Source organism: Mesocricetus auratus, unplaced genomic scaffold (genome assembly GCF_017639785.1).
Source record: "Mesocricetus auratus isolate SY011 unplaced genomic scaffold, BCM_Maur_2.0 Super-Scaffold_4256, whole genome shotgun sequence".
Taxonomy (NCBI): Eukaryota; Metazoa; Chordata; class Mammalia; order Rodentia; family Cricetidae; genus Mesocricetus; species Mesocricetus auratus.
In genome coordinates, this window is record NW_024429182.1 from 24,310,581 (window position 1) to 24,454,759 (window position 144,179).

The 144,179-nt window shown below is 41.0% G+C and overlaps 1 protein-coding gene and 1 pseudogene across 5 annotated transcripts; one reads left to right on the forward strand and one right to left on the reverse strand.

Moving 5' to 3' along the window:
- Positions 1-51,525: 51,525 nt before the first annotated feature.
- Positions 51,526-116,513, reverse strand: Hectd2 (HECT domain E3 ubiquitin protein ligase 2). Of its 5 annotated transcripts, none has more exons than XM_040745137.1 (21): positions 116,495-116,513; positions 105,395-105,524; positions 88,977-89,115; positions 88,065-88,167; positions 86,243-86,332; positions 84,374-84,438; positions 78,760-78,805; positions 76,915-77,024; positions 75,337-75,485; positions 74,639-74,762; positions 72,276-72,372; positions 68,776-68,883; positions 67,844-67,976; positions 66,513-66,601; positions 63,165-63,323; positions 61,298-61,372; positions 60,560-60,647; positions 60,368-60,474; positions 58,936-59,051; positions 58,345-58,488; positions 51,526-53,560 (listed from the first exon to the last, which is right to left on the reverse strand). In XM_040745137.1, exons 3-21 carry the CDS (start codon positions 89,066-89,068, stop codon positions 53,440-53,442), a joined length of 2,016 nt encoding a protein of 671 aa, XP_040601071.1. In that variant the 5' UTR covers positions 89,069-89,115; positions 105,395-105,524; positions 116,495-116,513; the 3' UTR covers positions 51,526-53,439. The 5 variants fall into 5 exon arrangements, 4 of the variants coding, with proteins under 4 accessions (XP_040601071.1, XP_005063720.1, XP_012970073.1 ...); XM_005063663.4 differs by lacking the exon at positions 116,495-116,513 and adding an exon at positions 115,361-115,549; XM_013114619.3 differs by lacking the exons at positions 58,345-58,488; positions 116,495-116,513 and adding an exon at positions 115,361-115,550.
- LOC106022549 lies at positions 61,997-62,445 on the forward strand (annotated as a pseudogene).
- Positions 116,514-144,179: the final 27,666 nt, after the last annotated feature.

A 144,179-nucleotide genomic window follows, 5' to 3' on the forward strand; every position in this document is an offset into this window, starting at 1 on the left:
CACAACATCTGAAATAATTGATGAAAGATACTCTTCTGCCTGTATTGTCAGCTACTGTGCATTGCTTTAGTCCTCCTGAGCTGGAGACTGTGCTCCTTAGAGGCAGAGGTTGGCTTATTTATCACATCAGCCAGCCAAGTCCTTAAGAGTTCCTTCCGAGGCCCGGCGTTGGCGGCTCACTCCTTTAATCCCAGCACTCGGGAGGCAGAGACAGGAGGATCTCTGTGAGTTTGAGGCCAACCTGGTCTACAGAGCGAGTTCCAGGACAGTCTCCAAAGCAATGCAGAGAAACCCTGTCTCGAAAAACCAAAAAACAAACAAGCAAACAAACAAAAAAACGAAAGAAAGAAAATAAGAATTCTTTCCGTACCCCCTCTTGGACCTCATAGAGTAGAATACAGTCCTATTGCTAGCAGTCTGGGGCATTTATTGCCCCTGAGTTGCGATTGTTCAGCTAGATACTAGAAGGAAGAAAGGACAATGGGAATTCCTTAGAAATATCTTTCACTTGGTTCTAAATACTACGGGGCCTGTGGCATGCTGTAGTAAGTAGCATCAGCTATAGCACACCCATTCATTTTATGGGCAGGACATTTGAGGACCAGAGTAGAAACGGAGCACAGGATGAAAGAAGCAGCCCCTCTGTCTTAACGCTGACTCCAAAGAGCAGCACGCAGCCTTGCTGGTTCCACCCTGTGACAGTGGTGCTTCCAATCCTATCCCTTGCACCCCAGCTCTGAATGGAGCCACCTCCCCCCTTTTGTAACCAAGCCTCTACTCAACGCCTTCTTCCGTTGTCCTTCCCCAACTGTGGCTCACAGTTCTCACCACAGGAACAGCTAGTATTGACTGACAAGGACGTCTAGGGATGGTGTCTTTAGAAGAAATGGACGAGGAAAGAGTGCAGGGGTTGGTTAATGAGGTCTGTGGAGCTCTGATGTGTTCTTTATCATTGCTGAAGAAATGGCAAGTCTTGAGGCTGGATTGGTTTGAGTCCTGCTGGCTTTTCCTTCTAGGCCGAGGGGAAAATACTCCATAGGTGTGTGACCCATAAGGTATCTGGAATTCACTTAAGACAGTGTGTTCCTACAAGCGAGGTGAACTTCTAGCTACACCAAAGTCATCTGGAAGGGGAGGGGTGGGTGTGATTCTTCACATAACAGGTGCTCTCAGTCATCCATTACCCAGGCAGCCCTATCTGATCCTGTCTTGCATCAGAAAAATCACCACTCCATAAGCTGAATCTATAAAAATAGACAGGATCGGATTGTGATAAGTGCCCTGCAGCGAATGAGGCAGCCTCACATTTAGGCTCCGGTGACAGCTCCCTCACAGGCCAGATGCTAAATATACCTTCTTATGGTGACAAAGACAGGGTCAGGGAGCACACCAATCACATGTTCTTTCCTAGTCACAAGGGGAGAGACCCTGAGCACTCTGCTCTGTCCTCAGGATCTATTCCTGAACTAGACACATAGTCTGAGAATAGAATTCCTGTATCTGGGTCAACTGTTCTTCTTGGGGTCTTATGTGGGCGCTCCACACCACACTCTGACAAGTGTGCAGGCAGCTGTGGAGGGAAGGGCAGGACTCTGAGGCATGTCTTGAGAGAACTGCTAGGTTGAGGGAGCGTTCCCGTCCAGCTGCATCATGGGCTATGAGGAAAGGAAGAAGCCCAGGTTGGTGGGGTGGAGGGGAGAAGGGACTTGGGCACCCCATCTGCTTCTGCGAATCACAGAAAATACCAGTCTCGTTCACTGCAGAGTGAATCCATGGCCAGTGACTTGCATTTGGTCAGACATGTTCCACTCACACTTCATTTCATGAATAGCACACACCTGTTAGTTCAGTTGAAATTTTAATTACACAAATATTACATTAATATATTTCTTATTGTAAGACCTTGGTACAACGCAGAAGTAGATAAAGAAGTTTTCCCTTTCCCTCTATCTTGTGTTCTCTTTTCAGAAGTAATTGTGCTCAACAGTTTAATGCTCTTTTCATTTTTTTTTGGTGTGGGATATGCCACACTACAATCTCTTTCTCATACACGCAAATAATTAAGTAGTATAGTATAAAATGCTATATGTAATCATCACATGCGAGATCAGATAGCTATACATCCCTGGGTGCTTTGTTTCTGTAGGCTTTGGATTCCATCTCTGTAAAACGAAAATATTAATATTTACCTGACAGGGTCATTGAAAAAACTGGATGGAATGTTAGACCGCGACCAACAGAGTAAGGTCCTATTATATTTACACATGTAAATAAAAGCATATTATTTATGGTCATACTAGTTACTCATTACTGCAAATAAACCATACCAAAGATTGTGGCTTTAAAAATGTGATTAAACCGAACAAATATTACCTGGCAGTGTCTGAGCATCAGGAACTTAGGGGTAGTGGGTGGTTCTAACTCCCAGGCTCTTCGATGCTCGCAGGGGCTAAAGTCCTCAGAAGATCCAAGTAGGAATGTGAGGAATCCTCTTCCAAGATGGCCCACTTTCATCTTGTCACCAGGATATTCCTGTTGATTGCTTTAATGTCCCTAAGACATGGCAACCGGCTTCCCCCTCAAATACCTAGTACAGGAAAGAGAGTGAGGGAGAAGACATGCCATACTTTACGACCGTCTCTCAGGTCTCAGAACCACTTCGTTCTGTTCCTTAAAAAGGAATTACTAATTCCAGTTCACATTCAAGGGAGAGGGATTGAGGGGAACTGGCTGGCAGAATATGAACCTATTTTATGACCACTGCAGAGGTTATCTTAGGCATGCATGGTAATTGTGCTCCATGCATTGCCTTATTATAATTTACTAGAACACTTTGGCAACCTTTCCATGCTCACACATAGGGAGCAGTGTCTGTCTTGCTGTGTGGCATGTCATTATGAAGGTATGTCTCCATTTCTTAATCATCTGTTTGTTGAGCATTTGTCTTATTATTATTGTGATTATTATTTGTTTTTACTTTTGTAGAGAGAAAGGGTTAAGTGGAGTTAAAGAGCACGTCTTACAGATCCATAGTCAAAAGATACAAACAGCAGTGAGATTGTTTCCAAGTGGTCAGACAGGTTTTCCTACAAGAACACCTACATGCAGCACTGTCTCTATTCTGGAGCAGCTGCTGCCGACACCCCCGGGTTTTGACCCTGTGCCCTGAGTGAGGTGTTCTTGAGACCCTTCGACCTGATAGGGAGCCGGAGGGCAGCGTGTTTTCAACATTAGACATCAGACCTTAATGAGGTCCACACTAGTTTGAGTCTTAACTCGTTGTTACTAATGGATTTGGGCAGTTACCTGTCATCCCTTCCTTTTCCACTTGCCACTCTGTTCATGGTGGTAAGGTCTGGCCTCTCAGGGTGAGTTGGGGTTAAAGTCAAAGACTGGAACTCCATGCAACAGACATTTATGTTTCCAGCCTCCCTTATGCACTGCTGGCCAATGTGATGTGCTTGTTATTGAGGTTTCTGTTACTGTATCACAGTGACTGAGATACTCAGCCTCCGTGGATGGAAGGTTTATTTCAGCTGACAGTTTCGGTCTACCATCTGTTGGTCCTGCTGCTTTAAGTGAGGCAGTGCATCCTGGCAAGGCTGAGTGGAAGAGCATGGCTGCTCACCTGGTGGCTTGGAAGAGAAAGAGAGGAAGCAAAAGTGGGCAGCATCCCAAGATGCCTTCAAGAGCGTGCCCTTAAGACCTCCTGCTAGGCCCTGATTTTTAAGTTTTACCAGCTCCTAACAGAGCCGTGCTGGGGAGTTAGCGTAACCACTGGCTTTCTGGGACACTTAAGATCCAGTGCAGATAGCATGCACAGTCTGCCATAGGACTCTTTGGAAAGCCTTTGCCTTCTGAATACAATAACAAGATATTGCCTATTTTTTTACCCTCTGCCATCGGTGCCCTAAATATAGATGCAATGCTGAGATCTGGGGTAGCTGTCTTGAGACATATGATAAAGCAAAACTGAAAAGCCACCGTGCTGAGTGTTTGAAGCGGAAGGAGTGGGGTGCGCAAGACCTATGATGGCAGCAGAGGACCTACCTCAGACCTTGGGTGAAAAATATAGCTCTCCCTGTTTTAAAGGCACAGAGTGCTAAAGAGCATGTCTAGTTTCTCTACACTCCCCAAGTCCAGGGACCCTGTCGCATGTGACTCTCGTTTGTCAGATGTCTCTCTGAGGAACAGTTTTGATCATCCTTCAGGCAAAAGTGGTGGGGTCCGAAGGACAGCAGCCCACCTGAGGCCAGAGTGAGTTCTTTCACCTTGTGAGAGAGTAGACAGCAGGAGAGTGCGGTTGAGAAAATGACTGGATTCACCCAGCTACGTTTGGAGACACACGTTTTCCTGTGTTTCTGGCTGAAGCAGGTGCTTAAAACAAGGACTTTTCCAGATAAGCAGAGCCTGGAGGAACAATAGACCCAGAGTGAGTATGTGACTGGAGAGCTTTGCCCATGGTCTTCTCAGTTTGGGGTTTGCTTTCTGGAAATGCCTGTCCCCAGAAAAGTGGGGTGGGATCGGTTCTTAGGAGAATTGTGAAGGGAGAAAGAAAAGCTACAGAAGGGTGTGGACAGGTCTGTGGGCCTCTTCACGGCAGCTGGAGGGTCTGCGATCTAACACCAGGGAAACCCTGGTGCCAAGGCCTGTGCCTGGAATACAGGAGGCGTCCGGCCTAGGAACACCTGAGCCATGGTCCTTCCTTAGCAACCCAGAGCATCAGCCTGCTGGAGAGTCCTGTCTTTGGATGCACAGATGACCTGACATTTCCGTCTCAGCTGAGAGGAAGGCTCCCTGGACACACAGACAGACTTATCATCTCTAGACAGAAGTGCCTTTGCTGTGTAACATTCTTTTCTCTCTCTCTTGTGGTCCTAGCTTTGTCACTGGGAAACATAACATAGCAAATGACTTTGTAAAAGCTCAGATGTAGAATCTTTATCCTTTTTTTCTAACTAGGTACTCTTGTGTAGGGTTGAGGTACACTTTCTTAAACAGTATTCGTGCAGAGGGTGACAGGGGAAACCTCCCACGTGAGGAGAGCCGGATCCGGGCACATTATCCAGGCTGAAGAAAAATAGCTCCTAGATAGTCAAGTGGTTCTTCAGTGAAGTGGAGAGAAAATATGTTAAGAATCTCATACTGATGTAAGAAGATCTTGAAGGATTTTTTTGGGGGGGGAAGAAGAGGCAGTTTATTGCTTGTACTGGAACATTGTAGCTATCTCTAGGACCAGATTTGGCCATGTATGGAAGAAAACTAAGAGCTGAATACGTCTATAATTATCAGGCTTTTGATAATTATCACTGGGTCTGGAGTGCCGTAATTCGTTTGTTTTGGTTTTTCAAGACAGGGTTTATCTGTGTAGCCTAAGCAGCCCTGGAACTTGTTCTGTGGACCTGGCTGTCCTCAAACTTACAGAGATCCACCTGCCTCTGCTCCCAAGTGCCGGGATTAAAGGTGTGTGCCACCACGGCCTGCTGTATCTTAATTTTTTAATATTTTTAGCAGAAAGAAGTTTTCCTGGAGTTGGATTTGAATGAAAAATTTTAAAAAAGGGAAGGACAAGACTGCTTCAAGGTGTGGTGGAGAAGGAGGTTGTAGGTAAAAGGGAGAGGGCAGGCAGAAGCAGGGACGCATCTAGGGGAGTTCAGAGTGGACATGGCCAGACTGAGCTGGGCCATGTAGGAGGGGGAGGGGGAGGGGGAGGGGGAGGGAGAGGGCAAAGAAAGGAACCAGGTGCAGCAGCCAGGAGGTCAACGGCTCAAAAGGTGCAGGCAGCAAATTGTCTGGATTATATAGGGAAGGGCAGTCCAGCTCCTGGGCTGGAGAGTTCAGGGTAGAGGGCGGGACATGCCAGCCATACCTTGTAACAGGTAGGGACTGAGGGATGCTGGGAGAACCTGGCGGCCAGGTCTGCTTTGATGTATTAAGCAGGCACCTCAGCCTCTTGTCCTGGGTGTGAATCTTAACAGAATTCCAGTGTCTGGTCTTTGTCACAGAAGTGACTCTCTGGCCTTTGGTCTCTTGCTTTACAATGATTGTAGTTACAAGGATTTAAATAAAACCACACGAGGAAATGCCAGACACATATGTTCACCAACATGGTTCCTCTTTCAGGACTGCCACCACCATTGCTGTCCCTGCGACCATGGCCCTCCACCACTGCTGTTAGAATCAACCAATCAGGCCCCCATTGCTGTTGGCCTTCAGTTACAGACGCAAACGTTTTAAGTAAAGTAGACAAACCTTCCTTTCAGTGAACAGGAGGGAGGAATCAAAGCGTTGCATTCCTCTTTCCTCCTGAAAAATAGATTGATTGCCTTCCGTTGGGTTTTGGAAGGAACGTCTGGCAAGGAGATTGGTCTGGCTGCTTAGGCCTCGGGAGACAGGGAAACTGCTGTCTGTGTCCCTCTGCCTGGTGCTGCAACTGGGTTTTGGGTTTCAGGCCTTTGCAGGGGGCGTGATGTGTATCTATGCTGCTGTTCAGTGTGCAGGGCCGTGTGGTTTCTGCCTGCTAGCCAGAAATTAGATTCCCTCTCTATTTGATCCTCTTCCCTGAGTCTCTGACTGAGAAGATTGTCCCCTCCCACCTCCCTGTAGAGGCCGGTGGTGTCATTTCAAGTCAGCTCAGGTAATGGATACAAGGCAGCTGTGTAGCAGTGTAGAATTCTGTCCTCTGGGTCTCCATTTCCCCAACCAGAGTGTCTCACTAATGGGCACGGGGATCCTAAAAGCAGCTCTTATAATCACAAGGAACGCTGCTACATCTTTTTTTGCTAAGAGACTTCTAGCTTTTGAAAATTGCAATGACTCTCTTTACAGAGACGAATGAATCAAAAAGGGAAATAAGCCATCTTCAGTCAGAGCAGTGTTTTATTTTCTATACCTGTTTATGAATTCTATTTTCAAATATGCAGACTTCAGTACATTTGCTTGAATCGATGAGATGTGGTCAACCACTTTCTAGATCTTTTAGTTCTTCTCTGAGTCATTTTTTGTTTGTTTTGGTTTTTTTGTTTCATTTCATTTTTCAAGATAGGGTAGCCCTGGCTGTCCTGGAACTTACTCTGTAGACCAACTTGGAGATTCACCTGCCGCTGCCTCCTTTAATCAGCTGGGATAAAAGGCGTGTGCCAGCACCTCCTGGCAGGCATGGTTTTTAATAGCTTTTAAATTACGGTGGTGGCATCTTCATTAACTGGTTAATTGAGCCACTTTGCTGTTGTGAACATTGTGGTTGTTCACCATTTCAGTTACTAACAGCGTTGTGACTCACACACAGCCCTCCATGTTTTCTTGGTTGCTCCTCCCTGGGGCCTGTGCTTGACAAAGGACTTTCTCATTTAAAGGTTGAAAGAGTTCCTGTTCTAGCTGGCACAGAGAGGCTGTCACGAAAGGTGTGGAACTGCCTTGTGACCTTCAAGGTGCTTCCTGGGGGCGTCTTGGCACAGCTCTGCATGATGGGCAGGCAGGCATGATCATTCATATTTTGGAAGCTAAAAGTCTCCGTTGAGAAGAGCCCACAGAGGTACCCCAGGTGGCATAAAGAAGTTAGCTCTCACAGACAAAGCTCCTGTAATAAAGTAATTGTGGAGAGGCCACAACTCACAAAACAAGATGACCGGGGTGCTGCTTTGGGCCTCTTCCTCTTTTTCCTACATGGCTTTTGTTTTTGACGGATTCATGGCAATTCTGTATCCATTTGCTAGTAATTAGCCACTGAGGACAATGGTCTGTATGGTCTCAGCATACTGGAGAGCACTTCCCTTTCTGCCTTCTGTCCCGTGAGCAAGCCCCTGAGGACTCAGGAGTGCAGCTTGTCCAAAGTTCTCAAGCAGTTAAGTGACTTAGCCAAGGCCACTCAGAGAGTCAGTGGCCAAGTCAGAAATAGAAGCCAGTGCTTCCTGTGACAAAGGATGTGCTTTTCCAGCCCAGCTGGACTCTTGCCATTGGCCAAGTCACTTAAACTTCTATAGTTGTCTCTATAAGAGCAGTGGGCTGGGGCTCTGGTTAAAAGGCAGGTTCCTGTCTGATAGTCTGGGTCTAGGTCCTAAGTTTTCTGCATTCCTTACAAGTTCCCAGATGATTCCTTTGTCTGGGGCTGCTCTTGGATCAGTGAGCAGCCAGAGAAAGAGCTCAGTAAACAGCAGAGCCAATGACCTAGATAAAGACAGGACTCATTGGCAGAGAGAACATTTGAAATGCTGATGGCTGAAAAGGGTGTTCCCAATAGTTATGAGTCTTAAAGGTCATATCCTGTTTCTGCTAGAAGCACCCAGGCATGGGATCACTCAACTGGCTAGACGCAGGCTCTTCAGACACACCTCTTAACAGTACAATCGGCCCCTTTACTGTATGGACGAAGCTGCAGCGAGGCAGCCAGGATAGAAGCTTTAATATTCCAAAGGCTCCCCCAGTGTCCCCAAGGATCCTAATTAATCACCAGGAGAAAGACCAAGGAGTCTGGGATGGGAAGAGAGCCTCACACCACTGCAACGTCAGCCCTGTTGACACTTGGATGACAAAAAGTAGCACTTAATGAGAAAAGGAGTGAAACGGAGCCTGGGCACGGGAGCAGAAGGCCACAGCCTGTGAAGTTTCTGCTTTGCAGGCTTTGCCCACTCCCAAGTACAGGCAAAAGACGTCAGAGTTATTAACAGTTTTCAGCGCAGGGGGAGTAGGTTGCTTGGCGCCATGGAGGGGTGAACACAGCAGGCCAAGCAGAGCCAGCCCTGTGGCCAGGGTTGGAGGGTTGAGCCCGCTTATTATTTCTTCAGATTTAGAGCCAGGAAATGCTGGCATTAAAGCTGGAGCACAAGTCATAGGAAGGGATGCAGAGGCTGAGAAAACTGGTGTTTTGAACCTATGTCCCCTGGAGCTCCAAAGCGTCTATGGGAAGGCATTTCAGGGTCTGCTGCTAGGGTCAGGGGTAAAGGGAGGGGTCCTTCATCCCAAGTTTAGCCCCACTTGGTATCTGCTTTACACGTTTGGATTCTGAATATGATGGATTTTATAATGGTCTTATACTTAAGCATCTCTTTATTTGATAGCTTAGAGGAGGACTATAACTTCTCAGAGATTTATAGCCAGTTTGTGACACGTCAGGGAGGTATTTTCTCTGAGGGTGTGGATGTACGACAGTACTATACTTTAAATGCCCTCAACACTGGCATCTTTTCCTTTAGGGTAGCCTATTTATTTTGTTCCATTTCCCCAGTTCAAATCTCACCCAAACCCAAACCAATGCCATTTATGCCCTGATCTGGGAAGAGGAGTAGCCTATACCATGTCAGCCAAGGTTATGTGTGTGGTGTGATGTGTGTGGCCCTCAGTCAACCTTTCCTGTTGCTCGTCTAACTGGAATTCCTGCCGAAGGTGGGACAAGTTTTCACTTGGGTCAGTGCACCTGAGAAATGGAGGACTAGTTTATGACTGTCATTACACAAACGAGGAGCAACCTGACCAGCATAAACTCTGCTGTGTTATAAGCATGTGGTATAATGTAGATCACACGCTAGTTAATAGGACCGTCACACAGTTTCTGGTTGTCTTCTTTGAAAGGATCAGGTACAAAGGATTGTGGGGGATGCTTTCAGAACTAGTTTAGAAGTCTCCCCATTTTCTTCCTTGTTCTCATATGTGTGGTGGTCTCCATTAAGATGGGTCTCACATTTGCACTGTCCTGGGTCTGAGCTGTTGCAACATCAAAGACATCTACCTCTTGAAATTTTACTACAGAGAATTATTTCTTCCTTCCCTCCCTTTTCTTTTTAAGGCACTATACCTTCTGTCAACCCACATCAAGTCTGTAAGGATTAAGTCAGTAATATTCTAGAAATTTATTATTGTATCAGATACATAGCCTATCATATAGATAGAGGTGCTTTCATAAAAAAAACCAATAAGAGGATAATTGAACATTGATGATTTTACCATACCTTTTCTGTTTGCTTCATGGTTCATCCAATTTGATGGTCTATCATTAAATGTAATTAAAGAAAGGATTCATATTGGAAGGATTTAAGGTTGATTGTAGATAAATTGCTAAAACGTTGTGGCTCATATTTCATTAAAGGAAATCACTAAGATAGTGTAATAAATGATGGGAAAAGTGATATTTGGTGAATGCTACATTTGTGATCAGTGAGGTCTGGAACATTGCTAAACATCGTTACTTACTCACAAGAGCCTGTCAGCATGGTTTTTCTTAGCAGGCTAAGGGGTTTCCTTTAAAAAATAATTTATTTAACTTATTTATGTCCGTTGGTGTGAAGGTTTCAGATTCCAGATTCCAAGAAACTGGAGTTACAGATAGCTGTGAGTTATCATATGGGTGCTGGGAACTGAACCTGGGTTCTCTGGAAGAGTAGCCTGTGATTTTAACCACTGAGCCATCTCTCCAGCCCTGGGACTTTAACCCTGAGTCTAGTCCTGAGTTTCTAGACCGTGCCTTTCTGACTTAATGGCAAAATGTGGCTGATATCATCTCCCTTAAATCTTTCCCTGGCGTCAGAAAACTAAAATAATTAGGACTTCTGAAATGGAAATAATTTTGTGAAAATAGCATTTAATTTTCCTTTCAGGCTGTTTTGGAAGCATAAAATCCAAACTCTGGTCATGCTCATTGCCACACTTGCTTCCAAGTGAATTACAAGTAAGTTACTACCAAATTCAGTTCCAATTTCACAAAACAAGATGGTTCCAAGTCTTGAAAAAAATTTTATTGCCCCACCTTGTTGGAGGTCAGAAGACAACTTACAGGCACTGGCTCTCTCCTTCCTCATGTGGGTCCTAGGAATCAAATTCAGGGGTCAGGCTTTGTGTTGAGTACATTTACACTCTAAGCCGTCTGCTGGCCTGGCTCTAAGTCTTTGTTCTTCACTGAAGGCACTGTAGTTGAGAGAAGATCACAGGATCCCTGACTTGTCTAGCTAAGAGGATCCTATGCTATCTTTAGCAAGAGATGCTTGTGGTTGGTGGGAAAGGCTGACAACCTTATAGAAGCAAATTATATATTCTAGGGCTCCATGAGATATTTAGAGAGGGTTTTGTTTCATCTCTTATTTGTTTACTTTGATGACTGCTAGTATTAAGTGGAAATGAATTGTAGCTGTCCAAATAGAAAACTTTACCGAATAACTTAAAATTAGGTAACATTTTATCTGCTTCACTTGAACCAGTGTTAGGAACCAGTGTTCTTTCTAGGTGAGCATGATGAGCACATGCAATGTTGAGTTAGATGACAAAAGCAGAAGGCTGTCTTCATGAGTCCCACAACACAAAGAGGACGAGGACAAGGCTCGAGTTTTGGTCCCTTGCTGTTCTCTAATGTCTGCTCCTTCATCTCCGAGGACTCCACAAATGGAGTCTGGCTCTCTTTAGCTGCCTTGAGGTGGTTTCTGTGGCACTTGGCGCAATGGGCTGTGTAGAGGTTCCCAATATGAAGATGGCTTGGGGGTAGTGTAAGATGAGCTTGGCTGCAGGAGGTGTGGGAATGGAGTCTCTCCAGTTTGCCCATCTCTGAAGAATGCCATGTAGGCTGAGCTGATGTACTCCAACATATAAATATTGAGATTCTGTAGACAGATATTCTAAACTTCTTAATTACGTGTGTGTGTATGTGTGTGTGTAAGTAAATGTATATAAATATATTCACACATGCATCATACATGTGTGGAGGCTACAGAATGACTTGGGGGAATCTGTTTTCTTCTTCCACTATGCGAGTCCCAGGGTTTGAACTCAGGTCATCAGGATTGATGGTAAGAGCCTCAATCTACTGAGCTATCGTGCCTGTCCTAGAAGGCATGACTAGAAATGTTTGATGTCTTACCGGGCGTTGGTGGTGCATGCCTTTAATCCCAGTACTCAGGAGGCAGAGGCAGGCAGATCTCTATGAGTTCGAGGTCAGGTCTACAGAGCGAGTTCCAGGACAGCCTCCAAACAATACAGAGAAACCATGTCTCGAAAAACCAAAAAAGAAAAAAGAAAAAAAGAAAAAGAAATGTTTGCTGTCTCTTGACCTACCCTGAACTTCTGTATTAGCTACTTTTCTTGTTGCCATGGCAAAACACCTGATGAGAAATTAAAGGAAGAAAGGTTTATTGTAGCTTATAATTCAAGAAGATTTATCCCATCATTGCAGAGCAGGCGTCGCAGAAGAAGCCAGAGTCTAATTGGTCACCTTGTATCCTCAGTTGAGAGGCAGAGGACAATGGGAAGCCAAGAAGGACTATAAGATCTTAAAGCCTGCTCCCAGTGACTCACTTCCTCCAGCAAGGTTCCACTTACAGCCTGCCAAACAAGTGCTAACAGCTGGGGACAAGTGTTGAAACATAGACCTGTGGGAGGACATTCCACATTCAAACCGCAACAATGTCCCTGATGACTAATGTCAATCAGTGTCATTTTTTAAACGCCATTAAATGTGATCTCACAGCTTTCCTAAAGTAAGGTGTGTTTAGAGAATGTGCCTTATGTAATACTGGAATTGGGGGTGGGGAGAGGCAGTTTCAGTGTGTTCGGGAAATCTCCAAAATCTTAAGTAGAGCCAGGTGTGGTGGTGCACGCCTGTAGTCCCAACTACTCTGGAGGCTGAGGCAGGAGGATCCCTTGAGTCTGGGAGTTCCGGGCTATAGTGTGCTATGCCAGTCTGGTGTTCACACTAAGTTCAGCATCAATATGGTGACCTCCTGGGAGTGGGGGAACATCAGGTTGCCTAAAGAGGGGTGAAGCGGCCCAGGTTGGAAATGGAGCAGGTCAAAATCTTAAGAAGAACAAGGGAGTAGATGATGCTAAAGCCAGGCCTGAGTGAAGACTGTGTTTTCTATGTCACTAGCTGCCCTACTAACAACTCCTGCATTCCAGCCACTGGCCCTCAATCCTGAGGCCAGCCTGGGTACACCCTATGAGGTCAAGGTCCCTTTCTCTCAGAACTACAGCACAACGATGGGAGGCGGCATTCCTCATTTCTGATAAGCTGTAAATTTATTCTTAGTATGGAATATAAACACAGCTACATTTTAAACTATTTTTTAAAAAGATTTATTACCAGGCTACCACTCTGTACTCCCCTTTCTCATATACAAGTTATTTCTGGGACCACTGAAGTGTTTTTCTACCAGCTGGACCAGTGTTGGGAGTGTTTACTTCTATCCTTCCATCCTGGGAGGAGAGGTGGGTTTGTGGTCCCTTATGTTGAAGAAGGATGCCTTTACAAGTTGCTTCTTTTCCTCTTCAAGCTGCCTTTTCCTAGGACTCCGTGTGTAATGGAGGTAGGGATTGAAGCTAGCTTTGGCACGATCTGGAGAAGAACTGCAGGTCCCTCCAGTTTCCTGGAGGAACCACTCAACTGATTTTTTTTTTGTAACTGCAGAAGTCTGCCCCAAGGAGAGGATTGCTTGTTAACTTTCTACCACTATGATGGAATCCTTGAAGAAATCAGCTTACAGGAAGGAAGGCTTATTTTGGTTCCTGTTTCAGAGGTTTCAGTCCATGGTCACGGGGCTCCATTGTTCTGAGGAACAGTCTTGTGGTGGGGAGGGTATAGCAGAGGGAAGCTGTTCACCCCTTCATGGTGGCCGGGAAAGGAGAGAAGCCTGGGACCAAGTGTAGCTTTCAAGGACACGCTCCAGTGACTCAACTGGTCTGGCCTCTCACAGTTTCCAGCTCCTCTCAGTTGCTCATCATCTCTGGACCCTTAGGTGGGATTAATCCATCAATGAGATTAGAACCCTCACTAGCAAATTACCTTCCAGAGGTCCCCCTCTGAATGTGATTGCTCTGGGGCCCAGGCTTTCAGTGCACCAACATTGGGATCATTTCAGATCTAAACCACAGCACTTAAACTATCTCTGAACTGCTAGGCAGGAGAGAGGCTGGCATGGTACATTAACTTCATTAGCCACCCCCTTACAAAGCAGATCCAAACAGGCCTTAACAGTCAGCAGTGACTCACAATGTCAGACTCTGGGGCACTCATATCTTTCCATCATTCATTCTGCTCAGAACTTCCCTGTTTTCAGACCCAGTCTCCACTCGATTCAACCTGTCTCTTCCAGAAATGCTTCCTCCCGGATGTCCACTTCCGAGATCTCCTAACCCTCAGGGGTGGCTCAGGAAGCCTCTCTTCCACCCTGCCCATCTGACATTTTTAAACTGGAGGTCTCCATCCAGCACTGTTCTTTGCCTCTGCTGGCTGTATTGTGCTCCTCTGGCTGTCCTGGCTTGTCAGCTACCTAACTGATGGCACTGTCTTTGGGCTGCTTCTGCACCCTGGCTCATCAGTTTTGGGCTTTGAGGGACTTAACCTTAACTCTCTGCTGCTCCTCAGTAAACGAGGGTATTGTGATGCCCTTGCCTTCTTTTTATTGTGAAACTTACATGGGTTAACTCATCCCTGGCATATAAAAGGCCAACTTATTCATTCTATAAATATTTATTGTGTATCAGACCCTGAAGATCTTATGCCAAACATCCAAGTCATTGTCTATTTATTTATTTATTTTAGTTTTTTTGAGACAGGGTTTCCCTCTGTAGCTTTGTAGACCAGGCTGGCCTCAAACTCACAGAGATCCGCCTGTCTCTGACTCCCAAGTGCTGGGACTAAAGGTGTGAGCCACCGCCATCCGCCCAGCTGCCTCTCTATTTTTAATGACAAAGAAACATAACAAACAATAAATAAATCCTAAATCCGTCATGCACTAACTGCCTGCCAATCACTGTTCTAAGCATTTTAATGGTTGCTAGATCTTTTCCCTCATAGAACGACTCTGAGTTTAAATAGTCATTATCTGCGTTCAGATATGAAATGCAACAATCAGTGTTTTACGCCAAACAGCTGGGAAGTAGGGCAGCAAGGACCTCACTGACTCTGTGTGTGTGTGTGTGTGTGTGTGTTGGGGGTGGGTAGTACAAAGCCTGGAGGGAGGGAAGGAAGTCAAAGGAGGAGGAAGGGCTCTGAGGTCACCTGGAGTTGCCAGAGACCATGGGAGAAGAAGGAGGAGCAAATGAAGACTCAGCAAAAATGAAATAGATTATGAATGACAGTCCAGCCATTAAAGGTTGCAGGATGAATCTGAATAGCTATGGATGTTGACTTGCAAATGCGTTTATTCTGCTATTATAAACACACACCTTACTCTACCCATTAGCCTGTAGGCCAGGATTGTGTATCTAGTTCAGTCTTGTGCATGCCCATAGGACTTGGTAGAACTCAGGTCTGCCTCAAGACACTGGTCATTTTCAAGGGACTAGATCTTGCAGCCTGACAAGATCAAGCCACACCCCCATGCGGTTCTTTCTGAGACAGAGTTAACACACAGCCTTTACTGTGATTTAGCAGCTCCCAATGTATGGATGCCTGGCTCTTCCATGCTCTTTGACACATGTGCTCTAGTGATGGGAAACTCTCTGCTAGCACAGCCCCAAATTTCTGAAGATCTGATATTTCCTTTGTTCTCGGGGTTGCTTAGGGGCTTGCTCCCAGGGATTTTCTCTATAGTCTCCTCTGCCTCTGGTAACCAGGTAGGCCTTGAACCATGGACATCACCCTACCTCTGCCTCTGGAGTGCTGGAATTAAAGGTGCTGAAATGAAGTTCCTCTCCAGGGTGTGAAAGGATGCTACCCCTTCCTTTTACAGCCCTCATCATGTTTGACTCCCATGCGTGTTCTGTAACTTTCTGTCTAGGGCTCACCTTCCTACCTGGAGGCCTGATAATGGTCTGGAGGCCCTGTTTTCTAATCACCACCCCTTCCTGGAGTGGGATTGTGTGCCAGCCTTTTCTTCCCTGGATCAATCACTGCTGCTCTTTTCTAACACTATTATGTTTGATAATGTTTAATATTACTCTGTTCTGTGGCTTTGTTCATAGAAATTTAATCGTTTTGTTGCTTTGGAGTTAGAGTTTCAGTTTAATTGGGCAAACCTTGGGCTGTGGAGAGCCAGCTTTTCAGCCAGTTCTGCCACTTAGTAGCACCTGTGGGGAGCTGGCTTTTGTTTTGTGACTCTGTTCCCACATTTGTCAACTGCAGAGAAGAACATTCCCCCCAAAGAATGTTGTCAGGATTATGGGAATAATGCATATAAAGCTGCAGACATGTATATATATTTTTATAACTTTTCTAATATTCTGATTTCTTGACCTTAGACTGTATAAACTGACAGCATGACTACTCCATAGTATGATTAAGGGGAAGGTTTTCATTATAGATATGAGAGAGAACAGTCAGAGGCGTTGGGAAGAATACAGGGTAAAGAGAGAAATAGTAGACTGAGCTTTGGCTTGTAGACTGGATTTGGGCATGAGAGAAGTAGGAGCAGAGAGAGGGAGTTGTTGAGTGAAGCCTTGCCAGCCGCTTTGGTTTTTCCCCACCAGTCACCTGGGCTCTGCCGCATTGTAGTCCCCAAATAACACACAAGACACTGTATTAATTATGAAGCTGTTGGCCTTGCTTGTTTCTTACTGGCTAGCTCTGACTTAAGTATTTACTCCATAATTGCTAATCTAAGTATTTCTCTTACTGGAGAAAGGGTCTGGACTTCTTACCCCTATGGCAGCTACATGATGACTTCCTGTGTTTCTCCTCCCCAGAGTCCTCCTCAACTCCTAGTCCCACCTATCTTGCTTCCCTATTGGCCAACAGTGCTTTATTGACATATACACAGGACTTCCCCATCAGGGAGTGGGCTTGGGGGGAAAAGAGAGAGAGAGAGAGAGAGGGATAGCGTGAGGAAGACAGAGAGAGAACTCGTTGAAAATAGCAGGGTCATAAGGGGAATGAGTAGCTGGTGGGGAGGGAAACCTGTGAGCTGGAGGGACTTTATGGTGGTTGGGGGGGCAGTGAGAAGGGCTAGGATGCTAGCATGGACTCTGAAATATAAAGCAGGTACTTGTGATACTGAGGGAGCCTAGAGGCCAGCCTGAGTGTTGGTACGTTAGTTAGTAGTTACCATATGGTCATTTGTCTTTTGGAATTTGGTGAGATGGAGTGTTCTTTGGACCTGATGTAAACCTATCCGCCAAAAACTCCCCATAAAATTTTATTTCCATTTTTTCAATTCCTTAGATGATGTCCACAGACAAAATATTCTCCAACTATGTCTAGGCCCTTGGAAGCTTACAATTAACATGCCCTTGACCTGTCACCACTCTAAGTGTCCTTTGCAGGGGATAACCTTGTCAACGAGCCATGATTTCAGAGCTGTACATTGCCACTCGGGCAAGCTCTCACTCTCAGCTCATAGGTACCAGCTGTCCTTTTATATTGTGTGTGTGTGTGTGTGTGTGTGTGTGTGTGTGTATGTATGTGTGTATGTGTATGTTTGTCCTACCCCACTCCCACAGTTTTACTGTCAACTTGACACCACCTAGAGTCACATGGGAAGAAAGAACCTCATTTGAAGAATTGCCTTCCTCAGATTAGCATATAGGCATAGCTATGAGAGGCTGTCTTGACTGGTTATTGATATGGGAGGGTCCAGCCCACCGTGGGAGGCACCATCTCTAGGCAGGTAGTCTTGGGCTGCATAAGAAAGCTAAGGCAGCATTCCTTCATAGTTTCAGCTTGAGTTTAGCTCCTGCCTTGACTTCCCTCAGTGATGAAATCTGACCTGGAAGGTAAGACAAATAAACCCCTTTCTCCTCAAGCTGCTTTTGGCCAGAGTGTTTTCTTTCTTTCTTTGTTTCTATCCTTTAAAAAATTATTTTTTTGAGATTATAATATAATTGCATCATTTCCCCCTTCCACTTCCTCCCTCAAAACACGTCCTTACTCTCTTACAAATTAATGGTCTCTTTTCCTCATTAATTGTTATTACACACACAGACACACACACACAATCTGAAATACGTAAGTACAACCTGCTCAGCCTGTATAATGCTACTTGTACATATATTTTCCCTGGGGAGATTATTTCTTCCACTCTCTTTATTTATTCTTTAGTTGCCTGTAGTTCTTTGTGCATGTTGAGGCCTCCCCTGTGCAGTTTAGTGTGTTTGCTGTTGTCTTTGTTCAAGTCTTGTTTAGGCAGCTGTGTTGGTGAGACTTTATGGGTGTAGCTTCTCACATTCCTAGGAGACACAATCTCATCGCAAACTCCATGTTCCTCTGGCTCTTAGACACTTTCTGCCCTGTCTTCCAAAATGATCCCTGAGTGTTAGGTGCAGGAGTTGTGTTGCAGATCTATCCATTGGGACTGGGCTCCACAACTGTGCATTTTGATTGGTTGTGGTTTTCTGTAATGGTCTCCATCTGTTGCAAAGAGAAACTTCCTTGGTGATTGGGGAGGACCTCACTTATATGTGGTTATAAGGACAAATATTTACAATGTAGTTAGGGTTTATGCTGGCTTAGTGAAGTGGTGGTTGAAGGATCTCCAAGACCAATGACTTCAGTAGCCCTGGCTAGGTGGCTAGGTTTCCCATACCAGGCACAGTAGCCTAAGTTCAATTAGAGAGATGTTGGTTATTGCCAAGGTACGTGTGCCACTTACCATGCTGTGTTGGTTATTGTGGTTCATAGACAACATAGCTGGATAGGACTATTGGTTTCTTGACTTTGGAAGCTTGCATGGAGCCTTTTGGTACCATCAAAGCTAGTCCTCAGAGATGAAGTTTTCCGGTCAGTTCCAGATCTAGGGCCTCTGACCCCTGTGTCTGAAGTGCATTGTGTCTTAAGTAATAGGTACTCACCTTCCTCCTCTGTGGGGTACCCAAGGACAATAGCGTGTGATGTTTTGGAGGGTCTCTTGGACAACCTGGTTACACTGTTCTATCATGGCAACTGAAACAAAACTAGGACACCAGCCAACTTGGGATCACAGGGAAATCAGTAGAACTCATCAATCAGTGAAGAGCTAGGCTATAGCTTTTCCTATGCTCAGATGGAGATCACTGAAGCATGCAGTGTTATTTGACTTGCCCCTGCCAGGAGATTTTGAGTCCCCCCAATAGATGAATGATTATTTTAATTCTCGGTTAGTTCTTCAGTGATAACATTGCCCAGGGTACTCTCTAATGGGAGGCTCCCCAATTCTTTCACATTGGTCAGTGGTATTGTTTGGATCCAAAATGTTCTCTAACATGAAACATGTTAAAGGTTTGGTCTACATGGTGACATTATTCAGAGCTGGTGGAATGCTTAAGATATGGGGCTTAGTGGAAGGTCGGTTTTTCAGTCACTGGGGTGTGTCCTTGAAAGGGAGAACAGGACTTTAGTCCTCTTCACTGTCTCTTCCCTTGCCTCAAGGGTAGTGGTTTTGCTTCATTATGTGTTCTTGCCATGGTGGACTACTTTGTCTCACACCTAAAAACAATGGTCATGGATTGAAACTCCCAAAATGTTGAGTTTAGGCAAGTCTTTTCTCTCCATAATCTGGTTATCGCTGGTGATGCTAAATTGACCAACAGTCCTTCTTCTAACCTCCAAAGGAACTTGCATATTTCCCTAAAGCCTGAGTCGTTCTGCTCTTTCTTTCTTAACTTTGGTGATGAGTCATCTGGAGCATATGACACCTGCTATTCCCCCAGGTCTAGCTAGACTTTGCTGCCCTGTGAGGAATTTCAGGGTGCACGTGAGATGCGGAAGGGCAATTTGCAGGCGCTCTCCAGATCTCAGAGCCCAGGTTGGCCAGGCTCCATGCACTCCATTCATTTCCCAGCCTGGCTAGTCAGTTTGCCTTACACACGCAGTGGGGAGAAACGGAGGTCAACTCCTCAGCAGCCACTAAGTCACACTGGTTCCTTTTCCTGGATCCACACTTGGAAACATTAAGGTTTCCTCCTGCTAGATTCTGAGAGCCAGGGACACATTTCATTGGCGTCCCAGCTTTCTATCATTTGACATACTTTGGACTTCTCTTTTACTCAAAATAAATTTACATTTAAAAACAATCATGGCCCAGTCTTTATAAAAACAGGGAAAACCCACAACATTAATTGGTCCTGAGTACTTATGTGGCTACAGAGCAGTTGCCCTGTAAACATCTATGGGACCGAATAATGCTTTGTTGAGTCCCCTAGGCTGTTTGTTTCTCAGAGATGCAGCCCAGTCTTTCTTATGGACATCTCACAGAAGACACATTCAGACTTTGAAGTACTTCTGTGGTAAGATAGGGGACTGCTTTCATCATCCTTCCAAATGGAGGTAAAGTTGGGCTCCAGTTTGACCAAAGTTCAACAAGATCTGTCACCTGCCAGATTAGCTGTAATAGCATGAGTGGGGTTTGACAGAGCTGCATACCAACTGGCCCCTTTGGCATTGTAATTATGGGACCAGGACACTGACAATTGTTACATTTACCCAAAACAGACCAATATAGTATGCTCTGGTTTGGAGGCTGCTGGTGGCAGAAGCTATGATTCACTTAACTTTGCATCCCTAAACCTGGTCCTGAGCCATAGGTGGTGTTCAGTAAATACTTACTCAATCAATGAATCTGCTAATGCTGAAACTCACCAGAAAGACTAGTTACACAGTTTTGGCCGAATTTAAACAAGCTTTTATTAAAATTTCAATCCCTGACCAAGATGGAATTTGGTTAGGACCACCACCTGGAAACTTCCCAGGTAAGTGGCCTTGAGACATGTGTTGGCAGGGCTTATATGGAAAAAATTCATAGGCCACTGAGCTTTCCCGTGAAGCTTTGTTGTTATTTTCTAAGAACTACAACTCCTAGAATCCTGGGAAGTTACCTGGTCCTTGGGCAGGTGTTATCTTTCAAGAACTACAATTCCCAGAGTCCCAGAAAGCTACCTGATCTTTGGGCAGGTAGGACTTACAGGTTAACATAAGATCTAACACAACCAATTAAAGTTAGGACATTATATGTGGAAGCCCTACAGGAATTTCAGAGAGAAACATTATTGGCCTTTTTTTCTCTTTGAAGCATGGACACAAGACAACCGTGCAGTATGGTTTGAAAACCTAAAAAGATCACAGCATGAGGAGGTATCGTTCATGTTGCCTCTGAGAAGATGGGCTCAGCTGGTTGCCTTGGGGCATCATAAATAAGCTCAGGAGACGACAACAATGGAACCCTCTTTTATGTCATGGCTATAGCCGCTGCTTCTCCATTGATGTGCAGCACCGTGAAGTATCACAGTCCTTACTGGTCAGAGTTGCCCTGTATCCTTGTGATACAAAGTTAAGGAGCAGTGTTTCTTTAAATGCCAGGTTAGTCATTCAGAATTTACTGTGCAGACACATCTTGCAATTACCCAGGAGAAGGGTGGATAATGCCTCCCTAACATAATGTCTCATTTAGGTTCTGACTATACTTTTTATTTCAGTTACAAACAAACAAACAAACAGACAGGCAACACTTCCAACAGAGAAATGGCTTGAGGCTGCAAAGGGCAGTTTTAGAACTTCCTTCTTCCTCTGTAATTAGTACAAGGCGTGGCATAAGACAGAAGCGTAAACCCACTCCAGATTGGGGGAAAAAAAGCTCCTGTTGCTTGTCCTGACTTGTGCTAAATTTATCATGGCTTTCACACTAACACCACCTCAGCCTCAAAAAGAAAAAAAAAGTGACAGATCTCCACTTAAGTGAGGAAGCTGCTAATTACCTCCCAGGATGGCGTGACAGTTACTGAGCCTAAAAGCTTAGCAGACAGTGGGGTTCTTATGTGCAGAAATGGATACACCTCAGCAGGTTTTTGCCCTCATTTTGTAGGGTGGTAAAACCACCCGTGGAGGAGAGCCTTGGCTCCACAGTGTGAGGGTGTCTGTAGTTGACAGTGGCTTATTCTAAACTGGGGGTGGTGGGAGGAAATGCTTGCTCCTGTTAGAAGGCACCCCCATCTTTGCTCCACAGCCAAGCCTTGTGTCTTTCTGCACTGGGCACTCCCCTTTTATTCTGGAGACTATCATGCTGCTCGCATAGTTGCTCAACTCCGAAACTCCCTAATTCTCTAAAATGGCTGCTGCCGAACCAAAATGGGTGCTATGCTGACAAGCCCACCCAGGGCTAGGATGGCAGCATCGGTGGACTTTCAATGTAGGGCAAGGGCTGTGTGTGTCCTGTTATAGGACAGAGAGGAAGTCTGATCAATTGAAGTGAAATTAAAAATTAACGTGCTTTTGTTTGCTCAGTTTTGATCTTTGAGTAGGTCAATACCCAGAGACTGTGCCAGTAACTTGGGTAAGGCTGACCACAGAGTACGCTTGAAGACCAGTGTGGGTAAACAGGGCTGAGAGCAGCGGGGCGGGCTTGGGGCTAAATACCTCTGGGATATGGACAAAGTGCTCACCTGCTCCATTTTTGGGCTGGCGTTTGTGCTGCTGGCACGGAGAGTTTGAAAGGACCCTGGGGATGGCACGTACTCCAGCGGTTCACCCCAAGGAAGACCAAGGACACCAAGTGACATCTTCCTCTTTCCTTCTCTCTTTTCTGTACCTATCCCTCTCTCCAGGGCAATATGGCAGTTGGAGGTACAAAGGAGCAGGCTAGAGATGACAGTGGTGTGTTTCTAGGAGACACATGTAACCAGACACAATCTAGGGTGGCTTGTTCCCACTTATCCCTTTCCTCTCGGGGAATGTGTGTGAATGTACCTGGGAAGTAGACTTAAAATGAACCTGTGAGAGTTGTCGTCCTTAGGGTTTCCATTTGCCGTGATGAAACACCATGGCAAAAATAGCTTGGTGAGGGAAGGGTTTATTTCAGACTAGAGCAGCTGTTCATCGTCTAGGAAGTATGGGTGAGGACCTGGAGGCAGGAACTAAATCAGAATGCTGCTCACCGGCTTGCTAGGCTTGGTATGCTCAGTCTGGACTCTTCATCATCCAGGATCTCTTTTCCAGAGGTGGCCCCGCCCACAGTGATCTGGGCCCTCCCACATTAATTGTCAACCAAGAAAATGTCCTGTAGCCTTGACCACAGGCCCATCTGGTGGGGGCCATTTTCTCAGTTGAGGTTTCCTTCCCAGGTGACTCTAGAGGGAGTCAAGATGGCATAAAACTAGCCACCATAGCTGTAAACTGAAGTTCCCAGAAAAAAAGAAAACTTTCTCCTGTGTTAAAAATTCTACAAGGCCAAGTGACTGAATTTCATGGTCATGGAGAGAGAGACAATTTATCTTGGGCTATTTTTAGTCCCCTTGAAAGCAATTCATCACTTACCCCATGTCTGACCCAACACCCTTAGAACTATCAAAGCTTTAATATATTTAGCAGATCACCAGCTTCCACCAATCTAAAACCTAAGATGTCACCTGAGACCTATAGCTGCATTTTCTCCACTTTTCTATTACCTGTCAACCTGTGCTCTACCAATGTATTTAGTGAATGGCTTGATCTGTGACTAAAGACTCTCGTGTAAGCACCTCCACAGGGGAAGGAGCTTTTCACAGCGACCTGAACACGTGTTCCAGGACCATTATTACTCGCATTTGACTCCAGCATCAATTCTTACTCCCTTGGAGATGAAAGTTGTAGGAGTTTTGTTGTTTGTTTTCTCATTGCTAGTCTATACTCAAAAAACACTGATGACTGAAATTTAAAGCTCATGTAGACTAGGGACAAAAGGATATAAATTTTAACTTACAATCAGTCAGTTGCATATAGTTGTTGATCCCTGCCTCTACCACTTTCTTCTCTCTTGCTTTTACACTCTCCCTCTCTAGCTCTCTCTCCGTATGTGTGTGCTTGTGTATATTATAGTAGTTCTAAATGAGGGAGGGTGATGTGGGTGTTAAGGAGTGTGTGTGTGTGTGTGTGTGCTTTGTCCCTGGTAGATAATTAGCAATATTTCAAGATGTTTTGGCTGTGATATCTTTGGAAATGCTGCTGGTATTTAGTGAATAGAGACCAGAGATGCAGCTAATCATCCTACAACATTGAAACATCTTGATCAAAATGTCCATAGTGAAAGACTAAGAAATATTTGTATAAATGCTAGTATAAAAGAACGTTGCCAAATTGTTCATAGTGACAACTTATGCAGAGGAAGTTGGAATAGAGTTTTGAAAAATGATTTACTTAACAAATTTAATCATTCATTTATTGTTAGAATTCTTTTTTGGAGAGAGTTTGTATGTGGCCTGGCACTTAAGATTTGTCTGCTGTTGTAAGATATTATTTTAAGGTGTGTTGCTTTTGTTTATGCTGTATTTGTTTAACTCTGTGAAGCTGTGATTCCTTGCCTGTCTATGAAACATCTGATGGTCCTAATAAAGAGCTGAATGGGCAACAGTGAGGCAGGAGCAAGGATAGGCAGGCCTGGCAGGCAGAGAGGATAAGTAGAAGGAGAAATGAGGAAGAGGAGGAGCAATGAGAGAACAAGGAGAGGAGAATGTCAGGGACCAGCCTCCCAGCTATACAGCAAGACTTGGGTAAGAAGGAAAGAAAGGCCCAGAGCCAAAAGATAGATGGGTTAATTTACATTAAGAAAAGCAGGCAAGAAACAAGTCAAGCTTATTCATAACTAAGAATAAGCCTCCAAGTGTGATTTATTTGGGTGCTGGGTGGTGGCCCCTCCCCAAAGAACCAAAGAACAAAACACAGCCAACAGTCTACTTCAACTTCCAGGGGCTGGAATTGCCGGAATGCATCATCATGCCCAGCTTCTGGAATTTATTAATTTTTATTTTATATGCATGTGGTGATTTAAATACCATAGGCTCATAGTTTTGAGTGCTTAGTCACTAGGAACTGGAACTCTTTGATACGATTAGAAGGATTAGGAAATGTAGTCTTCTTGGAGGAAGTGTGACCCTGGGGTGGGCTTTGAGGTTTCCAAAGCCTGTGTCGGACCCAGTCACTGTTGCTTGCAGATCAGGATATATATAGCTCTCAGTTAACGCTCCAAAGCCTGCCTGAGCATTACCATGCTTTCTCCCCGCCATGATAATGGACTGAGCCTCTGAAACTGTAAGCAAACCACCAATTAAATGCATTCTTTTATAAGAACTGTGACTAAGGCAGGGTATGAGTGTTTACCTACATAAATGTATCTGCGCCATAAGTAAGTAGTGTTTGTGGAGGCCAGGAGAGGGTGTCAGATCCCATGGACCCCGAGTTACAGATGGTTGTAAGCCACCATGTGGGTCCTTTGGAAGAACAGCAAGTGCTTTTAATCACTGAGACATCTCTGTAGCCCCCAAATCTAGAATTAATAACAAACACCGAAACCCACCAGTGGGTTAGAAAGGTATTAAAACACTTAAGCTGGGTACTGAGTAGACAGATATTAAAATCCTAACATGGAGTAACAAGCAGTGGGTGCTACTTACATACAACACAGAGTTGAGCAGACAGGTTCTCCTTCAGCAGGGCGGAAAGCCCACAGTGTTTGCTGAAATATTGCTTTTCTTTTTTAATTAAAAAGAAAAAGCCCTTGGGGTAATGTAATTACTGTGTATGTCGCTTCCAAAACACAGTTGGTAGCACCTTGTCTTAAAAGGAGGAAGCCAGCTCTAGACAGAAGAAGCTCTAGCCCATATCCGGCCTCCCCTTCTACCTCACCTGTTCCGGCCCAGCCTCTGCCGTCAGGGAGCAGAGCCTCAGAGGAAGATGTGGTGCAGGGGAGAAGATACCAATGGAACCCTGTGCTCGTGCTGAAGTCGCTCTAGAAACAGTTGTGCTCACACTTTCACTCTGCGGAAGAGAAAACGAGGCCCAGGAAGATTAAGTTTGCCTGACACCATACAGACAGCTAATGTCAGAGTGGGGATGAAGCCCAGGTCTCTGGCCCGAGGTTCTGGGGTGTGACGTTGCTCCAGGATGCCCGCTGCTTCTCCTTTGCCGCCAGAGCAGCCATCAGATCATTTGCCAGGCAGGCCCTGGACTTGGTCTACATTTCCAGGTTTACACCCCTGAAAATCCAAATGGGGGCTGAAGAGTTTCCAGCAGCAGCCTGCACAGCAGCACAGCTTGGGCGGAGCATCTATCTGGCCTCTGTGGGATGCAAACCAGGGAGGTCTGGAAGCTGGCTGTGAGGAGAAACCACACAGACATAAACTCAGGTTTGGCAGGCTGGGTCCATGGATGGGTACAGTGCCAGAATGAATAGCCTGGAAATAAAATGATGTGTAGGATGGGTGAAGTATGTGTGTGTGTATACATGCATGTCTATGCTAGTGTGCACAGAGAAGGTTACATGTGTTGTGTGACTTTTCCTAGGGAGCTGTGGAGAATCATCTATTCACTTCTGATAGGGCACCTACAGGCCAAAGGAACCATTCCACTCAAATCCAGCTTGGCAAACAGACCAATGACTTTATTGGGTTTATGTACAGGGGCTTAGATAAGCAGTTACTAATAGGGAGTATTGGTGACTCGTGTGAATGGAAATTCCCAGAAGTAAACTGCACCTCTCTCGAAGAACCTATAAGACCAAATGGCTGAGTAGGGCCTTGTGGTTGTGGAGTGTTAGAATGATGCCAATCGGGTCAAATTATCTGTCTTTAGTAACCTTGAAAGCCATGCATTTTCCACCTTTGTGGTGACATTATGTTTGTGATCTAGTAAAGCTTGCCTGAAGATAAGAGTGAGGGGCTAAGCCACTAGTTAGTCATAGAGGCCGGGCAGTAGTGACATACACCTTTAATCCGGATTTAAGTTCAAGGCCACTCTGGGATATATAAGATTGATCCTGCCTAAAAGAGAAACAGAGCCAGGCAGTGGTGGCTCACACGTTTAATCCCAGCACTAGGGAGGTGGAGAGAGGAGTGATACGGCTGGGCGGAGAGAGGAATATTAGACGGGAGGAGACAGGAGCTCAAGGCATTCGGTCTGAGGTTTGGTAGAGACAGGAATGCCCATTTGGTTTGAGGAATCCTGCAAGGGTCCACTTGGAGTAGGCAGTAGGATCAATGTTGGATGTGATCCTGGGCTCTTAGTGGTGGCTGTCTCTTTCCACCTTGAGTGGGCGATGGAGAGTTCTCTGTGGGACTCAGGTCCCTTGGCTTGGCTGATGGTCCACTGACTGACTGCTTGGGTAGCTATTTTGTTTTCAGTCATTGGTTGTTTTTGCTCATATCAGAATAGCCCCGTACTTGCTACCATTGCTTTTCTCCTGCCGCTTTTTTATGTTATAATTCTGTGTGTTTTGGTGACTTCCGTTTATTGCAAACTTGCAGTAACACCAGGGAGAATACCACACACAGTATCATGAGAAAGTCCCAGAAAATGACTTATTCCTGGGTTGAAGGGGTTTGGTTGGGAAGAACGCTGGTGCTCAGCTCCCTTTCTCCGTACTCAGCCCACAACCCCAGCCCAGGGATGGTGCGACTCATATCCAGGGTGTGTTGTCTCTCCTCAGTTAAACGTTTCTCTAAGACGTACCAAGCTGTGTGTTTCTGCGTCAAGTTGACAGAAGGTGAACCGTCACGGGGATACTGTTTGCCTATGCCCTCCCTACTCTCTTCTCCCTCCCGTCATTGCGTCTTCTGAAAAGTCAGGCATTCTACATCGTTAGCTTAGCTAAAGTAAACACATTTAAGACTTAATTGTAAAATCTGAGACCTCAGGAAAACTCATTATGTAAGGGATTGATTGCAGGCCTGATAAAAACGCAGACATTAAAATTAAAATACTAGTTTATTTTGTAAAGATTTGATTTTTGGTGTGTGAATATATATATATATATACATATATATATATATATATATAATCTCCAAATTACAGGCAGTTGCTGGGAACCTAACTTGTTTCCTCTGGAACAACAGCATGAAGGGAAGATTCAGTAAGAGTGTTTGCTGCTCTCACACAGGACCTGGGTTTGCTGCCCAGCACACACACACACACACACACACACACACACACACACACACAGTGGGTCACAACCATCTGTAACACCAGTTCCAGGGGATATGATGCTCTCTGGTCTCCATGGGCACCAGATATATATACAATATATACACATATACATACACCAAACACCTTTACACATAATATAATAACAATTTTTAAAAAGAGGGGAAAAACCCTCTTAACTACTGAGTTATGGCTTCAGGCCTAAAATGTTAATGTTGAGTTTTCTAGTGTAATGTGAGTTGTATTGGACAATTGTGCTGTGTTGTTTGTGCTTCTTGAGAGCTGACTCTGCGAAGAACAGATGAGCTTTCTGGTCTCAGACTCAAGCACTTCGTCTCAGTATCTTGTGTTTCCTGAGGTAAGCTTGCCTCCTTCCTCTGTGACAGGGAGAAAGGAGAAAGCTGAAATGTTTCCACATTGCATCCCTGATGGAGGTTAGACCTCAGCCCCTTCCGGCGGAGGCTGCTGATTATCCCACGGAGTAAACGTGTTTGTGGTACCAGTGGGAAGGCAGAGGCTCACCCATAAGGATGCTCTGCTTTCCCCGGCCATCTTCAGTCAGGAGCCCCCGCACCACTGGATTCTCGTTCTGTTTCTTCGTCTTTATTTTGTGTTTTATTACATGTTTATTTATATGTGTGCATGTGTGTGGTAGCACACTTGTGGAGGTCAGAGGACAGCGAGGGGAGTCCATCCTCCTTCCACCATGTGGACATTTCAGGCATAAATACCTATAGATGTAGGGAGGAATTTTTTAAACAAAAAGTTGAATTTTAACATTATATTTATTTTAAATTAAGGAATTTTAATTCATATGTTCTGTATATGTGTCCATGTGTATTTGTGAGTGAGTGTGTACACAAGCATGTGTGTGCATGTGTGTATATGCATATTCGTGTATGTGCTTGTGTGTATAAGTGTGCATGTGTGAGTGTGCCTGTATGTATACATGTGTGTGTGTTATCTTCAAGTCTTATCCGTTATAAACCTTTTCATGACTTGAGCCTTTTAGTTTTGTTTTAATCCTTTCTTTTACATTTTGGAAAAATCCTTTAGGAAAAAGTATTTGTCATAAAAATCCTTCTTTAATATCATGGAACAAAGTAATATAATGAACAAATATACCAGCTTATTAAAAGAGAATTGAATCTAAATTATACTTATGATATAGCAAGCAATACAAAGGTAATAAAATAGATCACATTATTATCTATAAATGAGAGTTGTAGTAATTTAGATAAAAAATTTAGATAGAAAAATTAGATATTTTCCAAAATTAGACTAGCTGCTCCACATCAGGTTGTGGCTATAAAATTAATCTAGTTAAAATAGAAACTAGAATTAAGGGATAAATTACTTTAAATACTCTTTTGTTTGTTTTTCTTTTCTTCTTCTTTTTCTTTCTTTTTTATTTTTTGAGACAGGGTTTTTCTGTGTAACCACCGTGGCTATCTTGGAACTCTCTTTATAAACCAGGCTGGTCTCAAACTCACAGGGATCCACCTGCCTCTGCCTTCCATGTTCTGGATTAAAACCACAGCTGAATCTTATGGTTTTTCTTCTGTAATCGGAAAGAGAACTCATTTTGCAATATTACCAGTTTACTTTTATTGGCAAAATATGAATATTAAAAAATTTAAGTCCCAGTTGACTATACCATAGGATACCTTAAATACTTACTTACTCGGGAAATATGACATCTTAAGTTATAAAACTGGGGAGCGGCATCTTTTGTATAATTTGGATAAGGAGAGTTCACCCAAGGAAAATTCTTTTGGTTTCTTTGCAAGATCTTGCTGTGGAAAAACTGCAAAGAATTCTGAATTTTTTGTTGTAATTAAAATTAAGTCTCTTATAACAGTATGTGTCTCCTCTTAATAGAGATGGCTCCTCTAGGTTTTTACATAATTCTTATAGGCTGCCCACTACTTATTTAGAAGGAGATAATAGATGTTCTTCTAGTAGAGGACTGAAGAGCATCTCAGACTCGGGAAGCCAAAAGCTTTACCAGTTTTGAGAAGAATTGGTGTCACTTGTTTAACCGTCAACCCAGAGGCTGAAGATCATAGACACAACTAAATATTTGTGTGTGCCAGTTCCCGTGTTTGTGTGTGTGTGTGTGTCTTTTTGTTATTCTGTCGTCCCTGTCTCCCCTCCCCCCCATCCCCCACCGAGCTGAGGACCAAACCCAGGGCCTTGCACTTGCTCTACCAGAGTAAAAATCCCCAAACCCACACCTAAGCCACATTTTACAAACAGGTTAAATATTTGTCTATAAAAATGGTTTGTACGATTGTTTCATAAATTAGCAGGAATGTGGCAAGTAGGAATAATTCCTTGCAATAGTTTTTTTCCCCCTGCTGCTGAGGTGTGGCTATTCAGTAAGTGAATGCTTCATCCAATGGGAAAAAATTCAGAATTTGGGTACAATCTAATCAAAGATTTTAAACAGCTCATTAGTAAAAGAAGAGAACAAAATCTTTGTTTTCTAAGCCATTTTTTGTAAACATTATCAAGGACAGGTCAATATTTAAGAAAACCTTATTTGTTTTAAGCGAAGAGTCAAGCATGTGTTGTATCAAAGGGCATTGGATTTTGGCCTTAGGAATTTTAACAACCTTTAATTTCAGCCAGTTTAGCTATACCCATGTTGTCTCTAACTTTTCACAACCTTTTTACAACATACTTAACCTCCAAGTTTTGACCTCATGGGTGTATTTTCACTTTTGGAATAAACCTTTACTTTAGGACAAAATCTTTATGCAAAATAATTTCTCATCAAAAACTGTTTCCTTTTTACTTTAGCCTCCTTTATTAAAATACATTTTATACCTATAACCTTTATATCTTCTTTTCTTACCTGGTTTTCTTCTGTTTTAAGTTTCTTTATATTTTTTTCTTTTGTATTTTGAGACAGGGCTTCTCTGTGTAACAGCCCTGACAGCCCTGGAATTTGTTCTGTAGACCAGGTTGGCTTTGAACTCAGAGATCCACCTGCCTGGGATCAAATATGTGTGACGCCATCACCACCCAGACAAAAAAATTATTTTAATTTGGGTTTTCAAAGGCACTAAAAGCAGGATCTAAGTCTGCTATTTCCATTCTCTTTTGAGGCATCCGTTTACCTTTGTAGTGAAGACTTGGACCATTTAACACAAATGATCTTAACCTTCTTTAGACCAGAGAACTCAGAGATAAGTTTCTGTTCCCTGTTGCAGGATATCTGATTACTCTGTGACTGTTAAAGTTAGCTTTGGATCAGGGAGTGGAGTCAGCGACTAGCTGACTGGAATTAGTCATAGAGATTTTGGAGGACCCAGGATGACAGAGATGCACAGGAAGATGTATCCAGAAGCCTTTGTTCCACCTGGTCCTGCCACCCTTCTGGCCCAAATAAACACACTGAGACCTCTATTCATTATAAACTGTTTGGCTGGTAGCTAATGCTTCTTATTGGCCAGCCCTCTCTTATTTATTAACCCATTTCTATTAAATTATGTATAGCTGTGAGGCTGTGGCTTACCCGTAATCTGGCATGTTACTCCTTCAGCAGCATGGTGTCTCCCTGGTGGCTTCTTTCTGCGTCCAGAATTCTCCTTGTCTGGTAACCCCCCCCCCATACTTCTTGCCTGGCTACCAGCCAATCAGTGTTTATTCATCAACCAATAAGAGAAACACACACACACACACACACAGAAGAACACCTCCCACCAGGAAGGAGTAGGGAGGGGCTAAGAAAGATTGACGGGAGGTGGGGAGAGAAGGTTGGCTGGTCGTTTCTCCACTGCTTTCAGGTTTCTAACCCGGTATCTGACTCTCACGTTTTTGTTGATAATAGAACAATTTAGATAAATGCATCAGTTCCCAATACACTGAAAATAGAAATTATATGTATAATATAGTGGAGTACATTATGATCATTTGAAATGACTTTGCTTTTAAGTTAGTTAAAAAGTTTTAAAATGAGCATCTACATTAATTTAAAATGTCTAGATTTGTATTTGGACATGGCTAAGATAATAACCTTGAAAAACCTGTTTTTCTTTTTTTTTTAAATTTTGTTTTGTTTTGTTTGTTTTTTGAGACAGGCCTTCTTTGTGTAGCTTTGTAGATGAAGCTGGCCTCGAACTCACAGAGATCCGCCTGCCTCTGCCTCCTGAGTGCTGGGAATAAAGGCGTGCACCACCAATGCCCAGTGAAAAGCCTGTTTTTCAAAAGAGGAAATAGCAATAAAAATTATCCTAAAATGTTCATATTTACACACACACACACACACACACACACACACACACACACACATGCTCATGCATGTACCATGACTTAAAATGACTTAAAGTTAAGGATATGTCAAGGATAGTGTGCACTAAGGCTCATATATATATACATACATACATACATACATACATACATATATGAAATGGCCACAGATTTTGCACTTAGTTATTTTTAGGAATTTTAGGGACAGATTGAGTTCTTTCCATGAAAACAGTCGCAGTGACCATGAATACACAAATAGAAACACAAAGTGTTTTTCTTAGTAACACAATGTAGAAAACATGTGTTTGCATTTTTAAGGCCCAGAAGAGCTCAGATGGAAGGTTAATCTTGCTGCACCATCGTTCCTGCTGAAGACTTACCCAGCAGAGACTCCATATGACAGAGCTTGGGTGGAGGGTTTGTTTACTGGGAGAAAGTGAATGGGAAAAGGGGGAAGGGGAGAAGGAACATTGGCCCCTGGGGACAGGAGCTGCAGAAGAAAAGAAAGAGGCAGAAAGAGGGAGGGAGAGAGAATGAGAGAGAGACAGATAGTCAGAGAAGCAGAGAGATAATGAGAAGGAGGGAGGGAGAAAGATGGGAGGTGGGCAGGGCCCTTTTAAAAGGGAGCTTAGTGAATGTGCACAGGTGGTGCTCTTAGTGACTGCAGCTAGGATGTATCCTGTCATAGCCCCAGGGCAGGCCAGTATAGATGCCTGGATATTAACAGACTCAAGGTATAACAGGAATTTTTGTATGGTTCTGGGTGCCTCTTCCCTCTGGGTTTTATCCTGAAACAGCCCATGACAGTCTTTTCCTTTGATACAGTGTTGTTCTGCCTAAAGGAAGAGGCAGGATGGGGAAAGAGAAGAGGAGAACAACTCGATTTCCCAGAATGCATCTTCATATGTAACTGCTAACTTTTTTTATTAATTAGTTTCCTATTCAGTATTCCCTTTTAATTTAGGTTTACTTTCTAGAACTTTTATTAATACATTTAATGCATTTCTTTACTTTTGTTTTCCATTTTGTTTGCCTTTTTTTTTTTGAGACAGGTTTCTCTGTATAGCCCTGGCTGTCACTCTGAAGACCAGATTGACCTCCAACTCAGAGATCCAGCTGCTTCTGCCTTCCAAGTACTAGGATTAAGGGTGTGTATACCACACCTGGCATATTTTCCAGTCTTTTTCATAGTCAGATGTGGTGGTGCATAATCTCAGGTCTTGGGAGGCAGGGGCAGGAGGATCAGGAGCTCAGCATCATTTTTAGCTACCCAGTGCCGATCCTGCCAGTGGTATTAATTTTCCAAGACTCCTTGTTTTGGAGTCTCTCTTCATAACATTAGAGGAGGGATTTGAATAACACTCCCAGTAAGGTTCCTTATAACTTAGATTTCTGTTTTATTTGTGATAAAAATTTATTAACCTTGGAGTGAATCAGAAGTCTATGATTGCAAGAAACCAAAGCCCTACACATGTTCCCAGGCATCTTGTTCTGGTGGATATGGGTGTCTGGCAGATGCTGTTATCCTGGCCCACGGAGTTTCTAATCCTCTTTTCCACCACCTTCTCCATGTGATTCTGGGCAGGCTATCCTCTGAGTTATGCATCCTGCATTGTGGGTGGCTTGTCCCCTTGACCCCAGGCTAGGGTTTTCATTGGCTGCTATTCCTCTTGGTTGGATTAAACCAGAGTGGTCAGGAGGAACCACACCAGTGTCACTTCATTCCCTCTCTGGTAGATTTGATAACTGGGCTGTTCCTAAGCAGTAAAGTAGGGTCAGTGGTGGCTGAATGCAGCCAGTGAGGTCTTGGCAAACACAGCTCTGCATGCAGCCTGCTGGAAACAAGGTGGGATTTAGGAAACCCATCTGCTGAGGGTGAAACTAGCGAGAACTCACCATTCACTGATCGCAGATTATTTATGGAAGCTTGCATGATGGTTTAGGTTGGGCCCTGCGAATGTTCCCAAGGCTGCACTGTGTAGACAGTACCCAGAATGATTGAAAGGAGCATATATGGTACCCTGGGAGAAGCATCTCCTATATTCCAATCTGTCCTCACCACTTCCAACTGTGTGACCTTGGGAAAGAGTCTTCATGTCTCTGTGACTCAGGAGTCAAATGCAAAGTGCTCATCTTGGAAGCTTTCTGTGTTCTCCCTGGGGCACTTCATAATTGTAATGTTTGTTCCATTAAATGAAAAGACTGGTAGAACACTCCTGGGAAACTAGGGTGTGTGTTATGTGTGTTCATATGTGTGTTTTTTGCATGTGTTTTAGCATTTTAAAGGCAAATTCCAGACAGCATTTTTTTTTTTGGTTTTATGAGACAGGGTTTCTCTGTATTGTTTTGGAGGCTGTCGGTCCAGCCCGGCCTCAAACTCACAGACATCCGCCTGCCTCTGTCTCCTGAGTGCTGGGATTAAAGGCGTGCGCCACCACCACCCGGCCAGACAGCATATTTTTGCACTCATAAATTCTCACTTTATGCCTGTAGTAGAAAGAAACTTAAACATTAAAATAAGAATTAAAAACCTATCTCTAGGCAATGCTATTATTACATATACATAATTAGTAATTCCTTAATGTTACTGTATCCTATTCAAATTTCCCCGTTTTGATTATTTTGTTTGTGATTCAGGATGCAGGATGCTTTGGAACTGAGCATCCTTCTGGAGCCTCGAATCCTTCTAGAAACCTCGCCTTTCCTCCTGCAGGCTGGCAGAGGAGGGTGGTACCACCACGGAGCATGGTCTGCTCATGACTGGAAGGCTGTAGAGATGCCACAGCGCCCTGGCATTCCCAGCAGCGAGGTGTGATCTGAGGCTCTGCGGCACTGCCGCTTGTGCTCCTGTCTTCTGCAGGGCAGGGCCGGATCCATCGGCACGAGTAAAGCATACTCTTGCCAGGAGAAGACTCGATTGTTCTTTACAGCTGGTTTTCAAATCAGAATGCAAAGTTCACACGGTGTTTATTTTACATAATCTGAATCTTAGTTTAGTGTGCTTGATCTGATGCCGAGTGGGTAAGATGTGAGGTAACTGAAGGAAACTTCAGTTGTTTCTCCAGGCTGCCCTCTCAAGGCTCAGCATCCTTGGAGCACTGCTGGGTGGTTCCTGCTGTATCAGAAACTCGAACACCAAGACATTCTCCCACATGTGTGTACTAAGGTCGGGTCTGCATCTCACAGATGGCCTGACATGATTATAATAACACTTGCATTGTGGTTTGACGTCATCTCCTCTTTTGTGGGAATCACGGGAAGACATATTTTTAAAGGGAGATCTAACCTGCCATGATTTGGGGATTTGAGAGAGGAAAAAGGGTCACCTTATCCCATGAATATGCCATTCATGTCACAGATACTCCTAAAAACTTCAAAGTCTACAATAAAAAATGGAGTGGGGCTCTTGGGGCAGTTCACTCCGATTTCTCTTTGGAGTGTTTGCTTTGCTTTGCTTGGTCAATAAACTTCTGCTTTAACTGTTCATACCACTTGACTAAATTCTTTGAGAAGGGGCCTGTAACAGACAGACCTCCATCTGTTTATACAGTATCTTTTAATCTTTTTACATGGGTGACAGTAAAACCAGTGTCTTCTTTTCCTTTTATAAGCTAACCACTTTCTTCCCCCTGGATAATTTTAGCCAGTATTATCTGCTCTACTTCTTTATTAACATAGTTTCTTTATTGAATCTTTGGGAATTTCACAGCATATACCCTAATTATCTCCATATCCTCCCTTCCCCCTGCAGCACCCCTGCCCCACGAAAATTAAATAAAACCAAACCAAGCCAAAATAAGCAAGCAAGCAAACAAAAAGAAAAACAAAAACTCAAAAGAGCAACAACAAAAATCCCCAAAACAACAAAAACCCCTCTTTGCTCCTCCATCTTTTCTGCCTCTCCAACACCTCTGCATTCGTCCTGGTGGTATGGGGGCCATGCGTGTCACAGAGTACATCCTTTTGTCCAATAAGCTTTACTATCAAATGTTCATTGAAATGAGTCATTAGTCTGGTTTAAGGCCTTTGGTTTCTGGTAGCCCATTCTCTGGAAGAACAGTTAGTGCTCTTAACCACCGAGCAATCTCTCTAGTCCCCAAGACCCATCTTTTCATTTCTGTTCCTCATCTTCCCTGACAATTTTGGATGTTTCCACTCAGGGACGAAGAAGAAGACAAACAAACTGTAATCTAAATAATTCCTCACAGGTCTGCTCACTCAGCTCTGTTCCAAATTCTCTAGGTGTGGTATCCTGTTCCCCTCGGCCTCCATAGCATAATACCTGATGCTTGATAGGCATGTTTCCCCTGAGTGTTGACACACAGGTGATTGTTGCCTTCAAGGAACATATAGTGCAACAGGACAAACCATGTAACCCAAGTATCAGCCACATGGATATCCCGTGTTTGCTTTTAGATAGCATCTTGACTTGTATCTATCCACAGCACCCTCAAACCCTTTCCCAGGTGTTGTGGAAAGTCAGGGTGACCGGCGCCTTTCCCTGGGCATTTTAACCTCTATGCCAGCTCCCGCCTTGCAGAAGTCTCAACCCCCACTTCTGGAAGCAGATTGCTTTTCTCCTTTTCACCTGCATGGACCCTGCCCTATTTCATTTCCTTGTACTGCATTTGCACACAGCTCTCTGGACATGCAAGCACACGTGCCCCAGGATAGGGTGGGGCGTAGGGTGTGGCTGTAGGTGGTGGGTGTGAGATGGGGTAGAGTGTGGGTGAGGGAGGATGGGGGTGGTGAGGGAGGAGAACTCATTGACTGTCCAGTGTGCAGCACCCCTCCCTGTCTAGCATCTGGAAGCCTTTGCTTTCCCAGGAACTCAAGCCCCTCCATGTCTTTGTAGATATCCTCCCCGACTCTTATGGGGCCCTCTTCTTGCTCCCTTGCAACAATGTTACCCATACTGCTGCTTTCTCTCGGAGTTCTTCTGGGATGGCCCATGGGAACTCCAGCACGCCAGTACTCTCCATAGTGTTAGACCAGGATTCTAGTTCCTTTAGAGTAATTTTTATGCTTCCTCGACACACCCTGGGATTTCCTATGGCCCTGAAGTCTTGTCAGAATGTTTTGCTGAACAAAAGTCAAGAGTTCTTCATTTCCTGCAAACTCCCTTTCCTACCTACACTATCACCTCTGACCCTGCCCTAGACCACACCAGCAGGACAGTTGTGTGGGCGCTGGAGTCTCCAATATGACATTCTTGACCTTTTCCATTTCATATGCACCCTCCACCCAGATTGTTCTTTATAAACAACAATGTGATGACTACATGGCATCACTTCTTAAAATGCCTTTGTGGTGCCCACTGTCCCTTAGAGAAGGACACCCCAGATCTCCACTGTGTTGAAAGTACCCATGGCACCCCACTGTCCCCCAGAGAACACCCCAGATCTCCACTGTGTTAACTACACTGTGACATCCCATTGTCCCCCAGAGAACACCCCAGATCTCCACTGTGTCAACTACACTGTGACATCCCACTGTCCCCCAGAGAACACCCCATATGCTCCTGTTTTGATGGCTGCACAGGTCCAGCCTGGCTGCTCCTCCTCCTCCCAAGCTGTCCCCCTCTCTCCCTCTTGGCAGTCACCCTGGTTTTCCTGCACCACACCCATTTCTCCTTAGTGACCGGGTGTGGTCACTTCCTTCCGCATCGTTTCTCTGCCCCCTCCACCCATGCCTCTGCTTAGGTGGAACACCAGGGACCTCTTTCTCCCCCTTTGTCATGTCTGCCACTCTTGAACAACTTTCGTCAACCTCCACTTTTGTGTGACTTCTAGCTGGAGTGTGTGCTACATCAAGGGGGACACCATTGCGTTGTTCATTGTTCTCTCTCCAGCAGCGGCTGGCACAAATCCTCAGAAAATAATTATAAGCTTAACTGAACAGCCACAAGAGTGCCACAACTGCATGAGGATAGGTGCTGATACAAACTTCAGTAACTAAAAAATGGAATACTGACTCTTTTGAGGAAATCAGTACTGCCACATCAAATTCATATGCAGATGTTGGGATTCACCCTCTGAAGGGGGAGGGGTACTGTATTCAGTGGCACCCTTCTTTGTTTTTGGAATTATCCAATTGCACATGAAATCCTTCAGCCACTGCTGATGAAGTGATTTCTTTGGAAAGCTGGCTGCCTTCCAAGAGGAAGGAAGGCCCCCTGAGATGCTTCCCAAGGAGATGAAAGGATTTCCGGAATAGCAGTTTAATATTGTGCCACATATGGGATTTTCAAATTCACAGCTGGTTGGAAAACCATTTCTGGCTTCAACCCATTCGAGTTACTGTCTCTGTGGCTTCAGATTACTCCAAATGTTAACTCCTAGTTGTCGGGGATTTTTTTTCCCTCCCTCATCCACTTCTTCCTTTATTCTAGTGTGTGAATCTAACATTAGACTAAGCATCCATGTAGGATGTAGGCTCTATGGGTTGAGGGATGTAGTCCAGTCAGCAGAATGTTTACCTAGCATGCATGAAGTCTCTAGGTTTGGTCTCCAGGTGTGCTGACACACTCATAACCCAAGCAGTGACATACAGGTCATTTTCTCTACACAAAGAGAGTTCAAGGACAGATTAGCTTACGTGATATAGGCTCCATGGAGATGGGTGCCACACCTGTCCTTCCATATTTTTGTATTTGGTATTGAATAAATGAGTCACCCATCAACCATCAATTGATATAAAGGAGAACACTGACAGCAACTCAAACCCTCAGTTTAAATGTGCTCACTCTGGCTCATGTCACCCACTCCTGTTTTGGGATAGTTGACACTCCCGAGACTGTCAATAAAGTTTGCTTTGAATCAGAGGGAGGAGCTAGTCACTAGCTGACTAAAATTAGCTGTAGAGGTTTTGGAGGACCAAGGACATAAAGAGAGACACAGGAAGTAGTAGGGTGGGGCTTAGAAAGATTCTTGACCCTTTTGGATTGAGAGACAGACACACAGAGAGAGGTCACTTCTCTGACACTTCTCTGCACATTCGGGTTATCCCGATATCTGACTCCTGAGGTTTTATTGATAAACAATAACTAGATAAAGGCTTCACACCCCTCCACATTCAGTTACTACCATTGTGTAACAACAATCCCAAGATATACTGGCTTAAAGAAAAACTTTCCTATTATTTTCAAAGATGGAAATTTAAACAGAGAACATGGAATATGGCTCATCTATTCATGTGACACCTGGGGCTTCAGTTGTGTGGGCTTCTTCAACCAAATCCCTTGTGTTGTGCTACTTTGACTTGACCTGGGTATAGTTGCTCCATGGTTTGGGTTTCGGCACAGCATGGCAGCATCAGGGCAATCAGATTCCTAGGTGACCAGGAGATCAAGTGTCACACATGGCAAAGCATATGAGGCCGGACACTGAGATCCACTCTAAGGGCAAGGAAGAAGCTTCATGACTCTGAATGACTCAGCTACAGAAGCCAGAGTCAGTTTCTGCTGTCCTTCATTAGTAAAAGAAATGACAAGAATTCTGAGGTCTGAGGGGAGAAGTCACCTTCATGTTCTGATGGGACCATGAAAAAAATGCAGTTAGAGGAGATTATGGGCTGGGAGAGATCTCTGCAGCCATGTTTTTGGAAACACAATCTGGTGCAAGCTCTCCATCTTCACCTTACAGATAAAGGGTAATGGACTGTCATTAGTGGATGCTGAAAGATGACTTTCAGTCAAGGTGATCCTGTGATCATCATGGATCCTTCCCAGGTTTATATCTGTCCATCCATTTCATTTTTTAAAATTACATTTTGCATGCATGTGCACGCTCTTGTGCACGTGTGTGTGTGTGTGTGTGTGTGTGTGTTTATGCATGTGGGGGCCAGAGGACAACTTGACAGGAATTGGTTAACCTCTACCACATGGGAACTTAGAATTGAACAAACTCAGGTCATCAGGTTTGTCAGCAAGTGTCTTTACGTACTGAACCATCTGGCAAACCCTTGGCTTTGTAATCTTTTAATCATGATAGAATTTAGCTTACAAAGTTATGTTTTTGGTATAAATATGTAGGCAAGATGAAAGCGACATTTTTGTCTATTTTTAAAACAATCAAGGCATTAATAAATATGCCTTGGGGGAAATAAGGACTAATGAGTTTGGAAAAACTTGTAGGAATAATTTTCTTCTTAGAAATTAATGTGCATTATTAGCACAAAGCCTGAGAAGTCTTGCATCAAAGAAATCTTCCACAGGGTCCATGGAGGGGAAAAGGGAAACTTCAAGGCATGGCAGTGGAGAGAGATGACAGAGCACATGTAATCTGAAAGTGACAGAGAGAAGACAGGGTGGCGAGTGTCTAGAGAGGTTTAAGCAGGACTGTGGGGCAGGGTGGTAAAGAGGAGGAGGGGTGGGGAGGCAGCCCAAAACTAAGTTTGTATAAGAAATCACAAGGAAACCTGCTGCTTTGTAAGCGAAGTAAAAACAAAGTTTAGCTGTGGTGGCTTTAATTAATGAAAAGCCTGCTGCACAAACACAGACTTGAGTTTGAATCCCAGCACTCCCATAAAAGCTGGGTGTGTACATCTGTCACTCCAGCGTGGGGCTGTCGGGGAGCAGAGGAATAGGTGGGGCTGTCAGGCAGAGAGAATAAATAGGAAGAGAAATCTAGGCCCATGAGGAGGAAGAAGAGGGAGGAACAAGAAAAGGAGAGGAGGATGCCAGGGGCCAGTCACCTAGCCGTTGCTGGTTTTTCTTGTTCTACCAGGTCCCGCCGCTTCAGCCCCAAATGAACACACAGAGACTTATATTAATTATTGAACTGTAGGTCTATAGCTAGGGCTTCTTATTGGTTAGCTCTGTCTTAATTATTAACCCATTTATATAATTCTATGTATCTCCATGTGGTCTTGGCTTGCTGAAGAATGTCTGGATCTGTTTCTCCTTTGGCAGCTACATGGTGACTCTTTGAGGTCCCTCTCTGCCTACCTTTCCCAGAATTCTCTTTGTCTCCCAGTCCCACCTATCTTCCTGCCTCTATCGGCCAAACAGTGTTTTATTCATCAACCAATAAGAGAAACATATATATAGAAGGACACACCTAGTCACATAGCCAATCATGGAGTAAGAAGGAAAGAGAGGTATGTAGGATAGAGAAAGATAAAAGCCCGGAGGCAAAAAGTAGTTAAAGAGAAACAGAATAATTTAAGTTCTAAGCTGACTAGAAACAAGTCAAGCTAAAGCCAGGCATTCATAAGTAAGAATAAGTCTCTATGTGTTTATTTGGGAACTGGGTGGCAGGCCCCCAAAGAGTAAAACAAAAAATCAACTACATATTGGTATGGTAGTAACTATTTTGGAGGGTTATGAATTTGAAGCCCATTTCCCAAAAGGGAATTTACATCTGGTACTGCAAACTTGCTCAAAAGCCTGTGGATGGGGAAGACACAGGAAGCCACGGTTGTTGTATTACTAAATCAACATGATAATAAGTCTGTCAAGTTGCCTTCTGGACATCTCTGTTGATGCCCACTGTCAGGTTTGATTAGTGAAGTTTCTTTTTGCAACTGGAAAACATTGATGCAGACTCACAACTAACCTAAGGACTGAGAATATGTGACTGATTAGTGCTTAGCCTAACAAGGGTCATCTATGTCATCCTTCTAAGGCTCAGGGAACATCAAAGAAGGCACAGAAAGAATATAAAGGCCAGAGAAAGAGCTGGAGTGCCGTGAAATTCTGGCACATGGTTGCACTCTTGAACTCTCAGCAACCGATTAACTGCACAAGATTGAGGCTGTCTGTATGGGCATGGTGGCTCTCGATTTTAGCCGTAGCACTCTTAGAACATATGCAGGCAGACTGCTATGAGTTTGAGGCTAGCCTGGTCTAGATATTGAGTTCCAGGTCACCGTGGTTGCATAGTGAGAACCTGTCTTGACTCAGTCAAATGAATCTGTGATTAAGCCTGTCGGTATTCTGTCTTGGAAGAGGGAAGGGTTCATAGGCCCCACTCCTCCCTGAGGATCTAGGAGGGAGGAGGCTGTTTTCATCTGTAGTGTAGCTATTGGTAAACTGCCCCATGCGTCTGCCGATAATTCCTCACCTATGCTTCTGTAAGTAACTTTGATTAAACATACCGGGACACCAGAAAACAAAATAAAACAAGACAGCAAAGTAGAACGGGACTAATTTGAAAGAGGAGGGTGGATAAACATGTCATAATGAAACTCATGCTCAGCAATGGAAGAGTAAAACTTTCAAACATAAAAGAAAAGAGAAATCAAGTCCTCAGGTTCTAGGGTTAGGGTTGGGGGAGAAACTGACAAGAAGAAAGAACATGCACTTTTTAAATTTGGGCGCCTGTTGGATCATGAATGCCTATTATTTCTACTCCTGCTTTGATCTCTTAAAATCAAATGTATTATTTATTCATTTTCTGTGTATGTGTATGGGTGCATGTGTGTCATGGTGTGTGTGTGAAAGTCACAGGACAATTCGTCAGAGTCTGTGGGTTTTGAGTATCGAGCTCAGGTTGTCAGGCTTGGCGGCACCGATCTCCACTTGCTGAGCCAGCTTTTCATTCCCCTGCTGTGATCGTTAATGAACTGGAACTTATTGGGCCTTGATGTCTTCATCTATGAAGTAGTGGTTTGAACGCGTCCTTTATAGTGATGTCAGCTGTAAATGGTACCGATGATAGCAATTGCTGTTAGCATTAGTAAGTTCTTCCAGCCTCATCCTGTTCTCTCACTCTTCCCCAGAGCTCTACGGTGGACAAAACACTGCAGTTTCCATCAGAGCGTTCCTCCCCACCCTGCTTACCTCAGGGAGCACACTGAGTGGGAGCGAGAAGCGCAGCCCCCATCTCCCCTGTGTCTGCACTAAGGGAAGGTTGAGACAAGCACTCGCTTTGGGGAATACTCAAGTAGTTGGCTCTGTTTTCACAGACGGGCACCTTGGTGAAAGCTGTAAATCCTCTCAGCTCACCTTCTCCTCCAGCCCCGGGTGCCCCAGCAGCTGCAGAGGACACTATATGATTTCAATCCGTCCCCTCAGGGGATTCAGCCTTCACAAACCAATACTTATAGCAACCGCGCCGGCTTAAGTCTTGTGTAAAAGATTGTCACAGAATCCGGTGGGATGGGAGAATGTCACTCAGGGGACAAGTAAAGCTGAATTTGAGGGTAGGCTTTAGGCAGGGGTGGAGCTGGAGAGAGCATAAAAATCTGACCTCAAAGAACCAAGGTACCTGTCCAGCTTTGCCCCGCTAGGTTGCTAGGCCTGGGCAAGTCCCTGTCTTCACAGCTTTGGTTTTCTTCATCTAAAATAGAACTGGGTGTTAGCTCCTAATGATCAAAATATGCAAACATTATGACTGACAAGGACACAAACAAGTTCATAGCGTATTATTATTTTTTTTTGTAATAGTCCAGCCTGGGAATTACTTGAATGTCTACTCAGTCAAATGGATAAACATGTTTCCTGAGGTTCACAATCAATGAGGAAGACAAGAGATATAGTATATGCAAAGACATAGACTAATCTCCCAGATGTAAGGCCAAACCCTAGGAGGCACCTATACAAACACAGAAAACCTCAGTGTAAGATGTTAGAAAGGACAGTGGTTATCCTTAGAGTCTACGAAGGGCACAGGGCACTCTAGGGTCATGTTCTGCTTCTCGTTCTGGATGTTGGTGTCTTAAGCCTTATTAGAAAATATTAAACAAGGGGATTGGAAAGACAACTCAGAAGTTAATAGTATGGCTGCTTTTCCAGGGGACTTGGATTTCACTTCTAGAATCCACAACCATGTGTAACTCTAGTTCCAGGAGACCTGTACCCTCTTCTGGTCTCTCTGGGCACCCATACATAGGTGGTGCACAGACATACATACAGGTAAAACACTCATGATAAAAATTTAAATTAGAATAATGTACACTAAATAAAACATTCTGAAAAGTTGGTGGGAAATCCAATGGGACTTGGGAGACCAGAGTCCCACTCCCAGATTTTCACTGACCATCTGTCGTGACTTGAGTGAGAATGATCCCCATGGGCTCATAAGTTTGAATGCTTGGTTCTCAGTTAGTAAAACTGTTTGGGAAGGATCAGGAGGTATGGCCTCGCTGGAGAAGGTATGGACTTCGAGGTTTAAAAATCCAAGCCAGGCCCAGTCTCCTCTGCCTGCTGCCTATAGATCAGGATGTAAAGCTCTCAGCGACTGCCCCAGCTCTCCCACTTTAGTTCTGAGTCCCATGCAGCTCTTCATGTCTTCTCTGGTCCCTTGGCTCAGCGATACAGAAAACAGAGATGAGACACAACCAGAGTCGTAGCCTTTCTGAGCTCTCCATTGGATAGAGAACCAGGATATTTATGTACGACTTCACCTAAAGCCATGTGCATGGAGTCCCACAGGGAGAATGGGGAGCAGCCATTTCTTTGAGCAGAGGCTCAAGGGGATCAGAGGGCAGAGGGGTGAAAAATAAAGGCTCTTGGACTGGTTCAACCAAGTTTAAAACTTCTGCTTCCTGCTGTACGACAGAGTCATGCTAGCCCCTGTAGACATCAGCTTACCTGCAAAGCAAGGAGACGGTGTCCAGCTCAGGGCAGTGGGACAGCCAAGGACTGTGGGTTTGGTGATTGCTGTCTCGTGGATGCCCATTCATTCTCATGGGAAAATCACCTGTGAAAACTCTGAGGCCAGTGACTCCAGGGAGAGCTCAGACATTGTCACAACACCTGGCCACACACTGTCACCTCTCCTCACCTATTCCGTCAGAGTGTGAATAGGACCCAACCAACAAGGCTATTGGGAGGACTAAACAGAACAAGCTTATAGTGTGATTAACAGGAAACAACACTCATAGAGCACTGGAAACTGTCCCAGCTCAGAGGAAGACAGCAGAACAGGCAGGCAGTGACAGTTTGAGTTTGAATGCCTGACCCCAACTCATGTGTTGGAGGCTTGATTCCCAATACAGTGTTTGGAAGTAGGGACTTGGGGGAAGAGATTGAATCTTGAGGGCTCTGACTTCATCACAGATTACTTTGTTGATGGATTCATAACTCAGTTGTATCACTGAGAGATGGTACAAACTTGGAGGTGTGTCCTGACATACTTTGTTTCTGGTACCCTCCTGCCTCTTCACTTCCTGGATGCCATGAGGAGAGCAGCTTTCTTCTAGCATGCTCTTCTGCTATGATGTCTCTCCCTTTCTACAGGCTTAGAAGCAATGGAGCCATTCGGCCATAGACTGAAGCTCCAAAACCATGAGCCCAAATAAATCCTTCCTCCCTGAAGTTGGTTTGGCTGTAATTGCAGCCATTCTCCCAAGAAAGAGTCTTAGACCTCAGTGGCCATGAGATCACATTTTTCCTTTGTGATTGATCTTCCCCATGAAGTCTTGATGCTCATAGGAGCTGATCAGTAGCAAAACTTAGTGACTTAGGGACTCAGGCTTTGTTTGTGAATCTGTGCTTGTCAAATGGGCCCTGGGGTGTAACACAGCAGCACAGCACACCACTCACTAGTGCTATGGTCCTGACCCTCCTCTGCTGGATGCCTTGTCCTGGCTGGGTGAGAATATGATGGCCACAGACCTCCCAGTGGGGTCCAGGTAGTCCCTACAGTCCCAGGACGGGCCGAGCTGCCTTTCTGGGCATACTTCTGGTCTCTGGTGAGCACTGGGGCAAATGCCCGAATCTTCTCGTCCTGAGCTGTGTGGACCTCAGGGTTCTCCTCATGTGTCTCTCTGCATGGTGGGTAAGGAGACTGCTCCTGGTGATTTGGGGAGATGCGCACACTTGTCTGCACTGATGTCCTCCCTGGAATTCAGCCTTTGTTGAAAGAATAGTCTGTATAAGGCTGCACTAAGGTTGTCTAAGAAATTTCCCAGGATGCTGGTATGGCTTCGTAGTGGGAGAGCCCAATGTTCCAGGCCAAAATGAAGTGGGCCACAGGTGTGGCTATTGCTGTCCACCTGGCCACGTCTCTCAGGAGCCCAAGTCAGATCTTAGGGATGACAAACCGTTGTCATCCTTGGCCATGGGCAGTTGAGTAGAAGGCACAGCTTTGGGAGGCCCACCCTGGCTCAATGGCAACCTTGTTTACTGTTTGGTGACTCAGTTCTGGGCCTGAGGAAATGGCAGTGGGGGAGGGGTTTATTTGCCTTTCTCTTTGTAAGGTCTCCATTCAGCCCTGAGAAATAGGAACTGTTCTTTCTTTTTTTAAAATGTACTGAGGCTTTCCCAAAGTAAACAATGCTGGTTATTGATTACCAGACCTACATTTCTTGTGACTGCAGTGGCAGGTGGCACCTCTGCAGAGAAGGGCCTGGGAAGCAGTGACCTACCAGGGACAATGCTGTTCCCTCAGCGAAAGCCAGATGCACCCCCAATCTTTGACACAAACAACAACCAGTCTAAGTACACAGAGATTGTCTTCTCTTCTCGGCATTATTGCTGCTATACCTGGGAATAGCAGGACATCTGAAATTAGTTTTCAAATACTTCAGATACCATTTAATTAAAAAGCTACCACAGGAATGATAGTAGGGAAGCTTTGGATAAACTGAAAAGATTCAGTATGGCACTGAGGGCATTCCTTCTGCCTATGCCCATTGTAGCTTCAGCAGGACTGTGTGGAATAAAAGTACTTTTGGTGGTGGGCACAACAGTGACTCCCGGATATGTCCAGCTGTCCGTCTGTGAATTCTGAGTGTTACATGGCAACTGTGACTTTCTGCATGCCACTGAGTTTAAGATTTGGATTGAGAAACTCTCTAGGGTCATCCGGGTGCTACCAGTGTTAGCTAGTCTTATAAACAAGACAGGACACACAAGAGTCCATGCTACACCTCTGGTTTTGAAGGTGAAGGAAGGAATCATGAGCCAAGGAGTGTGGGCAACTTTTAGGACCTAAAAAAGAAATCAGATCATCTGTAGGGATTCCAAAAGGAAAGCAGCCCTTTCGAGACCTCGGTTTTTGCACCATAAGACAAATTTTGCATTTATGATCTCCAGAGCTCCAGGCTGAGAAATGGGTGTTGTTTTAAGCCCCTGTAGTAATTTTTTAGAGTGCCAATAGGAAAATAATATGCCTTCATTTCATTGGTCTTGCATGCAGAGATATCCTTTGATTTGCCCTTCCCCAAGCCCAGACCTGAATTCAAATGTTCTTACAGCTATAACACACTATGGTTCTTGGTGACTAAACCAGAACTCTTGGTACCGCCTTCTCCATGAAGCAGTTACCCTGTGGGAACCTGTCAAGGTTCTCAGAATCAGGAAGAAAAGTGACAGACACACCTTCCTGACTTCCAGAGTGGTACCTGCAAGGACCCTAGGGTGCATAGACTCCAGACTTTCGAAGATGCCAGGGAGGTAGGTGGAGGTGATGTTCTCTTCTCCATGGTTGATCATGAAGGCGCTGGAAGTCACTTGCCTAAGGCCACAGAGTAGGCTAGGACCACAGTAAGGATGAGATGGCCTTCCTTCTGTGTTGCAGCTTAGTGGACGCACCTGAATCTACTCCCTCTCGTTACTCTGAGACACAGCCATTGTGGCCCCTCAGCGGACCGTCTGAAAGGTGACATTTGTTTTGTCAGGACGATGCCAGTCTGACTGCTGCCTGGCTCTTTTATCACCTTCTTTTCACAGCTTTTGATTCCTAATACCTTTGTGTTTCCCTAGACCAACAGACCAACGACAGCTTCTGCTTCCTGAGCATTCAGACTGTGATCTCGAGGGAATCTGGGTCCAGTGAATCGTAAATGGAAGTGGTACATGCTATTTTGGGCTTGGCCTCTGCGTTATGCCTTCTGCTTTAGCTCCCTGGATATGGTCTTCAGAGGTGCCTTACAGCAGTGGTTCTCAACCTTCCTCACGCTGTGACCCTTCAATACAGTTCCTTATGTTGTGGTGGCCCCCAACCATAAGATTATTTTCCTTGCTAATTCTGTAATTTTGCTACTTTCATGAATTGTAATGTAAATATCCAGTATGTTGGATGCTTTTAGGCTATCCCTGTCTCTTACAATGCTGGTGGAAACAAATGCTGCAGCTACCAGTCTGGGAACAAGTAGTGAGTCTCTGGTAAGCCTGAAGACAGGCTTTTCCAGTTGAGCAGCTCCACCTCTGGAATATGCTGAAGAGACTCAGTCTGTTAAATCACATACCTCTGAGTCTGGCTCACACACCTGTCATTAGCATGCAGGAAGATCAACAAACTGAGGCGTGACCATTTAATAGACTATACTGTGCATCAAGGTGGATAGATTATATCTAAGTGAATCATTAGGGGAAAGTCTAGAAAAGATAGTATTGATTAAAAAAGTTGTAGACACAGTCACTACTTAAAAATGTTTTCCTCTTTATCACTTTAATGTTTTTCAAAAATATTCTTTACAATAGAACTCCTAAAAATATTTACAACCTTCCTCTGATAAAATATAACAGCAGTTAAATATATTTGAAAATAAGATTTTTTTTCATAAAATATGTTAACTTTTTATATACAAGCTTTCTCAAAGTTTGAGTCTAAATTCGTTACTGAAAAACCATCACGTCAACTAGGAGCCGTGTGGAGACATTAACCATTAGGAAGAAAAGTTCTTTGGGGCTGTGGGGGTGGGGGAGCTAAAACACATGCTTCCTGCTGTGCTTTCGTTCCACTGTGTTCTCAGGCAGTGACTTGCATGCCTTCCTATCAGGATGTAATTCAGGTTTGCACTGTGCTAAGTTGACATCATCGTTCCAATGTGCTTAACTGTGTGTTTCCGGAATGCAGCTTCCCCAGTCCATAGCAAAGTGCTGTGTGTAGTCTGCTCATGGTTTTTCTTTTGTAATGTGTGTATTTTTAATAAAGATTTTATGTAAAATTTGGTAAAAAACAAAAAAATGAAGAGGACATTCTTTTCTATGAATCTTATAATAACATTTTGCTAAAAATGTTTCTTGCTAGGTCAGTTTTTGTTAAGGTAAACCAAATGTTTTATTTTCCAGGGTTTAAAAAATAAAGTTTGAAGTTGGAAAGCAAAGTTCTAATTAAACATCGTATGTGACAAACGAATAAAGATGTTTTACAGACCTGTCCAAAAAATAGTTGTAGAAAGACATAGTATCAGATAACTATAACTATATATACAGTACAGGCACACCACACATCGCAAACGTAAGGATGATGTGGGAAGCATTCACACAAACTAGAGGTTAAGGAGGGAACAAATGGAGAAAATTAGACACAGACTAGGGCATTCAGGGGCTGGCGAAATGGTGGCCTGAGTTTGATGCCTGGAACCCACATAAACGTGGAAGGAGAGAACTTATTTATAAAGTTGTTGTCTAACCTCCACATGTGTTCTGTGGCCATGTGTAACCACACAATACAATAATAATGATCTAACACGCATAAAAAAAGAGCTTCAATTTCATCCAAAGTACTTGGCAAAATTTGAGAGCAGCTAGACAGCAGAATAAAGATGTATTGCTTTAGTAAAACTGTTAAATCTCTGCAGTTTTTTTTATATTTCAAATTATTCATTAAAGTGCTTGGTTTTCTACTTTTTAAACATACCTGCTACACTGTATGAAGCAGCATTAAAACTGTTATGTAGTACGGCACTGGTATAAATTCTTAAACCTGTGTGTAGAAGTAAGATTCTCCTTACACATTTGTATGCTTTAAGATCTCCTTGTGTTCTTTAAACTCTGGTTGAAAGCAATGTAGGAGACAAAGCCCCAGTATGAGAGCCAGATGGCTGAGAGGCTGTGGGCTAAGCTGTGATCACCTCAGCACCATGCCACACACAACAGCCTTTCCAGTCGGTCATTTTAGTCCACACACTAACCCACTTCGCCTTCCCTAAAAACTGCAGGTACTGGTATTTCCATCCTACAAATTATTTCTGCTTTTCAGTAGAGACATTGCAGTTAAGCATGAGGTTAAGCTGTCTTCCCTCAAGGCCAAGCACTGTAGTTATGAGGACAGATGGCTAGTTGGTTTGGCTGACTCATGTCCTCCTAGAAAACCCACCTTTGTCAGATCTAGGTTCAAACTGTAGCAAGACAGGAACTTAACAGAATCCACAATAGGAGCAGGGAGAAGGCTCAATGGGTAAAGGGCTTGCTGTGCAAGTGCAAAGACTGGAGTTTGATTCCCAGCAAACACATCGGAGTGGAGGTACATCTGTAGTCCCAGTACTGGGATACAAGGGGGATCCTAGGACTCATGGACAGCCAGTCTACTGAAAGTGGTGAGTTCCAGGGTCAGTGAGGGACTGTCTCAAAAATAAGATGAAGTGTGATAGACACCTGACATTGATGTCTGCTTCTACACGTGTGTGCCTTCTGTTTCTCCGTGTCTCATTCTCCCCCAAGCCCAATAAATAACTCCTAAAGGTTATTTATAAGGACTCAAACCCCTAAATGTTAGAAGTAGATTTTTGTGCATATCCACAGTATTCTCTCCTCATTTTCAGTATCTCTTCTCTTTCTTAAGCTTGGGTAGGAGAGAAAAGGTCAAATGAATGGTTCTAAGCAAAGAACATTGAATACATGAAATTGCCTATCTGCAGTCAATAAAATGTCCTAGGATGTCCACTTCTTGGTGTACTTCATTGCTACTATGTATTCATTTGGTAAGACATCTATGTGACCATTTGATGGGGGGATGTCCTTCTGTATATGTTTCTCTTATTGGTTGATGAATAAAACACTGTTTGGCCAATAGAGGCAGAAGATAGGTGGGACTAGGAGACAAGGAGAATTCTGGGAAAGGTAGGCAGAGAGAGACCTTGAAGAGACACCATGTATACCACAAAGGAGTAACAGGTCCGGGCATTCTCTGGTAAGCCAAGACCACATGGAAATACATATACTAATAGAAATGGGTTAATAATTAAGAGAGAGCTAGCCAGTAAGAAGTCCTAGCCATTTGGCCAATAGTTTTATAAATTAATATATGTCTCTGTGTGCTTATTTGGAGTTGAAGTGGCAGTGGGACCTGGTGGGAAAAGAAACCTTCCAACTACAATCATTCAGATACTGCATATGTAGTCTCATACTGAGAATATGCTAAGGCAATTTGACTATACTGCATGTTAACTACATAGCTTTTGAAGCTGTATGTTTTATAAATTGTCCTAATCACAATATCTTGTAAAGATTTATATTTTAAACTTATTGTTTTAATTTTCAGAGTTCAAAAAATGAAATGAAACCTGACTGACTGTATAATTTTAATATCTTAAAATGTTTGTACACAAATTAACATAATACAATACAGATCTGTACAAAAGGACTGCTAAAAACTTATCATACAGAAAAAAATAAATAGGTTTTTAAAAAAAGGACAAGACATTTTATAAATACTAACATATACTTTGCAATGCTTTAATTTAACTATGGCAGATACAAAACTCAAGATATGGTTAACAGGAATATATTTAAAAAGCTACATGAATTTTCTAGCTGATTAAATTAAAAATAACAGTATTGGATTTTACTTTTAAAATGAGGTATTATTACATTGTAAACCAAAACAGAGCATAAATATATGATTTATTAATTATTATAAATTTCAACTTAAGAGACAACAGAAATCTCCAATATTTATGGACTTTGTCACTTAAATTTGGCTTGCTTGTGTACTTACTAAAAGTGACATAGCTATCAATACACACACATCGTTAGACATGCAGACCAAGCCAACACTATTTCTATGAGTCATCTCTAACAAATAAGAACTGTGTTTACATTTTACTTAAAACACTTAAATCTGGTTTCGTATACATGATTCTTTGTGCTTGTTAGTAGTAACCTACATTAGACATGGTACTTTCTAGTTCAAGCAGTACAAGAGAGAAGCAGTTTTATTTGCATATGAATTAAAAACAACGTATGAACCAAACCCAATGTGCCTTTAGCTTTCTGGGATTTTGAAAAACTATCCATTTATACTCAAATGGAAAAGTACTCATTTGTGGTCTCAAGCAGCATAGGGAGGAAGTTAGGTTCTAGCAGGTGTGGGCAGGTTTCAGGATGTGGGCAAGCTGATGTGTTCCTGCACCCTTGAGTTCTGCTGGTTAGGTGCAGGAAGCAACAAGTAAAGGTCTAGCTCAGAGAAGATTTGGGCCAAGTATTAGTTGCATGTGGGTCATATGCTGGTACTTAATGCTGGTTTCATTCTTATTGCCAATGTTAACTTCAGAGTTTTCTGAAGAAAAGCTATCAAAGAATGAGAGAAGTCTTGAGATTGAATGCTTGTAACATGCTAATAAAACTGCTTCATTCACTATAACTTGCAAAAAAGCCTTGGGACTTAAAAATGCAGTTTTACATGCTACTTTATTAGAAACAGAAAACAAGGGTACTTTTGAATTTACTATATTTAGAATCCAGTGAAAAACAAACATTTTAGCCAAAATGTCAAACTTTTATATCAAGCTACATCATTTTGACACAAATATTTTTATTGTATTTCACTTTTGTCAGATAGCTTATCCTACATTTCCCAAAGATTAGACTTTCCATTTAACTGGTGATCAAAAATGTAGATAAGTTGTTCACCAAAATATATAAAATGGCAGTTTTTTGTGCTTGTAATTAATTAAGTAGTCAATGACTAGTTCAGTCTAATTTGCTCTATCTTGATTTTTAAGAAGAAATGACCATGGTAGAAACATTACAGAATACTCAAGTAACCGATTTACTGCCAGTAAGCATGCGGACTAACAATACTTAAAAGAATATAACCTTGAATCCAATTGGTCTGAAAATACTCTTGTACAATCATCTTTATTGATTTGTAAAAGCTGTATACACATCTAAAACCCTAAATTTACTTTGTAAAAATAAATCTTTAGCAATAAATGGCACTATCAAAATCCCATGATTCTTAGGCTGTTATATAGTTATTTACATGCTTTTCAGCAACAGTTGAAAAGATCATATAGGACCCCAAACCAATATATCAAAAGACCCTGTAAACTGCATTTGCAATTATACTGTTGTTTACCTTTGTATGAAAATATGGCTACATGCTTTATGGTAAAGATAATGTAGCTATATGCTTTGCTACAGTGTGCTGCCAGCACACATCTGCCACTGGGTTCCATCATGTCATAATGCACTCTTTACTGCAAGTGGCCATCCCAGTGGACACCTGTGACTAACTACATATGGAAAACAACAAAATGCTATAAAAAAGAGCACTGGTCCCAGGCCTGTTTCTACCATATGCTCTTTTCCTTACTCTATTAATAAATTTCTGTTTTTTTAAATCATGCCTTCACTATACATATTTCATAATTGAGTAAAAAAAAAGAACAAACCCTCATTGTTTTAAAAGTGGTGAGCTTTGTGAAAGTGTTTTGAAACAGAAAAATGAAAATGTTAAAGGCACAATAAGAGGGAAGTGAATGCTACATATAAAATACTGTGCTTCAAGTCTTCTAGGTTACTCAAGTCCAAAGCCCTCTGAATTTGAGATTCCAATGATCAGTTTCTGTTTCAGGTCTTTTTTGCTCTTGTATGGGGGGAGGCAGAGTTGATTGAAGCAAGTGTGCGCCACAGGTAACCTAGGGAAAAATAAGTCTTTGAGGATACTGTCTTAAAACACACAGAGAAAGACTGAGAGACATTAAAAACACTGCATATATTCAGATCTATTTTACTGTTATGTGATGACTCAGCTCTTCTCTACTGGACAGACACGTGTGTATCAAGTGCCATTCTAGACAACAGGAACATGTGAACAGACAAGACAATCCACATGCCTGCCTTCATTAAACTCTAATTTGAAAAACATTTTGTTTGGAGTCAGACAGATCTGAATTTAAATAGTTTCCCTCACTTACCAGCTGTGGGACTTTGTTCAAATTGCTTAATGTCTCCAAATCTGTTTCCTCATGAATATGGTAAATTATGCACTTACATTAAAAGAATAAGACTGCAAGGTAGTAAACACCTAGCAAAACAGTGGGCAGTATATTGTTATAGTTCAGTCTTGATTGTCAGAAAGTCATGAAAACTATTCTGGATTTTCTTTCAAAGCTGTTGTTCTCTGCACATGGAGTGTTAGGTCCTTGAAATCTCTTCATCAGCTCCTGCAACATTCCACCTGATGACACTGCCATCTTCATTCGAGTCTAAAGGTATCTCAGATCCTTCTCTTCAGTTTTTATGAATTCCACAGCATCACAGTAGCTTTCACCAAGGTCAGTATGTAAAAAGTGAAGAATAAACCAGAGAGCACTTAAGAGACCTTTGTCTGGTCAGAACTGATACTGCGAGAGCGTACAGAAAGGCAAACACTAGGTCAGGTATTGTTTGTGGAGCCTCTGGATTACCATTAGCACTGGAGCGTATGTCTGATATGCACTGCTGCACTTAAGCCCCAAAGCAACATAAAACAGTTCTATCCCCAGCGTATGGATGAGGAAACCCAGACATGGGAATATATAGACCAACTATTCAAAGCTACAGAGCTGGAGAGGGGAAGCTTGAGTTTCAAACTCAGTCTAGTGTGACTCCAAAACCAGTGCCGTTCGCTAAGATGTAAAACTTTGCCATCCACACTCAACACACATCATCTTCAACAGTGTGCCTGATGGAAGGGATGAAAATTCTTAGTCAGAGGGAACGCTGTCAATGTGCTGGATGGAAATGTCATGTACCCTTGACAGACAGTTATATTTAACCAAGGTGAGGTTCCTGCTGGGACTCCAGAGTCAGAACTAAACCATGTTAGCTCCTAAAATAATCTCTCAAGTAAAAATAATTGGAGACATTTATGTTGCCTTTGTAGTAAAAATAAGCTATTAATATTACCATTTAAATTGATCATATTTTAGTTACTATAAATATAAAAAATTTCTGTTGAACAAATAAATCTTCAAAAGCAAAATTCTCTTGAAGTTTTCATTTTAGATCTTTTAATTCTGACTCATACAGAAATTTCTTAATTATATACATTCATTTATGTTTTTAAATATAATCTTTCTTTCTTTGTATTTATTTTTGTATGTGGGGTGGGCTCGTGTGCATGTGTGGTGGTGCACACACTCATATGCACACATGGTGGCCAGAGGAGGATCCTTGGTGTCTTTTCTCTCTCTTTGCCTTTGTTGCATTGAAACAGGGTCTCTGACTGAAACTAAAACTTGTCTTTGGTTGGCTGGCTGTTAGGCAAGCCCCGGTGATCCTCATATGTCCCCGTCTTCCTCCAGCTCAGGGGCAGAAGCTAATGGCCACACCTGGCTTTTTACTTGGGTGCTGGGAATCTAAACTCAGATGTTTGTGCTTATTCATGGAGCAATATACCTAGTCCTCAAGTGTAATTTTGACATAGGTTTAAATACTCATTCAATAAACATTTACTGCATGTGTGCCTACACGGGGAATAAGATACATAGGGTCTATCCTCTCTGCCTCTAGGAGCTAAATGACTGCGATCTAAGGTGAAATAAGAAAAAGGAATTTATTGAGAGAATGATCACTTTTTGGTGTCATGGAAGACAACATTATGGTGAATACCCAACTATCATCATAGAACTTTCACCCAGTAATTGATGGACCCAGATGCAGATATCCACAGCCAAGCCAAGCTCTGGGAATCCAGTTGAAGAGAGGGAGGAGGGACTATATGAGAATGGGAGATCAAGATCATGATGGAGACATCTGCAGAGACAGCTGAACCAAGCTCGTGGAAACTCATGAACTCTGGACTGACAGCTGTGGAGCCTCCAGGGGACTGAACTAGGCCTTCTGTATGTGGGAGACAATTGTGAAGCCTGGGCTATCTGAGCGGCCCCTGGCAGCAGGACCAGGATCTATACCTTGTGCACGAGCTCGTTTGTTAGAGCCCATTCCCTATGGTGGGATGCCATGCTCAGCTTTAATGCAGTGGGGAGGGACTTGGTCCTGCCCCAACTTAATGTGCTAGACTTTGCTGACTCCTCATGGGAGCCTTTACCCATTGGGAGAGGAGTGGATGGGGAGGGGGCTGGGAGGGAAGGTAGGGCAGGAAGAGGGGTGGGAGGAAGAATTAAAGCTGGAATATAAAATGAAATTTTAAAAAGGATCTTCATGAGAGGTAGCAAGCAGATATCACATGCAAAGGGAACAAATCAAAGGAATGGAGGAAGACAGGCAAAGTGCATCTTAAGGGTGATGCAAAACAGTGTGTGGGTGTAACCAGAAATGACGGACTCTAGGAAGGGAACTGATGGGGTAAAGCTACAATAAAGCTACTAATGGGCCAGAGCAGTGCCACGGAAAAGAAGCTGCATAAGAACCTGGACAGGAAGGAGGCCTTAACTCAGCTAGGAATGAGGTGAAAAGAAACAGCACCAGGGTGGTGGCAACTGGGAAAACACAGGGCCAACTCAGTTCTAGAATGAAAGGACTAGAGCACTACGCAGCAGAAAAACAATGGAGTCTTGAAATCTGCAGGCAAATGGATGGCACTAGAAGAAACCATCCTGAGTGAGGTAACCCAGTCACAAAAAGACAAGTATGGTATGTACTTACTCATATATGGATTTTAGACATGAATCAGGGGAGTGCCAGCATACAATCCCACCACCAGAGAGTCTGGGAAGCAGGGAGGACCCTAAGAGAGATATGCATGGTAACCGGGAGAAGGGTTATGGGAAGAGATCTCCTAATTGGATTGGGAGGGGGGAGGGCAGAAGGAGATGGGAGAAAGAGAGTGGGAGAAGAGGAAGGGAGAGGAGGACATGGAGGGGCAGGAAGGTTGAGCCAGGGTAAGAATAGAGGAGAAAAGGATGAGAGATACCATAACAGAGGGAGCCATTATAAGTTGGAGGAGAGATCTGGCACTAGTGAGATCTTCACAGATCTACAAGAATGACACCAATGGGCATTAAGGCTACCTTAAATGCCCTCCCATGATGAGATTGATGACTACCTTATATGCCAGCCTAGAACCTTCATCCAGTGGCTGATGGAAGCAGAGGCAGACACCCACAGCTGAAAACCAAATTGAACTCCTGGAACCCAGTTGCAAAGAGGAGTGATGACCAAAGGAATCAAGATCAGGCTGGCGAAACCCACAGAAGCAGCTGACCTAAACAAGGGGGGGAACACATGGATCCCAGACTGATGACTGAGAGGCCAGCATGGGACTGATACAGACACCCCCCCCCCAAACGTGGTGTCAGAGAAGAGGCCTCAGCAATCTATGGGACCTTGGAGAGTAGAGCAGTATTTATTCCTGGCATACAAATAGACTCTGGAAGCCCATGTCTCATGGAGGGATGCTCTTTCAGCCTGGACACAGGGGGGGAGGACCTAGGCCCTGGCTGGAATGATATGACAGACTCTGAAAATCCCTCATGGAAGCCCTTACCCTCCCTGGGGAGCAGAAGAGGGATGGAGTGGGGTGGGGGGTTGGGAAGATTGGGGGATGGGGAAGGAGGGGAGGGAGAGGGAACTGAGAGTAACATGTGTAAAAAGTTAAATAAAAAAGGAGAAAAAAATGAGAGGACTGAGATGGGCTTTGAGGAATGTTCAATGTGTGAGCTGTGTTATAATGAAAATTGTGTCTATTTGAAGTTTTTTTATTTATTTAAATTAGAAACAAGCTTGCTTCACATGTCAATCCCAGCTCCCTTCCCTCCTCCTCCTCTGCTTCCCCCACTAGTCCCCAAGGCTCCCACCCAATCCCCACTCTGATCCCCAGGGAGGGTGAGGACCTCCATGGTAGATCTCCAGAGTCTGTCATTTCATTCTGGGCAGGGCCTAGGCTGAGAGAGCATCCCTCATTGTTGGATGGGCACCCAAAGTCCATTTGTATGCCAGGGATAAATACTGATCTACTACCCAAGGCCTTGAAGTTCTTTTTGAAGCCACAGAATATTGGAATAAAGGTAAAGAAGACCAGCGTTAACTACCCACTAACACTACTAGAAAATGGCATGGTCTTTATCACTTCATATAAGCGTGAGATTTAAAAGATGGGGAGTACCAGAAGAACTTAAAGTACTAATGCAACAGTTACCTCCAAAAATCACAACTTTATATATTTCCTAATTTTAAAAAATCATTTATACAAAAATGAGGGGTAGACAATATGCTACTACTAGGCAGGTGAGGTTCTAAAAGAGACCACAAAGAATCCTTGACCCAGGCATGGAAGAAGCAGATGGAAGGGAATCCCCTGCAGTACTGTAATGTGTCAACTCTGCAGGGGGAACTGTCAGCCACAGTCTCTTCCATTTTAAGGTCACACTGACCCTGAAGTATTTTACATGAAAATGACTTCAGACTAAAAGACTCTTTTGATTCCAAAATAGTAATAAGCTATACAATAAAAATAAAGTTATAATCCAGAGTTTACCAGTTAGTAGACGTTTCATTCTTTGAAATTTTAAAGTTCAAATCAGCCATCCCTCCCACAGGTACTCTGTCACTTCCTGTAGTAAAATGTAGCAACTTCTTCTGAAGATCAAGAGGAAATCCAAGCACAACTTCCCAAAAGTATCTACAGAAGGAAATTTACACAATGATGCAATCCCAATTAATTAGTGGTAAGCTCTGAGAAACCTTCTCTAACACACGTGTTTGCTAATAGTATAACATTTTATAACATTATTTAACTAGTCTAACAATGGGTAGCATAGAGCTTGGTTTTTGTTTTCTATATAATCTAAGTCTTATTTTTCAACACAATGCCAGTAAAACTCTATTTATAAATTTAGCATATTAAAAAAACTCTATACTTTGATAGAAAGTTACATAACTTTCTTCCAAGGGGATTGCTAAATGCATTCATATTTCAGTACTCCCTTATTTTTAGAAATGAATGAAGACAAGGTGGACTGCAGAATATTTAACTTAGATGGTTGAAGAATTCTACTTTACACAAACGAGAAGCCACACTGGATTCTGCTCTCCTTTGGACATAGCATCTGGAGAGTAAGGAGCTCACCGTATAGTTGGGTCTGTCTTCGCGTAGCCGTCATACTGAGTGCTCTTCTGCAGAGCATGCATGTCCAGCTCAGGACTCCCACACACCAGAATTTCAACCTCTTCTGGACGAAGCAGCTGTCAATAATCACAAAAGTCACAGTTAAAAATGATGGCCTTAAATGAAATTTGAACTATTTTAATTGAAGAATCAAATCATAGAAATCATGAATTTTTTAGTAAGTCAAATGATTTTTGTTGAAGAAAATGCTTTTCATTTATATTTTCCTACTATAGTAATAAGGTATTTTGTTTTAAGGTTCATATCTTATAAAACAGTAATTAGCAGTTTGTAGAAAACCAAGAACAGAACCCAGCATGAAGTAAACTCATTCTTTTCCACCCTCAGCAGAGAGCACCGGCGTGTACAAGCTGGCTGCCCTGCCAACCCAGTGAACCTGTGAACTGCAGAACCTGCATTAGTTGGCCTGTGTCACTCACTACTTTCCATCTTTTGGGTGAGTTTGCTCTCACTTAGAGATTAGATCTGAGAAACAGAGAACACCATGCTATTTAATTTTTATTTTCCCTTTCTCCATCCTCCTACTACCAGAGAATCATAAAACTTAGTTACAGCTCAACAGTACTTTTCAAAGGTACTTCCAGCAAACATGTTACAGAGATTACTCTAAAACAGTAGTTCTCAACCTTCCTAATGCTGCAACCCTTAGTATATAGTTCTTCATGTTGTGGTGACCCTCAACCATAAAATTATTTTCGTTGCTACTCTATAACTGTCATTTTTCTATTGTTACGAGCTGTAATGCAAGTATCTGATATGCAGGATATCTGATATGTGACCCCTGTGAAGGGATCACGGGACCTCAAGGGCTTTGCTCCTGTTCCCAAAGTAACCTTGATAGTCCATTTCTTTCTTCTTTAAAACAACTCAAATGAAAGACTACTCCAGTCTCTCATGCTAAAACAGAAGGGACACATGAGAGGCATGGTGACATGTGCCTGGATATGTGAGGTAAAGGAATCATATGCTATTTAGAATATGGCATTCTGACTCTAGTTAGCACCATGAGTCCACCATGCGTCTGGAGATGAACTACAGACCCAAGGTTGCTGGGAACATGCTCCTTACTCAGTGAGAAGGGTTCCCCCTGGAGCTAGGCACTGACTCTCCTTCTGTGCTCTGCTCCTGAGTCTTAACATCCGTTTACAGCTTTTTAAGTCCTAATTTAAGGCACAGCAGAAGGAAGAAAGATCTGAAGCCACATTTTTCTCTCTAGAGGAGAAAGGCTGAAACAGTAGCTACTGTTATTTCTAACTATTTTTTTTTAAGTAGAAAACATTTTCTACTTTTAAAAGCTCATCTACCAAGGTACTTAAGGAGTTATCTGATACCATTACAAAACCTAATTGAAAGCTCAAAAATTTAAACTCACCATTAGGGCATTTGAAGCACACACACTATGAAATCCACAGTAAAATGCAGCAAATTGCTTATAGATGGATTTGTTCAAAAGGAAGTCTGTATAGAGCTGTACATATTCTGGAAAGCAATTTCACATCTGTTACATAGTCATAGTAAATGAAAAGTACTAATTCACTGCAATTAAAAACGGCATCTAACTTACCTCTTCTATTCTGATTGGTAACTGGAATCTTATCACCCCCTGGCTTTAAGTTATAGGACTTAATTATTCCAAATTCTTCTTGAAAAACCTGATGGGCGATACCACGATATGTTTATTGGTACTGTTGATGAACACGGGGCTTCAGTGAGTAGATTTGTAGAACAGTTCTGTCCCTCCCTTTTAAACGCAAAACTGCCAAAAGCCTAAACTTTTTGTAACATTTATATATATATACTATATACACGAAGAGGTGCCATTCTGAGGTAAAAAAGCAGGTTCCTGCTAAATACAATTGAATTCTTTAATGAAGCCCACAAAACTTGTGAGAGAGCTGAAAAGGAGTGTTTTGGTCTGACTTATTAGCTTCTCCCAAACTTCCTGTGTAGGGGTGATGTAGTAGGCCAGATTGGGTAAAAAGCAAACGGGTCACAGGAATATGCAATTGCTTGGCAGAGTGTCATGCCCTTGATGAATTCATTTCTGCATGCTCATCTGCATGTGTCTGCTCTACCATCTCTATTACATTACTAGATTTAACTCTTTTCAAATGAACTGAGATAGGGTCTTTCTGTGGGGCTCAGGCTGTCCACAAAATTCCTGGGTTTTCCTGAGCACCAGGACCCCTTCTGCACTGCTGCACGACACTTAACGTCCTCTGTGTTGATTTGCCCTTGTCCATCCAATAGCAGTGTTCATATTAAGACACACACCCACAAACGCGTATGCTCTCATCAGTACCTGGAATGTTGAATAGAAATCTTCTTCAACATTGCCTTCATATGATAAGAGTTCCTTTAATCCATGGGCCAATTCCTGTAAGAAGATGTGTGATCTGTCAACTAGCATTCCTTCAGATTGTAAGGAAACAGACCATGAGTTAATGATTTCTACCATTGATAGCTTGGAAATATTGAAGCCCATGCAGGAGGAAATTATTTAGTTCAATTAGAGATCTAACCCTATGGCTCATTCTTAAGCAAGCAGGTGTTGAACTCTACTGTGATTTCCAGTGTAATTCCTGGCTCTGAGTCACATTACTGTTTGTGAAATTGTAGTGCTTCTCACTTATATATATTCTTACAAGTGTGCTACTATTTTAGGATGCATTATCTAAACATTAGTCATGTGCTTCACATATGTTAAGGGCTTATACATTTTAAGTATCATGTGCTCCTTTCCCAAGAAAAGCCTGAGAGTGCTGGAAGAAATATTTTCTTACAACTCTAGTTGCTTATGAACAAGAACTTAAAAGTAGAACTGGCTCAATGTTTAATTTTTCAAGCTTCATGAAAAATTACTTTTAATTTATATTAGATTATTTGAAAAGATAAGTAATGTCATGGGTCACATTAATGTTATATACTTTACATAATAAATTTCTATTCCATTAAAAGCACAGGACTGAGGGCTTTAGATCCGGCAGGATGATGGTGAATTTATCATGACTACTGCAATATGTATATTACCCATGACAACCAACTGTAAGAAAGACACATTGCAATGTTAGCATACACAAAGGGACTGAAACTCTACCATCAGAAATGAATGGAAGAGCAGGCCCAGATCCTGACTGTCAAATCAATGGCTGCATTTCAATAAGGAATACCTCCAGCTCCACTCTCTGTTCCTCCTCCTGCGGGGCAAATCATCCTAATTCTTCCCAGTCTCCTGGGTCCTCCTCACCTGGTATGATGTCCACACCCCACATAGGAGGTCTTTCCATGATGTCACCAATAGGCCCTTCTCCTGGGATGATGACTGTTCTCGGAATGAGACCACCCATGGGAGGCCACATGCCCATGATTCCCAAATCTCCAATGATGAGACTACCTGCTTGCCCCATGATGGTGCCTACTCATCCTGGCATGACTCGACTGGACAGATAACAGCAGAGGAATTCTTTATCAGTTTTCTGTTACTTGTTCTGTTTTCCAAAGGATCATGGTGCTGCATCTGAGTATTTTCTAGGGGCACAACAAGGGAGACTTCTCCCCATTCTTAGCAAAGAGAATAGTCTTGGATGGGAGAAGTGGGATAAAAATAGTGGTTTTCACTTGTATTGTTAAATGTGAAAATAAAACTATTGCTTAAAATTTTTTATTGAAAGCACATACTTTTATTCAAATCTAGGCTGGTAGAGATTTAAGTTGTATATTTGTGTAAGTCTCTGTATAAGTATGTACACATGTGTGCTGGTGTCTGCAGAGGCCAGGTGTTGGGCCCCCCAGAGCTGGCCTTACAGGTAGTTGTCAACATTCTGATACAGGCACCATGAGTGAACCTGCAAGAGTAGTAAGTGCTCTTAACTGGAAGACATCTTTCCAGCCCATCATTTGTTTTTAATTATTAATAAAAAATCCTATTATTCCTAAAAGGACATTAGTGCTCAGAGAGGTTATATGCTCACCCACATTCACAAATTCAAATCAAAGACCATCAGACTTAAAAATCTGTTCTGTTCTGTAAGAGCTTAAGTACATTGCAAATAGGTGACTGTCTTTATAAGCAAGATGGAAAAGAGGTCTAAAAGGGAAGCCCTATTTTAAAGTAAGAATAGCATCAGATTTATCATTACATGACCATCAGATATTAATAACATACTTACAGGCATAATCTGACACAAGTCATCAATGGTAACACTGCAGATGCCTACTGGTGTATTTTGATCACTAGGTACGATGGGAGGGCTCAGTAATTTCTTGTAACAGCAGGGAGGAAAACGAATATCCAAGGTGATGCTGTTATAAACAGCTAGTCCCATGAGCTATGCATACTGAATGTTAAGTATTAACATAAAATCCATGACAACAAATGAGTTTTCAATTATGCATCAGTCTACTTCTTACATATTTTCTTCAGATCTAATGATGACTTTCTAATTAGTCCAACACACCTTTCTTTCTTTAGTTTTCCTTTATTTACATACTGTAATTCTTGATTAACAAAAACCATGGAAAATATGCTCATTTAATAGGATTTAATGATTTTAGGCATTCCTATAAATTATTTAATATATAAAAATTGCTAAATTTAAGCAAGCACGTTGGTGGTTTTATTCACTGCAGAATACAGTACTGATTTTAGAAATTGCCACATTTAGTTATTTAAAGCTTAAATAAGACTGCGTTCAAGGAGCTGGAATGAATAAGCATATGGATTTACAAATACTGTCAATGAGATAGTAGTATAAGTAGACTCATATATAAAACTTGAAGGGCTCCAGTTCAGATATCTTATTTATTATAAAATTTGTCTACTTATATAGCAGAAGGTAACATCCATTTGCTGAAAGAGGGAATTTAAATCAAATTTCTTAGTATTTAAACAGGCAGTTATCATATTAAAGTTACTTAAAAAGTAACTCATTTTCAGGATTCAAAAGGAAACCCAAACACATGGGCCTAGCAAATTGCTGTAAACAATCTGGAATACTGTCAATTCAATTTGCAAAGGCAAAATGAGGGCTGGCCACATAAGGAAACAGCTATACTATTTTCTAAGTTACCATGTAGGCTAGTGTGTAGAAGATACTGAAAATATGTTCAAATATACTTACATAATCAGGATAGTAGCAACAATGAAAACCATAATACTAGAGTATTATAATTCTCTACTATGGCAATAACTTCTAGACATTTTTCACTTAAAAATTTAGATGCTAGATTCCTAAAACCTAAGGAAGTAGGTTAATAGGCTTTGCTACAGAGCCCTCTCACAAACAGAAATTCTTTACTTCATACTCAACTGATCTATTTTGGTTGAAACAGGGCTGGGGTAATTTTTCTTTGGTCACTGGGGTGCTCTGTGTTATGAACACCCTGAAAACCTGCTCTGTACTATACTGCCTCTATTCTCAGTTTCTACATCCTTTTTGATATAGGCAATTCTACTTTTAAAACGCTCTTGATATAATCTTTACAATATTTTACCATTATTACTTGGTGTTTTATTGCTCTATTTCTTATAAACACCTTACCATATTTACAGACCTTACCACATTTAAAAATAACTGTAATCAAATACTAAATAATTGTGCGAGTATAATTTGTTCAACATGAAATATATACATGAGAACATGCTTACTATGATCTTTTGGGTAGTGACTGAGTAAAAACTACCAATATTGTGAAAGAAGATGACTGCAGTTCATGATTTTATGAATAGCACCATTTCATATGTGTAATAGCTGACTTTATTAAAAATACTAGGAAGTCAAAATACAACTCTGAGCTGTGACATAAGAACTGCAAAGCATGATAACCACATACATCAAGAAGTTCTAATAACCCTTTAATCCCAGCACTTGGGAGGCAGAAGCAGGCAGATCTCTGTGAGTTCGAGACCAGCCTGGTCTACAAAGTAAGTGTCAGGATAGGCTCCATAGCTACACAGAGAAACCCTATCTCAAAAAAAGAAGTTCTAATAGGTCGTTAGTCAAAGGTACCAGAGAAATGGAACACACTCCTATGAGAACTGTAAATGACAGAAAACAGTAATCCATGCATTGTTCAGCATCCTTGGATATTGGGTATTGTGGAATCTTTTGCTTTGGACCTTAAATATGACAATCTATAAAACACTTCAAATTAACTTTCCGCTCTCAATGTATAGTATTGCTTCCTGCTGCTTTTTGTTTCATTTATTCTTTCAACTTTCATATACATCCTCAGGATTTAATCACAATTATTGCAACACAGGCTTTAAGTGGGTGAATGCTTAGCATTTCCCAAAAGTCCCAGCATGATTGCTGCTTTGTAGCTAGTCCATAACAATTCAGCCTTCTATTACCCTCATTATTCTCTCAGCTTAAGTTCCTACCTTTTCCATGAATACCACATCTTTTCCATCTTAGAACCCCACCACACTTATTTTAATGCTAATCTTGGTTTTAATGAAGTCACACACCCCTTAGTACTTTAATGCCAGGTTGAATGGTCCTCTGACTGAGAATAAATGACCCTGCATTGATGGTCATCTATTTGTTTAGATGCTAAACTTGTCAAAGTTGGAATTTTCTCTCTTTTTTTCTCTTTCTTTCTTTCTTTCTTTCTTTCTTTCTTTCTTTCTTTCTTTCTTTCTTTCTTTCTTTCTTTCTTTCTTTCTTTCTTTCTTTTTTGAGAGAGGATTTCTCTGTATTGCTTTGGAGGCTGTCCTGGAACTTGCTGTGTAGACCAGGCTGGCCTCAAACTCACAAACTGGTCTCTGCATTAAAGGTGTATGCCACCAACACCAGGCTTGGAATTTTCTCTCTTTTAACCCACACATCTTCAGCGCTTGATCATCTATTTCCTCTTCCTTTATTTTCCACAATTATAGTTCTTGGAATTTAAAAAGCTAATGTACAAGCCATCTTGTCTAATATCTAATGTCTCTTTAATTCTACCAATGTAGGAATAAATTATACAACATACCTGAGATAGAGATGAGAAGATGGTAATCGATTCATAAAATAAAAAAGTTGTAAAATAATTATGTATGGTTTAAATATTGCCCATTGTATTTACTTTTCATTTTTTAGAGTTACCTCTTTCATGTCTCAGGATTTCAGGGTACATTAAAAAAACTATATTTAATTCTTGCAATTTCAATTTAGTAAGCTGAGCAAACCGAGCACAAACACACAAAAAACCAAGAACAGAAAATAATTTATTACAAATGGAAAATACTGCAAATTTTAAAAAAATGTTTTGTTTTTGATAATTTTGATATTTTAGTAATCATTTTGAGATAAGAGAAAAACAATTTAAATACAGCCTTTTTCTTTACTGTATTGAGACTATGGCTATGGAAGTGTGATATTACATATTAGACAGATAAGAGAAAATCTAATTTGATAATGTTTAATTTTCTGAAACAACATTTTTCTAAAATATAGATTGAAAAAAAATTTTTTCTTAAAAAAATCCCTTAGTCTAGTCTAGCAGCACCTCCTAGTGGAAAGTTTAAAGGATACAATTCCAACCAATCGGAATTCAGAATAGTTATCACATTTAAAGCTGCTAAACCAATGACAGTTCGAATCCTTATGGTATGTAAACATGCCTGCAAAAAGGAAACACAATTTGTCTATAAGACAAAAAGCGATGGTAAAATACATATGATGGCTAACAAAAGTAAATCATTCTAGCAATAGTTCTGCTAACATCTTTCATGTTAAAATTACACAGAATACAGTTGCAAATCTTAGTAAAATACACTTAGAAGGCATTTTATTTTTCTTTGATGTTTTGAGTTGAGGCTAAAAGGCATAAATTAATCAGATAACTTCATAAAACTATGGTTTTATAGCTTATGAGCAAAATAAATTTTGAGCATTACCACATATATACTTCAATATCTATCTTTGCCAACCCTGTCTCATATTACCAGAAAGATTTTATATATGTACCTATGATAGCTATAATATGTATGATATGTGCACCTTATAAAATACAGAAATTCTCCTTTGAAGGAAAACATTCAATAGATACTAATAATTATGTAGGCAGTTCCTCAATATAAAATAAAATAAAATTTGAAGACCTTAAAACAATTAACTTGTGGATTACTATTTCCTTTTGTCTGTCTGTGTTATATACATGTGTGCATACATGTTTGTATGTGTGTACCTGTGTGTTTATATGTTCATATGTGTGTGGATGCCACAGTTTAATGTTAGTGTCTTCCTCAGGCACATTCTACCTTATTTTTGAAACAGAATCTCCCACTGAATCTGGAGTTCCCCCATTAAGCTAGACTAGCTGTCTAGAGCTCTAGGGACCTACCCGTCCCTGTCTAGAGCTCTAGGGACCTACCCGTCCCTGTCTAGAGCTCTAGGGACCTACCCGTCCCTGTCTAGAGCTCTAGGGACCTACCTATCCCTGTCTAGAGCTCTAGGGACCTACCTATCCCTGTCTCCCCAGTGCCGGGACTAACGAGGAGTGACACACTGTAGTACCTTGCTTCTCACATGGACGCTGGGGATCTAAGCCAAGACCCTCAGGCTCACACGACCAGCACTTTACTGACTAACCATCTCCAGAGAACACAGACTTCTATTTCTTAAAACAACTCACTATTTAATGAAAGAAGCTTCACAAACTAGTGTAGAAGAAAATGATACCCTTGTTTTTAATTACTGAATGTTCTTTATTTCAACAACACACCTTTATGTATTTGGTTTATTCAAGAGATGTATGGTTATCTCTGTACAAATTCTTCATTTACAGCTCATAAAAATGTCAGTGCTGCTACTGAACTCTAACAAGCCTGGAGAGACACTGGTCATAAACATTACATACTCACCATAATCTGGATGGAAAATCTGGCGAGTTAGAAGAAGGAACCATTCTTTTGTCAAGCCACCCATATCCAAACCAGCTTCACCTACAAATGTAACTTTCAATTTCTTCTTCAAGTCTGCTCTCTTCCGGGTTAACTATTTGAAGAAGTTATGTAGTAAGAGAGAATAAAGGGCAATGAAAAGGGAATTCATTTATTTTTAATTTGGGGAACAATATTAGGCAGGCTTTAGCTTATTTTTACTTCCATAAACATCCATCCATCCATCCATGCATCCATGTTGCCAGACATGATAAGTTAAGTGTTATTATATTTGTTTTATAGATTAGAAAGAAGAATTAGAGGTCAGATGTCTTAAAGAAAGTTATAGTCCCCAAGAATTAGAATGCATCCAAAATTTTAATTTAGTAGATGATAATATAAAGTAACTTTTTATGCCCTCTTTCTTTTTCAACACTATATTAAAAAAATGGCATGGCTATAACAGCCATTATCTCATCTTAACTACATAATGGTCTGACAGCAGCATGTACATACAGGAAGGCTTGCAATATACATACATAGGTCAATGTTTGCAAGAATCTAAATAGTCCCAATGTACCCCATAGGTCAGACCTGTAAGTATATAGATGAGCAATCTGAGGTTTGGAGAATTTAAAATGAGAAAGAGAGATGGGTGTCTAGCATCCAGGTAGCATACTAAGAAACATGAATTATGCATTTAAGTAGCCTATATCAATTCCTCTAAGGAATTAATCAACTATTAATGAAATTAAGATGAAATAAAGCTTACTTATATAAAATTTATCTTAACTATGTCAGAATTTTTGGAAGCATATATATTGGCACACAGAAATAATAAATTAATAAAATATTAGCAATAAATCACATAGTTGAATTTATTTTAATCAATGCCATTTTGGAATACATTATACCTCATCAAGTGAGTCGCTAACCAGATGTGTCCGCCTTACTTTCATATTTAGGAATAACATATTCATGTCAGGTCTTTGTCTTCGAGATACTTTATCCACCAGACTTTGCTATTTAAATAAAAAAGCAAATATTTTCACTTTTACTTAAACTATAATTTCACTTAAACATTTAAAACATATTAATAAAATAGCTTAATTCTTGTTTATGCTATCTCTCACAAATAATTTCATAAATCAATTACATACATTTTAGCTTGTGAAACATTATTACTTTATTTTGGAACAATGATAGCCAGTGGGTACCAAAATCTTGCTCAACTTTTACAGTGAGGAGGCTGCACTCCAATTTCCACAGATCTAAAGTTTTCTGTGTAATAAAAGGAGGACATTTAGCCAGGTGGTAGTGGCACACGCCTTTAATCTCAGTACTCAGGGAGGCAGAGGCAGGCAGATCTCTGTAGGTTCAGGGACAGTCTGGTCTACAAAGTGAGTTCCAGGATAGTCAAAGCTATACAGTTTCCAAAAACCCAAAAAGTGGGGGAAGGCATTTTAAACCAATTCTGGTATTTCTAATGATGAACTCTGACTTAATCTATTTTAGATAGTGAATTTATTTGAAAAGAATAGTCTACTTCTAGAAAGTAAAGAGTTAATGTATCTGCAGATGTCAGAGACTTTAGCAATGTTCAGAACTTTTACTCAATTAGATAGTTTCACTTTTGGGAGTTTAAAGATTAGAAAAATATGTTAGCGGTGGATCTCTGCATCTGCTTCCATCAGTTACTGGATAAAGGTTCTATGATGGCAATTAAGGTAGTCATCAATCTGATTAACTCCTGGAGTCCAGTTGTAGAGAGGGAGGAATGATAATATGAGCAAAGGAGTCAAGACCATGATGGTGAAACCCACAGAAACAGCTGACCTGAGCAAGTGGGAGCTCACTGACTCTGGACTCTGAACTAGACCCCCTGAATGTGAATGACAGTTGTGTGTGTGTGTGTGTGTGTGTGTGTGTGTGTGTGTGTGTGTGTATGTGTGTGTGTGTGTGTGTGTGTGGGCGCACTTGGGAAGTTTTATGGGTTCACTAGCAGTGGAACCAGTATTTATCCCTATTGCATGAACTGGCTTCTTGGAGTCCATTCCCTATGGGATACCTAGCTCAGCCTAGATACATGGGGGAGGAGGAGAGGCTTGGCCCTGCCTCAAATGATGTGACAGACTTTGATGTTTCCCCATGGGAGGCCTCACCCTCTCTGGAGAGTGGATGGGGGGTGGGGCAGGGAGGGAACTGGGATTGGTATGTAAAATAAGATTGTTTTAAAAATAAAAAAATTAAAAAAATTTATTCCACAAGATACTCATAAAAATATTATCCATACAAGCAAAGCTTTAGAATTATCCTAAGTAGATCTAGTTAATGGCATATAATGCAGCTACTAAAAATGAGTAGGAAAACTATGTAAACAGTATAAACAAGGATCAAAATTATGTATATAACACTGCCTTATCTCTGTTGACTTTAAGGGCTACCAAAAGAAAATTTACCAAAATGTTACCAAAATTTACCAATTTACTGGGTGATACAGATATGAAAGATAAATTTTTCATGTTTCTTCAAAATATAAGCACTGAGTATATAAAAACCAACATATCAAAATGTGTAAGAAATATAAATGTTATTTATTATACAAAATCAACATGCTTGTATAGTTACTTATCTAGATAATGATTACTGGACTATTTCACTGTCTTTGGACAGTGAGGATGAATTCTGTGCAGATAAGAATGAATATTTCAGACATGTAAAGTACAGTAATTGCATGTCCCATAATCTACAGAATTTGATACTTCCTCCAAGTCTCCAATCTCCATGTTAAACTCAGTAGTTTTTTGCTTTCCTGGGCCCTGTCTTACCAAGGAAGTCTGTGCTCTTGGACAGCGTCTATGTGACAGATCTTTTGTCTTACCCTTGTCTCTCCTCCTGGTTTTGCTCCTAAACAGCTGTCACATGTCAGCATTTACCCTGATGCTAATGGAGACCAGCTTAGCAGTCCTTTCCACTGGAACTGTGTATTTGCCATAAAAACGTCCAGGTGAAAGAGGTCAAGGAAGGTAGAATTTTTGACAGTCTTACAGAACTTATTTATTTTTGCAATTTCAGACTATAGCATCAGCTGTGTCGAAAGGGTCATCAGTCATTAATTCAAGTGGCATGACAGGAAGAACCTGTGAGAACTAACAATGTCTCTTGAGTCTACTCTCTACCCTCTTCCTCCCACACTCTGTGGAAACGTATATGCTGCTCTCTTGTCCAGCAGAAGAAGTGCAGCACAGAAAGACATCTGATTCCTTAAGCATGAGTGGCAGGGAACTGCTAGAGAAATTGGGATGAACTAGCTCTATCTGTTTTACTTAAACTGTAACAAACCACATAGCCAAAGTGGAAAAAAAAGGAAAAAAAAAGTCATGTGGCACAGAAATAATGCAACTAGGCTAAAATGTCCAGATGACTAGCCATACAGATTAAGCCTTGAGCCAGCATCTGGTATTGAATAAACTCAATTAAACTCATTCTTCAGGGGCAGGGTGGCTTTGGGATTCTCTCTGGAGCCATAGGCAATACAATTTCTTTTAATGTTCTCATACTCAATGCAAGCTGATTTTTGGAGCTTATCAGGCACCAAAACCTTCATCCTTGTCTGTGAATAAAGTATTCTTATTTTGAAATATCATAATTTATACTTTGTTTTATGCTCTTGAACAAGACGACATGGAAATAATTTCTGTTTACTCTGTTTCTTTCTATTTTAAGAAGATACAGCCAGGCTTCTCTCTCAGTTTTAAAAGTGTATATAATCTTGCTACACAGTAGGAGTCTGAGCGCACATGTGTGTACACGAGTAGTCTGGCTTTTACTTCCTGTGCTATACTGAACACAGTGGTAGGCAGGACTGAGGCCCAGGGGTAAACTTCAATTTGCTTTACAATTTTCCAAAAGTCTGTCCTCCTTTCTGTGGGTTTCCCATGCACTAAGAAGCAATTAAAATATTTCCCTTTCTTTGAGCATATTTCTTAGTCCTCTACAATATACACTTAGCGTTATATCATCTAATGTCCTGGTTGTTTCTGATTTTTGTGAACTCAAAGAATGCTATTAGGTGAGTGATTTGTGTTAGTTAAGGTCCTTCTGGTCCTACCACGGTTTCAGTGATACTTCTCTAGCTACCTGGAATAGAAGCTTTACACAAAATGAATTCCAGCAAATTTCTCAATTTTGGTTCTATCAAAAACATTTCTGTTACATATTTATAATATAGTTAGAAGCTGACTAGATGAGGAGAGTTCCATCTCCCATACTGTGAACAGTTACCTGGTGGGGGTAATAACAAATTATCTTCAACAATTCCTGATTACACTAAAACAATCACAAGACATTTAACTTATTTATTATTTACTATATTGATTATAGTCAGCATAAATAGGTTTCATAGCTGGCTTACCCTTGCGATGCTTATCATCTGTTGTTCTGAGTCTCTCTGAATAATGATTTTTTTTGCAGCTATAGAAATAACGAATGGGTACTGACAGAAGGAAAACCTGCTCAACAAGCGAAAACAGAAAAAGCAAAATGGTGCATTTTTAGCAAAATTACACTAAGGGAACCTAAGGTACCCTTCTTGCAATATAAAACATTCCTTTTGTATGGTGTTTCATCATTTACAAAAGATTTTATGTGCATGATTTTATATCCGCAAACCTATGAAAAATGAATCATTCCTAGAAGTGCAGTGTCTTAATTCTGTATAGGGAGCCACAGCCAACGTTCTAATATGTGCTAGTCACATTGTTCACACACATCATTTCCATTTTCACAGTCACCTATTTATCATCTGTGAAAAACATGGCTAACAGCAGGATCAGGAGGCAAAAATGGTGATGGCAGAGAAATAGAACAGAATATTACATGTTCAAATGAACATGCAATTTAATATTCAAGGACTATTTTTGATGTGTGAACATCAGAAATGAAGAAATGTAGCAATAACTATAGCATACAAAAAGCAATCAAATGTAAGAGCAATATAATAAATTAGAAAAATGTTAGTGGTGCTGTATCTAATGGTATAAACATATGAAATGCATCTATTTATAGAGATATAACATTGTTATCAAAGGGTATGGAAATACGCTAGCTCCCAGATCAGAGTTAAGTCTTACGCTGTATGTGAAAGCCACAGCTACAGACATAGATGCATGTGGAGAGTATGACTATGGCAGCAGTGACACCGTAGGAGCTGGACTCCCACAGAGGGCCTCAGTGGGCCGGGGCAGAGCTCAGTGGCAGAAGTGCAATGAAGCCATTCATTTTGGTTGTGCCTCATCTGAACATAAGAGGTGGTGTATCTGTGGCCACTGGTTGCAAAGAAGACATGAAAAAGAAGAGATACCTCGATGTACTGAGCACTAGACAGCTTTGACTCTGATTCCAAACCGATAATAAACACAACTTGTACGTACTAGTAATACCAATATTAATAACAGTAATAACTGAATGACTAAAGCTAACTAAAAGTCTGGAAATAAAAGAAAAAGCGATGAACTTAAAAAGATATATGTTGGTTCATTATATACTTTAAAACAGTGCTTCTCAACCTTTGTCATTTTGGTACACACACATAAAAATACTATGTGTATGAAGTACCCAGATAAGCACCCCTCTGTCAGTAGTGACTTGCCCTGAGGTCCAGATCCCATTCTAGGACCCAGCTGACTGCCAATGGCAGATGGGATCAACTGGCACATATGTGGGGCTCACTGTTGGCACGCTGCCCTGCCACTGGAAGGAGAGCTGTATTATAAGTTGTCAAGGAAACAGTGCAACTCTTAGCTGTTTTATGGCCACAGTTATATTAAAATATGAAGGAAAGCATTCTTGTGAAAGAAACTCTACCAAGAAAATATTCCCCAGACTGACTACAGTCTTCAGAAAAAATTGTTTTTCAGTTTTGATTGTTCATGTGTTCACTGAGATTTGATCAGAGGGCCATTATAAATTTTATGTCAATTCTGGTAAAGTTCCTGGAAAGCTTAACCAATCCATGGGTTTATCTGGGATCTCTGGGCTATTTATATCTATAATTACATCTCTTCATCTCCTTAAGAAAAAAGAAATCTCCTGGATATTGGATGTTTGTGGAATAAATTATGTTTGGGCTAGGACTGATAATTTAATCCAAATGTGGATAAAAATATAGAGTAGTCAAGAATTTTGCAAAGCATTTTGAAAATCTGTTGCATTAAATAAACTGTGAATCTCCTTTCTCTGAAATATCTATTCTTTCTATAACTAATTCACAATCACTATTTGTGTGCAGACTAAGGGAGAAGAGAAGGAGTGAATGTGCATTAAGCAGCCCTATGTGTGTGCCAATGAATTAGATTAATCCCTGGTACACTATGGCCTCCAAGACAGTTTTTGTAAAGTAATCTGGAACATTTGAAGTCATCCATTTACATATTGTCTAGGGCTAAAATAGAAATATGTAAGGTTTGCAGAACTGAAAATATTTATCTTCTAGTCCTTTAGAGAAAAAGAATACTAAGCTCCAAGAAACTGCATACATACAAAGAACCCTGCTGTTGTGAAAAGATGGCTTAACCAAAACAAAACTATATTACCATGTATGCAAACTCAAAACGTAGCAAAAGTAAGACCTTCTGATAGACACAATGACATTTAAAGCTATGTATCTAAACGACATATGTTTCTGTGTACAGGATTTATATTACTTATAATATAAACTTAATATCCACTTTTTATTTTAGATAGCATTTTGTTAGGTAGATGAGCTGTTGATCCTACCTGTGAGAATTTCCAAAGCTCTGCCAAGTATGATACTCTTCCATGAGATCAATGTGATCCAAGGTAGAATTATAAAAATCAGTGTAAGGAATAAGAGGGGGATGAATCAAATTGTTGGCAGTATCTGTGGAGACAAATTCTCACAATAGTGCTCTTTTCCAACATGTATGTGACTCTTCTAATAATAAACACATTATTTAGTATCTATTGGCTAGTTCTAACTTAACCTCCTGTTTTAAATAACTGCAGTTCCAATGAGAAAGGCCATTTTTAACACTGGTCAAAATGCAGCTATTCCTTACTTAAAATAAACTTGTGATGAGGATCATAGAAATATTTAGAGAAGGGTGTAGATGCTCATCTACTCCTCATTTCCCCACCAGTGTTGTCTCTCGCAGGGTGCCTCAGTCATTAGCGGGCGTTCATCTTTTCTCAGGGATTAGTACTTAGTGGGTCATATGTTCTTAAGACCATAATATGAAACACTGCAGAAACAAAAGCTTTTTCCAGTTTTGTAAAAAAATTGTAAATTAAAAATTATATACTGTAAAATGCATAAACGAAACAGAAAATGAATTTTTTCCTTCAAAATAATGGTTTAAAAGTTAAAGCTGCCCTTCTGGTACTCAGAGACCCTGAGTGTGTGCCTCTGCTCCTTCTCAGGAGAAAAGCAAGCGTGAGGGAGCAGCTGAACCTACTGAGTAAAGCCAGCACTTTGGAGGCGGATGGGATCCACCAGGAACACTTCGTTAGAGGTGGGAATTCTTCAGGCTTTGCCGGAAACAGGCGTAGAGAAACGAACTGCAGCAACCTCTCTACCAGCTGCTTGAATTTCTTCTGGGATAATCTGGTAAAGATTTAGAAATAATTCCAATCAAAATTTTCATTTCTTATTTTGTCAAAATATTTGTTAGAGATCAAACTACATCCTATACACACAGAATATAGACTATTCATTCCTTCAAATTATATTTATTAAGCTGACAACATTTCAAAAGACATGAAACCCTATCACGAGTACTACTTTTCAAGTAAGAAATAAACACTGAAATTACAGTAGTGTCATTTATATAATTTTAAGGCTTTCAGTATTCAGTCAGTTTCATTATTCACAGACCCTAACACTATGCTAACACTTATTCCTTACCCCACAGGCCAGCACTTGTGTTTTCATGACCGTTTGTGGACATAAAACAATGGTGAGAACTATGATTTGTCTGGCGTGCCCAAATGAGGGTCAGCAAGGCAGTTCTCAGACCAGAACCCAGTGTCCTTTCTATTGTCTAATAAAGTTTTTCCTATTTTTGTGCTTTTCTGATGATTCTGTTATTTCAAAACATGGCCCTCCAGGCAGGCATGGTTGTGTACACCTGTAATCCCTATAAATGGGAGGCTGGGACAGGATGATTGTGAGTTGGAGGTCCATTGGGATACATGGTAAGCTCTAGGCCAGCCTGAGGTACAGTGAGAGTCTGTCTCAAAAACCAAAACCAAAAGCCCAACTCCCATAATGTAACAACTAAGTGCTAGCTGGTTCTGATGGACAAGGAAGTGATGCTGTACAATGAACAAGAAGGATGTGGCGTGTTATATAAAGAAAATGTGTATGTTACAGTTCTATGGGCATGGCTTATAGTGCAATCATCATGATCTCAGGACTGTATCAGAGACTCCTAGTAAACCACCCCTGAGCAAAGGCTCAGTGATGTCTGCTACCTCATCACTGATGGTGACTTTGTAAGCACAACTAGTGTGAATAATGAGAACTGGAAATATTTTACCCTTATAGTTTTTACCCATCTCAGAGAAAGGTTTGTTAATGTAAATATAGTTCTGAGGGGAAAAATAATGTGCTTTTGCAATCTGATATTTTTAATAAGGCAGAGACAGTATCACATATATAGTAAGATGAGTTAATAAACAGAGAGGAAATAAAAAGATACACAGTAAAACAATGGCTGAGCAAATCTAGTCGAGATGTATAAAAAGAATCCCAGAAATATGCTATATAAAAATCGCAAGTGGTAGATATATTCAACAATTTTCACAAAATAACATGGTTACTTAGATTAAAAATAGATTTTATGTATCTTTTATGTATTACTGAAGCATACATTTTATAACTGGCTTTTGAAGCATTTCAAAGTACAAACATCATTCCTAAAAATCTTCAAAGTAAATACGGTAAAGGTTTACAATAGTTTATCATAAAATTAATAATATCACATTTAAAGCTGAGAGACTAAGACACGTCTTAGCATTGCAGAATGGTTTACTTTTTAAGCCAGTGAACTAGGAAATGATGGTCAGCTTCCACTAGGGTAGCTATCTGTCGTAGCAAATGAGCATAGATGACGTATGTAGATGTGATATTAAATTGAGGATTCTGAAAAAGATATTAAAGATAAGTGTGTTAAAATTGTGTTAACAAGGAAAACCATAAAGCTTAATGAGTTTTAAGTGGCAAATTCAGGAAGCTACATTTGAGTTTCTGCAGTTCTTTAAAAACAAGTGACTTCTGGTTTACTGAAGCAAGACTAGTTTCTGCTGTAGTACAACACGCAGGTTTTGCACTTAGGGCAGATCTGGGTCTGAGGGATGATCCTACCACATATTAACTGTGTGCCATTAGATACAATTTTAAAACTTTAATTTTTGACTTCCACAGCTGTACAATGGAAATAATATCTATCCCAAGAGCTGTTTTGAGTTTTAAAAAAGTAAACATATATAAAGCACTTAGGTTCATCTTTCATAAATGGTGGTAATCACTATTATCCAATTAAATAACAAAATAATGTGGTTTTCCTTGATTTGAAAAAAAGGAAAACAAGGTTAATGCTAGTTGTAAAACTTTTGCACTGGGAAATGAATCAGCTGTATATGTCACAAGAATAAGCATGTACTCTGACCACTTTTCATTGTTAAAAGACTGAAAGAATACTCACAACTAAGTAAAACCCAATGCTTATCTTTCAAAAGGCTGATGCTCTATTACATTTCAGGAAGGTCTGCAAAAGTATTAAAATCAGGTGCTGGCTGGAGAGATGACCTGGAGGTTTAGAGGGTCTGCTGCCTTCCAGGGGACCTGAGTTTGATTTCAGAACCCAGAACTGTGTGCAATGCTAGTTCCAGGGCATGTGACTAGCCTTCATGGGAACTCCACACATGTAGAATGTACACACACACACACACACACACACAAATAAAAAGTAAAAATACATCTTTAAAAATTAACTCAGTTGTGATAAGATATAAAAGAGAACACCGTTTTTCAAACTGACTGACAAGCAGGAGTGAAATTAGGGCGCTGACCACTTACTCCAGCCGCAGCTCTGGGAAAGGGGGATATGTGAGCAGCGTTTACAGCTGCCTAACACTCTTCTAAGACAGCCGAGCTTCATGGTGCCATTTTCTCTCTCTGCATGGTTCCTTTTTTTCTTCTAGTTTTGATACTTTTCTCATTTGTTTCCTTTCTTTCTCCCCATCCTTTCCCATTTTTGTTTTTTCTTTTGTTTCCCATGTTTCTTATTGAACATGATACTGATAATATTATAATACTGAGCTAAACACTGTAATTTAGTATTTTTACCTTTAAATGAGTTAATTTACCAAACAACTTGCTAAATTATAAAGAATGATGTAAATGTGTTAAATAAGATAATATAGTTTTCCAAGGCAATTCAAAATTAAAATTTGTTTTTTTATATTTTTGAATTTGCATCTCTCTCATGAGGAAGTATAATTTTATAACAAATATAACAACTTTATGTTACTATCACAATTCTAATGAACATTACTGAAAAATATGGGCAAGTTAGAAACCAAGGGTATGGGAAAATCCTGTAGCCTGTCCCAATCAATTAGTTCAAAGGAAAGAGTGTTAGTCGAGAGGGAAGTACATCCATTCTGTTTGTTCCCAACACTGAAAGTAGGCAAGAACTCACTTATAATTTAATCCCTCACATAATTTAACTTCTGAGTGTTTATTATAATGTTAGTCTTTGGGTTGCAAGTAACTATTATTCTGAAGAGTATTAATACGGTTGCCAAATAATAGTTATCTGCTATCATTTAATTTGCACACGAAGAATGACATGAATTCAACAATTGTCACTTACCTGTAACAGTATAAAATATGCTCTAAGATCATCTTTTGTCCGTGGGCTGAAACAGGAACATGCATGACTGTTTAATTTCATAGTATCTAACAAAGACATGACCATCACATGTGTTTGTAAGTACTGAGAAGGCAAAATCAATTTAAATTTACTTGCATTATTCTTATTGAGATAGTAACATGCCTCTAGTAAGCTGAAAAAAATATTAGGCTGGTTCTGAGTACCATTTATAGTCCAAGTTTGTCAGGAAAGCAATAGCATTTTAAGCTAAAAGACTAAATATGGAAATGGTTAAAAGTGTAATAAATAATCGGTAATTAAAAATATATTTTGTTTAACATGGATTATTTTTACTTATCTATGTATGCATTAAAGAAAGAAACTGTTTATAGTCAACTCCTGGAGTGACAGAAATGTCTAAAACCCACAACAAGAAGGCTGATGGTGGGTCCATGCCTCTTCTCCTGCTCCTCCAGGTCCAATCCCCCAGGCTCATCCTGAGCCCTGCAGCAGAAAACCTCCCTTTCATTTCTGACTCTACCCCAAATGGATCACAGTCTTCTCCATCCCCCTCCCTAGAGCATCCAGCCCAGTATCTTAGCCTCCATCACCAGCCGGCTACCCTGGGAACACAGAGCTGAGCAGGCCAGGGAAACAGGTCCACAGAAAATTTCCTACCAGGCAACACACGGCCACCACACTCTCCTAAAGTCCAGAGAAGAAACGGAAACCAAGGAACAAAACATCCACTCAACGAACACAGATCCAGAAATCATCACCTAGACTAGCAGTTCTCAACCTGTGCTATGTGACCCTTTCACTGTGGTCACATAAAAGATATGCTGCATATCAGATATTTAATTATGATTCATAGTAGCAGAAATTATATAAAGTATATAAAAAGTTATAAAGTAGCAATGGAAATAATGTTATGGTTGGGGATCACCACAACATGAGGAGCTATATTAAAGGGTCACAGCATTAGGACCTAAACCACTGACCTAAACCTATAATCATCCCAATCCCAGATGCCTAGAAAACAATGTAAAACACTACCAATAATAGCCAGGGCAGTGTCTCCACTGCTATCCTACCACAGCAGATCTTGAATTTTCCAACACAGCTGAAGCAGAAGAAAACAATCCTAAAACTGTCTGTATGGAGGTGATATGATTTTTAAAAGAGGAAATTAATAAATCCCCAAAAGAAATCCAGGAAAATACAGTATGAGGAAATGAATAAAATTGTTAAATAACTGAAAATGGAATAGAATCAATAAAGAAAACCCAAACTGGTATTCTGGAAGTGAAAAAATTTAGGAATTAGAATAGGAACTACAAAGGCAATCTTCACTAACAGAATATAAGAGATGGAAGAAAGAATCTCAGGTGTTAAAGATATATTAGAAGAAATGAAAGTATCAGTCAAAATGCTAAATCAAAAAACAAAAACACAACAAAAAAACTCCTGACAGGAAATCTGTTGGGAGACTTTTGATCCTGCTTCTATTTCATTAGGGTTTATAGGTCTAATTAAATTGTTTATCTGAACTTGATTTAATTTTGGTATGTGGTATCCATCCAGAAAATTGTCCTCTCCCAGCCAAAAACCAGGGTCAGATGTTTCCAGCTCAGAATTCTACCAGAATTTCGAAGAAGAGCTAGCTCCAATACTTCTCAAATTGTTCCACACAATAGAAACAGAAAGAACATTGCCAAACTCTTTTTATTAGGCTACAGCTATTCCAATAACAAACCCACACAAAGACACAACTAAGAAAGATAATTGCAGACCAATCTTCCTCATGAACATTGATGCAAAAATACTCAATAAAATACTGCCAAAGTGAAACCAAGAACACATAAAAAAATCATCCACCATGGTCAAGCAGGCTTCATTCCAGAGATGCAGAGATGGTTCAAACATACCAAATTCGGTCAAGATAATCTACCATATAAGTAAGCTAAAAGAAAAAAAACACACACATGATTATCTCACTAGATGCTGAAAAAGCTTTAGACAAAATCTAACACCCTTTCATGATAAAGGCAATATACAGTAAGTCAACAGCCAACATCAAACCAAATGGAAACTCAATGTGATTCCACTAAAATCAGGAAAAAGACAAGGCTGTCCACTCTCTCCATATCTATTCAATATAGTACTAGAAGTTCTAGCTAGAGCAACAAGACAACAAAAGGAGATCAAGGGGATAAAAAATGGAAAGGAAGGAGTCAAATTTTCACTTTTTGCAGGTGATATGATGGTATATATATGTGACCCAAAAAACTCTACCAGGGAACCCTAAGGCTTCACACCTTCTGTAATGTGGCAGGATACAAGATTAACTCAAAAAAATCAGTAGCCATCCTATATACAGATGATAAACAGGCTGAGAAACAAATCAGAAACATTACCCTTTACAATAGCCACAAATAACATAAAATATCTTGGGGTAACTCTAACCAAATGGGTGAAAGACCTGTATGACAAGTAATTTAAGTCTTTAAAAAAAGAAACTGAAGAAGATATAAGAAAGTGGAAAGATTTCCCATGCTCTTGGAGAGGTAAGATCAACACAGTAAAAATGGCAATCTAACCAAAAGCAGTCTACAGATTCAATGCAATCCCCATCAAAATCCCAACCTCAAAAGAACAATACTCAACTTCATATGGAAAGACAAAAACCCCAGGATAGCCAAAACAATCTTGTCCAATTAGGGAACTTCTGGAGCCATCACCATCCCTGATTTCAAACTCTACTATAGAGCTATGGTAATAAAAACAGCTTGGTATTGGCATTAGAACAGACATGTGAATCAATGGAATCAAATTGAAGACTCTGTTATTTACCAATCCACATACCTATGAACACCTGATTTTTGACAAAGAAGTCAAAATTGTACAATGGAAAAAAGAAAGCATCTTCAACAAATAGTGCTAGTATAACTGGATGTCAACATGTAGAGGAATGCAAATAGATCCATATCTATCCCCATGCACAAAACTCAAGTCCAAATGGATTGAAGACCTCAACATAATTCAGTTACACTGAACCTGACAGAAGAGAAAGTGGGAAGTAGCCTTGAATACATGGGCACAGGAGGCCACTTCTTAAATATAACAGACACTGAGAGCAACAATTAATAAACGGGACCTCCTGAAACTGAGAAATTTCTGTAAAGCAAAGAACACAGTCAACAAGACAACATGGCAGCCTACAAAATGGGCAAAAATCTTCACCATCCTGACATCAGGCACAGGGCTGATCTCCAAAATATAAAGAACTCAATGAAACTAGACATCAAAACACCAAATAACCCAATTAAAAATTGGGGTACAGATCTAAACAGAGAATTCTCAACAGAAGAAACTCAAATGGCCATAAGACATCCTTAGCCACCAGGGAAATGCAAATCAAAACAACTCTGAGATAGCATGCTACTACTGTCAGAATGGTTAAATTTAAAAACACTGAGGACAGTTTATGCTGGAGAGGATGTGGAGTAAGGGGAACATTCCACTGCTGGTGGGAGTGCAAACTTGTACAGCCACTTTGGAAATCAGTATGGAGGTTTCCCAGAAAATTGGGAATCAATCTACCTCAAGACCCAGCCATACCATTCTTAGGCATATAGCCAAACGATGCACAATCATATCACAAAGACATAGCATTATTTGCTAATAGTAAGAACATAGAAACAACCTAGATGCCCCTCAACCAAAAAATGGATAAAGAAAATGTGGTACATCTATATCATGGAGTATTCCTAAGAAGTAAAAAACAATGACAGCATGAAATTTGCAGGCAAATGGATGGAACTAGAAAAAAAAAAGCATCCTGAGGGAGGTAACCCAGAGCCAGAAAGACAAACATGGTATGTACTCACTCATAAGTGGATATTAGACATAAAGCAAAGGATAACCAGGCTACCATCCACAACCCCAGACAAGCTATGTAATAAAGAGGACCCTAAGAGGGACACACATGGAGGGCCACTGGAAAGAGGTTAAGATCTTCAGGGTAACTGGGAAGGGGAGTAGAAGGGAGGGGATGGAAGATGGGAACATAAGGGCTCGAGTTGGCTGAGTTGGGGGAGGGGTGGAGAGGGAGAGCAATGAAAGAGATATCTTGATAGAGGGAGCCATTATAGGGTTAGGGAGAAACCAGGTGCTATGGCAATCCCCAGGAATCCACAAGGATGACCCCAGCTATGACTCCTAGCAATAATGGGCTTTCCCCCTATAATCAGATTAGTGACTATCCTAACTGTCATCATAGAACCTATATCCAGTAACTCATGGAAGCAGATGCAGTGATCCACAGTGAGCTCCTGGAGCTTATTTGAAGAGAGGGAGGAGGGATCTTATCAGCAAGGGGATCAAGATCATGATAGGGGGCTGAGCAGTGGTGGTGCACCCCTTTAATCCCAGCACTCAGGAGGCAGAGGCAGGCGGATCTCTGTGAGTTTGAGGCCAGGCTGGTCTTCAAAGAGAGTTCCAGGACAGTCTCCAAACCTACAGAGAAACCCTGTCTCAAAAAAGAAAAAAACAAAACAAAACAAAACAAAAAAAAAAAAACAAGATCATGATGGGAAAAAACACATAGACAGCTGACCTGACCTAGTGGGAGCTCTTGGACTCTGGACTGACAGCTGGGGATTCTGCATGGGACCAAACTAAGCCCTCTAAATGTGGGTGACAGTTATGTGGCTTGATCTATTGGGTGGGGGCTGGCAGTGGGACCAGAACTTATCCTGGGTACATAAATGGATTTTTGGAGCCCATTCCCTATGGTGGGATACCTTGCTCAACCCTGATAAGGGGGGAGGGGCTAGGTCCTGTCTCAACTTGGTATATCAGACTTTGTTGACTCCCCAACAGAGGACTTACTCCTTTGGAGGAGTGGATTGGGAGTGGTATGGCAGGAAGAGGGGGGCAGGAGAAGGCAAGGGAAGGGAACTGGTGCTAATATGTAAGGTGGAAAAAAGTTAAATAAAAAAATTTGTTTTGCAAAAAAAAAAAACTCTGATGAGTGACTGGTGTATGCTCAGGATTTGGGTTTTTATGTATTGCTTTGTGTCAAGTCTTTTCCATTTCACTTAGCAGTGTCATTTGTGCTTACATGTGTTACTAGCATAGGCAACAGAAAGCATGTGTGAGCTTGCCTTCCTATCATGTCTCTGGTGATGTCTCTGTTGGCATGCCCAGGAAGGAGTCAAGGCCCAGTGTGGACGGAGGTGCTTATCTGAGTCTTCTTCTGAGTAACAGGAGTTTTCTTTAAGGCTATTCACTTATTTTCTGAAAAAATGTTATTGTCTACCAACAAGTACTCATCCTATATCTGCATAGCACATATATCTGTACACAAAAATATTTACATACAGCTTTGAAAGATTTCATTCACTTTCTTATGCTTATTCACTGATACCAAGAAATCACAAATCTCAGTAAATTAAACAGCTTTGTTTCATGTATTCTATGATCTCTTATGATTCATGCCAATATTAAAGCTCAATTAAGATACTTCCTAAGAGTAAAACATACATATATTAAGGATATATGAGATACATATCTAAGTCATCTATATAGATTAAATACAATTTATAATTACCCTTTCCATTCTCGTAACAGGCTGTTAATGATTCCCTTCAGTACTGATTTTTGAATATCTTGAGGCTGAAGGCAAAAGAAAATAATAAGATATAATAATGGTTAGGATACTTCGTGATTTTGACAATTTTACTTACAGATGTATCGGAATAATCACAAGAAGACTTGATGACTGACTATAGAATGTTACCAAGAGCAGTATCCATTTCACGCCTGAGAACTTCAGGGAGCACTAATGATGAAGATTGTAATGAGGCTGCTCTGTGGGATGAGCAGAAGACAATCTGCAGAAATATATATGCTGATCCTTTGATGACTAGCAACAGTTTTACATAGCTGAAAAACAATTTAATTTTTCTTTTCTTGAGAGGACAAGACCATGAACACAAGTCCAACAGTATTGTGTTTACTAATTTAAAATGGTTGGCATATGTTTCGGATATGTACACATAGAGTCAAATATACCTTTCTTTTTGTGCCAAAGGTTTCAGTATGTAATCCAGGCTGGTCATGAACTTTTGATATTCCTCAGCTTCTTAAGTGCTGGGATTACAGTATGCACAATTATACCTGGCTATTTGTGATCCTAACAAGTTATGCTTGGTAACTTAGCAAGTGCAACCAAGTTATGTTCTATTAAAATTACATTTTCTTTTGAGATTATAATGTAATTACATCATTTCCCCTTTCCTTACTTCAAACCCTCCTCTATAACCCTCTTCATTCTTTCAAATTCATGGTTTCCTTTTTCATTAATTGTTACGTGTGTATATGTATAACACACACACACACATATAAACTGCTCAGTCTGTATAATGTTATGTGTACATATGTTTTCAGGGATGAGCTTTGGAATTGAATAAACAAATAAAATGTTTTTTTTCTTTAATGCCCCAAACAAACAATCAAAAAGTATAGATCAATCGTTATCAACCTATGGGTCATGACCCCTTTGGTAAACCTCTATCTCCAAAAATATTTAATTATGATTCATAGCAGTAGTAAAATTATGGTTATGAAGTAACAATGAAAATAATTTTATGGTTGGGGGTCACCACAACATGAGGAACTGTATTAAAGGGTTACAGCATTAGGAAGGTTGAGAACCACTGGTATAAACCAATATCTCTCATAAGCATAGATTGAAACACTCAATAAAATATTAACAAATTGAGAAAAAAACATACAAAGAGAATTATACACTACAGTTATATAGGATTTATTTCAACTTTTCAAGGCTGGTTTGACCATTGAAAATAAAAGTATATAATTAATTACATTAACAAAATAAAGAAAATTCTTAATTTTTACTCAAGATCTACTGTCTGAGATGGTATTAATAAATACTTCTTGTGACTGATTCAGAACGAAACTTTGAGAACCACATAAGTAACTTTCTTTCCCTGAGAAAGTGGAACATGAGTTTAGAAAGTCTTTCTAAATACAGATTACATACAGAGTATTTTGTTTCATTCTCAGTTGATTAGAAAAAGAATGACCCAATTTTCTGAAAATTCAACTCTATTTACCATAAAATTATATCAGAATTTCTACTGAAACTGTTACAAAGTGGCTGCACTTGAAAGAGAGGAGCTGAAGAGTTGACTCAGTGGTCAAGAGCACTTGCTCCTCCTCCAGGACCTGAGTTCCGTTTCTAGCACCAAACCGGAAGCTCATAACTTCCTGTAATTCCAGTGCAGGATGCTCTTTTGGCCTCTGTGAGCACTCTTACACACACATAGCATGCATTCATACAAACATACACACAGATTAAAAATAAAATATTTTTTAAAAAAACTAAAAAAGAGTTGTGCAATAAAGAACAGACACAGAATTATATTACAGGAGTAAGTCCATAAACAATACTTACAGTGTTAAGTAAGGCATCGAATACAGCATTCACCAAATCAGCATTAACCCCAGAGTCCTCAACTGTATTAAATGAGGCAGTGGCATCTTTCTGTAAATTCAATTAAAGAATTAAACATATTTGATATTTCATAGATTATCTTTAATAATATCCAAACTATACATTTTTTTTATAATCCCAACTAATCTTGCTGTATGACGACCCCTAAAATGTAAAAGAATACACAAGGAAGGTTTTTGTTTTTTAAAATTGAAAGAAATCAACAACAGTGAAATAATATTTACTAAATCACAAATAATATTTTGATACATGTGGTAGTTTGAATGTATTTGGCCCTCATAAACTCATAGAGAGTGGCACTATTAGGAGGTGTGGTCTTGTTGAAGGAGGCTGGATGACACACACTTTTAATCCAGACCTTGAGGCTGGGCCACACCTTCTGTTGAAAGTGTGTCACTGTGGGAACCACTCCAGCACCATACTGGAGGCTATGGGAGTATACAGCAGGTGACAATTAGTATTCAACAGGCAGACCTACCAGATGAATAACTCTGTGGTGGGGAGCCCCACTTGGCAAAGACCATGGGGTCACTGATTGTGAATGACCAGCTATGGGTATTTTCCCACTGCTTGTATGCTTATCTCATGAAAGTATTTCATCTGCACATATAGCTGTGGATAGTCAGGAAGATGATTTCTTAACCTGCATAATTCTGATGAACAGAAGTAATACTAGGATATTTTTCATTACTCAGATTAACACAAAAGGTAATAGTATTCTCAGTCACAAAGACCGCCAATTTTAGATTTCAGAACAAATTCAAAGCAAACTGGTTGCCCCTGGAGACAAATACATGAGAATAATTTCTCAGGTATTTATTGCTGATTTAAGGTCTGTCATGAAGCAACTTTAGTAGATAAAACTTTCTCAGCAATGGACTTTTTGCATGTACTCCCAACCTAAAGGTTCAGTTAACTAACTGTTTAAGCCCTGAATTTCAATGTCACTTTCTGTCTGGGGACCCTGACCACTCAGAGCTATGTGCTTACTTTACTCACCATGACTGGTCAGCATGACCTCCCTAGCCTGAGAGAAACTGTGTGATTCGTTTGCCTCTGTTTCTTATTGTTTACTCAAGAAGTGCTGTGTGATCCTCAAAACGTGATTCATATTTGTCCAGAGGGAGTAGTAGGAGAGAAATGTGAGAGGTTTGTGTGTGTGCTGAAAGGGAGATGTAGCTGAATGTGCAGAAGGAGAAGTATGAGAAATGGAGAGAGTGTGACATGTAGCTGCATGTAAACAGATGTAGCTATGTGGAGACAGAGATTTTCAGAAAGGGATTCTTTTTAAGATGAAGTAAAAGAGAAAGTTAACATCAGAAAGCATGTGCTTCCTTGTTTACTCCTCAGACAGAAAAGTCTAGCCTTCGATGCACTGGCGGATTTTTAGCACACTCTGAGTGCAGTCTTTGAGTTGGCTCTCTAAAGACTGCTTTAGGGTGAACTTTAAGGTCTTTTCTCAAGCTTCAGTGTGACAGTTAGCTGACTTCCTGTTGCCTACAAAATGTAGGACACTCAGCTATTTCTCCAGTACTATATCTGCCTGCATGCGGCCATGCTCCCTGCCATGATGGACTGATCCTGTTTTCTTTGTAAGAGTCTCCTCACAGCAATAAAAACCTAAGTAAGACAATGCATATAATTAAAGAATACACACTGTTTAAGTAAACACTAACTATAAAATGGAGTCTTATCTTTTTATTTTTTGTTTTCCATTCACTTATAAGTGAATAGAGAGTAACATTCATATATTATTTATTACCTTAAATGCAGCATTTAATTCTGGGAAGGAATCAAATGTTGTTATATAAAAAGCATGTACTGTTTTCCAATTTCCTGTTGACTCAGCTTTTTCTAAATCTTCCCTAAAAAACAGAGCAAAACAAACAAAACCATATATTAACCATAAGTGGAGTGAAACATCATTCAGATAAAACAGCATGTCTTTTAAAAAAAATGAATGTCTTGCAATTTTAAATAATGAAAATAGCATGTAAATATATAGTTCTTAACTATATTAAAATATTATTTCAGAGTTAACTTTTATCATTTACTTATTTTTTTCCCCAAGAGACTCTTGTCCTGCAGTCCATTTTGTACTTAGATTTGGGGAGCTCCTGCCTGGGGCTTCTGAGTGCTAGCTTTGCTGATATGTACCATCACGTCCAGCTAAAACAGTTCACCTTTGGCATGTGCCTTTTCTCACTCATCCCTTTTCCTTCACCGTCCAACTTCTGGAGCTTCTGCAATTTACAGCTCAAGTCTCTACTTTCTCATTCCTGCTTTAGTATTTCAAATCATGCATTTTGATTTTCTGAACAATGATACCACTATAATAGTATGGTTACATAGTAGATGAATTCTTGTGTGTGTGTGTATTTTAATAGTAGAGTTCATTATCTTTTTGCCACCCTTTTGGGCCAATACTGACTTAAGATTCTCTTGGTGTTTGTTTTCTTTTGCTACAACATATCCACTATCCATTATTCACACATTTATTTATATCATCAACTTGAGATAAGTTGTCAAGATGTCTTTTGTGTCTTCACTTTTGTCTGGTATCTTATAACAGTCTACAAGTTCAGCTAATTTTTCAGGTAAAGATGTTAAGTTATGTAAGGCACTGACAAGCAGATCACTATCCGTCTACACAAAAGGGTGAGTTGGAACTTACTCAAAGTCTTTCACACTTTTGGGCTGGCTAGGAAGAGTAGGTTCTGCAAAGGCTGGACCCTTCACTTCAGACGGTAATGCATCCATAGACATACGCTGCTTTTGTCTAACATCAAGACAAATTGGTGGTAGGTCTCTCACTGTGAAGTGTAAGAGAATGTAATATAGTGGATCAAAACTTTTACAAATGAACAAATATTAGGGTAATCCAACATGAACGGAAAACAGCATTTTATAATGCATTTACCTTGGGATCATATAACAAAACCCCGTTTCAGTGAATGACACTCCCCGGGCATTTTACTTCTAACAGCTATTAGACCATATCTCCCATAAATTCAGAGAATTTCATAGCTATCTGACTATATCTTATATAAGTAGAGTTTACTGCCTACTTCCATTTCTCCCCAAAGTAATTTATCAATGAAATGTATGGTTCTTTTTCTTTTCATCATTTTTAAAGGTGTCTTTCAAGGAGTATTTCAGTGAAACTTAATATTAATACTTAGCAACTTTTTAGAAACAAGCAAATCACTTATACATGTCCTCTATAATTTGTAGGTCTTAGCATTTTCTTATCAGTGCCCATGGTAAGATCTTATTTCCCTGTCTCCTTATTTTTGACTTTTGTTCTAACCCATATTTGTTCTTTCAAATGTTCTATTATTTTCTTGAAGTAGTTACATATATTGAAGATTTTACTTATTGTGGATATAAATTTCTCATGTATCTTCATTATTTTTATGGTAATTCCTTAGTTCCTTGTTATAATAAAAATTTGTAATTGTAAAATACAAAATTTGACCATGATCCTTTTTTGTTGCTAATTTTATTTGTTATTTTTGAGCTCTCAGCACCAAGTGCACCTCTGCCATTTGCTGTTTCTCTGTAAAATCTAAACAAATGGAAACTTGTTTTCTGAGACCTCCTATTTCTGAAACTCCTTTTATTTTGAAACTCTCTTATTCCAAGGTCTACCAAGAGCTCTGCTCCATTCTCCAGATACATTCTGCCCAGCAGCTAATACCGGGGAGAACTTACATTTTTGGTCATTTGTTCTGCTTTTCTTCAGGGGTTTAAGTGGCCATTTTATCAGTGAATTTTATTGTAAATTATGCTCATGATTTTAAACACTGATACACAGTTAACCTATGTTTTCTGTAGTGATTTAGGGACACCGAAAAGCTGTACTGTTTCTGCTGCTATAATCACAGAATCTGGCACTTGGCCTTTAATTTTTATTTTAGAAAACACAAAATTCTCTCATAACTGCACTAGCTGATTTTACCTACTTTTCTTTTCAGTACTTTACATCTTTATGATTAACAAACTTGCAATCTAAATCTTTTCTAATGTGTTTTTCTTCACTGAAGGATATGTAAACCCTAAGAACAATGTTCAGTAATCAGTAAATGATCATCAGGGTGCTGATGCCATCAATGGATTAATCTACTGATGAGATGAGTTGAATGGACTATTAGGAGGTGGGGCCTAACTAGAGCAAGAAGGTCACCTTTTTTTAACTTTTTATTTTTTATTATTATTATTTTCATTTTAAATAGCTTGTTTTACATTGTCAATCCCAGTTCCCTCTCCCTCCCCTCCCCCACATCCCCTCACCATCCCCCCAGCCTCCCACCCTATTGCCATTTCCTTCCACATAGGGGATATCTAGAGTCTGTCATTTTACTCAGGGCAGGGTCCAGGCACTCCCCTAAAGTCCAGGCTGAGAGAGCATCCCTCTTTGTGTTATGGACACACGATGTCTGTTTGTATGCCAGGGATAAACACTGATCCACTGCTCAGGGCCCCATAGGTTGCCCAGGCCTCCTCACTGATTCTCACATTCAGGGGTTCTGGATCGGTCCTATGCTAGCCTCCCAGCCATCAGTCTGGGGTCCAAGAGCTCTCCCCTGTTCAGATCAGCTGTCTCTGCTGGTTTTGCCAGCCCATTCTTTGCTAATTTGCTCATCGCTCCTCTCTCTGTCACTGGGTTCCATGAGTTCAGTTCAGTGCTTAATTGTGTGTGTTTGCCTCTGCTTCCATCAGTCACTGGATGAAGGCTCCAGGATGGTTATAGACATCAAGTTCATTATCAGGAATGGGCATTCAAGGTGGTCTCTCCACTATTGCTTAGCTTGCCAATTGATGTCATCCCTTTAGTTCACTAGAGGTCACACTGGTGCCTGATCTGTCTTCTAACCTATGATTCCCTTCCCCCCCCCTTCCCCCCGATTCTACCCCCCACTCAACCTTCCTGTTCTATTGTTGTGAAGAGACATCTGATCAGGTCAACTCTTATAAAAGAAAGCATTTAATTGGGGTTTGCAAACAGTTTCAGAGGTTTAGTCCAGTATAATGGCGGGGAGCATGGTAACATGCAGGTAAACATGGTGCTGGAGGAGTAGCTAAAAGTTTTACATTTGAATTTGCAGGCATCAGGAAGAGCCACTGGGCCTAGCTTTTGAACTTTTGAAACCTCAAAACCCACCTCCAGTGACACACTTCCTCCAACAAGGCCACACCTCCTAATCCTTTTAAACTGTGCCACTGCCTGGTGACCAAACACTGAAATCTATAAACCTATGGGGGCCATTCTCATTCAAACCACCAGGGTTACTTATGGGAAGTGTGTGCCTTCAAAGCAGTTGTCTTATTCTCACTCACTCTCTTTCACTTTCCAGCTTCCTTGGGGTGAGCAACTCTACTTCTCCATCTTTGTCCCATGTATAACGGGGCTAAGCTACAACAGCCTGACACAGTGACAAAATAATTCTTTCTTCCCTTCAAACTGATTTCCACCATAGTTATAAAAAGATAGTCTGTTTTAGAGTAAATTTTCATATAGAGCTTCCATTTTTTCACACTCGAGAGAGCATGGCTTTTAAGCTTGAAACACTGATGACTGAGCCCTCCTTAGAGCCTGCAATGAAGCAAGTTGGGGTAGGACACAAGAGTTTGCTTTCTAGCACGCTCTCGGGTGGTGCTGATGCTACTTGTCTAGGAACTGCACTGTGATGCACTACTCAGGATGTGAAGTGAGAAGACAGTGACGCTGACAACATACAACAGATGATGACATTTCTGTTTCCGTAATTATTTTGTACCTCTTACTAAATATGCAAATATTAAAGATTTAGCAATTTGTAATGCAAAAAAATTTGATAAAGGCTTGATTTATTAGCAAGTAAAATGAAACATTTCCATAAATGACTTCTTATGTTTAGAAATTTTTATTAACAGGAAGGGGCATTTTAGCAGAAAAGAAGTAAACCCCAGTCTTGTTACAGTGAAATTTTTGTGGTGCTTCTAGTTTTTCTCATTCTTCACTAGGCTTATCCTTCCCTATCCCTTCCTACACACTTTTCCCAACCTGGCTATAAACACCCACTATTAAACACAAACAGACTCATTCAAATATAAATGAACTTATTCACAAACTGAGCCTATATGCATGTATTTTTTTATATCCACTCGATTTTATTAATACCATGCTGAGGTAAAAGAACAGCGAAATCAAGTTAGTAGGAGAACTTGATTTTGGCAGTGTCCAACAGTGGGGGTAGTCTTATGTAAGAGAACTAGTAATGCTAAGACCAGGAGGGCCATCCAGTGAGGTAATGAGGAGGCTCTATTTTTAATTCCAAAGGTAACTTGACTGAAAAAAACCTGCAGAATGTTAACATATAGATTAATAAAATCCAAGTCTGAAAGGGGCTGAATCCTTTGCTCAAATCAGTGGATGAAAGCCAAATTACAGGATGTGCCATTCAGCTATTAAGAGAAGAAAAGTAACAGCTCACAGCTGCTCCTATGTCCCCAAATATCAAGGCATTGTTTTTAGAGATAGGCTTTCTGCCTTTTCCCACAGATGGTTTATAAAAATTTAATTCAAAAGAGAAAACCAATAACTATGGTGATTAAACCTCATATTGATATCATAAATAGAACTGGAAAATCTTCAACCTGACATACGCAACTCTGCAATATAGGAAGCTATTGTAATACAGTAAAAACGCAAAATTACATTTGCAAAAACCTACCATTTAGGTTTCATTCAGCCAATACTTGGGAACATTCCGTGCTAAATTGATAAGCAGTAATCATTTTCCTTCCTTTTAATAAACTTATGCCAATTTTAGTTGGTTGCTTAGAAACATTAAGTAAAACACTTGAAGTCAATGTAAGAGGAACACAACTGTGGTGAGGCCTGGTAGTATATTAAAATGTGTGTGGACTGTAACATAGTTATGAATAAAGGTGTGAGATTATCAGCAAAATTTTGCCATCTCACTATTTCTGTTGGTTGACTCTGGTTGAAAAAGGTATATGTAGCTTTCAACAACTGCAGTAATTAAAATGAAAACTGATAATTTTGTTGGCCATACAAATATTGTTCTTGCATAGCCATCAGATATAGCAAAGTAGCTCAGAGATAAACAAAACAGTCTATGTAGATTGTGTGTTCAAGAGATGGAACCTGGGTCTATGTGCTGCTGATCAGGAAGTCATGGCATACAAAGGGTTGCTGCTTTTAATACACAATAGCAAAATACTATGCCCCAAGTTTCATAAGTAATGGAAAAGCACAAACCTTGAAAACAAGGGGTTTTGCTTCCCGAGTTAACCTCAGATAGTCACTGAAGCTCTTGGAACCTCAGCTCTAATATAAAATGAATGAAATGGTCAGTCAATTCTAAGGTTTCAGAGAACTTGAAAGGCCATCTCAGGCATGTAGCTGAATAGACTGCTTGACTGAGAGTAGCTTATCCTTTCTTTGCTTAAGATATCTGCACTTCAGGATCTATATATTGTAACTATCTGTTTACTGCTCTAGTTGGCAGCAGGGAGAGCTGAGCCTAAAAATGAGGTGGACTAAAGCCTCATGAAGTAGCCAGTTTATTCAGAGCATCAGACAATTTATACTCTGAAGGTTAAGAAGAGTCATCTGAGTAAAGTTTACAATCACAAGGACAGGCCTCATGTGGCAAAAACAGAGCCATATGAATAAAAACAGCTAAAGCAAACTCACTCCTATCTGCTGCACTTGGGAGTAGCAACAAAAACACATCCCTAGAACAATTCTGTGTTTTGAAGAAACTCAGGTCACAAGACTCTTGTCTGTTTTCTTGGAGTTTTCTCACAAGCACTCAGAATTCTCATATGACTCCATTCTTGCACTGTGTTCTGACAACTATTTAAAAACAAAATGGATAAGACCAACTACAAAATAATTAAATATAGAAAGTATCTTATCAGTGTGATTAATATGATCTATAACAGAGAAGCTGAAGTAGTGAAGGAAAGTAAAATGTGCATGCACCTAAAAGCCTCAACTCAAGTATAATGTCCTGCTCTATAGCATTCCTTTTTGTGTTTTGTTTTGTTTTTTTGAGACAGTGTCTCTCTGCAACTTTTGAGCCTGTCCTGGAACTCGTTCTGTAGACCAGGCTGGTCTTAAACTCAAGAAATCCTGGCACCTGCCTCTGCCTCCCAAGCTATGGAATTAAAGGTGTGCGCCATCACCCAACCACCACAGCATGGTTTACAAACAGTTTTGGAAGAATCAAAAGGAGCAGGTTGGGTGGGCTGGGTTCTGGAGAAGGTAGGCTGAAGGGGGAGAGCAACAGCTTGATGGGGGGCACTTCGGGGCTAGGGAGAAATTTGGAAGCCCCCAGGAATCCACAAGATAAACCCAGATTAGACTCCTAGCAATAGTGAAGAGGGTGCCTAAACTGACCATCTACTGTAATCAGATTGGTGTCTACCCTAATTGTCATCAGTAACTAATGGAAGCAGATGGAGAGATCTATAGCCAAGCACTGGGCTGAGCTCTGGGGATTTTGCTGAAGAAAGGGAAGAGGGATTGTATGAGCCAGGGGGTCATGACAGGAAACGCACAGAGCCAACTGACTTGAGCTCTTGGGAGCTCATGGACTCTGGACCAACAGTTAGGGACTGCCCGAGGTCCTTCCTCTACTTGTGTGTGACAGTTGTGTAGTTTGGCCTTGTTGTAAGACTCCTAGCAGTGAGATCAGGATCTGTTCCTGGCACTAAGTTGGCTTTTGGGAACCTATTCCCCATGCTGAATTACTTTGCACAGTCTTGACACAAAGGGAGGAGTAAGGGGAGGAGCTGGGTTCTGCCTCAACTTGATATGCCATGCTTTGTTCAAGCCCATTAGAGGCCTGCCCCTTCCTGAATGGAGATGGAGGAGGAGTGGAAGGGGAGAGGGTTGGAGGGATCCGGATGAAAGGAGGGAGGGGAGACTTCAGACAGTATATAAAATACATGACAAATGTTATTTAAATAGAATGAAATGAAATTTTAAAATCCCCGTCTTCTTTTCCCAGGTCTACATATTATATCCACAGATGTAGTTTTAAAATATGTCCATAGGTTCTCTGATAGTCCTTCAGTCAAAAGAGTCGGGGAGCTGGAGAGATGGCTCAAGCTGTTAAGAGCACTGACTGCTCTTCCAAAGGACCAGGCTTAATTCCCAGCACCCACATAGCAGTTCACAACTGTCTGTAACTCTATAAAAAGTAGGACCACAGAGATGGCTCAACTGGTAAAACACTTGCTGCTGAGCCTAAGGATATGAGTCTGATTTCTGAGACCAGAAATCACAGTCTATTCAGTGGGGGGACTGGCACACCAACCAGCCACATAACCTACAATCTGTCTGGTCTATGGGATGTGCTGGGGTAAGGGTGGTACAGAGACTGGCCAACCAATGACTACCCTAGCCTCAGGCCCATGCTACGAGAGTGAGCCCACCCAACACTGCCTGGAGCACCAGGACCCAGAGGCTGGATGGCCCAGAGACCTAGGATAGAACCAAACATGACTGGAGACAAAATAAGTCAATGTAATGATGCTTAATGATATTCTGCTATACTCATAGATTGGTGCCTATATCAACTGTCATCAGAGAGGCTCCATCCAGCAACTGACGGAAACAGATACAGAGACCCACATTAGAGAGCCAAACATTAGGCGGATCTCAGGGAGTCCTGCTGAAAAGTGGGAGGAAGGACTGTAAGAGCCAGAGGGATCAAGGTAATCACAAGAAAACTCAAAGAGTCAACTAACCTGTGCTCACAGGAGCTCACAGAGACTGAACTGACAACTGGGGAATCTTCATGGGACTGACCTAGGTTGTCTGAATATAACTGTTGTATACATTAGTCTTCTTGTGGAACTCATAGCAGTGGGAGCAGGGGCTGTCTTTAACTCTTTTGCTGGCTTTGGGACTCTATTCCTCATATTGGGTTATCTTGATCACCTTAATACAAGAGAGGTGCTTAGTCTTACTGCAATTTGATATGCCATGTTTTGTTGATATCCATGGGAGGCCTGTCCTTTTCTGAATAGAAATGGAGGAAGAGAAGATTGAGGGGGCAGAAGGGTGGAGGAGAGACTTGGCGGAGGGGAGAGAGGGGAAACTGCAGTAGAAATGTAAAATAAATAAATAAAATTTAAAAATAAAAATAAAAAAGACAGTCTAGTTGCCATCCCTTTGAATATGGGCCAGTCTTGATGAATCCCTGTTAATAAAATGTGGTACAAGTCATGACTTCATCATAAAAGGTCATCCAAGTTTTGTTTGGCTTTCTCTTTGGGGATATTCAGTCTCATAATTCAGTCACTATGCTGTACAGAAGCTAGGAAGCCACATGAAAAGGTCACATGTAGGTGCCTAGTCCCAGTTCAATCTATAGTCCAAGATTCCAGGTACATTAATGTTCAGCAAGCCTTCAGGTGACCTAGGTCTCTCATTTTACAAACCAATTCAGATGATGCTTAGGAGAAAAAAGATCCCCTTCCAAATTACACATTTATGAATTAAATAATTATTGCCATTGTTTTAATAACTAAGTTTTGAGGTGGCTGTTATAATGCAAATAGATAATGGAAAACGTAACTTTGTGCAAATCAAGTCATCTCTCAGAATTTCATGTCTCAACTTTTAAACAAATAAAAAAGGCTGAAGGAATGACTCAGAGTTAAAGAGAATTTGCTGTTCTTACAGAAGACCTGAGTTTGGTTCCCAACACCCATATCTGGTAATCAGAACTTCCTGAGATGGTTCAAGGGTATATGATACACTTTTTTTTTGGCCTCTGTGGGAACTTGCATGTGTATATGTGGTGTACATATACATACACTTGGGTATACACACATACACAATAAATGTTTTTCTTAAAGGAACAAATAGAGGCGCTTCAAGATAAACAGCCAATTGAGTGACCTTTTTATTCCTCTCAAAATTCCATTAAATCCACAACAAAAGGTTCTTTGTTACTTTCATGCAGATTTAAGAAGAATAAGCTAAAAGGCTATATAGACCTGCAAGTTTTTCTAGAATTTAAATACAGACAGAAAAGAATGTATCATAAGACATTTAATTAAAAGGACTCAAACTAAGGCATATTGCCCTGCAGTTTCAAACCCTGAAAGACAAAGGAATGGTTCTACAAGTTTTCAGAAAGTAAGCTATGGAAACAAAGCAGAACTCCGGAGACAGTTGTCTTACTAAGAGGGTCAGAAATCACAGTGGTCCAAAGAGAGCTTATTCTGCCGAGTGAACAGGGTATGTGGAGAATTAGTAATTTTCGACACTTGTCATCACCAAGATCTTGACTGCCTCTGTGTTCTTCTGAAACTGAAGAGAGACTGAACAGGAAAACCTTGCACAGACTTACTCACTCTTGGGTGGCCTGCCAGTGTGCTGATGAAGTCCCTGCATTCCTCCTCTGACTCCAGCCTCTGAATGAGCTAATGATACTCAGCTCACTCACACTTTTGTGCTTGGTACCCTGGGCAGTTGAAAGGCTGTGTGACTGCTAGACATCAAAGGCACTGATCAAATAATAACCCAAAGCCGTTCATTTCACAGGGTTCAGATGGAGGTAACTACAGACAAGGAGACAGTAGTGCCCCTGAGAAGGGCAATGCAGCTGGAGTGTGCTCACTGAAACCTGCTGGTACTGTTCTTTTCTTGACTGAAGTGCTGGGCTTCAATTTAACCACTGTTATATCCAAAAATTGTAACACGTTTGAATTTAGAAAAATGTGCTCTGTTGCTCATGAAATTTCATGGGTAACAGAAACTCTGCTTTACCATAATCCCTTCTACAGTTTTGCACCATAAAATATGTAGTGATATGCAAAGTAAAGCCTTTGTGTCTGGCTCTGAGGGAAATGTTTCAGCAAAGCCTTTGTTACGTTTGGGCCAATCGGTAGAGACTGAGAAATTGCTTTGAGACTGTTTGAAGCTTGAGGACATGTTGTCTCTCCGGAGAATCTGCACTTGGTGCTATGTGAGAGCTTGCGGCTGCACCGACCTTGGTCTGAAGACACTCCCGGCAGACCTGGAGTTCTTACTTTTGGCTGCCACAATCAAAAGGGACTGAGATTTGTGTGGGTTGTCTGCTTTCACGGGCAGCAACAGCAAGATAACTTTGGTAGCTGGAACCTTCCCCAGCCCTAATTAACCTTGTATATGATTGAATAAAGTAACTGGAGTGAGCTAGTCTCTCTACTATGGCACCTAAGACTACCATTAAACAATATAAACATAAAAATCTACTCATCACATACATTTGCTGAACTTTATAAGGCATGGAACTGAATGTTTTACATGTTTTCTTTTCATGTATCCTTGTAACTTTGCAGGACATCTTTTTATTACCTCACTTTGCAGATGGGGAAATAAATAGAATGTGATTAAACAACTTTTCTAGAATGGCAGTTTGTATATTACAAAGCCTGGATTCAAACCTAGAACAAAAAACTATAAAACCTGGATTATTTCCACTGTTTAACAGTGGTTAATCTTCTATCATGAATAAACCAAGAAGCAGAAGGGAAACCTACTTGGAAACAGGAGCTAAAAAATAACAAACTGTATTATGTATCAAAAATATCACCCCAACAAGAAAAAAAAATCCTTTAAAGATCAATCAAAACCAATATACTGGCAAATTCCATCTTAAATACTATTTATATTATAAAATGTAGGGACAGAAGACAGCTTACAGCTCATCACCCACAACTGCCTCATTCTATGATCATTAAACAAAGGCCTATGAGGGTTAGATGGTTAAGAGTGGACAGACAGTTGCAGGCAGGCAACTGACAGTGTGAGCACCAGGCCAACCATAAAGGAACAATGTGAAGGTTCCCTCTCTCAGTGCAGTTCTTGTGCTACTTTTGACTACTTTGTTTTGGCATGAAGGAGAAACAGAGAAAGACCAGAGTAGATTAGTCATAACAGATGGTGTTTATATCACAGTCTATAAGAGTACTTTTCTGATCATTTAGTAAAAATAAAGTCAAAGGTGGGAGAAAGGAAGAAGGTGTGTGTGGGGGGGGGGGGGGCTATAAGTCACAGAACTTGAGCCATCAGAGCCAAATAAAGCAAAGCATTCACTGGCTTTGGACACAGACTTTTTACCAAGTTCAGTGAAGTGAACGAGTGAAATGTTCTTTTAAGGACTTCATCATAAAGACAAAGTTATTTCTATAGATATTCATCTATAATGAAATAGATGCTTCATACTAGATTGTCTACAGAAAAAGACTATAGAAGGATTTGATACCCACGTAGGGCAAACAGCCTAGAAAAAGTGTTTCCTTTTCCTTTCTTCAATCAATAAATTATTTATCAAATTCAGACTGCATGGGTCATGGATGCTGGGCCCTAGAGACAGATTGAGATGAAAATCTCAAGAAAATTAGAAATACATATATTCTCAGATCTGGCAGTCACCTTTCCATGAATATCTTACAAATACTTTGCAGATTAACAAAATGGCATATGTATATACTCACTTGTTGTGGTATTGTCTCTGCTTTTAAAAAAAGGTGGATACAACGTATTTTTAATAGGGTCTAATGAAGGTGTACAGCTAATATAATAGAATATAGTTGTAAAAAACAAGAATGATAACTCAAATAAAGCAACTAAAAATAACAACCCAAGGTTAGACAATTTACATGTCTTTTAAGTAGAGAAATAATATATATATACATATATATAGGTTTATATTTATATGAAAGAATACAGGAGACAATGTGATAATGATACAATGAAACTACTTATTTTTATAGCTTTAAAAAAAAACCTCTTGAACAATTAATTCTACTAACGCTTAAAAGAAAAGCCCCAGGGAGACAAATTATAAACCTCAGCAGCTGCCCAGAGAAGGAAAACCGGAGAAGAAAAGGAAAAGGCTGAGCTATTTGAGTTCAGCTGGCAGGGAGGTCAGCTGTGTGGTGGTAGGCAGCCACGTGGCGGGGAGGGAGGGCTTAGGGAGTGAAGCCAAAGCCCTGGGGAAGCTCATTGTGTTAGGAAGGATGCTTAGAAAACAGAACAGGAAAAGGGAAAACTATACTTTCCAAGTAACTTAGAAAAGCAGGCAGCCTTCTGAAGCTGCGTGTCTGTGGTTCTGTAAGAGACTGCCTGCTGTGGGGATACGAATTTGAGGAAGAAGTACACTATCTCATTGGAGAGATGATCATTCACCTTATGACGGTGATACACATGTGATATTCAAAGGGTTAATTCTGATATTAAAAAAAAAAAACAGTCCTTTCTCTCTCCAAAATATACACTTAAGGAGCAGAGAACAGCGAAAAAGATAAGTAAACTAATGCAGCAAATTATTTCTTCAGATACACGTTTCTCTAGGAAGAGTTAAGAAAAGAATATAACTAAGGCACTAATTTTAGCTTAGGGGAAGATAGTAGAGATTTAGTTTAAGATCGGTTGGTTCATGAGGCCTGAGAGACACTCTCAAGGTAGAAATCCTAAAATGGCATGTCCTTTGCTCTCCCCAGACAGTGAGCCCTACACTGGGTTTCCTCTATCCACTTATTCCCATCTGCCCTTCCAACTGCTCCTAAATGGAAACTGTACTATACCTGCAAATACATCACAGAACCCTCATACAGAACTAATCATTGAGTTAAGACCACCTATTCCTTTGGCTATTTCAGAGTGACAAAGATGCATTTCTCAAGTAAGAACTTGAGAGCTCATGTTGCACCAAGGCTCTGCCAAGAATAAACTCATGAAATCAGCCAAGCTGGCTGGGAACGAAACATTGGCGTCCAGGTAAATAGGAGTTGTATCCACTCTTCCTGAAATACCATGAAAGAAGAGATATTTCAAAAGGCTTGAGGAAAAGCTGCTTTGCTTCTTTTAAAGGTATTTTATACTTTTTTAAAAAAAGATGTTTTAAGCAAGTCTAAAAGGGGGAACAAAAAGTATAAAAAAGTAAGAAAGAATGTAAGGTTACCCACACAACTCCACTCCTTCTTTACTTATCTTCTAGGTCTTTTGTTTTGTTTTGTTTTTTTGAAGATGCATCATCTTTAGCAGCTGTTATAGTAGGTAAAACACCTACACTTCTCAGCTTTTTCAAAAGACAGCCAACTTGATAGGCTTACCTAGTCGTGTGCTCTACAGGGAGGAAAGGATCCCCCAGCTGTTAGATAACTCACATTGGGCTTCCTCAGCTTCTCTAACATAACTTGGAGATCAGATGGGAGACAAGCTGTTAAGAGAATACCTGGCCACAGGTCCTGCTAACAGGAAAGGAAGAAAAGGGTAAAAATGTTAAGAATCAAACTTCTTAAGAAATAATCTTATGGACAAGGGAGGGAGTCTTCTCAAGAAACCAAGGAATTATCAGAACACCTCCATGCTGAAGACTTACTCCAATTCTCATTCAATAAAATAATTCTTCCTGTAGCACCTGTGACATTTGAGCACACCAGGACTAAGGTGATATTCAGACAGAATGGCCAGATGTCTAGATAGAGTTCTACTGAGGTAAGACCTATTCTCATAAAGTGACATGTGCAAAAATTCCAAGGTGACTGAGCTTTGGCTAAGTCCAGATTCCACAAGTCTGGTTCCTACAAGAAGCAAACAGGCAAGAGGTGAGAGTTCAGCTAGGTGGGACATTAAGTTTAGAGTCAATGAATGTTCTCAAAAGCCTGTAGGCACATGAAGTGACAAGCCTAGTTCACAAAGGTATCTGTGCAAGAGATAGGCATGCACATGGTACACAGACACATGCAGGCTGAACACCTGTACATAAAATATACACCCATAAAATAAAATATAAAAGAAAGGATGAGGTAGGATTAGAGAATGGAGAATCAAAGGCCAAGAAATTTCAACAAACAGTCCAAATGAAGGTTACTGCTATCTACCATGTTTTGACTTCCTATTAGCCTACATAGCACACATTTCAGTTTTCTTAAGGTTCACCAGATCTCTACTGTGCTGAATTGTGTGCCTGTATCCTCTTAGACGACATGTTAAAGTCCTAAACCTCAAACCTGCAGACTTGCCTTAAAATAGGGAGACTATCCAGGTAGGCAAAAATCAATCACAACATCCCCTTAGAAGTGGATCTTCCCACCGGGTGCAAAAGGCAAACCTGAAGAGATTGGAATCATAAAAAGATTCAAGGGAAGGATCCTGCTACTGCCCTTGAAAGTAAGCTTAGACACACAACTGTACATCTATAAACTGAGTCAGGAAAGGTAATGGCACACCAGTCTTACAAACACAAATAGCCAATTTGCCAACAATTGAAGGAGCTTGGAAAAGAATATCTGTGCAATGTCCAGCCCAATCGACATCTTGATTTCATTCTTGTAAGGAGTCTAAGTATAAAACCTAGCTACAACCATCCAGACTTATGACCTCTAGAGCTGTGAGCTAATAAGTGGGTGCTGCTGTAAAACCATTAGATCAGGGCAATTCATTATGTGGTAACAGAAAACAAATATGATGAGATTTTACTTGACTATTGTGAGGGTCCAATAAAAATTCTTTCTAAATGATATAAATAAATGCTAAATGATGTCCAAATAGAAATCATTTTCCATAACTCATCTAATTAGTCTATTTTTTATTTCTATAATGCTTACATTTATATTTGTTTTGTTGTGGAACTGTGTAAAATACATACCTCTCTGGGATAGGACCCATGTCTGAGGGTGTGGGTGTAAATAAATCAGAGGAAGGAAGATGCTATCAAAGACAGAGGTTAACAAATGAAGTGCTATGGATTTAACCTCTAAGACTGTACAGTGGGTCTAATGTTAGCATGCACTGCCAAAAAGAAAACTTTTGTAAGAATAATTTATCAAATATATAGTTACTTTGTTTGGCTAGAATATGAAGGGCATCAAAACGTCACAGATTTATTTTGTGTTTTCACAGGATAAGGGACACTAAAGAAAACATAAATAACTTATATTATTATGAAAAAACAAGTTACACAAGACCAGGTGGTGGTGGCCCACGCCTTTAGTCCTAGAGCTCTGGAGGCAGAAGTTGGTTTATTTCCATGAGTTTGAGGCTATCCTGGTCTACAGAGCTACTTCCAGGACATCCAGGGGTACCACACACACACACACACACAAAAAAAAAAAAAAAACACCCTGTCTCAAAAAGAAAGTAATATAAAGGAACACCAATAATATATACCTAATCCTCCTGATGGAATCCATTAACAGATCTGTGAAGAGCCTTATAGAAGAATCAAAATGAGCATAAAAAGTTTCATCCACTTCAAAATATGGGAGTCGCCATGTGGTGGCACCAGGCAGTGGTGGTGGTGGCAGCACACACCTTTAATCCCAGCCCTTGGGAGGCAGAGGCAGGTGGATCTCTGTGAGTTCGAGACCAGCGTGGTCTATCGAGCTAGTTCCAGGTCACCCAGGGTGGTTACACAGAGAAACCCTATCTTGAAAAACAAAAAATTGGAGTCACAAACTACCTTTAATTTTATAATTGCTTCTTTTAATTTTATAAGGTACTATGGGCATTTTCCCAGTTATTTATATCCTCATCACATTCTTTTTTAATAGAAGCACAGCATTGACAATACAAATTGACACAATTTAGTTAACCAATCAACTGTTCCTACTATAAGCAATGATTCCTTTTCCCTTCTATCTTTGCATACAGATGATATTTCCTTAGACTAAACTCCTATAGGTAGAATTACTAGGTTGGCAAGTATTTCTGCATAGGTAAAAATCTTCTGCATATTATTTCAGTACTTTTTATAATTAAAAAACCATTATTTTTGAGAAGTCTGCCAGTTGTTTTAATTATGCTTTTTGAATAATTTAATACCATTTATGGCACTCTTGAGGACAAGTGTCTCCTACATCCTTTTGGACATTTATTTGTATAAATCAAGTACAGAATGATTTTGCCAAGTTTTCCAAAAGAACTTGAAATTATTAAATATGTAGAATAAACTGGGTGATGCTTCTCTGTTTTTTTCCATTCAAATATTTTTGTCTTTTGATAGTTTCTTATTTTCTTTATATAAGTTTTGCCTATTTCCTTTTTGGGTTTATTTCTAGTATTTCATGTACTTTCCATTATTTTTTCTAATAATTTGCTGTTCAAATACAGACTATGGACACCCCCATGGAGGGCCTCACCCTCCCTGGGGGAATGAGGGGATAACGGGGGGGGGGTTGGGGGGAGGGCACGGGAGGAGGGGAGGGAAAGGGAGAGGGACCTGGAACTGACTTGTGAAGCAACCTTGTTTCTTATCTAAATTTAAACTGGAAAATAAAATTTAAAAAATCATAAAAAATATTGGCAGTATATTAAACATTTGTATATTCGTATGCTGTCATGAGTTCAGAATTATGAAGCACCCCCCATAAAATGACCATGTGTTTTAGACTTAACCCGTAGGTGGTGGCAATGCTGAGATGTGAATGTGCGAATGTCATGAGTCTCCTAAATCCACCCATGAGTTTGTACTAAAGGGACTATTAGAAGGTAGGGCAGAAGTAGGTGGCGGGGGGGGGCACTTTGAAGGGTCTGTCTCACGCCTGGTCCCTTCTTGCCTCTTTCTCTCTGCTTCCCAGCTGTCATAAAGTAATCAACTCTTGTCTCACATGTCCTCTCACTACATGTTCTAACCCACCACAGGCACTGAAACATAGAGCCAAGTAACCTAAGGTAAAACCTCTAAAACCATGAGCCAAAATATAAATCCTTATTCATTCGGCTTGTTTCTCTCAGGTATTTCGTTACAATGGCAGAAAAGTTAATTCAAATGTATCATACAAAGATACATAAAATATATTTTACGATGTATCATATTCTACATGTATTACAGCTCTCTCTCTCCAATCAAACTTTACTATTCACCACTTTTTATTTTATTTTTTCTCTCAATAACACCTAAAATTTTTAGGTTAAAAGTAATGACTCTTGATCTTCTTGTAAATATTTATATAGTTTATTTCTCTTTTTTGTAGTTACTCAACTTACCAAAAAAGTGCTAAGTAATTAAAAATACATTTTAAGAGTTGAATACTATAACACACTGCCAACCAAGACACATAGACCATTACCATTCCTGATGTTAGGGAGAGCCAGATGGGCAGGCGAGCTTCTATTTTCAGCAGCTTCTTTCTTCTGGGTAACTGTTGAAACAAAGCTGCTGAAAGTGGAAATCTGGCCCTTAGATCCTCTGTCCAAGCCCTAAAAACAAAACATTTAAAATTGTAACATAATTTCTCCTGACTGTAGTTAAGTTATTTTGTTGTAGGAATCAAAGTGTTATCATAGAGATTTAGATTTTATGATGGAAAGACGATGAAACTATTATATATGAAACGGACCAAATTCTTAGTGTAATCGAGCCCTGTCAATCATCTAAGTACTTAGTGTTAGTACTCAGGCATCTGTACTGGCCTGTCCCTGGGGTTCTGACAGGATACATCCTGGTCTCCCTTCTTCCCTTTCCCCTATTCTGATCCCTCCCCCTAATAAAAATCACCTCTCTGTTGAACCCTGCCCCATGGCATCTTTCCCTCACATGCTGCTTTTCTTAAAGTACAACGCTCACAAATGGGAAAGGGTTACAAGGGGATGGTGGTAATATATTTCATAGTTACAACAGTTCATAAATTCTACTCACAGAAGAGTTAGCACTACTCCTTCTTTGCACACAATATATAGTCCACAAATGTTAACTATTTTAATTATGTATTTAGATAATACTGTTTTTATGAGCTCCAAATCTATTAAGTTTTAACATTTTATGAATTACATTATAGGTTGATTTATTAAATTTTTAATAATAATTTGATCCAACTTTAAAAATTCATATAAAATGATAAACCCTTTAGTGTTTATTTTTTCCAAAGCATTATAATTAAATTGTGGGTATACCAGTATTTAAAGAAGTGTTCTAGTCATGTAGGGATCCTTAGGTATAGACCACAGAGCACTCTAAAGAAGAAACTGTCCATTAACACATTTTCCACCCCAGCAACTCCAAAAATTCTTAAAATATTTAATTAACCATATTTTGTAAAAAATAAAAGAAGAACACAATTAAGTTGCAGGGCTGACTTTAGGCCTTTTCTTAGGTCTTAGATCTTTATGAACTTATGTTTCCAGACCTCAGGTTCTTTTGAGACAAGGCCTCACTGTATCCCTGCTGGCCTGAAACTTAGTATATAGCTTAGACTGCCCTTGGACTCCTGTCTCAGTCTCCCCAATGCTGAGATCATAGATACACACCACTAAACCCACTTTTCAGCAACCAGAATCTTGAGACTAGTAGATAACTTCTTAATATACTTTGTTCACAGTGTGTGTGTGTGTGTGCGCGCGCGCGAGTGTGTACCCATGTAAACGTGTGCTGTGCTGCCCAGGTGGAGGTCAGAGGGCAACCTCAGGGAATCTGTTGTCTCGTTCCACCACGTGAATGTTAGCAGTCTCAGTGGTAAGTATCTTTATCCACCAAGCAATCTTGCCAGCCCAACATCTACTTTTTAAACTAAAGGTAGTTTTATTTTCATAGTAGTAAAATAGTTTTTTTTTACTTCAGTAACTCTGTCAGGCTACACGTAGAAATGACATCTATCAGTTTTGGAAAGAAGTGCGGACACACGTAAGGATGTTGAACATTTCTTAGCCATCAAGAAATGTAAATCAAAACCACTAGCAGGGGGACTGACATTCTAAAGAATATTACACCCCTTCTTACGCTTAGATCTGCTGCACATAATGTAATTGACTTTCAGGGTTTTTAGTCTTGTCTGGAGTTCTACAGAAGAATACTAGAGATGAAATCTTGGAATAAGGCCAGCCTGCAGACAGTGGGCTGTATGTGTTGAAGAATAGACAGCAGCAAGATACTCAACCAGCTGTTACAGACTGAAGTGCAAAGAGCCAGGGGTGGGAGGGGCAGCGAGTTGAACTTTAAAAATTCATTGAAAAAAATATACCAAAATACTTCAACCTAGTAAAGAAGTCATAGAATTCATTCTCTGGTCAGACATGGCCCATGAATTTATTAAACAAGTTCATATTTCAAGCAGCAGAAAAGTTTTATGTAGTAATTATAACTTTTATTTTGCTAGTACCAAACATGGGCCTCCATAATTTTCTGACTACATAAACATGAAGGATATATGTAATATTATAATCTTAAATAATATCAAAAAGTTAAATAGACAAATGCTTAGAACCTGCTCTGCTCATATTAACAAATAATGATGTATTTTCAACCTTATTTTCCTTGAATATTTGAGTCCTACTTTAAAAGTTTACTGAGGAACAATATGAGTCAAACTTCTAATTTCTTAAATCTATTGGTACCCAAAGTGGAAGTATTCAGGCTTCATTGATTATTTCTAAGCACTAATTTCTGTATATTCTGTGTATTTGATTTAGTACAATTTACTTTGATCATTCTCTATCCTACAAAACTGCCTTAGAAGATAAACATTTTAGTTTTCTTCTAAAACAATGAAGGTATAACCGCCTCTGTTTCATCACACAATGCTATAAAATGGTTAATATCTCCCCCTATCTTACAGTCTCAGAAATACAATATTTTAAACTGAATTTCTATGTCTACAAATCCAATCTTCACTCTCAAGGAATCCAGGGTAGACTACCTATAATGGATATAAAAACTACTTTATAAAAGAGCAAATGGTTTCCTGAGGTATTCAGTGAAGGTTATTATGTCAAATGAGTAGCAGGCAAATACATCTGTATGTTTTAAGTTAAAATAAGTAATCCTTAAGATCTCTTGCTTGTCGGTTTCCAAAACAAGCTCTCCTAGCTACCAATCAGGAGCATATCAGATGTATGTGTACCAAGAATCCATAAAAGAACTATTTGAGGTCTTGATACCAAGGTATGTTATCTTTTTATATTCTTTCCCTACAGTTAAGACGCTGGATTGCAAAATCCCAAGTACCGACTTTATAGTTTCAAATCATGAATTTTCAGCTACTCTTCAGTGAACTCTTTTTTTATAAACTAAATAGCACCAGCCCAAGAAGAATTTTAATATGAACTGTATCCTTTAGAAGAGATTAATAAAGATGAAGATTTTGAAATAGTTTTATTATTGCTTAATTGACACAAGATTCACTGAAGATACAATTTACTACAAGCTTGAACTATTATTATTTTCCACTATAAAAGTCACAATGCAATTAATGTTAGAGACAACTGACAATTGACCCTTAAAGGCATTAAGCACCGAACTTTAGTGTTCACTTACCATCAGGAGGCAAGGTGGTCTCTGAGATTTATTTCATTTGCTGCAAAACACACACACACACACACACACACACACACACACACACACACACAGTGAATCTGCATAAAGCTAAAACCCTTATGCATGAAAATACTTTGAGGCTTTATTTTTATTTGTGTGTATGCCTGAGTGTGTCTTTGTAATATGCGCATATTTGTGCAGGTGTACAGAGGCAAGAAGAGGATACCAGATCCCCTGGAGCTGGAGTCACAGGTACCTGTGAGCCATCCAACACGGGTGATGGGAACTGGATTTCAGTCCTCTGGAAGAGCAATAACTGCTCTTAACCACTGAGCCATCTCTCCAGACCTAAATACTATTTCTTGAATAAGGTCGCAATTCTACAACTAATTAATAAGAATCTTGCTGTTCTTTGATAAAAGCATCTGAATTAACACCAAGTTAATTTTATTGTACCTTTGATAACTAAATTTCATCTTCAATTTGGCCTAATTAGTAAAATTTCAATAAATTTTATATTTAAAACATGCATTAATATTCATTCCAGTTTTTGATCCCCACCCCTGGGGCTTGGGATGGAACATGACTTTCTGCATGCTGGGAAAGTGCTCTACCACTGGGATACATACCAGCCCAGTTATATTCATTCTTAATATTTTAGCTGCTATCTAAAATGTCACATATTTCTCTCTTAAGATAGGACTATCAACTTAAGAACAACTAATTATTCGCCTGAAGCTCACTGTAAAACATTTTCCATACATTTAACTGTAATGCTAGAAAAAAGTAGGTGAAACTCAGAAATCAAAGCTTCTCAAAGCCTTCTCAGCTCTGCCCACCTCCTCATTCATTCACTGTTGATCTTCTTCTCAACTCTAAAAATAAGGGAGATAATTTTAAAATGCCAACACCAAAATAAGTTGCTGATTCTGGTTACACTACACTAATACCCCTTTGCAGCTATTTTCTTCTTCTTCTTCTTCAAGAAGTGCATATGAATTCTCACATGTACCAGTCTTGAAGAGTTCAGAGTGCAGGGCATCCATTAGCTCTGTGAGGATGGGGAAAGGATAGATTCGTAAAGGCAATAGACACAGAGGGCTGAGAACGGGTACCAAAATAATAGGAATAGCAGGCTGACTGGCTTACAACTTCTCAGTACAGATGTAGATTTTATGTGTATTATTTTGGATTTTATATATATATATTTTGTGATGCTGGCACTATTATTATTTTTCTCACCATATAGACAAAGAATTACAAATATCAAAGTGGTCTCACACTTGACATTTTGCAAGCATTTTCTGGCTCTCAGTTTATAAACATGTTTTTCTCCAATTGTTAAATATAGTCAAATTATTTTTGTCCTATATCCTGAATTAAGCAAGATGGGAGAATAAGCAGATGTGCATTCTGGTTTTGCAGTCAAAAAATAAAAAAGTTGAGAGACTTTACAATCCACTCAAAATTAGACATCGAGGATATGTATTTATATAGCTACCACCCCTCTTTTCTTAACTGAGAACTCTTTAAGAACTATTTTAATCTCTCCGAGAAGTTATTTTTACTTTATCAGACTGTTTTGTTTTATATAGATTTTAATTTCATATTCATACCATAACATTAAACCCAAACGATCAGATATTCTAGAATACACTTTCTTTCCCATAATATTCTATATTTGGAAACAAGGTTAAACAAACATGTTGCTGGACCACATCCTCTTTTCCAAATTGGAATTGCTGCGTTAGGTGGAGGCTCTCTGTGCCACATGTTGCCACCAGAGAGGGACACAGAGAGTTTAGAATAGGGGAAAGAACATGTTTTTGAAACGACCTTTGTACCTTAGTATCATTTTATCCTTTAGCAAGGTACAAGAAACCTGACTTAAATGTCTGTCCTGAAAAATGGGACAATAACTTATACACTGGGTTGTTGTGTGATTGTTGCTGGTTGCATTAACTGACTAATGACACATGAAAAATGCATAGCACAGAGTATGCACTTAAGAGTTATTAATTACATTTTGAGAGAGAGAGACAGAGACAGAGACAGAGACAGAGACAGTGACAGAGAGACAGGGAGAGACTGGTCTACTTCCACCTCTCTCAAGCACTGGATTGAGAGCATGTACCACCACACAGGTTACATATATTTTTTAAAATCTGTACTTTATTAAGTTATGTAAGATACATTCACCATCATTTAAAATATACCAGACAAAAGGCGCAAGCATTTCCATATATAAGACTATTCCAACTGCTAAGCATGGCAGAATTTAAGTAAGTTTACACAAGTAAGTTTACACTTACACACAACCACACACATACACATTTTTGAAATGTTACTGGCTGCTTGTTGTTGTTGTTGTTGTTAATATGCCTTTCTTTTTTTCCTTCTGAGAAACTTTCTCTGGAAACTTGTTGTTTGTTTGCTTCTGTTTTCCCTTGTATTACTCTTCTCTTCATTCCTGGCACGTAGGCTCCACACTGCATGGGCTCCTCCACCCTGAACACTATACTCTGTGGTCGCCACTCTAATGGATGTGCTTACCATCTCAAGCACGAACCACAACCCTCCTTCCTTCAGGTTCTTCCTCCTACCTCCTCCAGTCTAACTATACACTACTGGGAATTCCATTATGTTGTTCTTCTATTCAAGAATTCCAAAGGCTTCCCATTAACCACGGGGAAACGTCCAGACTTCGTCAGCCCCCATCCACTTAGTTACCTCCCAGCAGTCTCCCGCACGCTTCCACTGGGCTTGTTTTATTGCTCCCTAATTCTTCTCTCCTGTTATTTTCCCCACTGCTTACATATTTGCTTTTGCTCATCCAGATCCTATCATTCCTTGAATAGCCACCAGTTTAAAATTTTACTTTACTTCACGGCCTTTCTCCACAGTTCTGCTCACACTGATCTCCTATACTGTAAACTACTTCTGTAGCTTATTGGGATGCTTACATACTGATTTGCTCCTTATCCATTAGTCCCAAACCACCTGAGTCAGGACCTTGTAGGTGAGCTTTGTCTGTGCTTTCTGCAGCGTTTAGTGCAGCACTGAGCATCACACATGCTCAGTGACTGTAGCTCCAGCAACCCCGTTTATACAGACCATAAACTTTTCATCTTGTCCTCTATATATATGCCTTGTGTCTTCCATCAAACTCTTCTCCTACCTACTTGACAGTTCCTAATCGTCTATCTGTGGGCAAAATTCCCTTTGAAATTCTAAACTAGGGATGGAGATGTAACTCAGTGGTAGACTGTATATGCACAAATCCTTGAGTGTTCGATCCTCAGCAACACACACACACACACACACACACACACACACACACACACCAGTTTAAGTTGATTTCTCTTCACCTCCCCAGTTTACATAAAATTTGCCTTTCATGAATCCATTTTATTCCTTGATATACCCCATTCCATGGAGAATCTCTTTCCTGTATTAAATCTCATTAAATATCAAAGCAATCAAACTTGTCCCCTCTTGCCTCAGTTAATTCTGCCTCTCCGTTAAGTATTTTCCTCTTTTTTTAAACATATTTTTCTAACATTGCATTAAATCAGTAATCAATTTATGACATTCATCTCCACAACAACCTGTCAACCTTGGTGAATTCAGTGTTTCTTTCCACCAGCAACCCTTCACATGGACACACTACTTCAAATTCTTTATTACCCTCAGCTCTGGGCTTGCACCCATCCTCCAACACTGCTCGTGCTCTGAGGGTTCTATCTGGGCTTCCTGAGCATCTCTCAGGGCAACTTTAACAGACATTCCTTTGAGCAGCACCACCCCAGCATCTGTCACACATCTACCATACAGCACTGTAACCGCCCTCCATCCCTAAGTAGTCTTGGGATGAGGGTGAAGTTTAAAATCACAGATCTTCTAATTCAGTGTGTACAGCATCAGTTTTCACTTTTAGCTATACCAAAGAGTTAAAAGAAAAATATAATGCCTCCACTTCATTCTCTGAAATTCTGATTTAAAGAGCTTGTAATGTTTCCCAGGTGATTTCATCAAAGGCTGAAAACTAGGGTGAGATGTAAGTCGGGGCCTCACCGTGCTACCAAAGTAACTCTGTGTGTCAGGGATCTTCTGAATGCAATTTCACTTGTCACTGAAGTAATGTCAGGATTTGTCAGGTTCTAGGATTCTCTCTCCTATCCGACAGGGAGAGCCTCATCCCCTCTGTGAACCTTTTGAGCCTTATTTAGGATCAACATAACCTGGCATCTTCTTTGTTCTACAGAGCTACCACTCTTGCTTGTTTCTAAACTGTCATAACCATGGCACACTAATTTTCTGGAAAAGTCATGACTATAGGGCGACTTGAATTGAAACAAGCTCAACTTAGAAAGACAGTGCAAAAAGGAAGAATCACTAAAAAGTCCCCAAAGTTACTGATGCCAATTAGGTTACTAAATAAACCTGGGTTCTGTTTAACCAACAAGGAGTCCGGAAACAACCTAACACGGAACAGTCTTTCTCTGTCCATTGTACACCACCAAGCCTTCCCCACTCCACTGGAGAACTCAGGCATCCAGTTGCCAGCTTTCCTGATCTTCAAGGTCAGCCTAATTTTTCCTTAGGCCGTTTATTGTGATACCTCAAAAATTTCAGCTCTAGAAATATCCTTGACAGATACACACATACACATATTGTTCCCTTAAAGTGCCACTTAAATATCCAACAGAAAGACTCTTTAAGGAACCACAGAAAATGCCTTCAGGGTCCCAGGTTTTCTATTCCAAACGGTTTTCTTAAAGATTTAAAATATTCTTAAACTACAGTCTTTTTTACTAGTCCACAATCATAAAATAAATGTCTTTGCAATTCATTTGGTGACAAAAGCATGAACCTGACTTGAAATGACATGAGGTCAGTAGGTGTTTTTTTTTAACCTTATTCTATTTAGCATAATCAGACAATAACTTTTCTACAGTTTTAAATATTATTGATTCTAGGAAGTTGGCTGGGAAATCACTGTAGGTATTACATGCAGTATATGTACTTAATTACCTTCCCAAAATCTGAAAAACTGGAAATCACAAAGATGTATGGGCTTCAGATAGTACACATTAGACTTACATTCACACTGTATCAACTTCTGTTTCTTTTTTTTTATTACAAACCTTTCTTCCAGTTACACTGCTATAAATATAGATTTGGGAAAAGGCACTTGCCTTTAGAAACTAAACTCATTGATGTAATTGCTTCTAAAAACAGATACATTTTTCTCCTTTAATAATCACCCTAGGAAAGAAACCGCTAGGGCGCTGAGGTGATGGCTCAGCAGGAAAAAAATCACTTGCCCCTAGGCGTGGGGATCTGAGTTCACATCCTCAGAACCCATGTAAAGATGGGTTCGGTGGTGTGTGTTTGTAAGATCAATACGAGGCAGAGATAAGAGGATTCTGGAAACCTGGTTTACGAAGATTCAGAAACAAGCAACCTTGTCTCAAGTAAGTTCAAAGATGAAGACTGCCACGAGAGGTTCTGTCCCCCCAACACTACACGCATACACCCCCACTCACACATACACACATCAGGCACATGCACACCTATTTGAAAGACAGACAAAACACATCGGTGTTAAGAAATCCTACAGAATAATCTCTGAAAAGCCAGGGGACCACCAGCAGGAATCAGGACTACAATTTGAGTGACAAACTGCTTCACAGCATTTCCCAAGGTAATCCCTAACCACAACTGCAATTTACCAATCAGCTGTAGCCACGCTTTAATGTGTCACCGCTGTCTGCGACTTGCTGCACTGACTTAGGATAAAAGAGTAGTCTTGAACAATTCTCAGTTATTACAGGCTTTAGACGATTTTTGAGAAGCCTAACAAATCATAACATTATTCCAACACCAACACTTTATAAACGAGGAGTGAGCTATTTTAGTTAAATTCTTAGTCATTTAAGAGGGCGGCCTCAGGAAACTAATTGCAAGTAGAAATTTAAAAATGTGTAATATTCCCTAAACTTTTACTATTTTGTCACGTACAGATGCGTGACAAGTCATAATCTTTAAATACAAGAAAGCAAACTTACCCAAAGTGTTTAAATTAGTATGTCAAATAAAAATGTCAAAATCGGAGACCCACAACCACCAGCACACACAGGGGGAAGGGAGAGAAGGGATGATGTCCCCATGACATCATTTGGCAGTATGTAGTTTGAAGGCTGAGAGCGCCTTCCAAATAAACCTTGAAAATCCAGCTGGCAAATTTACCCCTGGTAAGCTTCGATAACTGAGTTTTAAAAAGAAGAAAAAGCCCATCTTCTTTAAGTCACAGGCCTGTACCACACGAAAATAAATAAATAAATAAATAAATAAAAGCATCAGGGATGCATCTACCTCCCACTACCCAGACAGCAACGGAAAGGTCAGAATTAGGTAGAAACTCGCCTCGGAGTCTTTTCAATCTGAAGGGAGGAGAAAGGACAGAAAAAGGGAAGAAGAGAGAAGCGCTGCCTCGGCGCCCCCAGGGCAGCTTCTCCATCCCGGTGGAAAGCCACGGCCGCCCTCCTGACATCGATGCTCAACCAACAGATGATGCCGACCCTTGGGACAAAGTAGGGAGCCAGACCCCAGAAAACAAGCGAACGCCCAGCGTCGGGCGGCGGACCACGCTCCCCGAGTGTGGAAGGCAGGGCTGCCGAGTGTTCGCGCTTGCCCTCGAGGCGCGCCTTCCCCGGGGTTCCCGGTGTCCCCCGGCCCCCGCCCGCCAGGCCGCCGGGGCGCCCCCGACCCCCGCCGCACCTACCGCGGCTGCGCCGGCCGACACGATGGGCGGCAGCTTCTCGCGCTCCGGCTCTTTCCCCTTCTTCTCCTCAGAGGCGGCCGCGGCCACGGCCGGCGGCGCTCCGGGCGAGGGGTCCCGAGCCGCCTCACTCATGTCGGCCGGGGCGGCTGGGGCGCGAGGCGGCGGCGGCGGCGGCCGGACTGCAGCCGGGGCGGGCGCTGCTGCTGCCGCGGCCGCGAGAGGGCTCTGGGCCGCCGCAGCTTCCAACCGCCGCCGCCGCTCCGCCCCCGCCCGTCCGCCCCGGCCCCGCGCGCGCGCGCGCGCCCCCGCGCGGCCGGATGCCGGCGCGCGCGTCCCAGGCCGACCGCCCGGCTCCGCCGCCCCCGCGCGCGCCCCGCCCGCTCGCACTCTCGGCCGCGCGCCGCTCCTCGCCGCGGGTCGTCTAGGGCTCGGGCCGCGGCCTGGCGTCGCGGAGCGGGGACCCGCAGAGGAGGGGGCGCGGGGCCGCCATGTTGTTTGCGAGCTGTCGCTGGAGGCGAGGAGCCCGGCACCGCGCGGTGGCTCCTCGTGGGAGGGTCTGGACCCGGGAGGTCGACTGGCCCCGGCTTGCCTTTCACCTAGAGCGGCGGGCGAGCCGGGCACCTCTGACCTGGCTGGTGGCCTTTGGCCTTTAAACGCCCCATCACGCGCGCACGACGCCGGCTTTGGGTCGCGGCTGCTCTTGACCTACCCTTCTCTGCGGGTCCTCCGGTCCCCGGAGGCTGCTTGTCTGAGCACCCTTACGACTGCCCCTTTCCCTGTGTGCCTTGCAGCGGCCTCATCCTACAGGAGAAGAGCCTAGGGTCGGGAGAGGACAATGCGACACCGTGCTCCCCCCTTCCCCCCACGACAGGGCAGGCAGGACGGCCAGGCCACACTTTCCATTTCTGAGCCGCGGTCCCTCATGACTGCCAAATCCGCCTCTCCCTTCCCGGGCCCACGCGCCTACATTCCGCTTCTTCCCCATCCTTCGTCCCCTCTTATCCCTTGTCCCCTTCCGTTTGTAGATGGACATGCCCAAACTGCTGAGTAATCCTTAATAAACCTCGTAATAAATCATGGGTAAGAGCGTTAAAAACGGAATTGTTTTAGATCATGCTGTTAAAATATCCCCACCTCCACCGCGGAAAGACGTAGACAATTTCCTTTCTCTTCGCGCCCCCTCCTTTTCCCTTTTATCAGTCTGCTGGAATGGCAGAGACACCTGCTGTTGGAGGGAAGGGAGGGAGGAAGTATTCACTGTACCGTTTACTAAAAATAGAGAATTTCTCGACATTGAGGTCCTTGGATTTTTAGTTGAGACTTCGTTATTTTATTCATGGTGAACTTTCTAATCCAAGAATACTCAGATTCAAATACAAGAAGCAAGAATATCTCTGAAACAAACTCAAATGGGGGGTTTGGAGGATGTCGTTTTATATAACTCAGAGCCGACAGAACTGAGTATGAGTTACAGTTCTTCATGGCACGAGACTGATTTTCAAGCCCAGAATTTGCAGCAAGCAATAATGTGACTAGGACAATGCCTCCTGTACTGCTTTTGAAAGGATACATCTTGTTTTCATTCATGGGAAGGCTTTGTAGTTTTAATATAGTTGCTGTCATCAAACATTTCCCTATTAATTAAAAAAGGTGTGGAATAAGTATCATAAAGTAATCAAAAATATTTCAGTAGAGCCAAACGATGAGGTAGGAATTACTTTGTAAAGATCCTTTTCCTTTTTCTTGAATATTTTGTTTTCAGACCTCTCTTCAAAAATCTCAGAAATAACTCATGGAGAGAAACATCATCATTTTTCTTTTAGCACAGGTCAGCACGCCGAAAGCTGACAACAAGTATTGTAAAGCTAACCATTTTAAGTACAATTCAAATTGCACCATGCTGCTGTATTTAGACGGATAGATTACTGAAACTGTGGTGGATTATCTTTCCTATTGTCCTTAACTAAAGTCAGTAGTTTACTATTAAAGTACTTGGCTGAGAAACGAGTTGGATTGCATGCCTTATGCTTCTACTTTCCATGTGTGAGACAAAATAATAGTGTGTCTGTACATCTAGTCACACTCAATAGAACAACATACTTAGATACTGGCCAAACCTGGTAAGTCAGAAATGTTCATTTCTACTTCATCAGAGGAGATATGCCAGCTGGAAGACATCCATGGTTATTCACCCATTATAAAGAAAAGATAAAGAATGTGTTGAATTTGTTTCTATTTTCTACTAAATAGGTGCCTCTCAGTGTACCACCTAATGTCTCTTTCATACAAGCCCTGGGTAGGAAAAGGGAGGTAGACGTGGATGCTCCTGGTAAGCTAGAGTGATAGCTCTGGGGGGGGGTCACTTAGGGGCTTGAGAGGCAACTGCCACTAAAGACTTTCTGTGTGTGTCCAGCAGGGTTGGGTGGTGGCGGTGGGAGTCATCCAGAGCTCTGGCTGTTCTGTATAAGTGCACACTTATGGAAAACCAGCAGAGTCCAGCTCTAACCGCCTCCCGGACAAGGTTCAGGTCAGTTGCTTTGGTGTAGGGAAAGGACTTAGAAAATTTCTAGTCTGAGAAGTATGGAACAAGTTCGTACACGTGCTGTACAAATCATGTTCTTTATTCTTTTCTGTACTGCAAGGTCTTCAGCTTTGTACACACACACACACACACACACACACACACACACACACACACACACAAAGGCAATTCTCTGAGCTTGAATTTCTCAGGGTCAAAAGCAGGTAAGAGCTGTCCCCAAGCCACTGTCATCATCTTTGTAGCCCCTGGAGGTGTGGCTAGAAGGATGCTGGGCAGTGCTAAGAGGCAAAAATGGCTGATGTAGTAGGCTTTAAATTCTAAGGAAAAGGGGAGTTGGTGCATGACACTACATTCCTAGGTTAAAATTCTGTATCGATAAGCCAAGGTGAGGGTAGGTATAGGGAATTAATAGTAGCCTTTTTAGGGTAGATCTGGGGGGGGGGTTAACTGAGGTTAGCACTTTCCCCAGTCAGCTGTGGGAGAATTTAGGACACCCAGTCTTCTTATCAGGAAAGACTTAAGAATCAAACAAGCTGGGACATACCACCCCTGTCTTGAAGATCCAGAATGTGATGGATATGAAGGACTCCTCTTCTGGCCAAATGCCCTGCCAAATGGAAGATGCTTGCAGGGAGGTGGCTTCTAAGTCTATCTCGGGGATGAAGCAGAGACTAGACTGTGGAGACCAAGGTTATTGACGTCGTGACTATATTTCTCACTGGAGGTCCCACAGAGTCAGGGGAAGTGACCCAATATGACAGTACAAAGAAAATGGTGCCCAATAGTTTATACACTGCTGAATCTTTTGGTGCAAGTGCTGTTTAGAGAAAGAGTGCTTATGGCTTCACAAGAGATTTGCTGTAAGAACAGCTGCTATACAAAAGGTGGTGGGCCCAGGGTCTTGTGATTGGGTTTATCTCCATCAGAATGCTTGGTGGGTCAACCTTCTGCTTTGTCAGCTGAAATCTCACCTCATAATTCCTGTGGACCGCAGCACATACAGAAGGTGCTTTTCAGCTGCACTTGTGATGGTCAAGTACAAACTCATTAGCCTTGGAAGAAGAGGGGAACTTGCTAAGTCCAGACGCAACTGGACTTCATTATCAGGTTTTCCATCTTAATTTTGGGAGGTGAAATACCTAAAAGGGAACAGGGTTGAGGAGGCAATGAAATGAAATTTGGAGATGTTATTTCCAAAAAAGAATGTCAAAGATGGAAAGTCTAACTTACAGAAAACTTCTACTTTAACCATACACAGTAATAATAATGTACTAAACAATAGCAAAATTGGTTCTGGAAGAACATTTAAGAATGAATGGTTCATAGCCAGTCATTATGAAACCATTTGGTCTATTTAAAATTTTTTCTTCAGTCTTAGTGTTGTTTTGTCACAATGATTTATTGTGTGTGCCACACTGGATTAATTAAAAGGCACTAATTAGGAGACAGTTTGTGCGAGTCAGGTCTCTCATTCTATTGTGTGGGTCCCTAGGATCCAGCTCACTTTCTCAGGCTGAACAGCAGGTGCCTTAATTGTGAGCCAGCCCATCAGTCTTGCAATGTGTTTGCAAGGGCAGCATCTTCTTCATAATCCAGTTTTGTACTGTCCCGAGTAGTAAAGTTGGTAAATACGCTTCTTTCAACCATGATGACATACTCCCTTAGCTATAATGATGGTGACTTTTTGGAGAAAAAAATCCAATCTATTTCATTACAGAAAAAAAGTAGAATATGCAGGCTATCAAAATGAAGCAAATAACCAGTAAAGGTCCTGTTCAGCTATACATATGCACTAAGATCCTGGTCAGTAGCTTTAAAATGTCTCCTATAACTATTTCTGCCTTTATACACAAAGATACAATACTTTTTACACGACTTAAAAAAGGAAACAAAAAGCCAAAACTGTACCCAGACTCTACATTAAATCTGTACAATTCATTCTTTAGACAGCTTCAAATGGTAGTTAATAATGAGAGAAAAAAAGAATATGTAGTTGAGTGGGTAAGGAGATAGGGAGGATCTGGTGGGAGTAGGAGGATGGGAAAGAATACGGTCAAAATATGTTGCATAAAAAATAATAAAAATGCATGAAACAGTCACCGATGGGAGCAGAGAGTGGGCTGATGATGACTTATAGGTAAAGGTCAGGAGATGGGGATGGAGAGGACAAAGATGAAGAGTGACAAAGCTGCTTTCGAAGGAGTAGAAGATGGGTTGATGCTAGCAATGGCTCTATTCACCTGTGTGTGGGGGCTTTAAATGGATGAGCTGCGTATTATGGGATTATGTTTCAAATGTATGAAACTGTTTAGAAAGAGTGTAGTACAACAATTCAGAGCAAAGAGCGGATGCGATCTTAAAATGCGTACAATGCTGCATAGGTTCAAGATTGAGGAATGGAGTGGTGATAATCACACTGTGCGGCTCTGGAACCAGGCTGGCTGGAAGGCTTCTCTCTACAAATGGTTGTCAGAAGCGGGATTGAATTTCCACATAGAATGACAAAAGCTTTAAAGGAATTTTAGAAACAAAAGAATGGAGAAAAGCATGGGTTCTTGGTAGCAGCATTTTCTCAGGTGGGCTCTGTTTTGCTAGCGACAAGCAGAGTCATGTGGCTTGCTTAAGGGAGTCTTCCTGACTCAGCATAAAAAACAAAACAAAACAAAAACCCAGCAAGGTTCTTTTAAGAGGCTCTGCTAACAATTAAAAGGTGTGTACATACAGCTGGAAGTGGCAGTGACCACATCTCCAAGCCGGCAGCTTTTGCTGGATCTCAGCATAGGCAGAGGCGGTAAGCTGGAGTCACGCTTAAGCCTGCCATCTTGGAAAAACTGCAGTTTAAACAGCCACAGTTTTACAGATGAGACATGTGGCCAGAAAAACATAAAGATTTACAGTAAAGTCAGACGTGGATGAAGAAAAACCTCTAAAGGTTTACAGTGTGTTTAAAAATATACGGAAGATTGTGAGAGAAAAAGAAACAGCAAAGTGGTAAATAAGTAGAGAAGTCGGCTGTGGTGGTCCACGCCGGTAGGAATTGCTCCAGAGGCAGAGGCAGGCAGGTTTCCAAAGAGAAACCCTGTCTCAGTGAAAAATAAATAAAAGTAAAAGAAATAGAGTAATAATAGATAAATAAATAAGCCACGTAAAGATGGAAAATACACAGACAGTCTGGATACTGTACGCTATTGTGTTTTTCAGTTTTTTGATTGCTCAGGAAGGAACAACTGCTAAAGTACACTCGATTATAAATGCTGCTGAATTAATTCAACTTATATCTTTTAAAAATGCCTTGACTTCAAAATTTAAGAATAAGGATATGTTACTTTGGAAAGGAGTTATTGTTTATGTTTCTACAGAAAATAAAAAGCTGAGAATTCCTTCCAGGCTTCTGTGGTTTGATGAACCAAGACCCCCTGAAGCAATGGCCCAAGTGATTCAACATCTAAAACAGCTAAGATGATGCAGCCTTACAGACCAGAAAAATAAGGACTTATACAGGTTTTGAGTTTTGTCATAATCCCCATGGTATGAACGGCGCCCCCTTCCAGCACGAAGCAGTTTGGAATGAGCAATGTCCTAATTCCCATCTTGCTTATAAATCTTTGTTTTCATTTATATGAGATTGTTTATAATTGGTTAATGATCACAACCAATCTCTTTTTAAAGGAAAAAGGGGACTATGGTATGGAAATGAGTAGTTTGTATTGGTATGGTTTTTCATTTATTGATACAAATTCAAGGTCAATTTTGTGATATGTATATTTCTCCTCTTGATTAAGTATTGTGCTTATACTGATCTTTTAAAATGTAATGCATAATTGAATACAGACTATAGGTAGTTACTTATAATAGTTAGAATTTATAGTTAGGTAAGTTAAGTTTTCTAGTTATACAGAGATATATTTGAGATAGATAGTCTTCAAACCTTTCAAAGACCTTCAGAAAATGGCATTTAAAATGGTATAGGATTTTTCTTGACAATGAGAAATGTCTGCTCCTGGCATCACCAATTACATCTGAGAGGAAAATGGGCATTGAAGAGACTCATTATTGAGTTTGCTTCCAACATGGCAAGATTAGCCATTTGGACAAGAAACTGCTCTTGCCTGGACTTCTTGACTGTTGCTGTATAATCTGGATATGCAGGACCCACAGGAAAGTGACTGCTGAACTCAAACAATCCGTCAGGGTTCCTGCTTCATGGAAGAGTCTACGAGACATTCTGAGGACACAGAAAAATGACTGACAGACTGCCAATGCAGATGGACAGTTTGAAATTTCCTGCTTTGAGAAATCTTTTGGACGCACTGTGGCCTATGGGCTAAAGATGGATGCCCCAACATTACAGAGAAACTTCAGGTGACTGTCCAGGCAGCAAGAAGTCTCTGTCAATCCTAGTGTTTATATATTATCCTTCTGTGGTCTTTGATGGAGTTGAAGACAGATAGTTATAGTTTTCCTTAGTTATGATAAAAGATAAGCTACATATAGAACTTTGGACTCACAAGGATGGGATGGATGATATCTTCTTTAAATCTTACTAAAATATTGTAACTATGTTCTTACTTGATAACTGTTCTGTTATATATAATTTGACTATGTTAAAGTTAAGACCTTTCTTTTTGTTTAAACAGAAAAGAGGAGATGTTGGGGAAGTCCTGTTTATATGTCAATAAAGCACTGTTGGCCAATAGGGAAGCAAGATAGGTGGGACTAGGAGTTGAGGAGTATGCTGGGAAGGAGAAACACAGGGAGTCAAGATGTAACTGCCATAGGGATAAGAAGCCTGGAAAGTTCTCCAATAAGAGAAATACTTAGATTAATAATTATGGGATAAATACTTAAGTCAGAGCTAGCCAGTAAGAAACAAGCAAGGCCAACTGCTTCATAATTAATATAGCCTCCTGTGTGTTCATTTGGGACTGATGCGGCTCTGGAACAGGCTGGTGGGAAGGCTTCCCTTTACAACACTGCACTTTTAAGCACCATGCACCTTACTCCTGACTCAGTACCCTCAGCATCTTACTCTTCTCCTGCCTTGGGGGTCTTGCCTTTAGTTTCTTCCCTACTCTAATTGCCACCAGAATGACCTCTTAAAATACATATAGTTCTTTGCCAGTCCTTTGTTTAGAAAGACCTCAATAGCCATTCAAAGCCCTTACAATAGGAATCCAACCCACCCTGCTCTGGCATTCACCTGAATTCTTTGCAAAGAGCGATTTTCAGAATACCCTAATTAGAGTCATTTTTTTTCTTTCTGCTCCCAGAACATATTGTACATATTTACTTTGCATTCATAGACTACATTGTGACTTTGCTATTTGTTCCACAATAAATTCCTGGAGAAGAGGAAAAGCCCCATGTCTAATTACTCCTTGAGTCCCCACCTGCAGGGAGCATGCACTATCTGGAGTGTGTTGCTGAGGTAACTCAATAAACTCAGATTATTAAAGCAAGATGTTACTTTGTTGTAAAGGGACTCTGATACTGTTCCCAAAGAGGGAAAAGTACTCTGCATTATAGGTTACATTTACATAGAGGATTTGGTCCTAGTATTGTTGCTTTTTAATTTTAAATTTTATTTATTCATTTCGGAAACGAGGTCTTGCTGTACAGCTCAGGCTGGTCCAGAACTCCCTATGGAGACCAACCTGGTCTCAAACTTACATTGATTTCCCCATCTCTGCCTCCAAAGCCCTGGGGTAGCAGGTATGTGCCACCCTGGTATTGCTTCTTAAACATCTCAATTTTAAGAACAAGACTATCAAAATAACTTTCCATGATGCTGTTTCCAGCATGTGCACTGTCCCTTGGAGCAGTCACCAGTTTTGTTTCATATCTGAATGGTCATGTGGGACAGGTGACCATAATCAGAATCACTCTAGGGTGTTATCTCAACTACAAAAGAGCACCTCCAAATTGGTGGGCCCTGTCTAAATGACCTCCACTCTAAACCTTACTCCTCAGAGTGCAAGCAACTCAATCTCCATCAAAGTAATGAATACAGGTCTAAAGGTTCAGGGATCAAGCGTGAGAGGCTGAATTTCTCCCTGATGTTTGAGTGTCTTTTCAGAAGTATACTGTTGTCACAGAAGTTTGAATTAATGGGTAACACAAATTACAATTGACTGCATCTTATATTTGCCTGAGACTATGGAGAAATAATCTAAATTGGAAATATCAACAGCAAAAAAAAAATCAAGATGGCTGTACTTATTCTCAAGTTGATTTTAGAAGGTTTCTTTAGACACTTCTACAGGAATGTGTATATAACTACACACATATATTGCACATACCTAATAAAGGGTTCTCCTTGAATACCACATATGCAATTGTCCTAATTGTCTTACCTGTATATAACTTCTAAATCTTAAGCCTGTTTTCACACTTGTCTGTTTACTTGCAGAGATAAAAAAACAACAATAAAATAATAAATGACACACCAGAGGTATCCTGTACAGGATACACATATTTACAATATTTTGAGTTAAAAATAAATATTCTAAGGTAGCGGAAGGCATCCAAACAAATCAAGCTGGGCGGTGGTGGCACACACCTTTAATCTCAGCATTTGGGAGGCAGAGGCTGGTGGATCAATGTGAGTTTCAGGTCAGCCTGCTCTACAAAGCTACATAGAGAAACCCTGTCTCAAAAAATTAAAAAAAAAGGGTTGGGGAGGATGTGGGTAACCATTGCTATTCATTCATTCTCTTGCCTTGTTAGAGATATTCAATTAAAAGTGGTTTCTTGGGCAGGCATTGGTGGTGCACACCTTTAATCCCAGCACTGGGGAGGTAGAGGCAGGCAGATCTCTGTGAGTTCAAGGCCAGCCTGGTCTACAGAGTGAGTGCCAGGATAGGCTCCAAAGCTACACAGAGAAACCCTGTCTCAAAAAAAAAGTGTTTTCTTCTCTGGTCTTTCTTTTAGCTAGCAGTGACCATGTGATATGATTCTGCTTAATGAAGTATATTTTAGGAAAAGTATTTGCCACTGTTTTCTACCTGAAATGAACATATAGTGTTTGGGTATGACACTAAACTCTTTAACAGGGGTCTGGAACATTCCTGAAACTATAACTGCTATAGCAGCTTTGACTGCCTGTATTTGAATTTCTTGTTTTGCTATTTAATCAATTCCTTACTTTGTTTAAATCCATGTTGAATGTCCCTCCTGTCATTTTCGGTTAAATATATTCCTGTTATTTCCAACATGAACACATATATACACTTCATGAATGCATATACACCGCACAAACACACACTTCATAAATACACACATGTGCAGTGATATGTAAAGTAAAGCCTTTGTGTCTGGCTTTAAGTGAAATGCATAATAAATCCTTTGTGTCTGGCTCTGAGGGAAATGTTTCAGCAAAGCCTTTGTTACGTTTGGGCCAATCGGTAGAGACTGAGAAATTGCTTTGAGACTGTTTGAAGCTTGAGGACATGTTGTCTCCCTGGAGAATCTGCACTTGGTGCTATGTGAGAGCTTGCAACTGCACTGACCTTGGTCTGAAGACACTCCCGGCAGACCTGGAGTTCTTACTTTTGGCTGCCACAATCAAAAGGGACTGAGATTTGTGTGGGTTGTCTGCTTTCACGGGCAGCAAGAGCAAGATAACTTTGGTAGCTGGAACCTTCCCCAGCCCTAATTAACCTTGTATATGATTGAATAAAGTAACTGGAGTGAGCTAGCTGACTGGAAGTCAGTCTTTTCCAAGAAGGCCTAACCCCTCTGCTCCTTTGGAAAATAGAGGTTTAGCATCCTGGTGAGCATCTCTCTCCACTGCAGCACCTACGGCAGACATCAAGCAAAACCAATGCACACACATATACATGCACACACATACATACACATACACTCTCCACATACATACATACATACACACTCCACATAGAGTTTCTAAATTTCATTTTAATTCACCTAAACCATTAAGTTGGTTGAATTTTGACTGATACAACTTGTATCAAGCCATGCCTATAATTGAGTGAAGTATTGGGGTTGATACAGGGTTTCTCTGTGACTTTGGAGGCTGTCCTGGAACAAGCTCTTGTAGACCAGGCCGGTTTAGAACTCACAGAGATCTGCCTGCCTCTGCCTCCCGAGTGCTGGGATAAAGGTGTTCACCACCATTGCCCACCTTGAGTGAAATATCTTAATCTTACCTATGCTATAGTTCAGGAACTCTAATAACCTTCATAAGCCTCTGAACTTCCTTCTTCAGAGTAAGAAAGATGCCTATGGATTTTAACTCCATACATTAGAAATCATGAGCTGTGAAAATTGACTTTAGTTCTATCTCTTCTAATTTTTAACTAGGTATATGTCTTTAGCAAAATTGCTCTTTGAGTTAATTTCCTTAAACTTGAATGGGTGTTGTGAAGAAAAAAGAGAAAGCATGCAAAAGGGTTTTCTGAGCTATAATGTAACTTAATGGGCTCTGCTGGGTACCAGAGACTGTGCTCAGAACTTTGTCGATTGGCATCTGTATTCTTCTCAGAAATCCACTTTAACATGTATTGTTGTAGAATAGGACTCATTCCATTTTATAGAGGAGAGAACTAAGGAATCATATACTGGGTATACTATTTGTTCAGTGTCATCTTTTACTTGAATGTTCTACTGAACAATAATTTATTGAAGTAATGTTGACAAATAGTTATGTAGATTTAAGGTATGTAATGTGATGTTTTCACACACACACACACACACACACACACACACACACACACACACACACACCATATCCTGGGAAGAGACACCATGACCATGGCAATTCTTATAAAGGAAAACATTTAATTAAGACTAGCTTACAGTTTAAGGTTATGTACATTATCATCATGTTGAGAAGCATGGTGACATGCAGGCAGGTGACATGTGTGATGCTGGAGAAGGAGCTGAGAGTTCTACACCTGGTTCTGCAGGCAACAGGAAGAGACTGCCACACTGGTCATAGTCTGAGCATATGAAACCTCAAAGTCTGCCTCCACAGTGACACACTCCTCCAGCAAGGCCACATCTATTCCAAAAAGGCCACACATTCTAATAATGCTACTCCCTAGGACCAAGCATTCAAACACATGAGTCTACGGGGACCATTTCTATTCAAACCACCACAGGGGCATTATATATTTAAACATATAAATACCAAATATAGGCATCACAGATTTAACTCAATGCAATAATAGTGGGTGATTCTTTAACCTACTCTCACAAATAGCCAGATCCTTCTGACAAACATTAACAAAGAAATACTAATTCAATGATGTTGTTGCTCATATTGACTCAATAAACTTCTACAGAACAGTCTACTCAGACACTACAGAATGTATATTCTTTTCAGCAGTGCATAGGATTGTTCTTAAAATACATCATGTAATCAGACATAAAGCATATATTAACAAATATACAAAAATTGGAGCTTTTGTATATTATTTCTGGCCAGAATGGAATAAAAGGAGAAATCTACTGCAAGAAAAACCCCAGAGCACACAGAAACGCATGATGATTAAATAGCACACTTCAGAATGATGAACAGATCATCAAATAAAGCCGGAAGGAAATTTAAAAACTTCTTGGAATCAAATGATAATGAAAGCACAACACCCAAAATCTATGGATTCAATGAAAGCAGTCTTGAGAGGGAAGCTCACATTTAAAAAACATCAGATCTTAAATAAATAATAAGGACTTTTAGAGCCTTGGAAGAACAAAACCAAATCGCAGCCCTAAACCAGTAGATAGAAAGAAAGAATTAAAATAAAGGGCAATTTCAATGAAATAGAAACTTATAATGCAAAGAATCAACAAAAAAGAGTTTGCTATTGAACAGACAAACAAGATAAACTCTTACCCAAAACAAAAGGAGAGATAGAAAAAAAACACAAATTAATGACATTAGAGATGAAAAGAGACATTACAACAGAATACCACGGGACCTATTTTAAAGATTTATATTTCACTAAATCTAGAAAAGGATGAATTTTCTACCAAAATTCAATAAAAGTAAGATAAACTAATTAAGCAAATACATAATAGGCAATGTGAAGTAATAATTAAAACATCTCCCAACCAAAAGAAGTCTAGGCTCGGGTGGAATCAATGCTGAGTTCTACCAGCCGTTTAAAGAACTTCGGGCTGGAAAGATGGCTCAGTGGCCAGGGACACGTACTACTCCTACAAAGGTCTTGGGTTTGGTTCCCAGCACCAATGGCAGGGGTCTTACAATTGCCAATAACTCCAGCTCCAGGTAATCTGACATCTTCTTCAGCCCCCTCCCCCCACTTAAAAAATGAAGAACTAACAGCAGTCCTCAAATGATTCCATAAAACAGGGAAATATAGAACTTAAAAAAAAAACAGCATTACCTTGATACCTAAATCAGATAAAGACACAACTACAAAAAATACCATACATCAATCTCCCTGATGATCATAGCTGTAAAAGTTCTCAATAAAATATTTGCAAGCCAAATACAAGAGCACATGACTAGTTCCATGATAGGGGCTTGACCCAACTCGGGTTAGCAAGAGGTAAGGAAGTATTTTCAGAACCTTTAAGGGAGAATGCTTCTTTGCACAGAGAATTTGCAGGAACGATCTCTTCTTTCTTGTTCGCCTCTCTCCCTGGTGGCAGTTCTGAGAGAATAAGTTCCATGGATGGCAAGCAAGGGAAAAAATAAGAAACTGGATTTTCTCATGCTGTTGAAGACCCACAGAACTTTTTTTTTTTGGTTTTTTGAGACAGGGTTTCTCTGTATTGCCTTGGAGGCTGTCCTGGGACTCGCTCTGTAGACCAGGCTGGCCTCGAACTCACAGAGATCTGCCTGCCTCTGCCTTCTGAGTGCTGGGATTAAAGGCATGCGCCACCAACGCCCGGCAACCCACAGAACTTGACTAATTACATCTTCTTCCTTATAGCAAACAGTGTATATTTCTGATATTGTTACATATATCCAAGTAAGTCCTAGTCAGTATGATAACTTTGGGGGTGGGCCCAGGAATCCTTATTTGAAATTAGCTGTTATAGGGGACTCTGTATTACATGGCAGTGGGCCCAGGGCCACATATTCAGGGAGATTGAATCTTCAGAGAGCAAAGGTACTTGCTTTTTTAACTTAGTTCTCCAAACTTTTAAGTAAAATATGTAGGTTAACAAGAGTTTAACTGAATCACATTTAATGAATTGTATTTTGACAGCTTAAGTCATTTGTCTATAATACATCTGCCAAAGATAAATGCTCTTGAAACTTAAAAATCATACATTTTCTGCCTTGCCATCATAAGTGATTTCACCGCAGCAACAATGACTCCAATTTTATGCCTTTTATATAGTGAAGTAGAGAAAATGGGTCTTAAGTAGTTATTACCCAGTAAAAGTGGAGCTGTCACCCCAAATAGTCAACAGTCAGGGCAGAGAACTTAAACAAAACCAGCAGCTCCTGTATTCTTCCTCTATGCAGGAGTAAAAAGGGCTGCATAAAATTGGAAGGCATTGTTGCGATTTTCAGACATCGATCAAGCATATCTATCTATATTCTGCTGATGAATTCGTGAAATGCCAGCTAAATGTGGACAGAAGGGCCAGCGAGATGGGTAAAGGTACCTGCTGTAAAGGCTGAAGAGTTGATTTCAACCTCCGGCATGCACAGCGTAGGAGAGAGCCTACACTTGCTTGTCTATGTGTGTCTCTGTGCGCATGTAAGGTATATCCACACTTGGTTTTGTGGGTATGTGCACCTCTGAATGAGTGTGGAGGCCAGCAGAGGGCATCAGTGTTCTCCACCACTTTCTTTTGAGACAGGGTCTCTCTGAACTTGGTGCTCACATTGTCTTGGCTAGGATGATCCTCCTGCCTGTGTCCACAACAGAGCTCAGGTTACAGGCATACATCAGACGCCTAGCTTGTTGCATGGGCACCAGAGTCCAAACCCCAGACTCGTATTGCCCAGCAGGTGCTATTGACGGATGACCCGTCTTTCCAACCCCAGCAACAACTTTTCTTAGGGACTAATGGACCTCCTCATACCTGGGCTGCCTATGGAACGTACTTCTTGTTCTGGGGTGGAGGGCAGGGCAGCATGTGGGCTTCCCACTGTCAGTTAATCCTTTCAGGAAATACCCTTACAGACCTACCCGGAGGCATGTCTCTTAGTTTATTTAGATCCAATCAGGTTGACAATCAAGATTAACCTCACAAAGATGCCCAGTGTTGTTAACATTTTGCCTACTTAAGAAGATGGTATTTGGGGTTGGAGAGATGGTTCAATGGTTAAGAGCACTGGCTACTCTCTCATAGGACCTAGGTTCAATTTCCAGCACCCACAGGGCAGCTCACAATGTCCGTAATTTCAGTCCCAGGAGATCCCACACATCCTTCTGGTCTCCTCAGGTACCAGGCCGGCATGTAGTGTACAGACATACATGCAGGCAAAACACCATACACATATGAATAAAAATAACTAAATCTTAGCCGGGCGTTAGTGGCGCACACCTTTAATCCCAGCATTCGGGAGGCAGAGGCAGGTGGATCTCTGTGAGTTCGAGGCCAGCCTGGTCTACAAAGTGAGTTCCAGGACAGCCTCCAAAGCTACAGAGAAACCCTGTCTCAAAAAACCAAAAAAAAAAAAAAAACCCTTAATCTTTTTAAAAGATGATATGAGGCTAAGTAAGACATGAAAGAGAGGGGATAAAACCAATCTTCAAGTAGTTGCTGTGGCATTTCAACTCGAACTTTTAAAAGGGCCTTAATCCATTAAATAAATGAATCTAATACGATTCTAAAACTCTTATCTGTGGCAGGGGTCTAGAATCTTCCTGTATGGGCACAAAGGTCTCAAATGACTGATTCCTTGCAGCATAAATGTCATTGGTCATCAAAGTAGGCTGAGTTTCTAACCAGTCCTGAAACATACCACACTTTCTTACCAGACCCTATAATGTGATGAGTTCCCCTTTCTGTAGCCGTGTCACAGTTTGGTACAATTGACTTAGGGTGGAGAAAGGGCCCGGGCGATCCTCATCTAAACACATGGGCTATGGAAACTGGCAGGCAGAAATCAGAGAGACTCACAGTGTGACCCCAAGGTGCCTTGGAAATGGAAGCAGAGCCACACAGGCTAAATGTCAGCAGCCTTTCAAAGAGCTGAGGAAGGTCACTGGATGCGGTCAGTAAACAAGAACCTCAGCCTTACTTGCAAGGACTTAAGTTCTGCCAACAGAGCCCAGACAGCTGACTCCTTGACCTGAGCCTCGTGGACTCTTAGGAGAGAATCAGGCAGAGCTGCCTCCTTTTGACCGATAGAATTGTGAACTCATACACGACTGCTGTTACAAGCTGTTAAATTTGTTTCATTTTTATATGTATCTGTGTATCTGTGAGTAGTGTGTATGTGTGTGAGAGAGAGAGAGAGAGAGAGAGAGAGAGAGAGAGAGAGAGAGAGAGAGAGAGAGAGAGAGAGGGAGAGAGGGAGAGAGAGGGAGGTGGGGGAGACAGTGCACACACTCCTGCACATGAAGAAGTCAGAAGAGGGTGTCAGGTGTCCTGCCCTGTCACTCTCCATCCTGATTTCTTGATACAGAGTCTGTCATTGAACCTGAAGCTAGCCTGGACCACAAACCTCAGTAATCCCTGAGCCTCCACTACCCACAACACCGGGTATGTGTGGCCATGCCCAGCTTTGTATGTGGGCACTGGGATTTGAATTTATGCGTGTGCAACAAGTCCTCTTACCCACGGAACTATCTCCTCAGTCCTGTGCTAACCGCAATAGGAAACTAATATAGTCAAGAAAATTGTGAACAGAATATTTAAAGGGGACCTGAGAACCTCCATAGACAGGGTCTATAAACAAAGCGGCAGGGGAGCAGATATTAGAAATGGTATTTTTTAATGTGTGTGTGTGTGTGTGTGTGTGTGTGTGTGTGTGTGTGTGTATGTATGTATGTATGTCAGTGCATCACTTCCATGCCTGGTGCCCGTGAAGGCTAAAGGAGGATGTCAGATCCTCTGGAACTGGAGTTACAGATGGTTGTGAATTGCTGTGTGGGTGCTGGGAATCAAACGTGGGTCCTCTGGAAGAGCAGCCAGTTCTCTTAACCCCTGAGCTATCTCTCCAGGCCTTATTCCAAAACTTTAAAAGTCCTCCTTTGAGATACACACAAATTTGCCAAATACTGCTGCACAGGCTTATGGAGTCCTGAGATATTGTACGTGTCTTTGGTTTCATCTTTGCTGGAATGCCAACACCACTTGGGCAGCAACCATCACTCCTTCGTTCACCCTATACCAATGCCAAGAGCAGATCTTGATCCCCAGGAGGCACTTAGTGAACATTTATAGAATAAACAAATAAATTATTAGGGCTAGAATTATATCAGCCAGCATTATAACAACACTCAGCTGCTCGTAATTATTTATGTTTGAATTCATTAGAAAGATCATAATAAGCTTCTCTGAATGTGCAAATAGAGTTAAATTGGCCAAAACATTCAGAATATAGATCCAGGATATGGTGATGCAAGCATTTAATTCTAACACTGGAGAGGCAGAGGCAGGTGGATCTCTGTGAGTTCCAGGCTGTCTTGGTTTGCATAGTGAGTGCCAGAACAAGCAGGGATGCCTAGAGAAACCATGTCTCAAAAAAAAAATAAATAAAAAGAAAGAAAGAAAAAGGTTTCTGAGAATATAAAATTATAAAAGGGACATTATCAATATTAAATTTATGATTTTGTTTATCCTTTATAAAAATACAGATGAGGGAATTGGAGGCTAGTAAAGTTGACTAATAGGTATGTAACTGAATTAAATTATGATGTTAGTTGTAGATGTTTACCAACTTTTTCAATCATATAAGAATCCATCTATGTTTAGAAGTGATGAGCATAGCCACTAAATCAGGTGATGTAAAAACAGTAAAAAACAAGCAAAAACCAGACAGGCTTCAAATTCATAGTAGCCAGAAAATAAATTCAATTCCAACCTATTCTGTGAAGAAAGAGACTATTGGGTTTTACCAAAAAGTCGCCCTTTGGTTTATAAATATGCACAAATATGCCTGGCCACCGACAAGTTCCAACCTTGCAGGGGCACTTGAAAGGTCTTATCAGAAGCAATGAACCATGGGAGCGAAACTGACGGAGACTGAAGTATTGAAGTTTGTGGGGTTTTGTTTGCTTGTTTGTTTTTGCTTTCTTGGAAGGTTGAGCAGAGGTCTCTGGGCGAAGGCTTTGTATAGAAGTCTCATCTGGCAATGGGAATAGAGACGACTCATGGGAAACCTACCCCTTGTCTCATTAATGGTTCTGAATCCATGCCTCGGAAATAAACTCTGTCTCTGTTTCTATCTCTCTGTCTGTCTGTGTCTGTGTCTGTCTCTGCCTCTCTGTGTCTGTGTCTGTCTCTGCCTCTCTGTGTCTCTGTCTGTTTCTGTCTCTCTGTTTCTCTGTCTCTGTCTCTGTCTCTGTCTCTGTCTCTGTCTCTCTCTCTCTCTCTCTCTCTCTCTCTCTCTCTCTCTCTCTTTCTCTCTCTCCCTCTCTCTCGTCTTAGGGATTGAATTCACGTCCTGTGTGTGGTAAGCATAAGGCATTGGTCCACTGAGATATACCTCAAAACCTGTCTCAGATAAATATACATAGAACCTTCCTATACCCAAAGTAGTTCATTGCTACTTTCCCAGGAATCACGGATACTTGGTCCCGTGTATGTCAGTTTCTCATAAACGGTGGTGAAGAATCATGTGGAGGAACAAACATTTTGAAAGTGTTAAAGATATATGACTGATGTTATCAGTTGCTGCTCCAGGGCAGGGAATTAATCCCTATGCTTTCTGATGCTCTGACAAGCCTCTATTTGAAATGTTCTTTTTACATTGTAAAAGTCTTTTAAAATATAGAACCGATGAAAACGTATGGTGAAATATAGAAAGAACGAGAGTAGTTTTTAAAAAGCTGTTTTTGTGATTTCTCCTAGAACCCATTAGTGCTGTGTAAGTGCTTTTGATTATATTGCCCTCTAGTGGCAGCTTGAGGTTATTAGGAGCAAAACTTGTTTCTCTTTCGGTAGGTTGTTCTATGTAACGTTTGAGCATTTATTGCATGATTCTCACTAATGTGTCGCTGAAGAAGCTCAGATGATGAAGACTCTTGTTTACTTCTTGGTCTAACAAAAATCTTCCTTTTTGTCATAGCACAGTTTGAGAAAGAAACTAAAGCAGTAGATACAAAGACATTGAAGTACTGTGACGGAGGACTCCGGAGGACTTCTAAAACATGTTACGTTTTAAAGATTCATTTTGTTGCTTATTGTGTGCGTGCACGCGCTCAGAAACCAGAAAAAAGATGCCAAAACCCTTGGATTGTGGTTACCGGCGGCTGTCAGCTACCCACCCTCGGTGCAGGCAACTGAACCCAGGTCCTCTTCAGAAACAGCAAGTGTGCTGTCTACTGAGACATTTCTCTGCTTTCGAACATGTTATACTTGAAAAGCACTTTGTAAAAACACGTGGGAGTCGAAGCACAACAAAACAACCATTATGTGCGTTCCGTTTTGCCCATACAACCTTACATCTATGAAGGGCTTTAGCATCTGAGATTTCACAGTCTGTGCCTCATTTTCTTGACTTCTCAGGCAACCCAGATGTCAGGGCATCTTAACATCTCCTCCCACCATTTGCTGAGGCTCTGCCCCTTGTCAGCAGAGCCCTGGGATGAAGCGCTCAGCTGCTGCCCTCGGCTCAGGTGGGAAGAGGCAAGTGATGCTGCCAGCTACAGCTCAAATAACTAACTAGTGCCCTGATCCAGACAAGAGGAGGGCTGTGCATGCACAGAACGGATGGGGAGGGTGGAGGGGTGCACTTTCCCAGGAGAGGAAAGAAATTGCTGATGGGAAAAGACTAAGTGCACATTTGTGATGAAATGGGTTTTCGAGGTCATCGCATCTTGCCGGTGTTCTTACCCTTGTACTTGGTCTGAGGCAAATGTGCTCTGTAGCCCTGGGACCTGGAGTGTCTTTAAGACACAGCATCTCTCTAAAGTAGCTTCCCTGTGTTCCAGCTGAGGACAAAGCACGATCGTTAGTTGAATTAACAGTGTGATTTAGAGAAGGAATGGCTGTTGGTGGAGGTGATGCAGCCGCATGTTCCATATGTACGAGTGTTTCCTGTAGCGCCGTTTTCCTTAAAGAAGTGAAAAGAAATAGTACATTTTCTAAACACTTCCTTTTTAATCATCATCATTGTGATGGGGGATGTCCTTCTGTATATATACTTCTCTCCTTGGTTGATGAATAAAACACTGTTTGGTCAATAGAGGCAGGAAGATAGGTGGGGCTAGGAGAAGAGGAGAATTCTGGGAAAGGTAGGCAGAAAGAGAGGGCAGGGAGACGCCGTGTAGACAAGGAAGGAGTAACAGGTCCGGATCCTTTCCAGTAAGATAAGACCACATGTAAATACATAGATTAATAGAAATGGGTTAATAATTAAGACAGAGCTAGCCAGTAAGAATCCCTAGATACTGGCCAACAGTTTAATAATTAATATAGCGTCTGTGTGTTCATTTGGGGCTGAAGTGTGGGAGCTGGTGAGAAGGAAACTCCAGCAACATCATTGTGTGTGTGTACACATTGCTACAGCATCCATACGGGAGTAAGAGGGCGCCTGTATGGAGTTTGTTCTCTCCTTCCACCTTTAAACGGGTTCTAGGGATCCATATTGGGTTGTTGGGTTTGCATAACTATTGCTTTTGTCTTCTGGGCCATCTCACTGGCTTCAAACCTGCTATTCATTTATTTATTTTGGAGCAATCTTACTATGTAGCCCTAACTGGCCTGAGATTTGCTATGTAGACCAGGTTGGCCTCAAAATCACAGAGATCTGCCTGCTTCTGCCTCCCTGGGTTTAAAGGTGTGAGCCCACAACCAACCAAAATCCAGCTTTTTAAAGTGGGAAACAATATTTTGCTTGTTTCGAAACAACTTTAGGTACACTATGATGTTTTATCTATTCTCCATTTATCCATTTATTCAGTGCATGCCAGCTCTGTGGCAGATGTGGAGGGCTTCCTTGTTCTTAGCAGAAAATGAAGCTCCAAATATCAGTGTGCAAGGGAAAGGACACACAGAGCTAGCAGCACGCGTGGCTTCCAGGCAGGACAGCAGTGGGGTGTGCCTAGAGGTGCACACAGATTTCTCCTCCCCAGCTGGGCAGGGATGAATTATTCAGCATTGATTACTGGCGAGAACAATGAAGCAGCTGCTTTTTTTTAAGAGTCTTCTCCATGGTATGTATGAATATTTGCTGTGTAGTACTTTTCCTCTAAGGATAATTTTAGCCCTGAAAACTCATCAAATTATTTCAAATCCTGGCAAGTTTCAAAATATGTGTGGGTGACTTAGGAAAGGTCTATTCTCAAGAAGTAACAATGGTGTCAGCACCATCCAAGAGATTTGGAAGAGAATGTGAACACACACACACACACACACACACACACACACACACACACACACTCACACACTGAATCACTTTTTCTCTCTCTCCCCTCCCTCCACTCTCTGAGTGCTTCCCTCCCATCCTTTTGCTTCTCAGAAATTAAAATGGATTGAACGCATTGAGAGTTTTTTTGGGGGGTGGTGGTGGTATTTATTTTCAAAGCCAAGGAATAAGTTTACATTGGCATCAGAGCCAAACAGTTCTAACTCACAAAAAAAGAGGGCAGAGTTTAGGATTAAAAAATAACATAGCAGAGTGCCTTCCGGTCCTTTCCCTGTGCTTTAGGTGAGTGGGGGCCCTGCTCTGAGTCCCAACTCCCTACACCCTCCTGCCCCATCTCCCTGGGCATTTTCTGTGCCTAGAGAGGACCTGTCCGTCCTGGAAGGATCACCCTGAGTCTCCCCACACCTCATTCTTCAGAGTCTTCCGGTCCTTGCCCTGTGATTAAGGTGAGTGGGGGCCCTGCTCTGAGCCCCAACTCCCTACACCCCCCCTGCTCCATCTCCCTGGGTATTTTCTGTGCCTAGAGAGGACCTGCCCATCCTGGAAGGACCACCCTGAGTCTGCCCACACCTCAGTCTTCAGTGCCTTCCAGTCCTTGCCCTGTGCTTAAGACTTCAGTCCCTTCCAGTCCTTGCCCAGTGCTTAAGGAGAGGAAGAGACCCCACGAGCTCCCACTGAAAGAAAGGATGGGAAGAAGGCATTATAAAAACACAGCCAATAACAGAGGAACCAATATTACACCACCAGAGTCTAGAAACACTACACCAGCAAGACTGGAACATACCAACAGATATGAAACAGAAAAGAATGACCTCCTGAAAGTGATAGAGGCCCTCAAAGAGGATATGAGAAAATCTCTTAAAGAAATGGAAGAAAACACAAGCCAAAAAATGCAAGAAATCAACAAATCTCTTAAAGAAAGCAGGGAAAGCCAAGAAAAAAACAATCAAGCAGATGAAGAAAACAATTCAAGACCTGAAAGCTGAAATGGAGACAATAAGAAAAACACAAACTGAGGTAATGCTGGAAATCGAAAGGCTGAATAAACAATCAGGAACTACAGATGCAAGCATAACTAACAGAATACAAGAGATGGAAGACAGAATATTGTGCACTGAAGATAAGCTAGAGAAAATAGATTCATTAACAAAAGAAAGTCTTAAGTCCAACAAATCCTTAACACAAAATTGCCAGGTCCAGGGTATCAGGAAAAGAAAGACAAGATGTCCAGCTGCTTGTACTAAGAGATTGCATGTGTTGCCTTTATTGCCAGGAGAGAGAGAGAGTGTGTGTGTGTGTCTTTATTGCAAGTGCTAAGAAGTCTCTCTCTTGTAGGAGGGAGCAGATATATATATATATATATATATATATATATATATATATATATATGCAGGCTTACAGTACAGTGGAAAACCCCCAGATGGAAGAGAGCATGTTTTCCTCATGATAGATGTTGATGTCAGTGGGGCAATGTGGGGACAGTAAGCCAGGACTAGAAAACAGGATGCACCTGTGGCTATCAGTTGACAAACAACTCAGAGACCCTGTGGGGGTTAGGCCCCAACACAAAATATCCAGGAAATATGGGACACTGTGAAAAGACCAAATCTAAGAATAATAGGTATAGAAGAAGGCACAGAAACCCTGCTCAATGGTGCAGAAAACATATTCAACAAAATCATAGAAGAAAACTTTCCCAACTTGAAGAAGGAGATGCCTATGGAACTACAAGAAGCTTACCGAACACCAAATAGACTGGACCAAAAACAAAAGTCCCCTCTCCACATAATAATCAAAACACCAAACATACAGAATAAAGAACAAATATTAAAAGCAGCAAAGGAAAAAGGCCAAGTAACATATAAAGGCAAACCTATCAGAATTACACCCGATTTCTCCATGGAAACTATGAAAGCCAGAAGGTCCTAGATAGATGTTCTACAAACACTAAGAGACCACAGATTCCAGCCCAGACTACGATTCTCAGCAAAACTCTCGATCACTATAGATGGACAAAACAAGATATTCCATGACGAAACCAGATTTATGCAATATGCATCCACAAATCCAGCCCTACAGAAAGTTCTAGAAGGAAAACTCCAACCCAAGGAAGTTAACTACACTCAAAATAACATGGGCAATAGATAATCTAACTTTACCAGAAATCAGAAATAGGAGAAAAACTCACACATAAAACCACCACCATAGACAGATCCAAAGCAAACAAAAATCAACAATCAATGGTCATTAAAATCCTTGAATATCAATGGTCTTAACTCACCTATAAAAAGACACAGGGTAACAGAATGGATACAAAGAAAAAATCCATCTTTCTGCTACATACAAGAAACATACCTCAATTTCAAAGACAGACGCTACCTCAAGGTTAAGGGCTGGGAAAAGACTTTCCAATCAAATGGACATAAGAAGCAAGCAGGTGTAGCTATCCTACTATCTAACAAAATAGACTTCAAACTAAAATTAATCAAAAGAGATGAAGAAGATCATTTCATATTCATCATAGGAAAAATCCATCAGGAAGAAGTCTCAATTCTGAACATATATGCCCCAAATATAAAGGCATCCACATTCATAAAAGAAAATTACTACAACTCAAATCACACATTAAACTCCACACACTTATAGTGGGAGACTTCAACACCCCCCTCTCACCACTGGACAGGTCCACCAGATAGAAACGTAACAAAGAAACAATGGAACTAACAGAAGTTATCACCCAATTGGGTTTGACAGACATGTATAGAACATTCCACCCAAAGAAAAAAAATATACCTTCTTCTCAGAACCACATGGAACCTTCTCTAAAATAGACCACATACTTGGCAGTAAAACAAACCTCAACAGATACAAAAAAAATTGGAATAACCCCCTGTATCCTCTCGAACCACCATGGCTTAAAATTAGAATTCAACGTCAACACAAATTGCAGAAACCTCACAAACTCTTGGAAATTGAATAATATTCAATTGCATCACCCCTGGGTAAAGGAAGAAATAAAGAAAGAAATAAAAGACTTCTTAGAATTCAATGAAAATGAAGGTACAACATACCCAAACCGTTGGGATACTTTGAAAGCAGTTCTAAGAGGAAAATTCATAGCACTATGTGCTCACATGAAGAAACTGGAGAATTGCCACACTAGAGAATTAACAGAACACCTGAAAGCTCTAGAACAAAAAGAAGCAAACTCACCAAGGAGGAGTACACGCCAGGAAATAATCAAATTGAGAACTGAAGTCAATAAAGTAGAAACAAAGAAAACAATACAAAGCATCAATGAAACAAAGAGTTGGTTCTTTGAGAAAATCAACAAGATAGACAAACCTTTATCAAACCTAGCCAAAAGACAGAGAAAGAACATGCTAATTAACAAAATCAGAAATGAAAAAAGGGACATAACACAGACACTGGGGAAATCCAAAGAATCATCAGATCATACTTTGAAAAACTGTACTCCACAAAACTGGAAAATATAAAGGAAATGGATGATTTTCTGGATAGATATCACTTACCAAAATTAAATCAAGAAGAGACAAACAATTTAAACAGATCTATAACCCCTAAAGAAATAAAAGCAGCCATAAAAAGTCTTCCAACCTAAAAAAGTACAGGACCACATGGTTTCAGTGTGGAATTCTACCAAAAATTCAAGGAAGAGCTAATTCCAATAGTCTTCAAATTATTCCACACAATAGAAGCAGAAGGATCACTGCCAAATTCTTTTTACAAGGCTACAATTACATTAGTACCTAAACCACACAAAGACACAACGAAGATAGGGAATTACAGCTCACTCTCCCTCATGAACATTGATGCAAAAATACTCAATAAAATACTAGCAAATTGAATCCAAGAACACATCAGAAAAATCACACACCATGATTGAGTAGGCTTCATCCCAGGGATGCATGGATGGTTCAACATACAAAAATTCATCAATGTAATCCACCATATAAACAAGCTGAAAAAGAAAAACCACATGATCAGCTCACTAGATGCTGAAAAAGCCCTTGACAAAATCCAACACCCCTTCATGATAAAGGTCTTGGAGAGATCAGGGATTACAGGAACATACCTAAACATAATAAAAGCTATATACAGCAAACCAACAGCCAGCATCAAACTAAATGGAGAGAAACTAAAGGCAATTCCTCTAAAATCTGGATATCTCTTCAATATTGTACTTGAAGTTCTAGCTAGAGCAATAAGACAACAAAAGGAGATCAAAGGGATATAAATTGGAAAGGAAGAAGTCAAACTTTCACTATTTGCAGATGATATGATAGTCTATGTAAGCAACCCAAAGAATTCTACCAGGAAACTCTTACAGCTGATAAACACCTTCAGCAAAGTGGCAGGATACAAAATTAACTAAAAAAATCAGCAGCCCTACTATATATAGATACTAAAGGGAATGAAAAAGAAATCAGAGAAGCATCACCCTTTACAATAGCCACTAACACCATATGATATCTTGGGGTAACTCTAACCAAACAGGTAAAAGACCTGTATAACAAGAACTTTGAGTCTTTAAAGAAAGAAATTAAAGAAGATACCAGAAAATGGAAAGATCTCCCATGCTCTTTGATAGCTAGGATCAAAGTAGTAAAAATGGCAATCTTACCAAAAGCAATCTACAGATTCAATGTAATCCCTATCAAAATAACCAGCACATTTTTTCACCGATCTCAAAAGGACAATCCTCAACTTTATATGGAAAAACAAAAGACCCAGGATAGCCAAGGCTACCCTGTACAATAAAGGAACTTCTGGAGGCATCACCATCCCTGACTTCAAGCTCTATTATAGAGCTATAGTCTTGAAAACAGCTTGGTATTGGTATAAAAACAGACAGGTAGACCAATGGAATTGAATGGAAGACCCTGATATCAACCCACACACCTTTGAACACCTGATTTTTGACAAAGAAGCTAAAACTATACAATGAAAAAAGAAAGCATCTTCAACAAATGGTGTTGGAGTAACTGGATGCTGACATGTAAAAGACATATCTATCACCATGCACACAACTTAAGTTCAAATGAATCAAAGACCTTAACATCAATCCAGCCACACTGAATCTCTTAGAGGAGAAAGTGGGAACTACCCTTGAATGAATTGGTGCAGGAGACAGCTTCCTGAACATAACACCAGTAGCACAGACACTGAGATCAACAATTAATAAATGGGACCTCCTGAAACCGAGGAGCTTCTGCAGGGCAAAGGACACAGTAAACAAGACAAAACGGCAGCCCACAGAATGGGAAAAGATATTCACAAACTCCACATCTGACAGAGGGCTGATCTCCAAAATTTACAAAGCACTCAAGAAGCAATCTCCAGAACACCAAAGGATCCAATTAAAAACTGGGGTACAGAACTAAATTGAGAATTCTCGATAGAGGAGTCCAAAATGGCCAAGAGACACCTGAGAAAGTGCTCAACATCCTTAGCCATTAGGGAAATGCAAATCAAAACAACTCTGAGATACCATCTCACTCCCATCAGAATGGCTAAAATCAAAAACACTAATGACAGTTTACACTGGAGAGGATGTGGAGAGAGGGGAACACTCCTCCACTGCTGGTGGGAATGCCAACTTGTGCAGCCACTTTGGAAATCAGTGTGGAGATTCCTCAGGAAAATGGAAATCAGCCTACCACAAGATCCAGCAATTCCACTCTTATGCATATACCCAAAAGATGTACCCTCATAAAATAAGGACATCTGCTCAACTATGTTCATAGCAGCATTATTTGTAATAGCCAGAACCTGAAAAGAACCTAGATGCCCCTCAACTGAAGAGTGGATAGAGAAAATGTGGTACATTTACGCAATGGAGTGCTACTCAGCAGAAAAAAAAAATGGAATCTTGAAATTTGCAGGCAAATGTATGGCACTAGAAGAAACCATCCTGAATGAGGCAACCCAGTCACAAAAAGACAAGTATGGTATGTATTCACTCATACATGGATTTTAGACATGGAGCAGGTCACTCCCAGCCCACAATCCCACTGCCAGATACTCTGGGGTGCAGGGAGGACCCTAAGAGAGATATGCATGGTAACCCAGAGAAGGGTTATGGGATGACATCTCCTAATTGGACTGGGGGGGAGAAGGGGAGGGCAGAAGGAGATGGGAGAAATAGAGGGGGGGAAAGAGGAGGGGAGAGGAGGACATGGGAGAGCAGGAAGGTTGAGCCAGGGTAAGAATAGAGGAGAAAAGGATAGGAGATATCATAAAAGAGGGAGCCAGTATAAGTCAGAGGAGAGATCTGGCACTAGTGAGATCTTCACAGATCTACAAGAATGACACCAACTGGCATTAAAGGCTACTTTAAATGCCCTCCCATGATAATGAGAATGATGGCTACCTTATATGCCATCCTAGAACTCTCATCCAGTGGCTGATGGAGGCAGAGACAGACACCCACAGCTGGGAACCGAATTGAACTCCTGGAACCCAGAGGAGTGATGACCAAAGGAGTCAAGATCAGGCTGGCGAAACCCACAGAGGCAGCTGACCTAAACAAGGGGGAACACATGGACACCAGACTGATGACTGAGGGGCCAGCATGGGACTGATCTAGACATCCCTCTCACCGAACCTGGGTGACAGAGAGGAGGCCTTGGCAATCTTGGGCCCTGGAAGAGTGGAGCAGTATTTATTCCTGGCATACAGAAGGACTCTGGGAACCCATACCACGTGGAGGGATGCTCTCTCAGCCTGGACACATGGGGAAGAACCTAGGCCTTTTCCAGGATGATGTGACAGACTCTGAAAATCCCTCATGGAAGCCCTTGCCCTCCCTTGGGAGTGGAGGGGGGGATGGAGTGGGGGTGAGGGGTTGGGAGGACTTGGGAGGTGGGGAAGGAGGGGAGGGAGAGGGAACTGAGAGTGACATGTGTAAAAAGTTAAATAAAAAATATGAAAAAAATAACAGCGAACGAGATTGTTGTTGACAATGAAACTGCTATTTCTACTTGCCACTTGTTTCTCCCCCCCCCTCCCCCAGTCTTCCTCTCACAAAACAACACAATCACTGGGGCTAGTATTGAATACATACCAGTTGTCCTGTGTGGTTTTAGACTGTACATTTGCAAGGACAACAAACAAACAAAACAGACACACACACACATATGCGAACACACTAAAGGAATAGGTAACTACACATTTGTACGCATAGTTCCTCATATTTTCCCTCCTGCCTCCGAGGTTTGAAAAAGAAGCACAAGATAAAATTTTCTTATGCTAGAAAAGTGGCCTCTTTCTAGGTGGACTGCCATTGACCTCACTGAGAGTAAATAGGCTTGAGTGATTACTGTAGTTCTGTGTGTTTTACAGTCTGATGTTAAGAGCTGGCCATTTCCATGATGAAGGTTAATCCATGGAGTCAGACGTGCTCTTGTTCTACAAGCTTGTCAAAATTCTTTCTATAAGACACAGTAATAATTCCTTAGCACTTGTCATTTGGGTCCCTCACTGGTGACCCCAGCAGAAGGTCCTCTTTTCCTTGTTGGACACCTTTCCAGCGACTGTGAAGGGTGTCAGAGCCACTGGGGACCATTTGCCTCCTGGCTCATCCCTTTAAAAATTGCCCATCGTGGCTCTTCTAGTTTTCATGCTTCTGTCATTTATTAAGGTCCTCTCAGTGGCCCCTCTTGTCATTGCCTGTGTTTCTACCTGAGAGGCGGAGTGTGGATTAAGGGAACAGGAATAGTCAGGAGAGGAGAGCTACATCAAAGGGCATGTGCTATCACAAGCAG

What these genes read in the sequence shown, in the direction of transcription:
- Hectd2 (XM_005063663.4), bottom strand. Translation starts at nt 115,492, where the DNA reads ATGAGTGAGGCGGCTCGGGACCCCTCGCCCGGAGCGCCGCCGGCCGTG. An exon ending in CTAGTTCACTGGCTTAAAAA is followed by an intron (nt 75,486 to 76,914) that starts GTAAACCATTCT and finishes AATCTTTACCAG; the next exon opens with ATTATCCCAGAAGAAATTCA. An exon ending in ATTTCTATTCAACATTCCAG is followed by an intron (nt 60,648 to 61,297) that starts GTACTGATGAGA and finishes ATCGCCCATCAG; the next exon opens with GTTTTTCAAGAAGAATTTGG.